This window comes from Peromyscus leucopus, chromosome 1, assembly GCF_004664715.2.
Source record: "Peromyscus leucopus breed LL Stock chromosome 1, UCI_PerLeu_2.1, whole genome shotgun sequence".
Taxonomy (NCBI): Eukaryota; Metazoa; Chordata; class Mammalia; order Rodentia; family Cricetidae; genus Peromyscus; species Peromyscus leucopus.
In genome coordinates this window covers 58,601,732-58,723,627 of record NC_051063.1, presented here as the reverse complement: position 1 = coordinate 58,723,627, position 121,896 = coordinate 58,601,732, and the positions used below count along the sequence as shown (strand labels likewise).

At 51.1% G+C, this 121,896-nt stretch overlaps 1 protein-coding gene across 2 annotated transcripts; it reads right to left on the bottom strand.

Annotated features, from left to right (window-relative positions):
- Positions 1-1,104: 1,104 nt before the first annotated feature.
- On the bottom strand, positions 1,105-107,788 carry Lrp5 (LDL receptor related protein 5). Of its 2 annotated transcripts, XM_028871616.1 has the most exons (23): positions 107,571-107,788; positions 76,651-77,047; positions 67,983-68,180; positions 65,999-66,195; positions 64,375-64,506; positions 46,118-46,514; positions 43,972-44,143; positions 38,400-38,616; positions 36,139-36,428; positions 33,037-33,263; positions 31,383-31,567; positions 29,878-30,201; positions 27,243-27,442; positions 22,788-22,996; positions 21,385-21,575; positions 19,973-20,182; positions 16,144-16,269; positions 14,365-14,601; positions 11,531-11,641; positions 9,563-9,799; positions 8,679-8,818; positions 3,896-3,993; positions 1,105-1,579 (listed from the first exon to the last, which is right to left on the bottom strand). In XM_028871616.1, the coding sequence occupies exons 3-23, from the start codon at positions 68,174-68,176 to the stop codon at positions 1,318-1,320; spliced, it is 4,356 nt and encodes a 1,451-aa protein (XP_028727449.1). In that variant the 5' UTR covers positions 68,177-68,180; positions 76,651-77,047; positions 107,571-107,788; the 3' UTR covers positions 1,105-1,317. The 2 variants fall into 2 exon arrangements, with proteins under 2 accessions (XP_028727449.1, XP_037064491.1); XM_037208596.1 differs by lacking the exons at positions 64,375-64,506; positions 65,999-66,195; positions 67,983-68,180; positions 76,651-77,047; positions 107,571-107,788 and adding an exon at positions 53,565-53,689 and having other exon boundaries at positions 1,209-1,579.
- Between the last annotated feature and the right edge of the window lie 14,108 nt (positions 107,789-121,896).

Genomic DNA, 121,896 nt, shown 5'->3' with positions numbered 1-121,896 from the left:
CAGTAACGGAAGTCAACAAGATCCATTCCCAACTGCCCCTGTCTACAGAGGACCCCAAGACAGGCCTCTACCCCCAGGGCCAAGCTCTCCATGGTAGAACCAGCAAGTCAGTCTGCCTGTCACAACCATGCTGGCCATCATCCTGAGGGACTCCTGAGCAGTCAAAGGCCAGGGAGCAACTCAGGTATGTTCCAGTAAAACTTGGTGCCTGCAGTTCCCTAGGCCCCTCTGCTGTGAGTCTCCCCTGCCCCCCCCCCCCCTTCCCCCCCCCCCCCCTCAGCTTCTTTTACTCCTCTCTGCACTTCCATCCCCCCCCCTTGGAGTAGGTCAAGGGTTCAATTTCAGGCCTCTGTTGGAAGGCCAGAGACCCCTAGATTTTCCCTTTCAGTTCAAACATAGGTGTTGCCATACCCAAAACTGACTGTGGTCCTTCTTGGACCTCTCTCCCACACAACTGAGGTCAAGTGAAGCTGATATGACAGGATATTGCCTATCTATCCCCTCTGACCTTCAGGACACTTCAAGAGTCACTCACCCTCCTTACATTCCATGCCACAACTTATTTCATGACCTGTCACAGATGGTAGACCCTCCCCAGGACAGAGACCAGGCCTCTCTGTGTTCTTCAGCACTACCCACGTGAACATGTACACAGAGCTCAGATTCTGCTGGCTGGCTAGGTACCTCTGAGAACAAAGGGCACTGTCTAAGACATGACCACAGTAACTACAGTCTGGGAGAGTGAAGCGCACAGCTCTATCCAAGGGTCAGACGGGCCGTCCCAGCCTCTGGTCCTCACAAAATTGGCATGAGGATGAGCCAGCATGCCAACACAGCTTGAAGCCCAGGAACACAGCATGCAGAGTCCACTACAAAACAGGAAGCGCCTTGAGGCTTTGAGCTGAATGTGACAATACTCCATACAGCTCAGTTGGTCAGTTCACTACACTGGCTCATCCTATGCACTGGCCTGTCTCTGCCTGAGGGGGCTTGATAGAGGGCTACCCATGCGAGGAGGACAACACACAACAGCCATCTACTAGAGTGAAATTCATTCACTGGGAAACAGGCAACTCAAATATTCACAGGGCACAAAAGAACGGCAGTTATGTTTTAAAAAATTAAGTTTATAAATATTTTCTCCACTGTACAAAGTTTTCCCAGCCCTGCCCACCCCCATCACTGTTCACATTTCTCATGTTTTTTTTTTTAAAATCCCAATTATATTTCTTTTTTAAAATCATAAAATATATTTTCTTTTGTTCATATTTAAAAATATTTACAGGGAGGCAGCGAGGCTGGGGTGGGCGGCCAAGGTCAGGACGAGTCCGTGCAGGGGGACGGAGGGGGTGGGAAGAGGTGGCAGTAGCTTCTCTCGGTGACGGGCGAGGGCGGGCAGCTGTCCTCTGCAGACAGGTACTGGCTGTGGGGGGTGGGTGGGGGCGGGTAGGGGTCCGAGTCCGAATTCAAGTCCAGGTAGTATTTGCTGGTCTTCCAGCGACTGGTACTGTAATCGCTGTCACCCACGTCCGTGCTGCACGGTGTCGTTGGAGGGGCCACGCCTCGGACGATGTAGGGCCTAGAGGGAACCAAGAGGAAGGTGACAGGTGTGTCCGGCCCTGTGTACAAGGCCCTTGAATTGCGTGTCCTTAGCAAGCTTTCAGGGGGAAGGCCTGCTGGGTGGCATAACCTGCAATTCATTTTCTCTCTCTCCCTCTCTGCCTCCACAGCCAAGGCTTGGTAAGAACTAGGCCCCCGACCCCTTTCCAGACAGCAGGTCAGCAGAACCTGTTGGCTGACTTTGGGAGGAGCTCACTGAACCTCCAAACCTCCATTTCTCAAAAGGAAACAGCCCTGCTTTGGGTATGTGTGTGCACATTCGTATGTATGTGTGAGGGTGCATGCACACGTGTGTATAGAGGCCAGAGGTTGACCTCAAGTGTCTTCCTCCATCTTTCTCCACTTTAGCCTTTGGGGCAGGGGCTCTCACTGAACCTGGAGCTCACCCATTGAGCTGGATTGGCTGCCCAGTGAGCCTCCAGGATCCTGCCTCTGCCTCCCCGGCTCTGGGATTATAGGAGCTCTCCAGCATGTGTGGCCTTTTGCTCCATTCCTAACACTTGCGTGACAAATAATCTTCCCAGCCTTACTTCTTAAGAGGCTTGTGAGGATGAAGTAAGATTCTATGTGGAACATGCTAGAAGCAGAAGCACCTACAGGAGAAAGTGTTTAATAGCTCTTGACCACAGTGCTCTTTTCTGTGGCTGTTCAGGATATGTGCTTCTGGAACAGTCGTGTCTTAAGTTAAGGCATCCTGACCTTGGTGACATCTCCCAGCCTCCTGGTGGCTGCCTACATCCAGCAGTGGCCCAGAAACTCTGTCAGGCTCTGTGTCCTGAATTCACCAAAGTACGGATCAGGGTCTTTTCAGCCTGGACCCACCATGCTGGGGTCACTGTGAGCAGGAACAGGAGGATGAAATAGTGGCAACACACCCCTCATGGAACTCAGCCCCCCCAAGGCAGGCCATGGAAAGGACAGTGCCTTGGAACGAGATCCAGAGCAAAGGTAGGCAGGATGGGAGACTTGGGGAACTGACTTTGCAGACATGGGTAGTTCTAGTCTGGGAACAGTGGCAGACAGGGAGGCAGGGTTAGGGACAACCCCAGGTTGGCAGTGCAGGCTGCATGTTACACTTTGACATTAGGAGGCCACTGTAGGTCCCTGAGCAGCAAGGCAGAGCGGGCTGCAAGCCTGGGACAAGTCCAGTGCAAGGGTTCCCAGAAAGGGCCAGGAGATGGCAGGCAGGGCCACCCTGGAAGGCCCAGTAGGCCAGGGACCCAGGCAGGGAGGGAGGCTGTGTGGTCTCAACAGGTGTCAGAGCCCTGATCTACACGCTAGATGGGCCCAGGCCCTCTCCACCTGCCTTGGCAGGCAGCTCCCCTGAGGCTGAGGCCCAGAGTACCTCGGGGTAGCCCTGTTAGTTATGCCTATCCTTGTACCGTAGGCTCTCTGATTAGCTACAGCACCGGCAACAACCCTGGATCCTGCTTCTCCTGTGCATTCTGCGGCCACTGTGCTGTAGAATGTGGGTTCTCCAGAGCAGCACGACCAGCCGTTTTCAGCAGAGCAGATGCGCCCCCCTATAGGGACCCATTACCTGCGGTCCTGCTGATTACCGATATCTGCTCCCAGGAAAGGGGGCTGGACAGAATCACTGGACCCTCACCTACAGCTAGCTCCCTCTGCACCTCCCAGCCATTTGTATGCAATTCTGCTTTAACTGGGTTTGGCCTGGGCTCTCAGGAAGGTTTTCCGAAAGGAAACTCCATCTGTGCTGCTGTCATCTGTGCTGGGGAAAGACCTTGCCGTGTGGCAGCTTTTTTTGGAGGGGGAGGGAGTGTCACCATATTCCTCTAAGACAGACCAATAGACTCACTGGTTCCCTGGTGGGAATTCTGGTTTATCACTGGGACCTTCTGAAGAGGGGTAGGGTATGTATTTACATCACCCCAAGATTAGGAATGCTTATAACAGCACTCTCACTCATGGAACTTGGTCTGAGACCCCCCCAATATAGGTAACTGGGGAGTCGGGGTCAGGCTGAACCAGCTTGTGGGGTTCCCAGGCTCAGACAGACCACTGTTTTGAGAAAGAATCATCCATTGGGCTGGACCGTTGGCTCAGTGGTTAAGAACATGTGTTGCTCTTGCAGAGGACCCAAGTTCGATTCCCAGCATCACACAGGCAGCTCACAACTGCCTGGAACTCCAGCTCCAAGGGAGGCCCCTGACCTCCTCAGGCACATACAAATAATTAAATTTGAGACACACCCTATGAAGGATGAAGATGAGGCCCTCTGCCCTACATATGGAAGGCGGGGATGGATGCCTACCTGTATGGTCTGGCGGTGGCTGGGATGTTTGAAGAGTAAAACATGTCCATGTTGTACAAGGAGGGGTCCGTGGCCGGGGATGGTGGTGGGTTCAGGATCTAAGGAAAGCAAGCAGGGGTTACCCCAGGCCTCCCTTGGCTGAACCATTCCTCCAGCTGGCCGGCCTGGGGTCTGGGGCTCTGTTCTCAGCCCTGAGAGCAGAAGGGAGGCATCAGCCATCTTCCCTGAGGGTGACAGTGGTCAGAGTGCTTTCAACCCAGTTGTCCTTGTCCCTCTCCGGCACGACCTTGCTGGCCAGTAGAGACCCCAGGACCATGACCAGATGCTTGGCCATGAACACTAAGTGGGGATGTCAGCAAGAGCCCTGGTCTCCTGCATCATCTGCAGTTCTGCTGCTCTCTCTGCAGACCCAGTGCATCCGCCTGCCCGCGTGTGTGCGGGAACCTCATGCTGAATGCACTTGACGTTCACACCTGCACCTCCTGCCATTGCCTATGACCTAGCTCCTACTCAGGATGCCCCAAGTCCCTGCCGGAGCTCTTCCCGACACAGGGGTTGGATGATGAGGGAATGGCCCCCCTCCTTCCTCCAGGAGCTTTGCACTGCCACTCACCCCGGCTGAGACGAGAAGAAAGCAGACTGAACCGTGAGAATGTGCCCTGCTGGGAACTGGTGGCAGGCACTTCTCAGTCTGTCTCTGATGAGATCCTGAGTGCTGTGACCCAATCAATGGATCGATCTCTAGATGAAAAACAATAGGGCCAGCTGGTGGTGGTATACGCCCTTAATCCTAGAACTCAGGAGGTAGAGGCAGGCTGTGAGTTCGAGGCCAGCCTGGTCTACAGAGTGAAGTCTAGAACAGCCAAGGCTACACAGAGAAACCCTGTCTTGAGAAACCAAAGGAAAGACAAGAAAAGAAAACACAAGACAAGAAAAAGACAAGACAAGAAAAGAAAAAAAAAAGAAAAGAGTGAGAGATGTCAGAGGAAGAGCACGACGCTCTCAGAGTCTGAGTTCAATCAGCAACACATGGGGCTCAAAACCATCTGTAAGAGACTGGACCCCCGAAAAATAAAAAAAAATCAAAAAAAAAAAAGAAAGAAAAGAAAAGAAAAGAAAAGGAATATGAAGGCACTGGAGGCGGCAAAAGGTACAGAACAGGGCCTACTTGGAAGAAGTCTGTCTCGGGAGGAGCACATCATCCCGGCCCCTTGTACCCCTTTCTCTCTGCTTCCTAGTTCATGAAGCACTTCTTCTACCCTCTCCAAGGACGTCCCAGGCTGAAGCCGTGAGGTAAAATAAACCACACCTCCCTTCAAGTTGTTTGTGTCATGGGTTCCCTCAGGGACATTAATCCTGCATAGACTAGTGGAGTGCTGAAAGCAAGCCTTGCAAGTGTGCCCTCTGCTGGCAGGAAGGGGAACTGTCCCCTGTAGCAACAGCGGTCAAAATGACAGACCAAGACACCCAGATAGGTGCCAAGACTCAAGCAATTAGATTGGGACAGCTCCCAGTGACCCCACCTGTGACATGGAAGAAACAGTGCCAGGGGAATCTCATCTGCACCCACTGAGGAATGAGCCAGGCTGTGGTTACCAGGCACACTCGTCCTAAGGATGCACTAATGTAGAATGTACACAGGGCACACTGAACACACGCCACAAGGGTGCTAGGTAAACATTGCTACCAGCAAAAGGTCAGGTTCGGAGCGGACTCTTCAGGAACTATCTGGTTTTACTTAACTTAATCCTACTCACTTATTTATGTATTTGTTTATTTATTTGAGACAGTGCCTCACCATGTAGCCCTGGCTTGGTCTGGAATTCACAATGTAAACCAGGCTGACCTGGAACTCATGTAGACCAGGTTGGCTCCAAAGTCACAGGTATCCGTCTGTCTCTGCCTCCCGAGTACTGGATTAAAGGTGTACACAGGCTTGCTGAATTTTATTTTTGAGACAGGCTCTAACTATTTAGCCCAGGATGGTGTCACATAAATGGCAATACTCAGACTCAGCCACTCGTGTGCTAGGATTATAGGCATGAACCACAATGCCCAGCTAAAACTGTCCTGGCAACTAGCCTCACTGTGCTCTATTTTGTATGCGGGGTACTGGGATTGAATCTAGAGCTTCAAAGTCAGTCTACCACTGACTGAGCTACAGCCCCAGCCCGCCAGTCGGGTTTCATAAGCCTTTCGAGTTTATAAAAACACACATGTAAACTGGTAAAAATCCATGTGTCCTGATTACACTAGACTGCAGTTATACAACCTCTTACCATGTGAGAAACTGGGGGGCGGGAGGTGTTATCCCCTGTAGTTGAACATAAATCTACAATGACCTAAAAACTGAGGAGAAAAAACCAAAAGAGCATTTCCTTCTTGGCAGAGAAAACTAAGTGCATACCTTTCAAACACATAAATGACCACTCAGAGCATGCACAAAACGCCTCCTACAAAAGCTGGGAGTGGCGGTGCACGTCTGTAATCTCAAGCCCTTGGGAGGCTGCGGCAGGAAGATGAGTTCAAGGCCACCGTGGGTGACCCAGCAAGGTCCAGTCTCAAAATACAGTAACAATGCCAGCGAACTCACAGGGCGTGCCTCCGGGAGGTGCTTGAGGCCTGGGCTCAGCGGCTTCCCTTCTCCTGTGCTCTCTGAAGACTCCTGTGAGTGCGCTAAGGGTGCACTCGGAGTGAGCTACTTCCAAGAGCTGGCTCTGGAGCTGCCCGGGGAGCCCACTGCGAAGAGCAGTGGGTACACTCCGCCTTCTTAGCACAGGACTTTAATTCACGAGAGGGGAGCGCTGTGCTATCCCTGCCAGCCAAATGGTTACGGGAGGCTGCAGAGTGCAAGAAGGACAGACGGGCGTTCTAAACTCCAGAAGCTGGCCCCTAAAAATAGGCTCTGGAGCTTCCAGAAGGCTCAGCTCCTGTCCTGTCACCCGGAGATAACACTGTCCTCCACCCCATCCGCCCAGGACGAGGGAAGGCATGATAAGGAGATGAGAACACACAGACAAGGGACACCCGGAAGGGGAGGGGTGAACGCTTGGCAGTGTGGGCTCCCTGGGGAGACCCTGCAAGAAGCACAAGGGGCTGGCCTTGCCTTTGGGTAAGCTACAAGAACTGGGGAAGCAAAGTGCTTATGGAGCGCACAGTCCAGCGCCAAGGTCTCCAAGGACACGGATACTGCAGCCTCCTCACTGTGGCTTTGCCCTCTGGGGTTTGATGCCATAGCTAACCCAGGCCTGGAAATACTAATAATATCTGTCTTGACTCTAATCCACCTGCCTCTGCCTCCCGAGTGCTGAGATTAAAGGAGTGAACCACCACCATCCAGCAATTCTTTCATAAAAAAATGATGACATCTCTTTCTTCACTGGGGGTGGGCACAGGTGCCATAGCACGTGTGGAGGTCGGAGGACAGCTTGAGAGAATTGCTTTTCTTCTTCTACCATGTGGGTTCCAGGAACTGAACTATCGGCAGGTTTGGTGGCAAGCACCTTCCCCCGGCTAAACCATCCTGTCAGTCCTGTAATAACTTACTGCAGGATATTATTATGATTATTCAGGCTTATTAAGTCACAGACATCTAACTGTGTCTAAGATATAGATTAAACTTGATCACAGGTCTGTGTGCACAGGGAAAAACCTGTGTGTGTGTGTACGTCTGACACCATCTGCAGTTTTGAGCATCTGCAGGGGGAGGGGATGCTGGCATGGGTCCCCACAGGTATGGGAGAAGCAGTACACACAGAATCATACGGTGCAGCCAGCCACTCTGAAGTTGCTCTTGGAAACAGGGTTCCTCCTCAGCTTGCCTCAGGGAGGGCATCCCGTCACAGGAGAGGGCTGGTCAGTCACTCTCTGCAATCCCTTCCCCGTAGGGTGCGGCTGGGAGGGAGCCAGCCCCCATCCTACTCAGATCGAAGCTCCAGAGAATATTTTGGCCACAAAGATCATCCTGCCTGGTTGCCTGTCTTTGGGAGATAATCATCTGTTTTCAAGAAACTGAGGTCATGGTGGAGAAGCAGAGCTATTCCCGGAAGGGACAGTGTGAGGAAGTTCACCTGAGCTAGACAGGCCCAGCAAGGCACCGGAGACCACAGCGAAGGCGAGAGCACCACCTGGATGTCAGAAAGTCCAGGGAATCACTGGAATTAGAGGAGAGGCTGCGCCTGTATTTCTTTTCTTCTTTGAGTTTTGTCTTTGATATTTTTGTTTGTTTGTTTAGACAATGTCTTCCTATGTAGTCTGAGCTGTCCCGGATCTCACTATGTAGACCAGGCCGGCCTTTGAATTCATAGAGATCCTCCTGGCCTCTGCCTCTTGCGTGCTAGGATTAAGAGTATGTACTGCCACAGCTGGGTGTTATTTTGGTCTTTGAGACAGGAAGACACGCATCTCAAACTGTCCTCAAACTCCTCGTGTAAACAAGGATGACCTTGGGTTCCCTATCCTCCTGCCTCCACCTCTATACCTGCTAGCTCCAGTCTGTGTTGAACTAGGGACGGAACCTTGAGCTTTGTACATGCTAGGCACTCTATGACTGAGCCACATCCCTTTCTGTATATACGTCATTTACAGACCATCTCAATAGTCAGCCTTTTCTAGGCAGAAAGCAATGCCATCAGTGAGAAAAACAGAAGGCAGAGTGGAGCACACAGCACCGTTCTCTGGAAGAATCGCCAGCTCTAGAAAGATCTTCTAACCAGGAAGTCCCTGGAGCCAGCACTGATGGGAGTTTCCCACTGTCACCCATCTACCCGCCTGTCTCACTCACCGGTGGATATAGTGTGGCCTTTGTGCTGGACGAGCTGCTGGATGAGGCCCCTGTGACGTGATTGCGGTCATAGAGGGGCACGCTGCCCCGCCCCCCGACCAGGCTCATAGAGCTCATCATGGACTTGCTGCACGGGATGCCTGTGGGAAGGCAAGGCAGGTCAGAATGAGCAAACTCCCGTCTCGGGTCCTGATGCCCATGAACTCCTACTCAGGTCAATGTGTCCCAGCTGACACTGTCTCTACCTCCTGCAGGTCTTTGGCTATATCTGGGGCAAGCTATCCAGGTCTCTATAAAACATGTAGACTTGGCCGGGTGGTGGTGCACACCTTTAATCCCAGCACTCGGGAGGCAGAGCCAGGCGGATCTCTGTGAGTTCAAGGCCAGCCTGGTCTACAGAGCGAGATCTAGGACAGGCACCAAAACTACACAGAGAAACCCTGTCTGGGTGCGGGGGGGGATGGGGATGCAGACTCATAGTAACTCTTGAGAAGCTTGCAGAAGGGAACCCTGGAGGGGCTGACTGCAGAGCACACCACACAGACAGAGCCCAGGTATCCTGAGAATGCTGAGATGGTGATACCATTGCAGCCCCTGGCAAGTCCTGCCCTCTACCCCCAAGATGAACCAGAGGTCACATCAACCTCTGGACACCGCAGTTCAAGAAAGACACAATAGGTCAGGAAGGAGAGGGGAAGCCAGGGCTGTATAGGTTCAGGCCCAAAGATGGGCACACCAAGCTACTGATAGGATTTGAAGCAGAAAGCGTCCCCCCTGGGCACCTGCAAACACAAGCTGTATTTCTGTGTATGGCTTTCCAGGCTCTTCCCACACAACTCAACCAAACCAGCTCCATTACAGAGAGAACGCTTCGGGCTCCTTACCTGGGAAGGGGCCGTGCTGTGAGCCACCTGGGGCTATGAAGTTGAGGGGCACGTGAGGGGTCCCACTGACATACTCATGGGGAAAGGGGCCGTTGGCCCCAGTGTAGCGCTGGCACATGACTCGCTGGCAGACAAAGTAGACCCCGCCCATGACGAAGAGGGACAGGATGATGCCAATGACCGGCCCGATAGCACTGCTGTGGGCCGGGATGTCATCGGAGGGTGGCTTGTTGATTTCTGTTGGAGAGATCACTCACATTAACTCCAAAGTGAGGGCATCCCACAGAGAACATGCTGTCAGCCCTAGAGGGGCTGCCTTGGCCTGAACCCCAGGACCTGCAGGAAGGAGCAGATGAGCTAGGGACATGGGATACAGCTCACTTTGGGACCACTGCCTGCTGTTCCGGGGCCTGCCAGAGGGCTCGCCCCTTTCCTCTGCCTCTCTTCCAATGGCCTGAACTGGGCTCACGTGCTTTGCCCAGCAGCATGCTTGGTGGAGGTTGGCAGCAAGTATTACCGAGTCAGCCCATGTCATGGTGTGAGAGAGCTGGATGGGGTGATCTGGAGTCGGGTGTGAGCAGCTGGGTACGAGTCTATAGGTGTCTATTGGGGGCAGAGCAGCTCTTGTATCATCCCAATTGTAAGGCCACCAGAGCGTGAAAGACATGTCCCTGATTCAGCTGGCAAAAGTGTATTTACCTTGGGACCCAACATTCCCAAAGATATCAACTCCATTCCTTCTTAACTGACCATAACATGAAAGAGCCGGAAAAAAGCTTTTGTCTCAGAAGATGGAGCCTGAGTATGGAAAGTGTCACCAAACACACCAGGCCTATGGCAGCCCACGTACAGATCTTACCAGATGGGGCGCCTGCCCAGCAGAAGAAAGGGGACATCAGCAACCCCAACTCTGTCATCTAAGCCAGGCCACTCGAGAGTCAGTGCCCAAAGCATCTAAGCTGTGATGGTTTCTGAGTCCATGAGGAAACTTCCTTCTCCCAATATGCCCTCCTCTCCAGCAGTAGAGGGCTAAGCTCTGGTCCCCATGTGGTAAATGGAGCAGCCCCAGGCAGAAAAGCATTACATCTTCCCTCGAGTTCCAGTTCCTTCCTGTCTGATTGGCAGTCTTTAAAAACCTTACCTGACTGCCCCGATCACCTATTATCTAGCACTAACACTCCTCACATGCTTGGGCATTAGTCCACGTTACTCAAGGGTCATGTATGGCATATATATACATATGTACATATACATATATGTAATATGTGTAAAATGTACACATTTCTCTTTTCGTAGGCCACATGCAAGCTCAGGGCTCCTGGCTGTGGGGCAGATGGTACCAAGTAAGGTCCCGGCAGTAAACGTGTGGCTGCTACTCAGACCTGAGGCACACTAGCTCAGTCAGGCAGACTGCCCAGGGTCCTGTCTCTGTGTTTTCCTGCCTTGCCAAAACTCCATCCTCAGTTAGGACCCCCACAGCTCAGCTTCCGTGTCTAGCTGCTGCCTCTCTCTGATAGCTAAGTGCTGTCAACCTGATACAATCTAGGATCACCTGGGAAGAGAGTCTGAGCGCAGGCTAGTCTAGATCAAGTTGGCCCGTGGGTATGTCTGTGGGAAACTGTCTTGATTACATTAATTGATGTAGAAAGACCCAAACTACTGGGTTTGGGTCCTAAATGGTATAAGAGAGCTGATTAGCAGGCATGCAGGGATTCATTCTCTCTTCTTGACTGCGATCAGCTGTGTCAAGGCCCGGCTTCACCTGCCCGCAGGGGTGGAATAGAACCTGGAACTGACGGAAGCCAAATAAACCCGTTCTCCCCAGGTTGCTTCTCTCAGGGCATTCCATCACAGCCACAGAAACAGAGCTAGAACCCTCACTAAACTTCCCAGGTGCCTCAGGTCCCTGCCCAACCTCCACACCAGACAGACCCCAAGCCATTGGAGGACCTGCTTGGAAGCACTCACCACACATGAGCTCATCAGATCCGTCAGCGCAGTCGGGGAATGAGTCACACTGCTGTTTGATGAGGACGCACTGGCCGCTGGTGCACCGGAACTGATTGGGCAGACAGACAGCTGTGCGGGAGAAAGAGGCAGTGCTCAGAGGAGCCGGAGGGCAGCAGCTGTGCCTGGCCCCAACCACAAAGGCCTGAGTCCTGATTTGGAGCCAAGAGCAAGAACATTTTCTGGGACCCAGCTAGGGAGATCATGGAAGACTCCATCTCACCCCAGCACAACCCCTGTTCCAAGGTCTGTTCAGTGCCAGAGTGAACAGGGACGTGAACATGACGGTAAGGAAGAGACCGTGATGCCAGCCTGCCCCGAGGAGGCATGTAGCCCGAGTCTGAGACAGTGAAGTGGTCCAGGACCAAGCAGGTGAGGCTGGAAGTAGAGTCGGCAGAAATGTCGTTTCCCCAGTGCAGGTGGGCTGGGGCACGAAGGTGGAGGTCCAAGACCATCTCCTCTAACATGTGGGAGGAGAGTGGGCAGGGAAATCTGCTGAGTTACGGCACCTTGAGGAACACCTGGTGCTTAGGCGTCATTTCCCACAACCACCCATCTGGACCCCCTCCTGACATGCCCCAGGTGCCTGACCTGGGAAAGGAGACAAGGGCACTTTGTCCTTCCTGGAAGTGGGGGCCAGCACCTGCTATTGGTGGTATATCTCACACCAGGGGGAGTGAGGGCCGGTGAGTGGGATGAGGGAGGGAGGGATTCTGAACTGATCACAGGTGACACTCTGAAACTAGAATTAGATCCTATTACTGGCTCTGCAACCAACCACCCAACTCCCCTGTCTAGCATGAAGAGTGCCCACAGGTAGAGCCAGGCATGCCAATGTACCCTGACTTACAAACATAGGCAGCTAGCTGGGTTTGGCACAGGTGCCAGCTCCTGGCCCATGGCCTCCACCAGATCCCCCAGAGCACTGGTGAGCAGTAAAGCCACAGCCACACAGAGAAACCCACCACAGTCACTCCAGACCTCGTGCCCTGCAGAACGTCTGTTCTTGCTGAATGAGGATGGAGGACAGTGGCAGACAGCATCTCGGTCATCGAGAACATCACCCAGGGGCTTTGGGCAGAGACAGTAAGAGTGACCACAGGAACAGCTCAGTGACAGATCTGCCTATGGTGCTGAAAACACGTGGCAGATGACCAAGGACAGTACAGGTCACGTATTAGAGGGTCAAGTGCAAAAGAGATATATTTCATTGGAAAAATCTAAAGACGGGCCAGTGAGGGCTGGAGACATGTCCACAGTTAGGAGCACTGGCTGCTCGCCCAGGTAACCTGAGATCAATTCCCAGCACCCACATGGCAGCTCACAGTCATTTGTAACTCGAGATCCAATTGATCCAACACCCTCTTCTGTCCTTGGTGAGCACCAGATATGAACATGTGCACATACATACATGTAGGTAAAACACACATACACATAAAATTGAATTTTAAAAAAAATTTAATTAAAGGCTGGCCAGTGAGATGGCTTAGTGCAGAGTTTCTCAATTTGGGTTCCAACAACCCTTTGACAGGGCTCACATATCAGATACCCTGCATGTCAGATATTTATATTAAGATTCATAACAGTAGCAATAGCAAATTTACAGTTTTGAAGTAGCAACAAAAGAATTTTATGGTTGGGGGTCACCACAACCAGAAGAGCTGTATTCAAGGGTTGCTGCTAGGAAGGCTGAGAACCACTGATATAGTGGACAAAGATGCCTACAGCCAAGCCTGATGACCCGATTCCTGGGACCCACACGACTGAAGGAGAAAACTGACAGCTGCAAGCTGTTCTCTGACCTCCACAAGCACAACATGGTACACACACACACACACACACACACACACACACACACACGCACGCACGCACGCACGCACGCACGCACGCACGCGTGCGCGCACGCGCGCACTTGTCCTTAAAGAAAAGGCTGAGAAAGTACCTCAGCTGATAGAGTGCTTGCACAGCATGCAGGAAGCCCTGGGTTTGATCCTCAACATAGCATAGACGACTTGTGGTAGTGTTCACCTATAATCCTAGCACCCAAGGAGTAGAGACAGAAAAATCAGAAGTTCAAGGCCAGCCGGCAGTGGTGGCGCACGCCTTTAATATTAGCACTTAGGAGGCAAAGGCAGGTGGATCTCTGTGAGTTCGAGGTCAGCCTGGTCTACAGAATGAGTTCCAGGACAGCCAGAGATACATAATGAAACTGCCTCAAAAAAAAAAAAAACAAAAAGTTCAAGGCCATCCTTAGCTACATAACAAACTCAAAGTTATCCTGGGCTACAGGAAACCCTGTCTCAGAAGCAAAATAAATAAATAAATAAACAAAAAGTATATAGTTATGCACCTATGAAGATCGTGCTGGTCAAAGTGGCCCAGGTGGCCAGTGTTATCCCACTGATTGCACAATGTCACACAACACGGCCTTTGAAGACAAGACTGTAACAGGGAGCGAGCCGTGGCAACACCCAACTGAGTGCTGGATTTATCTTGCGTTTCTGTAGAATTCGATACCAAATGTGGAAATATGAGACAAATTCTCAGCCTGTCTTTAATAACCACCAGTCGGGTAGAGGGGGTCATGCAGAGCATTTCTTCAGGTTGTACCTAAAACTCACCTTATGTGTTCCCATCAGGAGGACCTGCCTATTCAGCTGCTTTCTAGCACCCCTACTTGAGGAAGGCAGGATGGAGGGAGCCTCATGCTTGGTGTACAGGAGGGAAGGACAAATGGCTTTGGGGGGGGGCCTGGGTGGGAGACGGCAGCCAGGGTGGGTAGGGGAGGGCCTCACCATCGCAGTTAGCTTCATCAGAGCGATCCTGGCAGTCGGCCTCACCATCGCAGCGCAGGCGCAGGTCCACGCACTGGCCTCGAGCGCAGGGGAACTGGGAGGCAGAGCACACTGGGCAGCCTTCCTCGTCGCTCTGGTCGGCACACTCGGGGAAGCCGTCGCAGCGCCAGGCTCCAGGGATGCAGTCAATCTCACCAGTGGCACACGCAAACTGATCAGGGGAGCAGGTAGGGGGCTCTGGGAGGCGAAGGAGACCACAGTCACGCAGGTTCTGCCCAGTGAAGCACACAACTGCAGGAAGCCATGGGACTGGCTTTCATGTAGCAGGCTGGCTTCGAACTTGCTGTGTGGCCAAGGATGACCTTGACCTTCTGATTCTCCTGCCTCTACCTCCTGAGTACTGGGATTGCAAGTGTGCACCACCAAATCTGGTTTACACAGTGCTAAGGACTGAACCCAGGGCCTTGTTCATGTGTTCTACATCCTCAATACATTTTTCTTTCTTTCTTTCTTTCTTTCTTTCTTTCTTTCTTTCTTTCTTTCTTTCTTTCTTTCTTTCTTTCTTTCTTCCTTTCTTTCTCTCTCTCTCTCTCTCTCTCTCTCTCTCTTCTCTCTCTCTCTCTCTCCTTCCTTTCTTTCTTTCTTTCTTTCTTTCTTTCTTAGCCTGTGTGCACGTGTATGGTGCATGCACCTACGCAGACATGGATAGCATCCTTTTCTATCACTCTCCACCCTATTCCTTTGAAACAAGGTCTCTCACTGAACCTACAGCTAGGCTGCCTCTCTCCTCATAGCACTGGGGTTACAGGTGCCACCACACCTGTTACGATATGGCTGCTGTCGATACAGACTCAGGTGGTCATGCCTACAGAGCAAGTGTTCTTACCCACTGAGCCCCCACGTCTCTTTTCTATGGTAAAGAGCATGGACTGACTGGATCTAATAAATCTTTCTAGATTATTCCATTCCCCATCTTCTCAAGGGCACATAAAACATTCACCAAGACAGAGTCCAGAACACATAGCAGCCATAAAGCACTTCATTATATTTAAAGAACAGAAATCCCACAAGGGAATCTCTCAGACCACAGTGGGATTAAAGGAGAAATCAGAGCAGAGATAGCTGGGACATTCCTAACTATCTAGAGAGCAAACAAATCCTTCCAGACAAGAATACTTACCATTGAGTCAACCTGCACCTCACAACACACTTCTAAACAATACCCGGCTGAAGAAGATGTCTCTCAAGGTTTTTTTTTTTAAATATTTCAACTACCAGGGTGGGGATCAGTACATGCCGCACAAGCCTGAGGACCTGAGTTCAATCCCAGCACCCAGTGTGAAAAGCCAGGTGTGGTGGCACATGCTCATAACTCCAGTGCTGGGGATGCAGAAAGTGGAGGTTCCCAGGGGCCACTGGACAGACAGCCTAGCCTAAGTGTCCAGTCCACTTCCCAGTGAGAGATCATGTCTAAAAAAACAAGGTGGATGCTGAGGAATAACAGCCTAGATTAACCCCTTGCCTCCACAGCACATGTACACACACAGAGACACACACAGACACACACACACACACACACACACACACACACACTCATCTAGAGATCTGAAAACTAAGGGACAACTTATTAAAATCTGTGAGATGCAGGAAAAGCGCACACACAAGTGTTAAAAGCTTTGGGGGTCCCACGCCACAGGGACTGTCATCTTAAAGCATGCAGGGCAGTGAGGTGGCTCCCTACTCCAAAGTCCCAACAGAAGGCAGCAAGGTCTCACTTACCACCACAGGTCAGCAGGTTCTGCAGGAGCACGAGGTGGACTGGGCATGAGCAACGTGGTGTTCCGTCACCCTTGGCAATGCAGATGTGGGAGCAGCCACCATTGTCTCGGGCACACGGATGGGCTGCTGTAGGGACGAAGCAGGATAGAGTAAGGTCATGCTCTCCCTTCCTCCTCAGAGCTCATGTGTGCAGAATGGGAAGGCTCCTACAGAAGACCATCTCACTTGATCCCTTCGGCAGCCCTGTTGATCAATACTGATATGGAAACTGATAGAAAAACAAGTCTTGGAACTGAAGAGATGGCTTAGTGGTTAAGAGCACTAGCTGTTCTTCCAGAGGACCAGGGTTCAATTCCCAGCACCCACATAGCAGCTCACTACTATCTATAACTCCAGTTCAAAGAGACCCAATGCCCTCACACAGATATACATGAAGGCAAAACACCAATGCACATAAAAATAAAAAGTTGTTTTTTTTTTTAAATGAATGGAGTCTGGCAGCACTACTATACTGTGAACACACAGCTGTCATGTTGCCACATTCTTGAAGGAGAGCTTACCCAAGAATTCCCTGTCCTTGTCACTGTTGGGGTCCGAGAAAAGCCCCCAAGAAAGACCAACAGCCACGTATGCAATTTAGCAAGAGCGTTTATTTCCAGCATGATGGGGTGGCAAAGAGTGAAAGGAGGGTGGGGGTGGGGGTGAGGTGTGTCGCAAGCTCCTTTTAAGCGGAGTTAGGGGAATTCCAGAGAGGAGGCACTAATCTGGTGCTGATTGGTAGAGGGAAGATTAGTCTGGGAGTTGATTGGTAGCAGGCTGTAGTGGTTAGGGTTCTATTGGTGGTGGTTGGGGGTGGGGGTCTACTGTCTATGGGCTTGTTGATGAGAGGGTAAGGAAAGCTATCTTTAGCTAGCAGAAGGCTGGGGGCACCTGTTGATTGGTTGCCCCTAATTTATGGTTTTCCTGAGAATTGCTTGCTCAGCTCTAGCCCGTTCTAGTGAACTGAAACTGAGGCCTGGTCCATGCCAGGGCAGCTAGGGGAGCCTGTTAGGGCCCTGGCCTGGCCATCCAGTCCTTTCAGGTACCTGGTACATCTCATGTTAAGTCTCCACACGGACATTCCAGTCCTTACCCTGGCTCACTAAAGGCTACCTGGTTCTTCTGTCCCCTCAGCTATAAGGCAACAGGGACAGTGCCTGGCTTTCTGTGGACCTTATCAGGCAAGAGCTGTCACCATTCCAACTATTCCACGGTCATTCTGAAGGCCTGTGACATCTAGGCGCCTGTGACTTTGCAAGAAGCCAGGAGAACAGAGATATCCTGTGAGCTTTGTTTACCGAGACAGGGTTTCACTATGTAGCTCTGGCTAACCTGGAACTCATTATCTAAACTAGACTGACCTCAAATTTGCTACGATTCTCCTGAGTGCTGGGATTGTAGGTGTGCACCAACGTGCCTGGCTAGAATGCGGATGTCCTATTCTATATCTGCAGATACACAGACTGAGCAGAAACGATTTGTCCAGAGAGCTCACTTCCCCAGGATCCCAGTGACCCAGAGGACAGAAAACCTGCTGCTATCCAACCCAGGTGGCTAATTCCCTGCTTTAGAGCTCAACCCAGCTTTGAGCAGATTGCCTAACCTCCCCGCTCCCAAAAGGACTTGTATTCCATATGATATTCTACAGATTTTGGTTATGGATTCCCAACCTCTAGGGTTGAGCAAGAGAAACGACAGATGACCAAGTCAAGGGCTCTGGCCTCAACCAACCCAGGCTGCATGAGAGGGCAACTAAGCATGGTCAATAGACCACCCTCCTCCTTACACAGTAGAATTACCGTGAGGCAGCTCAAGAGACATGTTGATATGACAAGCATGGATCCAGCTAACTATGAATGGCACCCAACACAAAATCAGAAACTTACTTGAAACATGATGATCGGGCCAGAGAGGTGGCTCAGAAGGTGAGGGAACTAGCTGTTCAAGTTTGGCCACCTCAGTTCAGCTTTTTCTCAATTTGACAAAAACTAGAGTCATTTGAAGAGGGAAGGGACCTCAAATGAAGAACTGCCTCTGACAGATTAGATTGGCCTGTGGGCATGTCTCTGGGGGCATTTTCTTGATTACTGAATGCAGGAAAGCCGGTCCTGGGCAGTATGCCTGGGCGAGTGGTCCTGGATGGTATATGAAAGCAGGCTAAGCAAGTCATGGGAGCAAGCCACCAAGCAGTGTTCCTCCATGTCATCTGCTCAGTTCCTGCCTTGACTTCCTGCCCTGACTTCTTCAGTGATGGACTGTGACCTGTCACCCAAACACAGTTGCTTTTGGTCATGCTGTTTATCACAGCAACAGGAAAATATTTAGGATGCCCACATAAGGGATGAAAGAGAGACACAACTCCACAGAGTTGTTCTCTGACCTGCACATGCTCCATGGCATGCATGCTCCCATCCACACACACACCATACATACATATAAATAAAAACAAAAAAACAAAAACATAAGGGTATTTGGGGGGGGGGAACTGTGTGATTTTCAAGCATGAATTCTGTAGATGACAACATTTTATCACATTGTCAAAAGTTGAACACACATGAACAAGGGATGCAGGAGATTCCACCATAGTCCCAGCAAAGGGACAGCCAAGGGGAAAGCTGAATCCTGGAAGCAGAATTAGCAGGTAGCAGGAGAGATTCCAATGAAGGGACAGGGGAAGACAGGGAGCAGAGAATGGCTACAGGTGCTGACCTGCTTAGCACCAAGGGCCTGCAGTGAGGGGCCTGGACCGTATGGAGGATAAGTAGCATGGGGGCGGGAGGCGGCCCCAGTTCTGAACCCTGAGAAAGCAGAGTGTGCTCCTGGGCAAGAGGGGAAATCAGGGATTTAAGCAGCTGATAAGAAGGGCTGCCATGTTTGGACAAGCACACCAAAAAGGCTTTGTGCCAGCCTGTGGAGCAGCCAGAAGGCTCCTTTCTCTTTGTCTTTAATTGGAACCCAGGGACTTGCGCTTCCTAGGAGAGGGACACTGAGGCATTCAGAGTGGGCCTAGCTGGAGATGTAGCTCAAGGGTAGAATACTTATGCAGCATGCATGAGAGACCTGAATTCAACCCCACAGACTGAAAAAACAAAACAGCTGGAGCCTACTGGGGAGTCTTTGGAATACTGAGAGTATGTCTCCAAAGGAGGTAGTGGGAACCCATCTCTCCCTCTGTTTGGGTTCTGTGAAGCATGTAGCCTTGCTTCATCGATCATACAATCATTGCTATAATGTACCCTGCCTCATCAGACCCAAGAGCAACACAGCTGTGCCCACATGTTCTCGTTCTCTCTCTCTCTCTGTCTCTCTGTCTCTCTGTGTCTGTCTCTCTCTCTCTCTCTCTCTCTCTCTCTCTCTCTCTCTCTCTCTCTCTCTCTCTCTCTCACACACACACACACACACACACACACACACACACACACACACACACGGAATTCCAGCACCTGAGGTTGAGGCCAGAGAACTGTCAAGAATTCCAGGCTAAGCTGGGTTACCTAGAGAGAATGTATCTTAAAAGGAAACAGATAGATGACAGATGGATAGGTTGGGATTGGTAGGTAGGCAGGTAGACAGACAGTCAATCAGACAGACAGACAGAATTAAAAACAAACACAAACACAAAACAGGCTTGGGGACTACTGTACAGCAGCAAACAAAACTGACGGCCGAGAGGAGTTCCCTGGACACATACTGGCCTTCAGTGCCGAGCCAGGGCTGATTCAGGAGTTCATAAGCAGTGTCACCCTCCCCCCAAGGGACCCCACCACAAATTCTGTCCCCTCGCACATACAGAACTCCTCCAGGCTGACTTCCTCCACGGCGTGGATGCCCGTCAGGTGGGTGACACGGCCCTGAACCCTAGTCCGCTTGTCCCCCGTGGTCTTCTCCACACGTTCAATCATCTGCTGCTGGCGGTCGATCCAGTAGAGGTGTCTGCCCAGCACCGTCAGACCCACTGGCTGCACGATGTTGGCATCTTCTAGGGTCAGGCGGTTGGCCCCTATGGGTAGCACAAAGGCTCCATGAGTGGGAGAAAGGGAAGAGCCAGACCACTGGACTCAGGAGAATAGATTTAAAGAGAGGGCCACGAGGGAGTCTGGGGTACTTCTGTCCTCTCCAGAGCTGGGAGCTGGAGCAGATACCATGGAATCAGCCTGCTCCCACAAGGGCTGGCCTAGGATTCAGGATTATACCATATGGTCACTGGCCTCTATAAACATGGTGCTTCCTTGTGGTGTGTGTAATATTTATGTGGAAGAGGTATGTGTATACATGTGTGTGCATACATGTGAAAGCCAGAAGTCTCAATCATTTCTCCATCTCGTTTATTTCTTTAAGGTTTGTTTTTAATTACAGTGTCCAAGGAGGCCAGAAGAGGGCATTGGATCTCCTGAAGCTGGAGTTACAGATGGTTGTGAGCTGTCATGCTGGGATTGAGAACTAAACTCAGGTCCTATGCAAGAAGAGCCAGTGCTCTTAACCACTAAGCCATCTCTGCAGCCTTATTATTATTATTTACTACATTTATTTGTGTGTATCTATGTGGTGGGAGGGGTTCATGCCACAGAACACCTGCAGAGGTCAGAGGACAACTTGTAGGAGGAGTCAGTTCTCACCGTCACCACGTGGATCCTGGGGATCAAACGCCTGTCATCAGGCTTGGTGGCAAGGGTCTTTACCCACTGAGTCATCTGGCTGCCTCTCCACCTTATTTTTTGAGAAGATCTCTTACTGAAACTGGGGCTCACTGATTTGGCTAGACTAGCTGGCCAGAGAGCCCAATGGGTCCTGTGTCTGCCTTCCCAACACCGGGATGCCAGGCATGTGCCACAGTCCCTGGTTGTGCTGGGTACTGGGGATCAGAGTTCAGATCCTTACGCTGCACAACTGAGCCACCCCCCCAGTGACCCAGCTTTTATTAGATGAAAAGGTGCAAGGATCCAGCACCCCCTAAGTACCGAATTCTGCTTCTCCATAGTCCAGGGCTCCAATGCAGCCCCCCCACCCCCCGTGGTGTTAGGAAAATGCATGAACATACAGAGCTGCAGCATAATGCCAGGTTCACAGCAGGCCCAGGACAAGGTGGTGGCTGCTACCCCTACTGGTGGCAAGGAAAGCTCTTGCTCTTTAAGGTCATGGGAGCGTCACACCTACAGGATGGTAACAGCGGACTCAATGACTGGAAATATCCAGAATGCATACCCGACAGGTCACAGCTTTCGATGCGCTTTAGGTCTGCATCTACCCAGAAGAGCTTTCCCAGAGCGTTGTCCACCACGAGGGCCACAGGACGGATGAGGCCCGTGGTGAAGAGGACCTCACGTTCTGTGCCATCCAGAGAGGCCCGCTCAATCTTGGCTGCGTGGTCCTGCATGTTGGTGAAGTACATGTACCTGTGGAAATAGTGCATGGAAGCAGTGGGTGAAGAAGCAGGTGCTGGAAGCACTCACTGCCCCCATCCACAGTACCAGCCCAGCCCAACCCTACTGCCATCCAATCAGCAGCCCCAGCCTCTCACAGTTGCTCCTAGAGGCTGATGAGCCACATCTCATGGGGGGGTGGAGTGGTAGTATCCCTCAAATTCATGCTACCCTGGAACTCAGGATGTGAGCTTCTTTGAAAATATGAGGATTGAGATGAAACCCTTATGTGTGAGGGTGGGCCCCAAATCCAGCTGAGAGGCTGCTGAAGAGAAATAGAGACAGCCATAGAGCACAGAAAGGCAGTGTGATCAGAGAGGCAGCCTGGGGTGATGGGACAAGTCAAGGAATGTCTGCAGCCACCACAGCTGAGACTGTCCCCCACCACATCAGAGGAAGGGGGTCCTGCCAATACCTGGGCTGTGGACCTCTGAGTTCTGCGACAGTAAGTGGATTGTAGCCACACGACATTTGTCTATACCCCTGCCCAACTGCCAAGGTGCATGTCTACACTGAAGCCCGTCTCCTCAGAGAGTGCTCTCTCAACTCCTGAACAGCTGTCCTCCAGGAAGTAGGGTTCCACTTGAAGGCTGAAATACTGACACCACCGTCCTCCTCAGGATCACAGAAAAGGACACCAAGACTCTGAGAGTCTGCATCACCTGCCCACAGCCATGGGGCAGTGAAGTGCAGGAGTCAGGATTTGAACTCTGGCATCCCTGCCCTGCTTTCCATGTCATAGATAACACCTGCTTTACATGTCAGCCCTGCAGGAGTTAAAGGCCATCATGCTCCTGCCTGAGGCTTTGCCAGCCCAGCTTTCTCTTGAGCTTCACGGGCATCTGTCCCAGTGCCCTCTCCCAGACCAGGTACTCTGAGGACCAACAGATTCAAGGCATGACACATTTTGAGTTGTGTCTGGGGCAGAATGTGTGCAGCCCCAAAGACCAAGTTGGACAGGTTACAGACACAGGCCCATGCAGCAGGGTTCATACCCGAGAGTTCTCCCACCCCCATCCAAACTTCACCTTCTGTTTATGTGCTGGGATCCTGAGTATCATGCTGAAAACTTTGCCTAGCCCCTAACAGGCCAGCACCACAGGTCCTTAGGGGCCAGCGAGTGACCTACAGGCCTGAGCAGGAGGCAGCCCTCACCCCAGTGCCTGGCCACGCTGGGGCACCTACCCTCGCTCAGCATTGACAGCGATGGCCCTTGGCTTGTCACGGTCCCCTCGAAGCACCACTCCCATGGCATCCCCATCCAGCCGGTGGACATTGATGGTGTTGGTGGCCTCACAGGTCCAGAAGAGTGTCCGGCTGTAGATGTCAATGCTGAGGTCGTGTGGCTGTCTGTCTGGGCTCAGACTCTGGCTGGGAGAGGTCAGCATGGAGAGCTGTGGGAGGGAAGCAGAAGCAGCTTGCACCACACTGCCGTGCACAGTGAGCCCGGGGGAGAGCAGAAGTCCCAAGTTCAGCCTCAAAGTCAAGATTCCAATAAGTCTGGGGCATTTCTTCCAGACTTGGCTCTTTAAAAACAAACGTCTGTTTGATTTTGTGCATGTATGTGTGTGCATGCACATTTCCCAGCACACACGTGGAGCTCAGAGGACCACGTTGTGAGAATTGGTTCTTTCCTTCCACCATGTGGGTCCTAGGATGTGAACTCAGGTCATCCATCAGGCGTGATTTCAAGCACTTTTATCCACTGAGACATCCTGGTGGCCCTCAACTTAGATCTCAATGGTATGCCCACTTAAGAATGCACAGAGCAGCTGGGCAGTGATGGCACACACCTTTAATCCCAGCAATCAGGAGACAGAGGTAGGCGAATCTCAGTGAGTTTGAGGCCAACCTGATCTACAAAGTGAGCTCCAGGACAGCCAGGGTTACCTTCCTCAAAGAATGCATAGAACAACCAGGAAGAAGTCCAGCACAACTTGGGACTCCAGGCCCCAAGAAGGAGTCCACTAGAGGACACTGGCAGGCTGTCAAGCAGATAGACACAGGACCCGAAGCCCAGCATCTATCCCTTCATTCCCACTGTTTAGGACTCAGGCTCGTGGCTTTGTAAGCTCAAACCTTGTTTGTTTGATTCAGCAGCCAGAATAGTAGGAATGGAAACCAGAGGACTACCTCTTTTCTCACCAGACCCTATGGAGAAGGGACCCAGGCTGCCGAGCCAGGCAAGGGGCAAAGGGCAGGGGCTGGGGCTCTTGGGGTGGGGAGGGTGAAGCAGGGCAAGGGCATGTAGCAAGTGATGGATGGGTAGACAGAGATGCAGGTAGGGGTACCCAAGGGAACAGGGCAGAGAAGCAGAGGAAGGTGTGGCCCCGTAGGAAGGTGTCTGGGGAAGACAGGAGGACTGGGACAGGTGGCTCCGAGAACCACAGGGACTTGCGGGAGATTTGTACCGTGGAGCGGTCGTTCTTTCAGGGAAGCTACAGTCATCAGTTAGCTCGAGATGACAGCCTGGAGTCACTAACCCGGCCTGGGGTTAAGGTGACTCATGCTCACCACCAACAGAGATTAGGGGTGATGTGGGGGGAGAGGGCTGTAACTGTGACTTGATAAACTGACAAGGCAGTGGGGATTTTTGTGATGGGCCTTGTGATGGTTCATCTCATCTGTCAACCTGACGACATCTAGAATTTACCTGGGAGATCACCTGGCCTCAGGGCAAACTGGTGGGGGGTTATCCTGACTGGGTTAATCTAGGTGGGAAAGCCCACGATGGGTGGCACCATTCCCTGCCTAGGATTCTGGGCTTCATAAAAAAGGCGTCAGCGAGGGTGACTGGTAAAGGTGATGAACCTGAGTTTGCTCTCTGGAACGCACATGGTAGAGGGAAAGAACAGACTCTCCCAAGTTGCTCTGTGACCCCACCCCATGCATGGTGTAGCACATATGACCTGACTCAATAAAAAATAAATGTAAAAGATAACTTAAAAGGAAAGGAAAGCACAGTATCCACCGCTCTCTTCTGCTGCTGCTGCCTATCTCACAAAGTAGTCCTGGCTAGTCTGAACAGCGCACAGAGGTCCAGCTGCCTCTGCTTCCCAAGAGCTGGGACCTGGCACTCTGTTTCTGGACTATGGATACAATGTGACCAACACCCAAACCACCACCTCGGCTTCTGCTTCCTTAGCTGGAGCTCCAACAGACTGTACTTTGAACTGAGACAATCCTTTCTTCTGTAAGTTATTTTCATCCGGGTGTTTTATCACAGCAACAGAAAAGTAACTAAAACAGACATCCGGCTCAAAGGGATCCTACTAATCTCCAGTCACCGCCTGGCCCAAACAACAAAAACCAAAAACTACATTTTCTAGAGTTTCCAGAGAAGATCTGTAAAGCAGCCATGGAGTAAGCTCTCCCTCAGCTGTCACGAAGCATCAGTTGTCATAACTACACTGGTAAAGGGGCCGCTGGGTTCTACGGCTTTTGTAAAAAGGCATCTTGGGAAAGCCCCCTGAGGCAGGCTCAGTTCTCCATTACATGTATCCTTCCTGAACTGGTCAGGCGCAGCTACAGCCCTGCTGGATTTGAAAACTATAGGCTGACTGGATGTGGTGGTGCACGCCTTTTATCCCAGGACTTTAGAGGCAGAGGCAGGGGCGTGAGATCCAGGCTAATCTGGTATACACAGCAAGTTCCAGGACATACAGAGAGATACCCCGTCTCCAAGAAGGAGGCGGGAAGTGGGGAGGGGGAGAGAGAGGGAGAAAGAGAGGGAGGGAGGGGGAGACAGAGAGGGACTGGCAGAATGGTTCCATGGGTAAAGACGATTGCTACTAAGCCTGACACTGGAGTCTGATACCCAGGATTCATATGTTGAAGGAGAGAGCGGACTTCTGTAAGTTCCTCTGACCTCCACATTTAAACCACATGACCTGCTCACACACATACACATAACTAAATAAATAAATAAACATAATAAAATTTTAAGGAAAATTCAGGACTAGCATTTGATACTACACAATTTCATTTAAGGGAAACACAAAAAGAATGAAGAAACGGTGGAGTAGCACACAAACGTGGCCCCAGTACCCACGAGATGGCAAACAGGAAGATAAGGAGCCATCCTTGGCTACATACTGAGTTTGAGGCCAGCCTGGGATACAGAAAAACCTGTCTTAAAAAACAACCAAGGGTAGAAGAGGTGGGTCAAGGGTTAAAGAGCTGGCGGCACACATGAGGACTGGAGTCAGGAGCCTCGGAAAGTCACACAAGTGCAGGGTGTGAGCACGACAGGCCCAGAGGGTGGAGACGGGACCCCAGAGCAAGCAGAGCAGCAAGACTGACCGAGAGACCCGCTGTGAATAAGATGGATGATCGGTAAAGGTGATTCCCAGCATCAACATCAGGACCACTCCCCGCAACACACACACACTCATGTGCACAAAAACAGGTGCCCTACACATGCAAAACAGACAGACAGACAGACAGACAGACACACACACACACACACACACACACACACACACACACACACACACGGAGAAAAAAGGTGAATATAGACACTTGTCCTGGCATGTGGCTCCAAGAAGAACAGAGGACACTCATACCTCCATTCATACGCTATGAGCCACATCCAGCCGCACCCGCAGCCAGAACTTCCTGCCCTGCTTCCCATGATGTTCCCATTTCATAAGGCCCACATACTGCAATCCCTGAAGCTCCACACCCACAGATGTAGGAGGGACTGGCCAAGCAAAAGGGAGTGTTGCTCCAACACTCCCAACAATCCCCTCCTGCTTTCTACGTATCACTGACAGAGACTGGCAGGGGGAGGGTTAAAGTTATTATTTATTTTTATGTGTATAAGTGTTTTGTCTTCATACTTATCTGTGTACAATTTGCATGCCTGGTGCCCAACGAGGCCAGCAGAGGGCACTGGATCCCCTAGGACTGGAGTGACAGACAGTTGTGAGCCATGTGGGTGCTGGGAATCAAACTCAGTCTTCTGGAAGAGAAGCCAGTGCTCTAACCACTGAGCCCTCACTCCAGGCCCACCCCTCTTTGTCCCACAAGCCCAACCGTTTCTGTTGGGTGATTTGGCACAGGCCTGTGACTTTCAGGATGGTGTTTACTACATTACAGAATTAACTGCACATGAGACAGGCTGGGAAAAGCACTTGCCATGCCAGCCTGAGGGGCGGCACCCACACAGGAGGGCTGGGCACGGTGGCATGCGTCTGTAATCCTAGCACTTGAGAGGTGGAGACAGGCAGACCTCTGGAGCTCACCACCCACCAGCCTAGCCTAATCAGTGAGTCCCAGGTCCCCATGAGAAACTCCTGTTGAATGACACCCGCTGCTGCTGTCTCATTCCCACACGTGCACACACACACAGACACGCACCAAGACTGACAGCATGGACTCCATAAAATACAGGACGCATGTAGTGTGACCCCTGATCCTTTGAGCGTGGCCCACCACCACCCAACCCCCCACCCTTATCAACTGGGAAATCCAGTTTCTCTTCACCACAGTCCAGGGCTTCACATGCCCAGGATCACACCCACAGTTACATAATAACCAGAGTCCAAATCCTTGTTTGTCACGAGCCCTGCCCAGAAAGGGGGAGCAGCTGTAAGTCGCACCCTGCCTCCAGCACACCCTGCCCCCAGGGGCACCTGCCTGGGTACCGTCGTCCTTGGCCCTCTTGATGTTCTGGCGCCCATCCACCCAGTAGATGAACTTGTCCAGCGGGTCATAGTTGATGGCTTTGACATTCCTCAGCCCATGCAGGGGCAGGACAAGGTCCGGGCTGAGCTGGTCATCGGGGATCATCCGGCTGATGGCAAATTTCTGGCTGAACAGCAAGAAGGTGGAGGGCGCTGGAGTGGGACAAACAGACCGAGCGCCGAGCATCAGCAAGCTGAGGGCGCTGGAGCGGGACAGACAGACTGAGCAGAAAGCGTCAGCAAGTGCAAGCAAGGGGCTGGACAAACAGACTGAGCAGCAAGCATTGCAAGCTAGGGTCTCAGGACAGACCGACAGGCGAAGCACCAAACATCAGCAAGCTGAGGGCACTGGACAGAAAGACCGAGCTCCAAGCATCCGCAAGCACAAGCCAAGAAGCTGGACAAACAGACCATGTGGCAAGCATCAGCAAGCTAAGGATGCTGGACACAGACCGAGTGGAGAATATCAGTGAATGGAAGCTGAGAGGCTGGGGCCAGGAGCAGAGCAGCCAATGCGGTTACAGACCAGTACCTGCTCCCACAGGACCCCTTAGAGAAGAAAGAACACAGAGCTCTCAACTGGCCTAAGTGACGGGCCATTTCACTCTCATTATCACGGCTGTTTCTGTTATCTTCCCAAAGTCTGTATGGTTGTTCTGAATAGATCAATGCTTTTTTTTTTTAAAGACAGGGTCTCATGCAGCATAGCGTGGCCTTGAACTCCGATTAGCATTCAAGATGGTCTTGCACTCCTCATCGTCCTGCCTCCACCTCTCAAGCACTGGGACTACAGGTGTGCACCACACTCAGTCCTGCCACACTAGGATTGACCCAGTGCTCTGTGCATGGTAGGCCAGCCCGCAAGCTACATCCCCAGTCCCAGAGATTAGTTTAGGATTTGTTTTTATTGCTTTGTAAATTATATGCACGTGTGCAGGTGTGACTGTGAATGCAGATGCCCATAGAGACCACAAGGGGGAAATATTGCTTTTGGAGAGATCAAAAAGCAGGCTGGCTTCTTCCCAGCAGGGGGCAATGTCCTGAGGCTCCAGACCAGCTGCCCAGATTCAGAAACTGTGGCACCAGAGGTATGGAAGCCAGCAGGCAGTCTCCAGGAACAGGGGGTTAAGGTGGGTCGTTTGAAATCCAAGCCACTGTCCCGAGACCCCAGGAAGTAAGAGTTCATGCTTCTGCACCTCTACCTGCCCTTCGAGAGCACAGCCCCAGCACAGTACGGGCACACACAGCACTCAGGAAGGCAGAGGCAAATGGATCTCTATGAGTTTGAGGGCAGTCTTGTCCATATAGCCAATTCCAGACCAGCTATATATTAAGATTTTGTCTCAAAAAAAATCATGGAGAAATGGCTCAGCAGTTAAGAGGGCTGGCTGCTATTCCAGAGGATCTGGGTTCAACTCCCACAACTGTCTGTAATGCCTGTTCCAGAGCATCCAAGGTCCTGGCCTGGCCTCCCTGTGTACCACACATACATGTGGTACACAGACATACATGTGGGTGAAACACAGACATACGTGTGGGTGAAACACCCACATACATAAGATAATAAAATTAAGCAAACAAAATCAAATCACAGCTCCTGGGAGGCCAAGCTCTGGCCCTGGACCACTGCAGACAAGCTCAATGTCAGGCACATTTTCTGTCCTTCCAACTTCAGGGTCCGCACTGATTCAGCATGGAAGGGCGACACAGCTCCTATGGGGGCTGCACAAGACCCTAAGAACTGTCCTGTTATGTGCAGGGGCCAAACTCTCTCTGGCTCTCTGCCAACATCACAGAAGACCGGCTGACAGGACACACCTGTGCTCACAGAGGGCTATGAGGAAGTCGCCCTCTGACCTCCCGAATCCCACTTTCCTACCGTGGATGTGAGACCACATCCACACCTAAGGGGACGGTCAGCACAGGACTCCACAGGCTCCTCTGGAGTCACCATCAAGTGGTCAAGAACGCAGCCTCAGGAGCCACTGTGGTGGTTCCGGCCGGCTCAGCTGTGCAGGCTTGAGCGGGTTGCTACACAGCTCTGTGCACCAGGTTCCATGACTGGGATACTCAAGCCTGCGAGCCTGAGGCTCAAGTGAGTGCCACCAGGAGAAGCACTGAGGATAGTGCTGGAAATACACTGAGATGTCCCCCCATCTCCGAAATGAGTCTACATTCAAAGATCCCCCCGAGAGAACAAGGCAGCAGAGGGGTTGGCCCTCACCCAGTCAGTCTAGTAGTACGTAACCGGTTAGGACCATGAAGCCTGTGCAGTGTACGACCCGCCCAACCATCCTTGTACACAGGATACCCCAACTTAAGAAGCTCTCTTCTAAGATGGGCGGTGATGGTGCACACCTTTAATCCCAGCATTCTGGAGGCAGAGGCAGGTGGATCTCTGTGAGCTCAAGGCCAGACTGGTCTACAGGGTAAGTTCCAGAACAGCGAGGGCTACACAGAGAAACCCTGTCTCAAAACAAACAAGAAGAAAAAAAAAAAGAAAAGAAGCTCTCTTCCAGCACAGCCCACAGCGCCAGTTGTTCCAAAGGGCTAAGGCATGGGCCGTGCAGAGGGATCAAGGCACTTACGGCTGCAGTTGCGGCTGCTGGGGTCCAGTGTGTAGTGTGACGCACAGCCACAGCGGTGGCCCCCGGGGATGGCAAGGCACAGCTGCCCACACTGGCCATTGCTGTGCACACAGTCATTGAGGCCGTCCTGACGGGAGGAGTGGAACACCAGGATGTCCATGACGAAGTCCAGGTGGCCCTGGATGAGGGTGCGGTTCTGCCCGCTGGTCTTGTCGGCCCGCTCGATGCTGTGCAGGTTCCAGTCCGTCCAGTAGATGTAATCGCTGTACTGGGTCAGGCCAAAGGGGTAGGGCAGATCGTCAGCTATCACCATGCGCTCCTGACCTGCGTGGGGACACAGTGCACAAGTCAACAGGAGAGCGGTCAGGCCAATGAGCTCAGGGAACTTCAAGGAGAGGTGAGCCGACCTTGATTTCCAGAAATCTCAGCCGAGCAGGGAAGCCTGTCAGTGGTGGCATATACCTTTAATCCCAGCACTCGGGAGGCAGAGGCAGGTGGATCTCTGAGTGTGAGGCCAGCCTGGTCTACGGAGATAGTTCTAGGGAAGCCACGGGTACACAACAAAGAAAGCCTGTCTCAACAACAACAACACACCCCAAAAAAATAACAACAACAAAAACCAATTCTCCATTCATCCATCTATCTGGTCTTGTATATATCAGGCTAGACTTAAATTCCCTATGTAACCAAGGATGACCCTAACCTTCTGATCCTCCTGCCTCCACCTCCTGAGTGCTGGAATTACAGGTTACATCATCATACCTAGTTTATGTGGTATGGGGGATGGGGACTGACCCCAGGGGCTTCATGCATACGTGGCAAGAACTCTACCAACTGAGCTACATTCCAGTCAAATATTATTTCTGTTTGTTTTTTTGTTTATCGAAACAGGGTTTCTCTGTATAGCTTTGCGCCTTTCCTGGATCTTGCTCTGTAGACCAGGCTGGCCTCGAACTCACAAAGATCCGCCTGCCTCTGCCTCCCAAGTGCTGGATTAAAGGCATGCACCACCACCGCCCGGCCAAATATTATTTCTAAAAAGCAAAAACAAGTACAAAAATATTCAGATTCTAAAAATGAATATCATGCATTTAAAACTTAGTTTTTGAATACAAAGTTTATAAAGAGGTGTGGCCACAGAGGAGCTTATGCTGCTGGGTGGTGGAGGCCGGATCTGGCCCTGAGGAGCTCTAAAGTGCCCTTGCTGGATGATCTCAGGCAAGTCCTATGACATACCCAGCCTCAGCTTCCCCACCAATGAAAAGGCCTACCGTGTAGTAGAAGGTGAAATACCAGTTCTGGCTCAGGGATTGGCTGGGACCTGAAGCCCAGAAAGCCTTTCCCAACACTACCCCAGGGCAGAGGAGAACACCTGTGGCTGTGCCCATGCCTTTGTGATGCCAAGTGGCTCATAAACCAGAGCAGACTAGTGTGTGTAAGGAGAGGAAAGGCAGAGCCCTGACACTCAGTCCCCATGCCTCAACCCTGAGGTCACCAGCCCTTACCCAGCATGTTGGAGGACTCAATCATGTTGGTGTCCAGGTCAGTCCAGTATAGTCGCTGATCGGCATAATCAATCGTGAGGTCATTGGCCCGGCCCACCTTGTCTACCAGCGTCATGCAATTGGTCCCATCCATGAAGGCCCGCACGATCCTTGGCTTGCCGCCCCACTCGGTCCAGTAGATGTAGCTGGAAAATACCAGGAGAGGGGAGATGGGCAGGGCTCAGGTGAGTTCTGGCTTAACAGAGGGTTTAGGGCAGAGAGTAGCCACCATCTCCTAGACTCAGCCCTCCCGCCCTGGGGGAAGTCAGTCAATGACATCTCCCCAGGAAGTAAGAAGGAGCCAGATCCAACTGAGCTTCGGCCACAGCTTTGGCTCTCCCCAGGGTCCAGGAAGGATCCGAATGCAGCTAAACAGGACAAGGAGTGGAAGCCATCAGAAAAGACTGTACAAACAGGCAACATATCTTAACTAAGCTGGCTGAGTGTTGGTGCGTCCTGTCAATCAAGAGAGATGTGGGCAAATTCAGATGGATGGCTCCTTCTCTCACAGAGTGAAAAACCGGCCCGGGGCATTTGCAACACAGAAAGGGGTCCCTCCTCCTCTTCCCCTGCATATCTGAGAAGGATGCTCACACCCTCATTCTAAGGTTTGGAAGATTTTCCTTGGCCTCTGCTAGTATTGGGACCTTTCTCTTCCCCCTGCCGTCCTGAACTCTCAGCAGATGTCCCAGGCAGGGGGCTGACAGCATGGATGCTCTATGGGCTGAGTATGTGCCCAGCACTACAAGGGACACTTGGGACCAGAAAGACCCTGCACTTGGCCCCCAGGTCCCAGCCCCCAGGGTGGGGCTCCCTCTTAGGGTGGATCTTAGGCCAAGGCCACCTTGTAAGCCACCATTTCTGAATGGTCCTTAAATCCATGTGCCTCAAGGCCAGCTCCAAGCGGCAGTCTGGTCACCATGGAGGAAAAGAGACCTGAGATGGTGTCAGTTGGCCCAACTTGATCTAACTGGCTACAGGACCTCAGCTTCTCTGAGCGTGTGTGTGTGTGTGTGTGTGTGTGTGTGTGTGTGTGTGTGTGTACTGGTGTGATCTAATGGCTACAGGACCTCAGCTTCTCTGAGCGTGTGTGTGTGTGTGTGTGTGTGTGTGTGTGTGTGTGTGTGTGTGTGTGTGTGTACTGGTGTGTGCGCACCAGAAGTTAACACTGAGTGTCTTCCTCAATCATTTTCTATCATATTTTAGATAGGGTCCCTCACTGAGCCTGGAGCTTGCCGATTTGACTAGCCAGATTGGCTAGTCAGCAAACCTGAGACTGCCTGGCCCTGGCTTGCCAATGTCTGTGTTATAAGCAAGGCTGCACCTGACTTTTCACATTCGTTCTGGGGATCTAACTCAGATCCTCATGCACATGTGGCAAGCACTTTACCAATGCAGTCATCTCCCTAATTTCCTGAGCCTGTTTCTGTGTGTGTAAAATCAGAGACCAAGATACTGGCCTAAGGACACTTAGGACAGCCCATATGAAAGCAGCCAGAGCTCAGTGGCTGACAGCAGCGTCAACGCTGGTCTCAGTTTCCCCTCTAAGAATGAGAAAGACAATCTTCCAGGGTCCCTGCCAACCCTGGCACCTTCAGACAAAATCACTGCTTACCCTTTAGTAGGATCCAGAGCCAGAGACCTGGGGTTGTCAAGGTCTCTCCACACAAGCACCTGTCGGAACTGCCCATCCAGCCGGGCCACCTCGATCCTGTTGGTCCCGGTGTCGGCCCAATAGAGGTTCTTGCCCATCCAGTCTACAGCCATTCCTTCAGGGTAGTCGAGGCCAAATTCGATCACGTGCTCCACCGAGCTCCCATTCATGAAGGCTCGGCTGATAGTCTGGGAGGGTGAGGATGGAAAGGGCCATGTTAGGATCCAGCATCTTTTGCAGACATCAACCCAGGAGAGAGCAGAATCTCCAAACAGCTGACTAAATGAAGGAAGACAGCCTTCGGAGAAAAAGCAACCTGGATGTTTGTGCACGTCCACGTGTGTGATTTTACACATATCGTGAGTTTTGAAAACACTCTGCCCAGTAATCATACTTGACTCTGAGAATGAATAAAAATATAAAAGACTAGAACTGAAGAGATGGTTCAGCAGTTAAGAGCACTTGCTGCTCAATCATGAGAAGCCGAGTTCAGATGCTGGCACCTACAGACAGCTCACAACACTTACAACTACTTCAGAGGGACCGGCACACTCTTCTGGCCTCTGTGGGCACTGGACACAGACATACACGGACATAAGTAAAATAAAATCTTATATATGACAAAGAACTTTTCAAACAAGAAACTGCATTGGGAACTGTTAATGATTAGGAAAGGGGTGGGGCTGGAGAGTTAGCTCGGTGGTTAAGAGCACTGCTTCTCTTGTAGAGGAACAAAGAGTTCCCAATACCCACGTGACGGCCTTCAACCATCTGGAAGTCTAGTTCAGGGAACCAAACACCCTCCTCATCTCTCGCCCTCCCAGGGCACTGCACACATGTGGTACACATATATACACACAGGCAAAACACTCATACACATGAAATAAATACATCTATAAGAATAAAAAACTGCTGGGCGTGGTGGTGCACGCCTTTAATCCCAGCAGAGACAAAGGCAGGCAATCTCTGAGTTCGAGGTCAGCCTAGTCTCCAGAGCAGGACTACACAAGGAAACCAGGTCTCAGAAGAAGAATTAAGAAAGGACTGGAGGGATGCCTCAGGGGTCACAAGTGTCCACTGCTCTTGCAGAGGACCCAAATTTGGTTTTCTAACACGTACATCAGGCATCTTGTAACTGCCTGTGATTCTAGCTCCAGGGGATCTGACATTTTTTTCTCATCTCCACAGACACATAAATAAAAATAAACCTTAAAAATAAGTAAGGAGGGGACAAGGGGGGAGAACAAGGGAATCCGTGGCTGATATGTAAAATTAAATTAAATTATAAAATAAAAAAAAGCAAGTAAATAACCATAAGCAAATCAACAGCAGCCTAAGGTACAGGAGATCTTGTTTCTCTGCTCCTCCCTTCCCCCAGGTCTCTGTCAAAACGGGACAGTCCAGGCTGGTCTCAAACTCACGGCAATTCTCTCGCTTCAGACCCCAGAGTACTAGAATTACCGGCATGCACCACTATACCCAGCAAAGGTGATCGAAGTGTGTTAGTCATATGTTAGAGCAGGGATCAGTTTCCACTAGAAAGGGACAGATGGCCTTTTAGGTTTCTCATTCCTCAGGCAATGGTACAACATCCACAAGCAATCTCTAAACACACAGGGATCACCATACTCCAAGAGAACCATTTACAGCATCAGCACACTCCACAGACCCCGCTGAGGAGACAAGTCCCTCCCCTGATCATGGTCCAGGACAATGACACCCTCACTGTGACTGAAAACAGTAGTGAGGTGAATGGGCTGTGGGAGAAGATGGGTCAATGCCAGGTTCACTAGGCATTTCCCACAGTCCTCTGCAAAAGCTCTGGGCATGTCACCTACAAAGATAGCCGTTCATATTTACTCATTAAATTAGGTGCGCTACACTTAAGTCAGCACTCAGGAGGCAGAGGCAGGTGGATCTCTGTGAGTTGAAGTTCGGCTGATCCACCCAGCAAGTTATAGGCCAGCTAGAGCTCCACAAAGAGATTCTGTCCCAAAACACAAAAACAAGAAACAAACAAAAGTAGCCCCTAACTTATCAGCCTGCACTGAGTTATATTCAATACTACAATGCCTTTTTCTTTGTGTGTGTGTTTCCATGTGTATACACTCTGCATGTGTATGGGGAAGTCCAAGGCTGACATTGAGAGTCTTCTTCAATCATCCTTATGCCTTACGCACTGAAACAAGGTCTCTTAACTGAACCCAGAGCTTGCCCATACAACTAGTTTAGCTAGGCAGCTTGCAACAAGGATCCCCCTGCTTCTGCCTTCAAAAAATGGTCTTAAGATTTATTTTTATGTTTGGGTGTTTTGTTTGAATTTATGTCTGTGAACTATATGCAAACAGTACTTGCTGAGGCCAGAGGAGGTCATTGGATGCCTTGGAACTGGAGTTACAGATATTTGTGAGTCACCATGTGAGTGCTAGAAATCTATCCTGGATCCTCTGGAAGAACAGCCAGTGCTCTTAATCACTGAGCTGTCTCTTCAGCCCCTAATCTATTTATCTTTCTTTCTCTCCCTCTCCCTCTCCCTCTCTCTCTCCCTCCTCCTCCCTCCCTTCCTCCTTCCTTGCTGTTTTTCGAAGCAGGGTTTCTCTGTGTAGTTTGGTGCCTGTCTTGGATCTCACTCTCACTGGCGAGATCTCGAGGCTGGCCTCGAACTCACAGAGATCTGCCTGGCTCTGCCTCCCGAGTGCTGGGATTAAAGACGTGCTCCATGGCCACCTCGCGGCCCCTAATTTTTAAAAACATTTTATGTGTACCTGTGTGTGTCTGAGTACATGGAAGTGCACCGTGTTTCTACAGTACCCACAAAGGCCCGAAGAGGATCGCAGATCCTTGGAGCCACCCAATGTGAATGCTGGGAACTGCACTCAGATCTTCTGGAACAGAAGGAAGCATTCTCAACTGCTAAACCATCTCTCTCACCCTAATATGATAATTCAAAAAAAGCAAAAAACCAAAACCAAGACCAAAAACCCAGCTGTGGAGCACACAGCGGCAGATTCACAGGCAAGGTCCCACAGAAATCTCAGGCATCGGCGGCCTCACACTAGGTACCTTGAGGCTGACATCTGTCCAGTAGATGTGGTTGTTGGACACGTCAAAGTCCAGTGCAGAGGCCTCTTTGACACCTGTGAGTGGGATGGCCACGTCATTGTTGTTCGTCTCCAGGGAGATCCTGTGGATGGTGGCTCTGCTGGTGAACACCAGGAAGGCCTCAGGGATGATGCAGGTCTTCATGTCACTCAGCAGCTCCAGGCCGATGGGGCAGCCGCACTTGGTGGCGTGAGGGGTGAAGAAGCAGAGGTGGCTGCACCCTCCATTCCCGTCCGCACACGGGTTGGTTCCTGGGAGGCAAACGCACAGCTCTAGACTGGCCAAGGAGAGGTGCACCCAGTTCCCAGTTCGGCGTGGCTGTACTCCTGCCACCCGCCCGAAGGGGACGGTGGCAGGAGAAGTGGGGAGAAAGCCTGGGCAGCGGCAGCTAAAGCCTTCCCTAGTGCGGTCAACTGGCCGTGACAAGACAGCAGGACGCTCCCGCCACCTGGCCCCGGTCCCAGGGCGTCAACGGAGTACAGCAAACAGCTACAACCAGCCCACTGAGCAGTGACGGAGCTATGCCGCAATGACGCTCAACTGTGGCTCCTCAACTCTGACCCTGCTTACTGGATTGGCTCTTATCATTCTTCCAGAATGTTCCCTGATTCGAGTCCCTTGGCAACCTATAAAACTCAGGTTTGCCATGGGGAGCCAAAGGCATACGTGTTTATTAAAGCAGACAGAAAGTGTCACACTCATTTATTGCTTTGAGTGTTAGGAATTTAAGCTTAAAAAAAAAGAAAGAAGAAGAATCTTCTTCCCCTTATCACAAGATGAGAAGGTGGGGTGGGGGGATACAGAGAGAGGTAGAGCCAATGGCTGAGTTTACTTTGCAGCCCAGGGAGGCTTGCTTTATTCTCTTCTTCCTGACAGACACAGGTGGGCCTTCTTTGTCCTGTGCATGGCAAGTGCTTTTCCACAGGTGGTCCTATGGGTTGCCATGTGGCCTGTCACAGGGACAGGAGGGACAAGCCATGCCCACGGTCACCCATGCTGCCCTTCTGCCTTACACACCCTGCCTGAGCATGGTGACCTGAGCTCAGTCACCTCCCTCATATTGGTAAAGCTGGGCACCTCTTGAATTTTTTTTTTAAATTACATTTACTCTGTGTGTGTGCACACATGTGTGCCCACATGTGCACAGGTGGATATACATGTGCATACAAATGTGCATGCCATTGCACACATGTGGATGTAAGAGAACAACTTTCAGGTATGGAAACAACTCCTCCCACCATGTGGGCTGAGTGCTGAACTCGGGGAATCAGGTCTGGCAGGAAGCACCTTTATTCACTCAACCTTCTCACTGAGCCAAAGACGTGCGTTTCGTTTTGTTTTTTTCTGGAGTGTGTGTGTGTGTGTGTGTGTGTGTGTGTGTGTGTGTGTGTGTGTGTGATGTGTAAATGGGAGAAGGTCAGAAGGGGGAGTCGGATGCACCTCAAGCTGAAGTCCCAGGTGGTTGTATTGGGAACAGGACCTGGGTTCTCCAGAAGACCAGGAGGAACTCTGAACTCCAGCCCGAGCCGCCTCTCTAACAGCAACCGCGCGGTTGACTAGAATAAGCGGCCCTCAGCACTGGGGCCTCTTCTTGAATTCATTTATCAGGCAACGTTTCCAGTACCTGTGACATGCAGGCATGGCACCGGGTATGGGGGTGGCAAATGGGAACAAAGCCCCTGCTCTGTGCAACGGTCCTGGTCCCCACCTGGACGATACTGTCTGAGTGTAACTTATGGACCTGCATTTGGAGTCCTCAGAAAGACAACCCAACAAGTCGGATAACGTTATCCTAAGTGAACTCTTTGACCATGCTGCCTTTCGGGTAAATGGTGTGTTTAAGAGTCATGGCGCAGCTCAGCCACAAGGGCAAGGCAGATACAGTGAGTCCTGGGTTCAACCACCTGCTGTTCACATGGCCTCTCTGTCCTCAGTGCTCTTGGGGTAGGACCCAGGATTAACATACAGTTGGCCTTAGGCACTCAAGTTCTTACCATACATTGAGGAGTCACATGTCGGCCACACTTACTCCCAACCATCCTTGACCACTACCTATCTCTGAGCAACACGCCACCCCTACCCCCACCTATCCTTGGCCAGATACAGTCACCATTTCCTGTGCTGCCCATCCTCAGAGGAGGATACCCTCGTGGACACCAAGCCCAGGTCCGAACCTGTCATCTTTCCCAAGCTGAACTGTGGCTCAGCTCGCCAGGACTCACCGACAACCTTGGCCACATTCACCGCTTTGAGTCCCATCAGGTCGGGCAACTGATCGATGATGACATCCCGGCTGGCCTTGACCTTGTGTACCCTCTCAATACTGCGCCGCTGCCAGTCTGTCCAGTAGATGAAGTCCCCCAGCAGTGTGAACCCGAAAATGTGTGGGAGCTTGTCCTCTAGCAGGGTCCGCCGCTTTGTCCCATCTATGTTGATAACCTGTTCATTGGCAGAGACAAGGGTCTGGATGGGCAGGGCCGCACCAAGAGCCAGCCTGGGGCCTGCTTCAGGCTTCAGCTGCCCTGGAGCCTCCACCGCATCAGCACCGCAGGAAGGCTTCCTGGGAACCAACAGCAATGCCTGCTACAGGTGCAGGGCTGGGCATGCAACACAATTTCAAAGGACCAGGCCACCCTACAACCTGGACAAGTCTGTCCCTCTTGGGCACCTCTAGTTATAAACCTAAACCCACAGGACTGTGGTACTTTCCTTCCCGGTCCGCTCTGGCACAGAAGAGCCAAGTCTTCTTCTGGAAAAGGCTATGCTGATTAAAGACGAACACTAAGACCGGGGATGTGGCTCAGCTGGGGGAGGAGGGCATACCTGGCAAACATGAAGCCCTGGGTTTGATCCCGAGCAACAATAAACGAGGCTTGGTAGGGTACACTGCCAATCCTAGCACCCAGGAGGTGGAAGAAAGATAAGGAGTTCAAGACCATCCTCAGCTGCATAGTCATTGCAAGACCAGGCTGAGACACAGTTTGTTGTGTTTTGTTGGGTTTTTGTGACTGTTTTTGAAAAGCCATAGGGTGAGTGGGACTCTAGTGATCCACAAAGACCAGCGGTGGCCGTGGCAACAGCCCAGGCTCGGGGCTCTCAGGACAGGATGACGAAACACACCAGGTAATTGCCGGCAAGCCTCGGCTGGCCTCTTGAGCAAGGCTGTACTTCTTGCTCATCAGGAGAGCAGGCAGCCAGAAGTAGCGGCAGGCTGAGCACCACCGGCAGGCTGAGCACTACCCTAAACCACCACAGTTCAAGAGCAGGAGGCCCACGAGCTGATTCATCAGGGAAGACAGTGCAGTTTCAGCGCCCACAGCCAGGGGACCAACCCACTCTACCCCGTGGTGCTCCGTGTCCTTGAACGGGTCCTTGAACCCCATGGGCCTCAAGTTTCCACGTTTCCACCCGCAGCGGGAGACCAGACTAATCAATCAGTTGCTAACCCATCCTGGAAATATAATAACCAAAGCTGGGCTCCTATCTAAAGCCATTCAGGCTGACTCGGAGGCCATCAGAGCTGCTGTGAGAACCAGGTAGGGGCAAAGGCACGCGTTTGTTTGTTTGTTTGTTTGTTTGTTTGTTTGTTTGTTTGTGGGATGCCTCAGCTGGAGGATGCAGCTGGAGCTGAGTCCTCGGGCTCAATGATGTCAAATGAGCAGCAGAGGGCAGTGACAGCCAGCTTCAGTTCACACAGCCCAGAGTCCATTCTTTTGTTTGTTTGATTTGTTTTTTAAGAGTTTCTCTGTGTAGCCGTGGTTGCCCTGGATCTCACTCTGTAGTTCAGGCTGGCCTCGAACTCAAGAGATCCACCTACCTCTGCCTCCTGAGGGCTGGGCTTAAAGGCATGAGCCACCACAGCCAGGCCAGATTCATTCTTATATTCCCATGACAAGTGGTACACAGGCCACTAACTCTAGGTTAGACATCTGAGGGAATGACAAGCCATTAGCACGTTGAGCTCCCCGAGCTGGGGAGAACAGTTCCAGAAGAGAAGAGGACAGTGACAGGCAGGGCTCCAGCTGACCTAGGGACTGTGTAATTCCTCAATACAGGCCAAACAGGGGTAGGGAAAGGACCGATGATGCTAGAAAGAAAATCCTCATCTGACAACAACAAAAAAAAGACTCCAGTTTGAATCTCCCACAGGTCAGCATTGTCTCTCATATCGTCTCGATTTCTGTTATGTGTGCAAGCATGTGGAAGTGTGGAAGTCAGGACAATTTGCAGGAATCTGTTCTCACCTTCCATCATGTGGGTTCCAAGGCGTTGAATATAGGTTTTGTGGCAGGCTGGGTGTCAAGCACGTTACCTGCTGAGCCATCTTGCCAGTCCCTCGTTCTGTTCATTCTTCCTTCCTTCCTTCTTACTATCTTTCTTTCTGGAGATACAATCTCATATAGCCCAGGCTGGCCTCAGGCTCACCACTTCCGATCCTCCTGCCTCCACCTCCCTAGTGCTGGAACTACAGGTGTACACCACCATGTTTAGTTTATATCAGGCTTTGGGATGGAGCCCTGGGCCTGGTGAATGCTAGACAAGCACTCTACCGACTGAGCTATAGCCCTAACGCCATTTATAAAACCAAACTTCCGAGCACGTGACAATCAACTGTGGCTGAGAGCATGCTCTTCCTGGATCCACTGAACAGTGAAAGAAGCTCACAGAGACACCAGGAGGAAGAGTGGTGGACACCAGAGACGGCCAGAGCTTTCCTGGCCAGGTCAAGCCACACCCAGGGTGAGGACAAGACTGGATCTGGGTTGGCATAGTGGCAGAGCCTCCCTGTAATGGAGGAGCCACACCCATGCCATCCTTTGGCACAGACCTGGAAGAAAGGACGATTGGCAATAAGCAGTTCTTACCTGCTCTAATGTATGGGAATAGAAATTACAGAAATGTCCTATGGTGGCTGTGTGTGTGTGTGTGTGTGTGTGTGTGTGTGTGTGTGTGTGTGTGTGTGTGTGTGTGTGTGGCTGTTTGGGGGGGGGGTCCTTTCTCTGTAGCTCTGGCTGGCCTGGAACTTGCTGTGTACACCAGGCTGGCCTCAAACTCACCGCAATCTACTTGCATCTGCCTAGGATTACAGCTGTGTACTGCTACACCCAGCATGTATAAATGAGCTATATCCCTGTGCACCATATGTGTGCAGTGCCTGTGGAGGACAGAAGAGGGCGTCACACGCCTGGAACTGTAGTTACAGATGATTATGAGTAAATCACACTTTAAATGCCATCTGACCCACAATTCCACTCTCAGACACACACTCAAGGGAAGGTAGAAATGGTATTCAAAAATGTGTTCATGAATATCCACAGAAAATTCTTTCCTGACAGACAGACAGGAGGAAAGGAGTGATGAGGGGCCCGCAGTGTCCACCACGCACTGGCATGTAACCTGCTGCAGAGGAGGAAGAGGTGTCTGTGCACGGGACAGCATGTATACCGGATACACCACGCTCCCAACAAAGCCAGACGTCGAAGGCTACCCTAGACTAGAGGGTTCTAGTCACAGGGAATATACCCAAGAAACCAAGTCACAGAGACAGAAAGGTGAGGAGTGTCCCCAGAGGCTGAGGGACCAGAAGCAAGGGGAGTGACTATGACCTGGCATGGGGTTTGCTCTCCAGGTGAAGAAGTATCTAGGAGGAGAGCAATGATCATCATACAGTACTGAACACACAAAGGCCACTCTGCTAGGAGCACACAGAGCAACAGCATCTGTGGGTACCATTTATCCCTGTCATGCTCCCATTGGCAACTATGGTACCAAAAATGAAGCCTCCTCAGCTGAGAGGAGGGGGAGAGGGGAAGGAAGGAGAGAAGGAGGGAGGGAGGGAGGGAGGGAGGGAGGGAGGGAGGGAGGGAGGAGGGAGGGAGGGAGGAGGCTGGAGGTTGAAGAGAGCTCAGCAGTTAAGAGCACTGGCTGCTCTTCCAGAGGTCCTGAGTTCAATTCCCAGCAACCACACGGTGGCTCACAACCACCTAATGAGATCTGGTGTCTTCTTCTGTCATGCAGGCATACATGCAGACAAAACATTCATACTTAAAAAAAAATACAAAAATATTGAGAGAGAGAGATTGAGAGAGATTGAGAGAGAGAGAGAGAGAGAGAGAGAGAGAGAGAGAGAGAGAGAGAGAGAGAGAGAGAGAGATTGATTGATTATCAATAGGAAAGTCCGAGAGAAATGGTTACAAGGCAGCTCTCTGGGTTTCCAGAAGAAGCACATCTCCCATTCCGATCCTGAGCTCATGTCCCCTAGAGCACCGAGGACCCCTGTTCCCCAAGAAACAACGTTTCCGACACAGCCTCTTCTCCAGCTCCTACCCTCTCTTGGAGGCCACCCAGCCCAGGCCTCTCCAGGAGCCATAAGGAGAGTGTCCTCAATGGTGACATCAGTGAGTAGTGACACCCACAGTGTCCTCAATGGTGACATCAGCAAGTGACACCCACACAAGGAGCAACAGAAGGTACTAGAAAAAGCAGGAAGGTGTCCACCCTGAGGACATGCACCAAGCAGGGTAGCAGAGCCGCTCGTGATGCTGACAGTCCCCTGGCCCCGAGAGCCGTCCAAAGGGGCTCTGCCAAAGGCACACGGGCATTAGTGAACACTACGGCTGCTCGGGAGACCGCGTGCCCACCGCCTCCGGCCGCAAGGGGGGGGGGGCAGCCGCCACACTCAGAGCGGTGAGTCACGGTTTCCAACAGTTTCACGTCTTCAGCCACCCGAGGACACCTGAGGACCAGGATTTTCGGTTGTTTTGTTTCGACACAGGATCCTACTATGTAGCCCAAGCAGACCTAGGACTCAGCACGTAACTCAGGCTGATCTCACACTCATGCTAATCCTCCTGCCTCCTACTTCAAAGCCAGCAGAGACCTCCTCAGACTGAAAGAACAAATCATCAGAAACCATTTTTTAAGAGTTTGCATATTTAACTTTCAAAACTGTGTGTGTGTGCATGTGCGTGTACGTGTACGTGTGTGTGTGTGTGTGTGTGTGTGTGTGTGTGTGTGTGTGTGTGTGAAAGGGCAGAGGACCCATATGTGTGACATGGCTCATATGTGGAAGTTAAACACAACTTTCAGGAGTCGGGTCTCTTCTTCCAGCATGTGGGTTCCAAGCATGGAACTCACGTTGTGAGGCTCGGCAGCAACCACTTTCCCACACTAAACCACCAGCCAGCCCCATAAGATGGGACTGACTCACGAGGCAGCCCTGGCTAGCCTGGAACTCACTACATAGACTAGACGGGCCTCAGTCTCAGAGACCCGACCATCTGCCTCTGCTTTTCACGTGCTAGAATTAAAGACATGTGCAACCACAGCCATTTTGCTTTGCTTTGGTTTTACCTTATTTATTTATTTTAAGAGAGGGTCTCTAATATCCCAGGTGCTCAAACTTACTATGCAGTTGAGGATGAACCTGAACTCCTGACCTTCCTGCCTTCGTCTCCTGAGTGCTCACTTCATAGACATGTGCTACCATATACCCCATGTGTGTGGTCATGGGGACTGAACCCAGGGCTCCCTGCATGCTGGGTAAGCACTTTACCAACTGAGCCATATCCCCAAACCCATGGTGAGTTATTTCTTTGAGGATTCCATTCGGCCACATAGCAGGGCACAGTCATCGACTGATGTCTATGGCAAACACACGGGTCGGGCTGCAGGGTGTCCAGGCCCGGCCTCTGCATGAAACTTTGGGCTCGGGGACAACAAAGAAGAGTCTATCACATGCCGCCCTATATGGAGTGGCTCCGCCAGGCCCTCTGCCCCGCCGGCTTCACTCACCTCGATTTTATCAGTCTTGGCATCCCCCCAGTAGAGCTTGCCCTCCTGCAGGTCCAGAGCCAGTCCGTTGGGCCACCCAAGGGAGGTGTTCACCAGGACATGCCGATCTCGCCCATCCAGGTTGGCACATTCGATTTTGGGGTTCTCCCCCCAATCTGTCCAGTACATGAGGCTAGAGAAAAAGCAAATGAACATGATGGTGTTCTGTTCTGCTCCTCATGTACCCCGATTCTGGGGGCCACACCTCCCCCAGCTTGCTGGAGAACACAGCTCGATGGGAACATCAGGACCCCACAGCACAGGCCAGCAACGGGCTACAGGGGCTGTGGGCTGTTTCCCCACCACACCATAGGAAAGCTCTGGAGGTGACCCTGCAGAGGGTCTCGGGCAGTCTGTCCCTGACCTATGTGCTAGGGGTCAGAGCATCCGGGAGGAGGGCAGCAGGGAGCCTGCTAACAGCAAAGCTCCCATGTCCTCAGGATGTGTGACCTGTTCTCAAGCCAAGGAAAAAGCTGAAGGGCAGCAGAGGGCAGAAGTTTTTTGTTTGCTTGTTTTGGATTTGTCTTTCTGTTTTGGTTTGGTTTTTGTCTTTTTTTTTTTTTTTTTTTTTGGAGACAGAGTTCTTTGTGTAGCCTTGGCTGTCTTAGAACTAGCTATATCTACCAGGCAGGTCTTGAACTCACGGAGATCCGCCTGCCTCTGCCTCCCAAGGGCTGAGATTAAAGGTGAGTGCCACCACCGCCTGGTGGGGACAGGTTTTTTGTTTTTTTTTTTTTTAAGATTTATTTATTTATTATGCATACAATGTTCTGCCTACATGTGTCCCTGCAGGCCAGAAGAGGGCACCAGATCTCATTACAGATGGTTGTGAGCCACCATGTGGTTGCTGGGAATTGAACTCAGGACCTCTGGAAGAACAGCCAGTGTTCTTAACCTCTGAGCCATCTCTCCAGCCCGGGGACAGAAGTTTTAATGCATGAAAATCCAAGGCACTCAGGACACAGCCCTGTCTCCTGCCACCTCCACCATCCTCCTGGTCCCCTCCATCTGAAACACTCTTCCCTGGACCTGGGGTCATACACACTGGCTGTCCCATTTCCCTGGATCCTCAGGCTTGAGGGTCACGGGCTGGTAAAGACCCTGGCATCTGCTTCCCACCTCATTTCACACATGAGAACACCGTGGCCCACGGGGCTGTGACCCCACTGCTCCTTGTATCCATTCTCTTCGGGAACAACACTGCTCTTGGGCCACTACCACAGAGCAAAGTCTTCTGCCTCCTATTGGGCCCAGGGTCACTGAAGGATGACTGCAGCCTTGAACCTTCCTCCAGGCCCCATTACCAGCTGCCGCCCCCAAGGCCCTGCTACCCACCTGCTTCTGGACCCACACACATAAGCCCTCCAACCTCTCCGGCTTACAAGGCCCCACAGGTAGGCAGGAAACAGCCCTGGCACCAGCACCTGTTAGCATCTGCAGTACCTGCTCTGGTCCCTCAGCGCCAAAGGGGAAACACACCTGGTGCTTACAGTGGTCAGCGGACTGCAGCCACTACTCCAGACCGGGCCCTGTCCTTCAGGGCAGGTTCACACCCTGCACCAAGCAGCGATTCGCCGCAGCCCCCCCCAGCATCACCCCCAGAGCTCCACGGCACCCTCCTCATCACAGCCTGCTCAGTTCTAGCTCAGGGGCCCCCTTCAGCACCAGGCACAGGTGCTGGGGTCTCAGCAGCTCCATCCCAGCCACATCCACTTGGTATTTCTATGGTTTCTGGAGATCCAAACCTATCCTCATATCTGCACAGTAAGTACTTACCTGCTGACTAATCTCCCGAGCTTGGTGGTGTTTGTTTTTTTTAATGTGGATTCTAGGGATCAACTTGGGTCCTTATGCTTACAAACAGGAACCTTACCAACCGAACCATTGCCCAGCCCTCCAGGATGTCCTACCCACTGCCCGACGGCCTGTGCCCAAGCTCCTCAAACTCAAGGATCGGCTGCAGCAGCAGCACTGGGAACTCATCCGAGAAATGTTCTTTTCAAACCTGCCCCGTTCACTGACTCAGAACTCTGCACATTAACAAGCATATCTCGGGGGCTGGGGTGCAGGGGAATGCCCCAGAGCCCACCTCCAGTCCCAGCCTTACCCCATCACAGGGTGCAACACGATGGCCCGAGGCTCGTCCAGGTCCTCAGACACCAGGATCTTTCTGGAGGTGCCATTGAGGCGAGTCACCTCAATTCGGTCCGTGCCTGTATCCGTCCAGTAGAGGTTCCGGGCGACCCAGTCCACGGCAATGCCATCAGGATCATTGATCTCAGTGTTCACAAGCGTCTGTGCGCCTGACCCATCCAGATACGCCCTGCGGATAGCCCGCACCTCATCATCTGTCCAGTACACGTGGCCCTCCAGCGGGTCATAGTCGATGGCAATGGCATGCCGGATGTCGCCCACCTGCAGCACTATGTCTGTGAAGTCAGGTGTGTCCAGAGAGATCCTCCTGAGGTCCGTCCTCCGGGCCAGCAGCAGTACTTCCTCGGCCCCTATGGAGACATAAGCCATGAGGTCAGAGGGTCAGTCGCCATGGCTGAGGCAGCTCAGGAGCCTGGACGTACAGTGGAGTTATCTAGGCATGTCTCAGCCAGGCCCCTAGACGGCGACAGTGGCTGGGGGGCTCTGGGGGGCTGACGCTGTGTCTTCCTGCTTGACAGAAGATAACGCTGACGCACAGAGAGGTGGAATAATCAGCCAGAAGCCCTCTAAGCAGGCCACCTGGCTTCCTCCAGTGTGAGAGCTGTTTCTGCCAGCCCTCTTGTCTCTCTCCTGACCATAAACCAGCCTCTGTGAAAAATCCCACTGGTAGCACAGGGCTCCAGACCCCAATCACCTGTCCTAGTCTCCTCCTCTATCCACCTACGAAACAGCTTCAAGCAGATGCCCCTGTCTTGCTGTCACCCAGGGCCAGGAATCTGTGTCAAGTGACCCAGTTCTGACATACACAGTGCTGGGATGGAGGGACCCTGACTCCAAAGCTCAGACATCCCCCTGGACACCGGCTGCACATGCAGGGACACCAAATGAAAGACCACTTGGCGCACCAGACAACAGGAAGAGACAAAAACACCTCCGCCGTCAGGCATCTTCTCACCTGAGCCCAGGCCAAACCCACAAGTTCCTCCCACTGTGGTCAGCACCCAGCAGGGCCACTGTGGCCTCAGCAGAGCAGGGCCCTGAGAAAGGCTGCTTTCTAAACAGGGGCTATAGGCAGGGGTCCCACAGGAGACAGGCAAGGGATATACTTTCAATAGATCGCGGAGTCATTGTGAGTTGTCAAAAGTCAAACTGGCACTAGACACTGAGAAGCTGTGGGCAGTAGAGAAGCTGTGAAACCGGGGCCTCCCTGGCTGCTGTGACACTTTGGGGTCTTGGGCTCAGTGAGGAGAGCCTCAGGTGTATTAGCAGGAGCGTACTCCCAAATCTCCTTTCTAGTGTGAGCTAATGCCAGGCTCTGTGACCCCAGGACCACCATCCCTAACCATTCTGGCTGCTTGGTGAGGCTCAGATCGTTACAGCCAGGTTTGGGGGTCAAGTGGCTGCTAGTGGTTAAGAGCACTGGCTGCTCTTGCAGAAGACCTGGGTTCAATTCCCAGCACCCGCACAGAAGCTCACAACTGTCCTGGGGATCTGACACCCTCACACAGACATGTATGCAGGCAAAACACTAATGCACATTAAAAATAGTAATAATTAAGGACTGGAGAGATGGCTCAGCGGTTAAGAGCACTGGCTGCTCGTCCAGAGGACCTCGGTTCAATTCCCAGCACCCACATGGCAGCTTACAACTGCCTGTAACTCCAGTTCCAGGGGACCCGACACCCAATGCACATAAAAATAAAATAAAATAAATAAAATTTTTTTAAAAATAGTAATAATTAATTTTAAAAAAAGAGTTAATAGTAAAAGGCCTGGAGTGGTAGTGAACACCTTTAATCACAGCACTTAGAAGGCAGAGGTAGGTGGATCTCTGTGAGTTCCAGGTCAGCTTGGCCTACACAGTGTGTTCCAGGATAGCCAGAGCTACATAGTGAGTTATTGTCTTGAGGTGGGAGAAAAGAGTCAATACTAGGACACACACCTGAGAAAGGGGATGACGTGGCCACCCCAGGAACCTGGCAGAGCGGCAGGATGGACATCTGCCTCTGTCCCAACCCTCCATGCTGGGCTAGCAAAGCATCTCAGGAGATACCCACAGAGCCTCATGCAGCCTTGGGGACCCAAGTATGACTTCAACTCTGACACCAACGCCTCCCAATGCTACTTGGGTCGGGATACAGCTCGCTCCCAGGGTTGTGTCACAGTCGGCTCTTACTGTTCTCAAGCATCCCCAGAACCAAGAATGTCAGGGCCAAAGATGACTTCCAGCGTCACAGGGCCACCCACCTACAGTTAAGAAGCATTTTGCAGCAGAGACAATAGCTGGGACCTCCCTCACACACCAGTCCTGAAGCCAACAGCCTGGGATCAGCCATGGCTGACCATGTAGCTCTCAAACAGCAGAAAGCTGCCTGCACCCGTGCTGGTTTGCTGTTCCCCGGGGTCAGGACACCTGCTTTGATTCCTCACTAAAGGGAGCAAATGCATGAGTTTCCTACATAGGGCTGGGGAAACTGAGGCACCAGATGAAGAAGTAGCACTTGTAAGAGTCCTAAGTGCCCAACAGGAACAGAGACCCAAATCCACGCTGCCTAAGAAAGGTGCATGCTGGGAGGGAAAGAGCAGAATTGGGAATTTCAACGGATTTTCCTCCCCTGGGCTCCATTCCCAACATGTTCTGTTAACTGTTGACCTGTCCTTCAAGGCCCAGGCCACACACCACCTTCTGATCTTTTGGACAACTGACAGTGTGCCCACCCCACAGTCTCACGGGGACTGGTATGGTCGCTTTTGAACTATGTTGCATCCAGAACCGGGGTCAACTCTGCAAGGAGACGCAGCCCTGGGTCAGAACCCACCCAGTGTGAGCATCTGGCAGGCCCCACTCTCTGGGCTTATTTCTTCATCGGCCAGGCGACGCCTGAGTCACTTTCTGGTTCTAACACCGAGCCAGGTGTCACGAGGCTTCGTCAACATGACGGGTAAGAGATGTCTGTGGTGATGTTTTGTGTATGCACTAACAAATAAAGCTTGTCTGAAGATCAGTGGGCAAAGCCAGCCACTAGTTAGCCATAGGGGCCAGGCAGTGGCAGCACACACCTTTAATCTCAGAACTCAAGAGGCAGACAGATCTCTCTGAGTTCAAGGCCACCCTGGGCTACCCAAGATTGATCCAGTCTAAAAGAGAAACAGAGCTGGGCAGTGGTGGCACACACCTCTGATCCCAGCACTAGTGAGGTCGAGACAGGAAGTGTTATGGCTGGGTAGAGAGAGGAATATAAGGTGGGAGGAGTCAGAAGCTCAGTCTCTTTCAGGCTGAGGATTTTGTAGAGGTAAAAAGTCTCTTGAGTGGCTGGCTGCTTTGTTTCTCTGATCTTTCAGCATTTACCCCAATGTCTGAGTCTGGGTTTTTATTATTAAGACCAATTAGGATTCGTGTTACAGATGTTTGATTGTAGAAGATACCCAGGAAGGGCCAGGAAGGGCTCTGACTCTCAGGGCCTCTGTATGGGGCAGACGGTGTATGCCGACTGTCCCCTGACCTAGACCAGCTATGGCAGAGGAAGAGGTGGGAAAAACAGACTCGGGTGCCCCTTCACACTCCCGGGGTCACAGAACAGAGACCAGAGAGTGAACAAGACCAGCAAAGAACCAACAGCCTCAAACTGGAGGCAGGAAACACAACTAGGGAGTGAGGAAGGCAAGGAGCCAGGCTGTGGGGTTTGAGGGGCTGCCCTCTGGCTCAGGAGCCTCCACCATCACATGGGAGAGTCCAGCGGAGTGCCCCCAAGGACTCCACACAGGGCCTAGCCCTCTGAGAGTTAAGTCAACACAAGGGCTGAAAGCACACCCAGCAACAGGGACTCCTCCCAGGCACCCGAGAAAGACTCTGAATTAAGTTCATTGCTGAGCTAAACCCGTGGCTGTTAAGTGACTCCATCATGACGAGCAGGGGGGCCTCTGGAACCCCAGGGCTGTAGAGCGTTTTGAGACATTTTTAGTTTTGCCAAGAAAAATACAGAAGCCGTAACAGGGACGCCCGAGACAGGGCCACATCCCAGCCATGTACCCAAGGTGTGAGGGCTGGGCTCAGTGCACAGGCTTCCTCCACAGGGCCCGTAATGGAAGGCTCTAGCCAAGGTCAGGCCAGCCAAGGGCAGCTGCAGAGGAACCTCCCACCAATGTGTGCCAAGGCTGGTACCCATGGCTGGCCTCTGAGAAGGATCTGCAGAAGTGAGGTCATAACAAAACCCCTGGTGCTGCAGACCTGGGGTGGACCAGGTGGACAAGGGACAGTGCTGGCCATGAAGAGGAGAGGCCTGCCTACGAATGATGTCTGTTTAAACATCAAGGAAGCAAACAGTTTAGAAACTAAAAGTATGATTTAAAAATGCTTGCTTTTTAAAATTGTCTTTCTTTCCACTCAAGTGGCAAGGATTGGTGAAACCTTCCCCTCTCTGAGGCACTGACAACCACTAAACCTAGCCGTGTGGACACCTGGCTTCTCTACTTCCTCCAGGGACATACAGGACCCAGGGGGAACATTCCCACTGCAGGCCAGGTGCCAGGCACAGGGCACAGCCTTCACACCCTAACCCGCGATTTTAATAAGTTTATTCTTTCCCAGATCTAGGGTTCAGAAGTCAAGAGTCCAGGTGCAACAAGGCCAGCCCTCTCCTGGGTTCCAAGGGAGGGTCCTTCCTGCTTCCTTCAGCTCCTGGTGTTGCCGGAAATACTTAGCGTTCCTTGGTTCACTGCCAATCACTCTGATCCCTGTCTCCAGCTTTCGCACAGCTGACTGCCCTGTGTGTCTCTACGACCCTCCTCATAGGTGGGGACTGCTCTGTGGACCCGCCATCTCTACCATGCCTCTGCTTCATCTGATTACCTCAGAAGAGGCACGGTGTCCAAACTAGGTCACACACAAGGTGCTGTGGGAGGAAGCTCCGGGAGGAGTGTTAGGGCCATGTTGGAAAGAGGGAACTCCAAGTAGAAGGGACCGCTGCACAATGACTGACACAGTGATCACTGGGAAGCACGGGTGGGCAGTACAGGCTGCTAGGTATAAGCTGAATTCAGCACGTTCCCTACGAGGAAAGGGGGGCCTCCCTCGGGCCACACTCCGCCGAGGACCCACCACACACAGGGCACCAGGCAGCTCCAAACCCAGCCTGTCCTTAAGGAAGCCACAAGCAAACAGCACCCTGTGCATGCAGTAGGGTTCCGACCACAGATACCGACAGCAGGACAGACTGCCGCCCTCAAACAAAAGCCTAGAAGGAAACAAGCTCTAAGGACCACGGGGCTGATCCGGGGTTCTCTAATAAGGTTGGAAAATAGTTTCCACGAGGGACCAGGGAGAGCCAAACCTCTCAAGGAAAGAGTCTAGTCATGGACAGTGCGCGGCTGCACACAAACAAAATCTCACTCGTGAACATTGCCGCCCAAGCTTTATCATCATCCCACGTGTCACAGAGCATAATTCTTCTGATTTTGTCATTATCTGTGGTAAAAAGCAAATGAGCCCTCAGCTGTAGGGAACCCTGCAGTGAGTCCTGTGGCCCGTGGCTGGGGAGCGCTAATCCTTGTAGAAGGAGTATGAGTTGGGGCAAGCAAGATGGCACTTGGTAAAGAGCACTTGATAAGCACGCCTGAAGACCCGAGTTCAATTCCTGGAACCTGTGCAAGCGAGGAAGGAGAGAGAGAGAACAAAGCTGTCCCATGGGTGCCATACTTATACAATAAAAAGTAAAATAAAAAGCAGAGGCTGGAGATGGTTCAGCGGGTATGAGCACCTGTTGGTCTGTGCTCAGTTCCCAGAATCCACATGGCAGATCACAATGATCAGTCACTCCAGTTCCGGGGGTCCTGATGCCATCTTCTGGCCTCCAGCATCACTGTACACACACGGTGTACATCCATGCAGGCAAACACTCATACACATAAAATAAAATCTTTTACCAAGAACAGAGAGAGGAAGGAAGGAAGGAAGGAAGGAAGGAAGGAAGGAAGGAAGGAAGGAAGGAAGGAAGGAAGGAAGGAAGGAAGTTCATTTTACATCACAGAGGTCATTCGTGGCTCTAGGTGTTACCCAGGCACAGAATGCCAGGCCGTGGAGAAGAGTAGAGTTATGGATGCAGGAAACACTCTTGAACTGTAAGTGAGGTTACTTACTTACATACACCATGAACCAATGTGCACTTGGACTTGAATATACAACACGTGGAAGAGGTGAAAACCATGCCAGCCAGATGGCTCCGTGCGTGAAGGTGCCTGACGCCAAGCCTGGTGACCTAGAACAATCTCCAGGCCCCAGGTGGTGGAGATTACCAACTCCTTTGAGTTGTCCTCTGGCCTCCACATGTACACACAGAAAAATAGATAAAATAATAAATACCCAATAAGAACTTTGTAGAGAAAAGGAAGAAAACGTGGACCTGTTCCAAGCAGCTTTGTCCAGGCGGCAGGATTCTTAATCATTTAAATGTTCCTGTTTACCAGGCTGGAGAGGCTGCTTGGCAGTTAGGATTCAGACCTGGATTCAGGTCCCAGCACCCACATGGTGGCCCACAAACACCTGTAGCTCTAGTTCCAGGGGATCAGACACCTTCAGTCTCTGCAGGCACCGGGCATGCACATGTACACACACACACTAGGAAAAACACTCATAAAGAATACTTTTTAAATTGTCTTTCTGGTTTATATTGATGGTTTCTTTTCTGTGCTAAACGTAATTTTTCCTTATATGAGGAAAAAGGCTTCTGAACTGGGGCCAGGTAGAGCCTGGGAAAGGTCTCCACCTAAGAGGAATGTAAGGCATTTTCCCCTGGAGCCACTCAAGAAATCAAAAGTCCTAGAGCCAGGGCTGGGGACAGGTGGGTGTAACCCTGGGGTCTCATATAAAGGGAAGAACAAGGTCAAAGGCAAGATGAGGCCAAAAATCACAGCCACAACCTAGAAATGTAGCCCCATGGTCTTCGGTGGCCTTTGCTGAAGTCTGGGAGTAGGTCCACGGGCAACTTCCCGGATATGTGGGAACTGAAAAGCTAATTTATCCCCAGGACAAGGTTTTCTCTCTCGACAACAAGCAAAATAATCATGCATCTTGGCGATGCAAGACCCAGTTAATACAAAAGAGAAGGCAGGTCCCCCAGGCAGAACCCTGGCCACCTCACAGCCAACCCTCCCACACAGTCCACCACAAACCCAAGGTCACAGGCCGCCCCTGAAGGGCCCTGGCCCCTCAGGGAGGCTCCACAGAGTCTGGGGGGTATCCATGACCCCCGTGGCTCTGCCCTGCCGCCTGCCAACTTCTTTCTCATCAAGATAGAAAGCTGAGCTCGGAGGACAGCGGAGATCCAGCCCTTGTCTGTCCCCGTGACTCCTGTCCTGGTCTCCTCGGCTGCCCCCACAGCAGGCATGGCCTGCTTCTTCCTTACCTCCTAGGCCTGAAGCTGCGTGGGCAGCTGGGAGGGCCGGCAGCTTTCCCTTCACTCTGCTGTCTGAAAGGCCGCAAACAGCCTGGCCCTGCGGCTCCCAACTGGCGGGTGGCCAGACTCTTGTTGTTTTTTTAGCAATTGATTAAGTTTCTCCACTGCCCCCTGGGGGGTAAGTGGTTAGACACATGCCAAGACCGCAGCCCAGTACCTTGGCCTGGGAAACCCCGCCTAATGACCACAGGGTCACAGGCCCAAAGGAAATGGCCGGGCCTGTCTTGGGCTCTGCTCATAACCCAAGACCCAAGTGACTGCCTGCCTGCCTGCCTGGCTCACCCTAAGGAGCACAATAAGCAGGCACAGGAAGTCTTAGCTCATCAGGGATGGCCCAGCAGACACCAGGCTGAGTGCACAGTTCTGGACTAAGTCACTTGCTGCCCAGGAGCACAGAGTGGCCAGAGAGGGACAAGTCAAAGCCAATCTTAGGCCTCTTGCAGGTGTGCCCTTCCTCCTCCACTTCCCAGTGACAGTTCCTCACTGGTTCTCAGCTATATGTCTGCTTTCCCTCTCTACCATGACCCTCCGGCCACTCAGCGGCTCCTCACGCCAGCAGTCTTGTCCAATGCTCACCATAAGCTCCAAGGAAAAGAGCCCCCAGGTCAGTGCCCAATCACATTCTCTACTGAACAGCACTGAACAAGCTAGTTGACCTGAGACTCAAGTGGAAACAGTCCCCTCCTCAAAGCTGGAGAGATCCCTGATTACAGCCAACAGTCCTCCCCTACCCCCACTCCCTGTGGCAATAACATTCCCCCTGGAGACCCTTATGAAGGCCAGAGGTGACACACAAAGTATGGCTTCACTGAGCAAATTAAAGGCTGGGGCAGAGGGAAGGGGAACTATAAAACATTTGGTGAGTTAGCTGCAGAAGGGCACACCTCACCATGCAACGCTCTTCATGGTCAGCTTGACAGGTTTTGAATCACCTGGGAGACACACCTCGGGTGTGCTGTGAGTGTTTCCAGAGAGGTTTAGCTAAGATGACCCACCCTGAGTGTGGGCAGCAGCATCCCACGAGCTGGGGTCTCAGAAAGCATGTGAAGCTCCAGCACTCACCTCTCCCTGCTTCCTGACTGCAATGTGGCCAGTGGCCTCACAGCCTCTCGACCACCCTTCCCGCCATGATGGACTGTGCGCACCAACCGTGAACCAAAACAGTCCCTTCTTTAAGCTGCTTTTGTTGGGAAAGTGTCTAATGCACACTGCTCCAGGGACAAGGCTCAGTTCTTCCAAAACAGCCAGGCTTTCTGGGTCTAGAACAGGAGGTGTTCTATACACAGTAGCCCTCTTTTCCTTTTTAGTTTTGGGGTGTGTGTGTGTGTGTGTGTGTGTGTGTGTGTGTGTGTGTGTGTGTGTATGAGTGCAGGTGCCCACAAGTCAGAACAGCATCAGATGTCCTAGACCTGGAGTTAAAGGCTGTTTAAAGCTGCCAGACATGGGTACTGGGAACTGAACCCAGGTCCTCCCCAAAGAGCACTCCATGTGTTTAACCTCTAGCCCCAGCAATAGTTATTTTTACTGTGGGTCACATGCTGTCCTGCGGCTCCTGGAGCTGGCTGCGGCTTCATGGACAGCTGTGCCCTCAGCTCAGGAGACTCTGAAGGGAGCCCCAGGCAGGGTGGACAGAAGCCTAGTCCCATCTGCAGCTGTGAGCATGCACTCACTCCTGTGCACAGTCCCCCACGGGGAAGCAGAGCCAGACCCAAGATTGCCCAAGCAGCTCCCGTAGGAGGGAGTGAAGACAAGGCTGAGTGAGAGCTGTACCATGGCAGTGCTCTCCACCCTGGGGATTCACTACTACTGCCATCCCTCGGTGGCTGGCCAGAGTCCAAATAATCCAATACACTGAAGCTGTATGAAAGCCCCATTTTTTCAAAGTTGACTATCAGCTGCCCACATGGTTCAAAGAAACCATGGTAGTACACACCTGCAATCCTAGCTCTTGGGAGGTAGAGGCAGAAAAACCATCACAAGTTTAAGCTCAGCCTGATCTCATAAAACTAAAATATATAAAATAAAATACAGCTTACAAGTTTGAAGGCGAGATCTCGGGTGACATTCCCAAGTGGATAAAGCACAAAGAACCGAGCATTCACAGCCACGGAGAAAGAATTGAGGCCAGAACCCATACACTCCAACACCCACCATGTTCCTGAGAGTGGGACAGAGAGGACAAGAGAAGGCCCATGATGCATCCCAGCTGGTTGCTAGAGACCCCAGAGATAACGAGAGAACCTCAGCTCTCGCCACCACACTTAACAAAGCATACCAATTCCTAGGCCCTGACCCTGGTCCAGCAGGAAGCTAGAAGTGAGGGAGCTGAATCCAACCTCCTTCACAGCAGAGTCAGGAGCAGAACCTCAGGCACATGCCCTCCCTCACAGGGCCTAGAGTGGAGCCAAGGAGACCGAGCATCAAAGCAGGTCTCAGAAGGGAAGCCTGGAGCAATGGCTAACCAGGCACCGGAAGTGAGGTCAGGAGGCAGCATGGCCAGAAGGAGCTGGAATCTACACACTTCTCTGCAGACAAGCAGGAGGCCCAAGCGTCAGCTGAGTACTTTAGGCCTGGCAAGGTTCTTTTTTTTTTTTTTTTTTTTTTTTTTTTTTTTTTTTTTTCGAGACAGGATTTCTCTGGGTAGGTTTGCGCCTTTCCTGGAACTCGCTTTGTAGACCAGGCTGGCCTCGAACTCACAGAGATCCGCCTGCCTCTGCCTCCCGAGTGCTGGGATTAAAGGCGTGTGCCACCACCGGCCGCCCGGCTAAGGCAAGATTTCTTCTAAGTGCTGGAGATCAGGGAGTCTCATGCCCAGAGAAAGCAGGGGGACTGGTGCTCTCTGGGAGCCTAGGGTAGAGTCTGACAGGGCCCTACAAACCCAAAACTCTTCTCCAAAGACAAGGAGTGCACCAGAAGGACCCTGGGTAAGTCCCAGGGCAAGGCTAGAGCTGGGCTTGGGATGCAGGACAGAGGGGACAGGAGACAGACTGAAGCAGTGGTGATCGTGGCACACGTCGGTCTGTCACACTGTTCACCACAGCCAGGAAGTGCCAAGTGGTAGCTGGCCCTGTGACAGCTGCGCCCTGACCCCCAGGGAAAGTTTTCCTTTCTAAGAAAGGCACCTGCCTCACGGTTGAGGTGAAGGAGCTGGAGAGTTAGCCCAGTGGCTAAGAGCACTTGTTTTCTTGCCTAGGACCTGGGTTTGATCCCCAACAACCACATGGAGGCTTACCACTTCCGTAGGCACCAGGCACACATGTGTACACAGACATGCACGCGAGCAAAGCACTCAGACACACAAAATAAAGAAATCACAGTGAGATGAGGGGCAGGGGCCTTGCTTGGGGTCTTCTCTGGGTGACGAAAAGCCTCTCTAGCTGGGTGGCAGTTACACAAATGTATCAGCTGTCAGAGCTGATCCCACGGGATCCTCAGAAGTGTGTGCCTCGGACGGAGGCAGTTACACCTGGTCACACAGAACCACAACACGACAGCACGCAGGCTTGCCACGCAGTCTCCAGGACTGTGCAACCCAATTTCCTTGCTATTAAAAATTCACAGTCCATGGTTGAGAACAGCAGCTGCCTTCTGTCCGCAAAGTCAATGCCAATCAAGGCTGCAGAGCAGACTCCCCACAGGGCCTCCTTTCTTTCCCCTTTGACCTACTTCCCTGATAAGTGACTAGCCAGCCAGACGCTGGGAACAAACACGCCCATTATTCTTGGCCCTGGCTGAGGGCTGCCTGCCCATCTGGCTAATCTGCCTGGGTGGGTGGATGCATGGATGGACGGACGGACGGACGGACGGACGGACAGACATGAGGGTTAGTCAAAGTAGCTCCAGTTGTTCCACCTACCCAAGGGACCCAACAGTGAGGCCCTCTGTTCTTCCGGCAGCCTCCACCCGCCTTCTTTTTGCTCCTGTTCCTGACAGTCAAACACATGTTAAGACTGTGTCTAGAGAGGTGCAGCAGGGGGGTGAACACCCAAATCTAGGCTCCTCCTGGCTGTTGCTTGCTAGGCCTTGTCCAGGGGAGCCACGGCAGCAGGTCCTGCAGCCAGCTCTGTCTGGTCACAGGGTCCTCTGGCTTGGTGAATCGTGACCCTAAGCAGTAGGAGTGTGGTTAAGTGACTGCCCCAAAGCCTAGGTGACAAAAGTCAAGACTATCAGGGCCAGGGGTCCACAAAGAGCGGGATGCCCAGACATGGACGGCGAGGGAGCTGCGGGCTTCGGAGAGAGTCAGCAGGGGCGACTCCCAAAGAAGGCCCCTGCTACTGCTGTTTTTAGCCCATTCCACATAATTGGAAAAACATGGGAGAAACCAAAGCCATCTGCTTGTGGAGGCTGCCTCAGAGGGGGCAGGGAGGGAGGCTGGCCCAGGCCAAACACACAGGGCTCTCAGCCTCCAGCTTCCTAGAGTTGAGAATCACCCCGATGGGGGAAATCCACAACACAGCCACCCCAGGCCACACAGAGCCCCAGCGGAGCTGGGAGGAAGCAGACGACTTGCTGCAACATCCTCGGCTGGTCTCACTGCAGCCACCTCAGAAGAGCTGGAGGACAGGAAGCAGAGACCCCAAAGGCAAAGGTCACCTTAGACCCAAATGCTCGTGAGCTCAAAGGATGGGTGTGCAGTCTGTGCTCACCCAAGCAATGTCAGAGGTTTTTTGGGGTTTTTGTTTTTTTTTTTTTTAACATGATGGCACATGCCTGTAATCCCAGTTCTTGAGAAGCAGTACTAGGAGAAATGAATTTGAGGCCAGCCTGGGCTACATACTGGGTTTCAGGCTAGCCTAGGCTACATAGGAAGATCCTATCTTTAAGAAAAAGCTTCATGGAGCTGAGGAGATGGCCCAGTGGGTGCCTTGTTCCGTGTGAGAACCGAGTTTAGATCTGCAACACCCATGTAAATGTCAGGCAGATGTGGTGGACCCAAAACTAGGGAGGCAGACCAAGCTAGCTATCTAGAGTGGCTGGATCATCAAGCTTTGCACTCAGATGAGAAACCCTGCCTCACACATAAGGTAGGAAGTGACAGCGGAAAACACTCAATGTCAGATGCTAGCCCCCTCACAGACATGCTTCTCACTCACTCTCCAGCCACACCAAAGGGGACACTGCTCTCTTCACCTCGCCTCAGGGTCGTGAGGGACACCACTCCACTAGGGGGCTACACAAGCATCTGTCCCTTCTGCCCCCAGTTTACGGGCATTTCCCACTCTCCCATTAAGTGGGGTCCTGACAGAGCTCCCATCGCAGGCCCTACTTCAAGGGAGACTCTGGACTGACTTTCATTTGCTCCAACTCAGGAAAATGCAGGGCTCTCCCATCCCCAGCTCCAGAAAGTGAAGTCCAGGAATTCAGCAGTCATGCCTGGGGCTCTGACAACAAACCGGGAGGGGTACGGAGCTACGGCAGCGGCTCCCACCTACGGTGAGTCCACCTGGAGGAGCACCTTCAGCCACACGCCGTCCCCTCTCCATCAGGCCTGCAGTAACATATGTGTCACAGGAGTCCAGTGACAGCCAGGCCCCCAACCTCCCGAGATCAACACTGGCCTTGAGTCCACGGAATAGGAGCCATGCACATTCAGAATCCCCAGGATGGACACCCACTTTTGTACCAGGTCACCAGCCTGTCTGTCCACTCAGTGAGACCTCTCCAGCCCTGTTACCACCTAACCTTGGCATCTACTTGACTCCAGACATTCTGGGAAGAATTGTTCTCTTGGACTCAAATCAGTGCCTGCCTGGTTCCCAGTTCAAGTTCCAATTCAAATCCAGTCCCTTCTGCTGAGCAGCAGTTATTCCAGCGCTCCATGGAGTGCGGCCACTGTTCCCTTCCTGCAGATGACGCTGGAGCATGGGGAGGCTGAGTCCCTCTCAAAGAAAGCAGCCAGGCCACGGACTAAAGCCTAATATGATGGCTAGGAGAGGCTGGAATTCAGATGCTCTAAGGTGGCTAGTGCGTTTCCTCACCACCAGGAAGAATCTGTACTAGGTTCCTAGTTTCAGAGCAAGATGTTCTACATGCCCATCACTTCCAATGCTCCCTTGGGGAAAGCCTTTCTCCAGATCTCCATTCCTGGTTCCCTACAGATCTGTCCTTTGGGCATGGCTAGCTGCTCATCCGCTTTCCCACACAGCCCACTGTAGACCAGGTCTTTCCATGTGGCCTCAAATGGAAAAGACTTTGAGATTTCACAGATGCCACAGTCATGAGGAGATCCCTAGGAAGCTGGCCACTCCCAACTCTGAGTTCCCTTCTCCACCTGACATTGGGATGATTCCCCAGGTGCTGGTAGAAACCCATAGGCACCATCATGCCCTTCCAGCCACCACTGACCTCCCACTGCTGAGAAACCTGCAGGAAGCCTCTGACCACCAGGACCTCAAGGTCACACCACCAAAGAGGAGAAGATGACAGGATTTACCGGTCTCATTGCTTCACCTTCCCATACCAGTCATATCTTCTGTTTTTGCAATCAGTAAACAGGGCATCTCAACAGGCAAAATCTGTACATAGCACTCTACATAGCACCACACCCTGCAATGTGTAAAGCTATGCACATCAAAGGATGCTCACAGCCTGCAAAGAACACAGTGCATGGATGACAGGCCATGGCTTGTCATCCTTTGTGGTCTAAGATCCCAACCACACTAAAGTTTGTCTCTCAGGCTCAGAGACATGGGGTTGTGTCAGTAGGTCCTCCAAGAAGACCCTAGGCTCCTCAGGGACAGAACCCATTCTCCCAGATCTCCAGATCCCTCAGGAACATGACACATTAAAAAATATTTCAGAAGCACCTGAAATTTATAGACTACATCTTGGGAACAAGCCCTTAATTCTGTTGTTTGTTTTCTTTTTTGGGACAGGATCTCATATAGTCCAGGCTAACCTTCAATTTACCATGTAGCCAAGGATGACCTTGAACTTTTGATCCCCCTGCCTCCACCTCCTGGGTACTAGTGTGATGTGTACCACTACCAACACACCTGATTTGTATGGTGCCTTCGTGCATGATTGGCAAGCAGTCTACCAAGAGCTACATCCCCAGCCTAATTCTGGGTTCTTTATTCTTTCCCCACCTAGCAGCCTAGGAACAGCCTGAGGGATCCAGGACAGAGAGGAAGTCCTGAAGGAGGCAAGGCTAGGAATTACTAAGAAAAGAGTGGACCCTTAGTCCTATTCTCGTACAAAACTCTGGGCACACCCTGTACTCCTTAGGGTTACCCTGGGAGAAGGGGACTCAACTGAGAAAAATACCTCCAACATTGGTGCGATTAGCCCTAAACTGAATGTCTTTTCCACACCCCTCCCCTCAAAGATCAACGTGGAAGAGGAGGCAAAAGACTGCAAGAGCCCGAGGTGGTGGGAATGGCGTTTTCCAGACAGAGCAGGTCAGGTGCTCACATGAACTCACAGAGGCTGACAGCACGCACAAGTTCAAGTCAGACAAAATCCCCGAGCAGATTGGGGGAGGGGGTGGCATGAAGTCCTGCCCCTAGTCAAGAGGCTCTTTGCAACTGATAGCTTCTGAGAGAGAGGTAAGTCAGTTTTCCTCAGTGGCGTGACACTTAGGCAACCAGACTCCGGTGTAGGCCCCATAATCAGGAGGAGTTGTCCAGCACAAACTGGGCTCCACAGTTTATTCGGTGTGTGCCTTGTTTTGTTGTTTTTTTTTAAGAGAGAGAAAGAATATGCAGTTGGATGGGTAGGAAGGTAGGGAAGACCTAAAAAATTCTCAAAACATAAATAAGATTTTGTTTTGTTTTGTTTGGTTTCTCGAGACAGGGTTTCTCTGTGTAGCCCTGGCTGTCTTGGAACTTGCTCTGTAGACCAGGGTAGCCTGGAACTCAGATATCTGCCTGTCTCTGCCTCCCGAATGCTGGGATCAAAGGCATGCACCACCACCACCCAGCATTATTATTATTATTATTATTATTATTATTATTATTATTATTATTTTGGTTTTTTGAGACAGGGTTTCTCTATGTAGCTTTGAAACCTGTCCTAGATCTCACTCTGTAGACCAGGCTGGCCTTGAACTCACAGAGATCCGCCTGGCTCGGCCTCCCAAGTGCTGGGAAGCATAAGATTTTAAGAGGAAAAGAGAATGCTTCCATCTGAGGCATGTTTATGGGGTGTTTTCTTGACTAGTGATTGGTGTGGGTGGTTCCATCCCTGGGCAGGTGGTCCTCAGTTACTAAGAAAGCAGGCTGAGCAAGCAAGCAGGAAGCAGGGTTCTCCCAGAGCCTCTGCTTTGGTTCCTCACTTAAGCTCCCACCCTGACTTCCTCCACTTCATGACAGACTGTGACACTGTGACCTGTGAGACAGATAATCCTTTCCTCCCTAAAACTGTGTTTGATCATCGTGGTGTTGATCGCAGCAGTAGAAACCGAACAAGGACACATGCTTTTTATCTCATCTGGAAACATCTCCCTCCTCTTTATTTTTTTTTTTTTTTTTTTTTTTTTTTTTTTTTTTTTTTTTTTTTTTTTAGACGGGTTTTCGCTGTGTAGCTTTGGCTATCCTGGAGCTCACTCTGTAGACCAAGCTGGCCTCCAACTCACAGAGATCTTTGTCTCCCAAATGTGTGCTACCACGGCCTGGCATCATCTCCCTCCTTTTAACAGTATACCCTAGTCTAGGCATCTGCAACCAAAGTGGAAAAATCTGGATTTAGCATACAAGTCCACCCAACTCCAGGGATGCCCTCAGCCTGTCACACACTCCCACCTGAGTAGGTCTCTGAGGGACACAAAATGTTTTTCTCCTTTGTGCCTGGCATTTCCAACAGTCTTCTAGGAGTGCCTTTCACCTCTAGTGGAGACAAAATTCTTAGGAAAGCAGCAAATGTGACCTCTGGACACTGAGTCATCGAGGAACCTGGCTCCCACAGGAAGGGCAGGGCCAGCTGCTCATCCTGATCTCCCACCCCAGCAGTAGCTACAGTCTGAGTCCCACACTGCAGAGCACACAGCAGGGACCAGGAAACCTCAGAGTCACACCCTGTGCCTGGACAGCAGCTAGGGCCGAGTGAGGACATCCCTGCATCCACACATGCCAACACCAGGAAACAGCTTCTAGGAAGCTGCTTGGACCAGGTGTGGCGGCAGGCGGCTGCCTCCCCTGCCTTTCCTGTGGGTGTGGGGCAATGGTGCAGGAAGCAGGCTCTGTCTGAGAAGAAAAAAGGGGGGAACCAGCCTCAGGATGGCTGCTTTCCTCCCCCGTCATGGGACAAGACCCAGCATCAACCCAGAGAACTATTCTTCCGATCCCCAACTCATCCCCAAGGCCGGGCAACATCCTCTGAGTAGGGTACCAGAAGCGGCTAACTGAGGCACCACAGCAGGAAATTCATCTCCTGGAGATGAGAATGCTGCTCACTGGAGGATAATGACAGCAGGAGCCCCGCCCGAAGGAGCAAATGTTATAGAGTAAGGCCTAAGCCAAAAGGTAGCAGGTGTGTGAATCAGAGGGGAATCCGTGTACATGGTGGCACAAGCCTTTAATCCCAGCACTCGGGAAGCAGAAGCAAGCAGATTTCCATGAAATCGAGGCCAGCCTGGTTTATATAACAAGTTCCGGGGTAGCCAGGGCTCCACAATGAGCCCGTCTTAAAAAAGGACAACAACAGACATGCTAGAGGACAGGAGAAAGGGCATGAAGCCTCAGCCTTACACAAAGCACGACAGGCAATAAGGACACTGAGATCAGGAAAAGCGGGAAGAACGCACCATTGGTTATCCCATACAAAATGACCAGCCCAAGTTTACATTTCATACCTTACTGTATAAAGTAACACTATACAGACTGAACGAGTTATATTTAAGAATATATGTACGTGTATGTGTATATGTGTATATGCGTGTATGTGTTAGACGTATATATATGTATGTATATATATACACACATACACATATATGTGCATGTTAACAACAATTAATGAAAAAGAAGCCATGAAGTTCAAAGAGAGAAAGAAGTGGAATATGGAAGGGTTTGGGGGGAGGAAAGGGAAGGGGGAAATGATGTCATTAGCTATAATCTCAAAAAAAGAAAAGAAGAAAAATATATATTTAAAAGAGAGGAAAACCAGCTCTCTGAGTCAGAAAGAAAACATTCAGTTCGGCTGATCTGGGACCCACATTTGCACATGGGCGTTAATGGGGAGGGAAGAGTCGGGACAATAGGCCACAAGAAAAAAAATAAACAACCACGATGCAGGAAAGCCAGGCCAAATCCCATGTCTGCACTTGTAATGCCCGTGGTGGATACGGTGCTCTCAGCGGACAAAAAAATGGTCCGGAAGGGGAGAACGCGGCCAGGCGCCACGCTGCAGGCTTGCACCCTGAGCGGCGGCCACTGATGCTGCCATCTTTTCATTTTTACAGTTCATAGCTTTTGGTTGAAAACTCAGGACAGCAAACCTTGAGGGTCTGACCATACACTGACATGCTCAGCACTCTGAGGGCACTACTAAGGCAGGACATGGTTTTTTTGTTTGTTTGTTTGTTTGTTTGTTTGGATGAGAGACACAAGACTCCCAAAGAGCTGCTCCCTCAGTCAAACACAGCCCAGAGCTGACCATGAACCCCAGCCCCAGAGGCAGCAACGTTCAGGTCTTCGATAAAGCAAGCAGACCCTTGTGAAGAGGCCACCATATTCACGTTGGGGACACCCAAGCCCGTGACAGCCACCCCCCCTCACCCTCCCCAGGTCGGGCCCCAGCGGTACCAGTGCTCCATCCACCTCACCTGCCTTACACGTCTTGCCATTGTCTTGCAACTGCACACCAGTAGGGCAGGCGCACGAGTAGAAAGGCTCCCTCGGGGACAGCAGGCACAGGTGGGAGCAGCCACCATTGTCCTCCTCACATCGAGTGTGGACTGGTGGAGGAAACAGGACAGAATAAAAGAGAGTTGCAGTGCAGGACACACGATCCCCACCACAGCCCTGCCATTCACTTCCGAATGAGCTGGCATCCCACTACTTCCTCGCCAGTCTTGCAGGACAGCTCTCAGGTGTCCCTCCAGCCCAACACCACGGCACGCTCTCATGATCAGGACCCTTCCCCACAGGCCCCTCTAGCCCTACCTCACCACTGACCACCCACACGCAGGGCCTTCATCCTCGCCAGCTGTTCAGTAGCTTCTCAGAAACCACCCCAGACCTGACCTGCCCCTGGAGGGAAGATTTACCCCACCCAGAGGCTCCCCCTACAAGAAGACAAACTTTCAAAGGCTACTTCCCAAGAGTGTCGCCCACCATGCTTCCACAGAAATCCTCAAGACCTGCTCGTGTGGCAATCCCTAGGAACCCGGGTCAGTGGACTCCTGAGCACTTGTCTCTTTGATCTGCCTGGACTCTCCATCCAGGAGATCTGGATCTGCTCCATCCACCCCGGGTGACCATACCCAGGCCTTCTCTGGCCAATGCACAGCTGGATCTAACCAAGGTCTCTAGACCCCCCTCCTCCTGAGGAAGCGGAGCTCAGCGCCACTGAACCACTACCAACTGCAATGGCTCCTGCTGTGCACCTTTGCCCTCCCACCACTGAGAGTGAACCGCGGGCTGCCCCGAGGGTAGAAGGGTCCAAGAACCTTGGTACTCTTGCCCAGACCAGCGAGAGACCACCTTCCCCTCCTCCTACACTAACTGATGCTTTCCTGGCTTGAGTTCTAAGCCCTAAGTTCAAGCCTTCTATAAAGTGTGGTCAGAAATACGGATCTCTGGTCCCTGTGCAACTGGGTGAGCTTAGAACAGGCCCTTCTCATCTCCCACCCAACCTCTAATCTATCACAGAAGCTCAGCATCACCATCAGCGACTTCTGCTAAGACTCTACCATCTAGGACCCCAGACTGAGAACCAACAACTCCAAACAAGAGTTCCACACATTAGGACTCCACCGGGTCTTCCCAAATGGCACCACCTGCTCTAGAAAGCACAGAACAGCTCTAGAGGGGACCTGTCTGCCACACTAGCCTGCCCGGACTGTCACGGGAAGACACACCATACATGTGCACACATGTAAACACACACATGCACACACATACACACATTCCTCCATCTAGGTCAGCATGGAGAGGTGGCCCCCTGCACAGATACTTCTGCTGGACAGAGGTCTGGCCTGGTCAGGTGGAGGTCTCTGCTCACTCGTGTCCACCTGCTCCCTACTGCACTGCTTGAACCCGCTCAGCCTCATTACACCCCACTGCTTGACCCTATGCTGCCCCAGTGACCTGGGCGAGCCCCACATCCGGGCTAGGCCCCGCCCATCTACCTCCTGTCCCACCTGCCAGCCCTGTCCTGTTATGCCTGCACCTCCTGCCTATCCCCTGCCCCACCCACCCCATCCCCCAGTGCCTGCTCACACTTACAGGGAGGCTGCCGCTCCTGGCTCAGCACCTGAATGTCCATGGGTGAGTAGAGGGCACTGAGGATCTCCTTCCTCTTCTCCCCTGTCCACTTATTGCAGGCGTGGATGGAGCGGGTCTGCCAGTCCGTCCAGTAGAGTGTGTCCCCGGAGAGCGTCAGGGCAAAGGGGTGAGTGAGGCTGCCCTCTACCACCTTCTGCCTGCAGCAGAGAAGGGAAAAAAAAAAAAAAAAAAAAAAAGGCAGAGTGGTCAGGAGACCTCATAGACCAACTCTGCCCCATTCTGGAAGCCCCTGGGCCACCACAGACCCCACTATGTCTCGTCAGATCAAAGGAAAACAGCTGTGAGCAGACCCTACTTGGGTCACTCCAGTCAGCCCTTCCAGGTGTGCATGGGTACTGCCCACACCTGGCCAGCCTCCCATGCCTGTGACAAAAACATTCATGTCCCTGGACAAAGGGACAAAGTGCCCCCTGCATAAGAGAGAAGCATGCACTGCACCTGGACACAAACAGCTCCTGAAACCCTGGGTCCCCAGCCCTGATGAGCAAACCGCTTCATGCTAATTCAGCCAGACGTGCTCCGTCCGAGAGCCGTATCAACAGCAGGGAGACACCTTCAGTCCCTTGTGCTCAGAATGTCCCACACAGTGGACATCCTGTTTAACGAGATTCTGAAGAGTGGTAATAGAAGTGGAATTGAACACAGCCAGCAACCTGGGCTTGCTTAACGACCATCCCTGCTGCAGCGGGCTCTGGCCAGCTGTGTGGCCTTGGGAACTTGCTGTCATCCTCATACAGGAGGTGGTTTGGGGTTGCTGTGAACATTAAATGAACTGGTAAATGTCCCTGGGCATGACTGATGCTATGGAAATGTCACCAATATCACCATTATATTAACTGCCACTCTCATGCCATGAACCCTTGCCCAAGGCTCCCAGGTCAGCAGCGTTCCAGACTCTGGGACAGTCTTGGTCATGCTGGCATCACTTGCTCCCACAGTCCAGTGTCCCCAGACTGGCCTCATTTCCAACTCTCAGACCAGGCCCTGACCTGGCCAACTGTGTGTATTCCCACCCCTCCCCTGAAGATGACAGAACACAGAGCTTCACATCATCCCGACAGGGGTGGCACATTGGCCTTGCCAGTCTCACGACACTCAAGCCTTCAGATGTCCCCTCAGCACCAGCAAGACTGGAGATACAGTGATAGATCATCACACAGCCCCTGGTGCCCGGGAGAGACTAGGGCAGAGGCAGGGCAGAGGCAGCAGTGAACGTCCCAGCCCCATCCAGGCCCAACCCTGACGGGCAACTCTAAAATCCAAAACAATCTGAACACTGAGCTTTTGTTTTTAAGATTTGATTTCTATGTACGTGTGTGTGTATCTGTGTGCAGGTATGTGCATCTGATGAAGCTGCCCAAGGTGGCCAGAGAGGGTGCTAGAAAGGCTTCACAGCATGCGTGCTGGAAGAATCAGGCTGGCAAGAGTGGCAAGTGCTGGCAACCACTGAGCCACAGTTCCTGTCCCTGAACACTGAGATTTTCTCACTGGTTTCACAGCAAACCTAGGCACAGATATGGGTCAGGTGTACTCTCTATTTTTTAATTACTGTGTGTGGTGTGTGTATGGGCAGATGCATGAACGCCACAGCATCTGCGTGGAGGTCAGAGGACAACCTTCTCCACTTCCACCATGTGGGTTCCTGGGATTGAGATTGAGCTCAGTGGTCACACTTGCAGTCAACCATCTCAGAGTGCTACATCTGTTCCCTTCTACCCAGTTTGGGAGGAGTTTTCAACATAGTGCCGTGGGAACAGTCACATTAGCTGGGATGCCGGGTGTGGTACCTGTGCTCCATTCCCAAGTCATCAAGCAATCCTTGCTAAGAGCCCACGGTAAGAGTCGAAGGCCTGAGTTCAGGAGCCTCAGTTCCCTGGGGCAACAGGGCGGAGTGGGGAGGGCACCTCGGCCGCAGGGCACTCACCGGAAGGAGCCGTCCAGGTTGGCACGGTGGATGAAGCTGAGCTTGGCGTCAGCCCAGTACAGCTTTTCTTCCTCCAGGTCGATGGTCAGCCCATTGGGCCAGTAAATTTCGGAGTCCACAATGATCTTCCGGGTACTGCCATCCATCCCTGCCCGCTCGATTCGGGGTGCTTCGCCCCAGTCAGTCCAGTACATGTACCTAATGAGGCGAGGGTAAAGAGACACAAACAGACCTGAGGATTGGTCCCAACCTCTAACAGGCCTGCAAAGCTCACCCTAGCCAGAGATTACGGTTTGAGGAACCAGAACTTTAGGTTTTTAAAGGTTAAGGGATTTCATGCTTGAAATGCTTGAAACAGGAGCATACTACCATCTCCATCACCTCCACCACCTCCACCTCCATCACCTCCAGCATATCATATCACCTCTACCACACATCACCACCTCCTCACACCACCTCCTCCATCATCACCTCTACCTCCATCATCTCCAGCATACCACATCACCTCTACCACACATCACCACCTCCTCACACCACCTCCTCCATCACCTCCACCACAGCACCTCCTCCATCACCTCCACCACAGCACCTCCTCCATCACCTCCACCACACCCCCGCATACCACTACTTCCATCTCCTATATATAAGGGTGGCCTCAAACTCCTGATCCCACTGCTTCCTCCACCTCCCAAGAGCTAAGATTACAAGCATGTGCCACCATGCCCAGATTTTATTTATTTATTTATTTTATTTTCAGGTGTGTGTGTGTGTGTGTGTAAGGGGTGAGTGTGCCAGTATCTGTGGGGTCTAGAAGAAGGTGTTGGATCTCCTGGAGCTGGAGTTATAGCTGGTTGTAAACTGCTCAAAGTGGGTGCTAAAAACCAAACTGAGATCCTCAAGAAAAGACGTACTGAGCCATGTCTCCAGCCCCGAGAAACACAAACTTAAAAATATAAAATGTGCCAGGGAGGGTGGCACACGCATTTAATCCCAGCACTTGGGAGGCAGAGGCAGACAGATTTCTATGTATTCGAGGCCAGCCTGGTCTACAGAGTGAGTTCCAGGAGAGCTGAGCTACACAAAGAAACCCTGTCTCGACTAAAAGGAGGGGAAAAAGATATATAAAATGTAAGGGCTGAGAGATGGTTCAGCAGCAGTTAAGAGCATGGCTGCTCTTGCAGGTTCAGTTCCCAGCACCCACCTGGAGGTTCCCAGCCTCTGGAACTCCAGTTCCAAGGGATCTAACACCGTCTTCTGAATTCAATGTGTACCATACACGCACACATGCACGCACGGTGCACTTACATAAACACAGGCAAAACATTCGTAAACATAAGATAAAAATAAATGAAACCTTTAAAATATATATATAATATATAAGATAGATAAAACCAAAAAAAAGATAGATAGATAGATAGATAGATAGATAGATAGATAGATAGATAGATAGATAGATAGATAGAGGGCTGGAGAGATGGCTCAGAGATTAAGAGCACTGACTGCTCTTCCAGAGGTCCTGAGTTCAATTCCCAGCAACCACATGGTGGCTTACAACCATCTGTAATGAGATCTGATGCCCTCTTCTGGCCTGCTGTCATATATGCTGTATACATAATAAAATAAATAAAATCTTAAAAAAAAAAAAAGAAACAAAATAAAAAAAAAAAGATAGATAGACAGACAGACAGACAGACAGATATGGTTCAAAGCCAGCCCGTCTTACACATTGAGCTTGGGTCCTGCCTGGGATGTAGGAAACTGGTCCCCAAGAAAACAAAACAAGCTGCAGTGGATATACACAGAAAAAACAGAGTGACCCCCAGGAGGGTCTGTGAGGAGGAGGCCCATAGTGAGGGGCCACGTCATATTCCCATAAGACACTGCACTCCACAGAGTGCCTTTACATGTGTTGTGCTCAGACACCAGCATCCAAGATGATCAGACCCAACCCAGTCAGTGCCCAGAGAATATAACCAGAGGGTGTGTACATGGACTGTAGTGTACATGACTGTACAGCAGAGCCCACGGAGAACCACATCAACTCTGAGGACACAGGTTCCCATCCAGGGAGTCCGTGGGTGAGTCATAAAACTCAAAAGTGGCAGACAGTTTGTTCTGCCCAACCCTCTGCAGGGAGAAGAGGGCAGCATCAGAGTGTCCTCTAGAAGCCCACTTCCTACCCCACAGTCCTCGTAAGATGGAGTCCTGTGACACTCCTGTATACCCCAGGCTCCAGGGCTCACAAGTCTTCTCTTGTCCGCGTATTCCCTCTGGTGTCAGGCCAGTCCCCACATATCTATCTTGTCCTCCATTTCTTCTGAGGTGAAATATCATTCATGGAAACCAACCCCAAACTGATCCAGGGACCAGTGTGACCTAGAGCATGAGGAAGGGGCTCAGCTGGCACTCTCCTGGAGTCTCTACAAGTTGGACATGGAAGTCTGAGACAGGAGAATTGCCATGGGTTCCAGGCGAGGCAGAGCTATAAAGATCTGGGGAGAGGAACAGTCCTCTTGCAATAATGGGCATTCCAAGAGCTTCGGGAGTTCAGCTGTCCAGGGGCCCCCTTATTGCTGTGCCACCACCTGTCTTCCCGGCAAGGGTCCTATGTGAGCCAGAACCGTCACCCCCTTCTGAAAGGGCTGCCAGGAAATCCCCCAGCACAGGAGCCGACCCTATAAATGTCCCCTTCTCTGCCCGGCTTAATGGCCAAGCACCCCTCAGGCTATCTTCAGTGTCTCCTACACCATCCTCTGTGTCAACAACTGCAGGGAAAGCTAGCCTACTGCCCCAGGGGACAGCTAGGAGGCTGGCAGGTGGCCCTGTCTCAAACATACAAGTGGCAGCTCCAGACAACAGCCTGGATGTGCATGCAGGGAAGGGCCAAGCTTCATGGGCGTTTCATCCCGCATCGGCAGGGCCAGAACTGGGATGGATTCCCTGGGCAATCTGGAGGCAGGTCCGCCTCAGCAGAGGCCTTCCTTCCCTCCCTGTGCTTCTCCTACAGGCCTGGAGTTAGCCCAGGGCCTTGCCACCCACTGAGAAGGTGAACCTCTCTGACTCCCATCTGGTGTACTATGGCCCAAAGCTGAGGCCAGGTAGCAAAACAAGGTTAGTAATCCACATTTTCCCCCAGTTCCTGAGGCCTACAGGTTTCCTTAAATGGGGAAGCGGTGAGCAGCTGGCTCCGTGGGGACCGGCCCACACAGTGCCAGCACTGTTGCAGTGCGAGCTGGCAGAGCTAGGGCCATCCTCTTCCCCAGACCCGATTCAGGGCCCCGGTGTAGGGCCACAGTGCTGGGGTGTTGCTTCAAGGCAATACAAGCTGTATTTCTCCCCTGAGACCCAGCAGCCCTCTAGGCCCACCCTGATATGCAGCAAGGCTTCTCCACAGCTAGGCTGCTGTAACATGCATGCCCTTCCTGCACCACAGGAAACTGAAAATATATATATATTAAATGGATGCAGCTTTCTTATCTCTTTACTTTCCTTTTGTGTGTGGGTGTGTGTGTGTGTACCATGTACACACCTGGTGCCCACAGAGGCCAGAAGAGGGCATTAGATCCCCTGGAACTGGAATTACAGAGGGTTGTGAGCTGTCGTGTGGGTGCCGGGAATTGAACCTGGGCCATCTATAGAAGAGCAGCCAGTGTCATAGCCACTGAGCCGTCTCTGTGGCCCTCTCTGCCACTCCTGGCTACCTGGTCCTGGGCTGTGCACACTGAGGTGGGCATTTGGACAGCAGCCATCCTTCTCAACTGGGGCTGAGGCAGGATCCCCTCGTCTAAGGACGGCTCCAGAGGGGACCGTGTCCCAGGAGGGCACAGGGCAGAGCAGAGACTCCCACAGCTGAAGGGAGAGCCAAGCTTCTCTTTTCCTCCCTTTCATGATTCCCACTCCTAGCTGTACCCTCAGCTTTCACACATGCACTTAGGAAGCTTGAGATGTCCAGGCAGCAATGGTGAGGTTCACCTTGGCCCAGGAGCAGAGCCACCGAGGCGACCCCGGGGAGGTCAGGTCTCTCCAAGGGAGAAGTCAGGAGCCAGCACACAAACGGACCACTCAAACATCTAATAAGGACCATCAGGGTCAAAGAGGCTGAGGTGACAGAGCCCACACAGCCTAGGTGAGAATGGAGGGTGCTGAGTTCCCAACCAAGTACCTAGCGTCTCTAATACTTTTTTTTTTTAGATTTATTTATTATGTATAGTGTTCTGTCTGCATGTATGCCTGCAGGCCAGAAGAGGGCACCAGATCTCATTACAGATGGTTGTGAGCCACCATGTGGTTGCTGGGAATTGAACTCAGGACCTCTGGAAGAACAGCCAGTGCTCTTGGCCTCTGAGCCATCTCTCCAGCCCCACCTAGCGGCTCTAAACAAGCACGAAGCATCACCCAATCCAGCATTTCCCAGTGCAGTCAGATATCCTTCAACGATCATGGGAAAAGGATAAGGTGCTGAGAGATGGCTCAGTGGCTACAACATTGGCTGCTCTTCTACAGACCGCCCAGGTTCAATTCCCAGCACCCACATGACAGCTCACAACCCTCTATAATTCCAATTCCAGGGATCCAATGCCTTCTCGCCTCTGCAGGCACAGCATGTGCATGGTACACACACAGACCCACGAAAGGAAGGAGGTAAGAAAACTACATACATGTGGTGTCGTTTATGTGTGTTAGAGCAGCAGCAGTCACGCACCCATGACTGTCCTTGCTGTTTTCATATGGCATGATGAGGTCACACCACACCTCTGTATAGATGGGGACACAAACACAGTGCCATGTCACCCTTGCCAGCTGTTCCTGCCTTCAGAATAGACCTCAACCCTAGACACTTTCTGTCTCCAACCCCCTCCGTGCCTGGGCCAAGACGCTGTCCTCCACTGCCATCTGTAACTGCTATGAGGGAGCCGGGCCCAACCCAAAGCCAAAGGAGCCCCATGAACTTGAGTTATTCCCTCCCATGGCTCTAGTCTTCTCTACCCCAGGGCCTTTGCACTGGTCATTCCCCCTTTTCCAAATATCACATGGCTGCTGCCTTCACTCACTTCAGGTCTTTACTTAAAAGGCACTCAGAAGCCAGGGCTGGTGACACAGACCTATAATCCTAGCTGTTCGAGACACAAACGCAGGAAGATTCCAAGTTCAAGGCCTGGCGGCGCTAGTTAGTTCAATGTCAGCCTGGGTAATCTAGTGATATTTTGTCTCCAAATGAGATACAGGAAAAGGTGTACAGGAAATAATACAGGAAACCAAGATGTGGCTTGGTTATAGAGAGCACACGTCTGGCATGTGTAAGGCAAGGACCTAGATTCCATCCCCAGTAGGGAAAATAAAGACACAAGAGGACTTCCTGAGCTCCACGGCTACAACCAGAAGCCTTGAACACTGACCTGTTCCCAGACCCTGCCTTCCTCTCCTCGTGACACTCATTCCTCTCAGACAAACTGCGCCTGTATCATATTCTCCCCCACCCCACCGGCACCCTGTCAGGGCACTGGGACAATGGAGAAACACACAGCTGGAGAACTGGCAATGTTCATGAACGTGGTCGGGAAGAGCTAGAACATTCTGTCCCAGAAGGAGTGGGAAAGCAGGGGAAAGAGACAAGAGAACAGGGGTCCTTGAGGAATGAGGTGCTAGCCTAAGCCTGTTCTGTCAGACTCTCACACAGACCAATCCCTCTCAGCCACAGAGACTCCTGGGATAAGGGCTGACGCCTCCTGGGAAGATTATGAGGACTAGAGGTCTCAGACTGTTCACCAGGTAGCATGGAGATAGTCCTAGAAGATGACCTGAGTTCCATGCAGCTCAGGGTGAGGGACCCACAGGGGCTGGTAGCCAGCCACTGGTGTGTCACCCAGACCAAAAAAAAAAAAAAAAAAAAAAAAAAAATCCCACTTACCTCTGGTGTATATGCACCAGATACACACACCTGCATACACACTTCACAAACACACGTGCCCATCCAAAGGTCCTCGATCACACAATCAGATGTATATGCTCACCAGTGCACATGCACACACGCACACACACAATTACTCCTACTTATCTGTGCACATGTAACAGTCACATACATTCATGTGCACACACTCAATAACCCTTGTGTGTAATCATGCTCACACAAACGCATATACATTCTCACATAAAAAAATCGCATTTACACACATGAAGTATGTCTATGCTTGTACATTCTCATAAACAAATACTCACCACAAGCACAATCAGGCACGGTTACACTTGCACACAATCACCCCTGCACACACTTGTGCATAGACATCCTCACATAACATATTCACACACGCTCATGTAATGCTTGCACACAGGTCTCTCTTATATACCCTCATATATACCTAGGCATGTACGTACACACACACACACACACACACACACACACACACACACACACACACACACACCATCCTGGGCCTTTGCACAAAGTATGTGGCTCCAGAAGACACACACTTAGGTTCCCACACACTCAAAGGCCAGCTCCGTGACAAACAGGTGACCTCAGCCCCATAGTTTGCCCTCACCTGGTCTGCTCCTCAAACTCCCTACATCAAGCAGCAGCGATCCTCCCAGTCTGCATTTCAAACCCTCCAGTCAAGCCCAAGAACACATACACAGACCATGCCAGCCTCTCCTGGCCCAGCTTCTGCTCAGCCTGCAGCTGGCACAGTTAGCCCAGAGGAGCTCACTGAGGAGGTCACAATAAGACAGTACTATCGGGGTTCAGACAGCACCCCAATGCTGGAGCAGCCCAAAGATGGGCTTAGGATCCCTGGCCGCGGAAGTAGGCAGAGCATGGGGCAGTTGGAATCTATCCCACACTGGAACTGGCTGCACAGAGCACCTACAAGACACAGACAAGGTCCACAGCCCACAACATGCTTCCTCATCCGGGAGATCCTGGCTGGCATTTCTCAGAAGTTCTGGGGACATTAAAAATGCTAAAATGTCAGGTGAGTCCAACACAGCCTATGGCAAAAAAAAAAAAAAAAAACAGTATGTGTATCTTGCCCAAGACATCATCTATCTCTCTGTGAGCCTGATTGTTCTCGCAACTGAGCTAGCTTAGAACTTCAGGTTCATGGCTGCCCGAGAACAACTGAGACAAGGGTCTGTGTGCCCCACCTCGGGGTCAATCCTGAAAGAAGAGGGATGTAGAAACGGCAAGGAGTGAACAAGGAAACTGTGTCCATTTGGAAAAGTCTAGAGTGATGATGAAACCAGCAAGCCTCCGCAGCCTGCAGCTGGAGGGCATTCATTCCTTGACTGTTTTCCCTCCAAGCGGCCTTGGTCACTGCCCTGGGCTTTCCAGGGTCACAGTGAGTTTGGCCACACCAATAGGCAGGCAACTTCCAGAATAGACAGAGAAGGTACTGCATCCAAACAGGGACCCATCTCAGCCAACACAGTCATAAAGGGGGATGAGGTACTTGAACTTCCCCTGGGTCGCTGTCCTAGGTGTCGAAAAGAGGGTAAGCTCAAATCCAAGTGCTATTACTCAGGGGCCCCCACCCGTTTTTTGAGACATGCGTGCTGGTTAGTCTTATTTCAACTTGACACAAGCTACAGTCGTTTTGGAAAAGGGAACCTCAGTTGAGAAAAACGCCCCCATTGGCCTATAGGCAGTGGAGGATTTTCTTGATTGCTAATGGATGTGGGAGGGCCCAACTCACTGGACAGTGTCATCCTAGGCTGCCGGTCCTGGGTGCTAGAAAAAGGCAAGCTGAACAAGCGAGGGGAGCAAGCCAGTAGGCAGAGTTCCTCCTGCTCCAGTTCTCGACTCTGGGTTCCGGCCTTGAGTTCCTGCCCTCACTTTACTCAGTGATGGGGTGTGATCTGAGAGCTATCGATAAAGCACACTGTTTCACCCCCAAGCTGCTTTTGGTTATGGTGTTTTACCACAGCAATAGAAATCCAAACTAACGAAGGGTGGTGGCGCATGCCTTTTATCCCAGCACTCGGGAGGCAGAGGCAGGTGGATCTCGGTGAGTTCGAGGACAGCCTGGTCTACAGAGCGAGATCCAGGACAGCCAGGACTACACAGAGAAACCCTGTTTTGAAAAACCAAAAAAAGGAAGGAAAGGGATGGATGGGAGGGAGAGAGGGAAATAGAGGGAGGGAGGGAGGAGGGAGGGAGGGAGGGAGGGAGGGAGGGAGGGAGGGAGGGAGGGAGGAGTCCATGGTAAGACACATTTTCTCTCACTGGGACCTGGAGTTTGACAATTAGACTCTGCAGGTGGCCAGCAAGCCTCAAGGAGCCACATGTCTCTGACTCCGTAGTGCTGGGATTCCAGACATGTGCTACCACAGCTAACTTTTTCTAGGGATTGAAGTCAGGTCCTCATGGTCACAAGCCAGGTACTTTACTAACTGGGCATCTCCCCAGTTCCTGTGTTTTTTACAACAGTCTTTATATTCCAGGTTAGCCCGGAACTTGTGGCAACCCTCCAACCTCAGCCTCCAGAAGGCTAGGATGACAGAGCGAGCCACCATACCTGGCTAAACACGGCATGTTTTATAGTCCAGGATCTGGAAGGGAGCCGATTCCTAGTAAGGGGTTGCTCCCCAGGGTATCTCCTCAGGCTGCTACGTGGGCTCCAGAGGAAACCCTAGCCCCCATGCTCATCCACACACCAGGAGAACAAAGGTTTACCCATGTGCGGGATCCAGGGCAATGGCCCTTGGCTGGTCCAGGTCCTGCCAGAAGAGAACCTTGCGGGACGTTCCGTTGAGGTTGGCCACCTCGATACGGTTGGTCTCCGAGTCTGTCCAGTACAGCTTCTTGCCAACCCAGTCACAGGCCAGGCCATCCGGTGACACAAGGCCGGAGATCACGACGCTCTGTGCAGCAGCTCCAGTCTGGTTCAGGTAGGTCTGTTTGATGGCCTCCTCGCTCACATCTGTCCAGTACACAGCGCCCTTGGAGAACTGGAAGTCGACAGCGGCCGCATCCTCCAGGCCGCTGGCCACAATGGTGGACTCCAGCTTCACTCCACCTGCATCCACAAGGCGCACATCCCGGCGGTTGGCAAACAGGAGGAGCGGTGAGGCTGTGGGCAGAGCAGAGGGTCAGGGCGGCTGGCGGAGCAGGACGGGAACCAGGGACCGCACATGGCCACCGCGGACCCTTCCTCGGGTCCCCAGCACCCAACACCCCTTCCTTCCAGCGGTTCAGAGGCTCCCTTGGGGATAGACCAGTGCAGGGAGAGAGGCAGGAAGACTCCCCAAACTCTGGCTCTGCTGCTCTCCCCAAACTGGAAAGACCACTTCCCCCCCCCCCCCCACACACACACACACCTCAACTTGCTCTCAGGAGTTCAGGTGTGCTCTTCAAAGGTGGGGGGGGGGGGGGATATTTTGTAACCTCCTGGGACTTTTTTTTTCCTCCAACCCTCAGTGGGAGCTGAAGCCCAGGAGCCAGGGCTCCCAGCTCTGAACCACCAAGGAAACCACACACTTAATTCCTAAGCTTTAAGAAGAACCCACAACACACTCCTAGGAAGCTAGCTGTCCCTGGCAGTAGCCCCAGGGCCCCACAGTGAGGCAGGCCACAAAGTGGGGAGCTCCCCACCCTCACCTGGGGGCAGGCTGCTTCTCCTCCCCTCCCCCACCAGGAGAACCCTGGATGACATGAGCTCTGTATCACCACTTGGCTCCACCACCCTCTCCCCTCCCTGAGGCAGAGGCAGCAAAGGAAAGTTCTGGAGAGACAAAAGAGTGAGAGAGAGAAAGAGCCACAGGGGCAGAACCAGAGCATCCTCCTAGGAAGTCTGGGCAGCAGGGACTACCACAAAATAGATGGCTTAGCAGTTAGGAGCACATGCTACTCCTGCAGAGGACCCAGGTTCGGTTCCTAGCATCCACACAGTAGTTCCCAATGGTCTGTAGCTCCAACTCCAGGGGACCCAACACCTCTGGTCCCTGTAGGCACCTTCCTTCATATGCACATACCCACACATGGACAGACACATGTACACATAATAATTCTTAAAAACAAAAACAAGATGGATGACTTCTGAGGAATGATGTCCAATGTTGAGCTCTGAGCTCCACATGCACACATAACTGCACACACATGTGTGCATGTGTGCATTCTCTCTCCCTCCCTCCCTCCCCCACTCCCTCACATCACTATGAATCCATGCGCCCTGCCACTGAGGGCACGAGAGAGCGCTAACTGGCGACAAAGGCTAATAAAGGCTTGGTCAAGTAGAAGAGTCTCTGCCTCAAGAGTGTAAATATGTATTTTCAAGCGTTAATTCTGAATTCCACATCTGTTGCTAGGAGGCTGTTTGTGCAAGTATTATTTTTGAAGCAGAATATGATAAGGCAAGAGGCCAGACCTCTAGGGAGGGGCATCGGTAGGCCCGGGGTATGCTCTATGCAGGGACCCAGGGTCTGTGGTATCCTCCCTGTGAAATGAGTAGGGTTCAGGCCACCAACACAAGGAGGCTCTCCTGGAAACAGCTTGTGGTAAGGCCTCTCCAGGCCAGGGTCAGCTCCACTGGACGTGAGGTCCTGAGCTTAACACTAGCCTGGATCCCAGCTGCCAGATCGGATTTTTTTACCACCTGCTGAGCCTCAGTTTGTACACAACACACACACACAGACACAGACAGACAGACAGACACACACACAAAGACACAGACAGACAGACACACAGACACACACACACATACACGTTTTGACCTGGCATGGTGGCACATGCCCAGGACATGAGACGTAGAAGCAGAAAGCACAGAAGTTCAAGGTCATCCTTAGGTCTGTACCAGTTTAAGGCCAGTCTGCCTCAAAACAATGACAGCAAAGGGTTAATGTTTTGAAAAGGCACAGCTGACAGCTGACCAGGCCAAATTCCCTATGACATATGACAGGCTCCCTTGGTCCACCCTATGTCCGCAGCAGTTTAATCTTATATATACCCCTTCAAAGTAAGAACATAGACATCCCATACCTCCAGAGATTTTCAGCACCCACAACCAGAGAGGGGAGCTGATAGCTCAGAATTATCTCTGACAGGTACATATCTATTGCTCCCAGGACTCCATCAAATCAGAGAAAGACACCAGCCCAGGCCCCCTCCTGCCTTGGGCACCAGGCCCTGTGGTCAGTTTATCATCCCTGCCATAGCAGAAGTAGGACTGAAAACCCCAGTGCCAACAATCCCATTTTAACCCTGTAAGTAGATCCAGTATTTATATATAGAATTCATAACCAAGGGTTTCCCTTCCATTCCAATAGCCCATGTTTTACACTGTTTACATGGTTACCCCAAACAAGGCCCAATTCCAGATAATCCAACCCTTTGCTGCCACCCCAAAATAAGGAGCAATCCTGGCCCATGCCTTATTTATAATCACAAACCATTATATGGGCCTCCAATGGCTCGAGGCGAGCGTGGGAGCCTGTGCACACATGGTTGATGGGGGTGGGAGGAGGTTCTATCACCAACCCAATGGAAAAGGCCAAGCCACAGAAAGAATAAGGGTTCACATACAAGAAGACACCAGCTTAGCTGGAGAGCATGCACACACATGCACAGTCACACAGTCTCACACCACCTAAGCAAGGTGCCCCAAGGAGGTGGTACTGGCCATGGGTGCACTCTGCAAGCTTTTCTGGTGGGGGGCTGGAATCTCAAAGAAGGAAGAAGGCCGGACAGTGGTGGTGCCTGCCTTTAATCCTGGCACTCAGGAGGCAGAGGCAGGTAGATCAATGAGTTCAAGCTCAGCCTGGTCTACAGAGTGAGTTCCAAGACAGCCAGGATTGCTTCAGAGAGAAACCCTGTCTTGGGGGGGAAAAAAGGAAGAAGACACAGGAAACAGTGACCACATCCCAGAAAGACATCAAGCTACAGCTATCCCCTCAAATCTATGGATTCTACTAATAGGTTCTGTGGAATGACATTCTGTATGCTGTGAATGTGTGTCGCTCTGATTGGTTGATAAATAAAATGCTGATTTGCCAGTAGCCAGGCAGGAAGTATAGGCGGGTAAGCAGACAAGGAAAATTCGGGGAAGAAGAAGACTGAGTAGGGAGTCACCAGCCAGACACAGAGGAGGCAAGATGTGAAGGCAGAACTGAGAAAAGGTACCAAGCCACATGGCTAAACGTAGGTAAGAATTATGGGTTAATTTAAGTGCAAGAGCTAGTAATAAGCCTGAGCTACTGGTCATACAGTTTGTAATTAATATAAGCCTCTGTGTGTTTATTTGGGTCTGAGAGGCTGCAGACTGCACAGGACACAGGAAAACTTCCAACTACAAATGGAACACACCTCAGCTCCTCAGCATCTAAGCTTTGAATGTCTACCAGCTTGGGAGTCTCACAGGATCACCTGCATACAATCTTGCATCCCATCCACAGGGCCAGAACTCCAAGTGGACCCAGGACTTGTTACTCTGGCCCCACCCACTTTCTTTCATCTGTCTGCCCACCCAATGCTGCCCACACAGTGCTTCCTACCCCCACCCCCTCCCACTGCCCATAGGAAACAACTTGGAGACTTTTTTTAATGTGTGTGAGTGAGAGAGAGGGGGGGGGAGAGGGAGAGGAAGAGAGGGAGAGAGAGAGAGAGAGAGAGAGAGAGAGAGAGAGAGAGAGAGAGAGAGAATATAAAGTGTACTCCTGTAATCCCAGGGAAGTAGAGGCAGGAGGATCCCTGGGACTTACTGGCCAACTATTCTAGCCAAATCAGTAAGTTCCAAGATTCATGAGAGACCCTGTCTCAAAAAAACACTGATTGGAGAAGACACTGACCTCTAGAAAAGAACATCAGATCTCCTGGAGCTGGGTTACAGGTAGTTGTGAGCTGCCTGATGTGGGTGCTAAGAACCAGATTCTGATCCCCTAAAAGAAAGCCAGCAGTGAACTGCTGAAGCATCTCTGCAGCCCAGTTTTTTTTTTTTTTTTTTTTTTTTTTTTTTTTTTCCTAAACAGAACTGGCAGGACAATGCATAGTCTGCAAAACCCCCAGGAATGTCACCGTAAACCATGAACTTTAGACCGGCTGGGGTGGTAGGCGGTGTTCCACCTCCAAGCTAGGAAGCTCTATGCCTCTCTAAGAAGCCATGTTCAGCTAAATGATGGAAACCAAAATGAAAGCTCAAGAGAAGCTGAGGCCTGGTCCCTCATCTCCAATTGACAAGAATAAAGGTAAGCCATCTTGAGGCACAGAAAATGCTCACTGCTGCGCCACTGACAACATTCTTCTATTTTTTAACAATTTTTTGTTTTATGTACATTGGTGTTTTGCTTACATGTATGTCTGTGTGAGGACACCAGGTCCCCCAGAACTAGAATAACAGATGGTTGTGAGCCACCATGTGGTTGCTGGGAATTGAGCCCAGGTCCTCTGGAAGAACAGTCCATGCTCTTAACCAAGCCATTTCTCCAGCCCTGACAACATTCTTAGTCAAGGTAAAACAAAGTGCCAACACAACTTTAATCCCAGCACACGGGGGAGGCAGAGGCAGACAGATCTTCGTGAGTTCAAGGCCAGCCTGCTCTATATAGTGTGTCCAAGACAGCCAGGGATATGTAAAGAGACCTTGTCTCAATAATAATAATAATAATAACAACAACAACAACTAATTAAAATAAAAGGATGTACTAACACTCAGTGGTCCACGGTTCCCCAAAGCCTTCCCCACCTGCATGTCCCACCTGAGACCTAGCATACAGCAGGAGCTGGACCACCGCACCTGCCTCCTGGCCAATCACACCCAAGCAACTATGACAGCCATGACCTCAGCCACAGAATCTCACTTCTTCCCAGGGGCTCTTTCCCAGCTAAGGCTGCTCTCAGTGACATGATCAATAGAAAGGAGCAGCTTGATGTTTATAAAGCATAAACCCTTAGGTCTCTTATGACCCCTCCTTCCCTACCAACAGGCTGGCCTTTAATGGGAACCTTAGCAAACACGAAGACTGGCCTCCTCCCTGCCTCCTCCTGAGCTCAGCTTCCTATAGCCCTCTCTACCCATCTACCCACCCATCTACCCGTTCCTCTTTCTGTCCATGTATCCATCTCTCCATCCACGCATCCATTTACAGGCCTCTGGACCAGCTGAGCCAGGAAACCCCCTCATCTGGCCACAGCCCCCATTCCACATGCACCAGAACAGCCCCAGTCCCTGCCATCTTCTATCAGGCCACCTCCGGGCCATCCCCCATTCTCGCCCTAGAGTCCTGACACCTGACCTGGGGGAAACAGACCCTGAGCCACACTCACCTCTTTGGAGTATGCATAGCTGATAAGTCCAGCAGGGCCCAAATCACAGCTGGCCAAGGCGATCATTTGTGTCAAAACCAAAACAGCCATGGCCTGCACATCCAAAGATGTGACCGAACACATCAGAAAGATGATGTGCCGCCCGGACAACAGAGGCTGATGGGACTCTGAAAAGCTTTTGTTGTAACAGAGTTGGGGAACCCTCAGGAGCACAAAGAACACAAGAACAGAACCTGCTGTGTTAGCAAGGCAGTGGGAAGAAGCTTCCAGAATATCACAAACCCTACCTTGGACTGGCCAGAATGGTAAGCTGGCCACACTTACATAATGGCCTCTACAGAACAAGATCATCTCTTCACAGCAGGTCCTCATACCCCAATTCCAACCCTCTCTGTTCCAGGCAACACTGGCTCCCCACAGCTGCCTCTGCATGCAAACACCCTCACTGCAGGCTGGAGCTTGCCCTCTGCCTCTCACCCAGGCACACCGCACCCATTTCTGCTGCCCCTCGGCACCTCACCCAGTCTCTCCAACACCCACACGTTCTTACACTCACACACACAACTCACTTTCATTCTCAAACACATACAGCCAAAAGCATGCCAGTACACACCCGGACAAGAGCACACACACGCATGCACACACATTCACTGCACCAGAGGAAGCCTTCATTAACTCTGCAAGTTAGGAAAACTTCCCGGGCAGGAACCACATTTCAAAGGTCAGGGAAGCAGGCGAGCAGGAAATATAAGGGGGGGGGGGGGGGGGGCGACGACAGGAAATAAGAAATCACTTGCAAAAGATAAAATGAGTAAGACAAGTCAACAAGATAGCTCAGGAGGCAAAGATGCTTGATGCATAAGCCTGGCGGCCTGAGTTCAATCCCCCAGACCCAAATGAAGGTGAAAGAAGAAATGTACGCCACAAAGTTGTCCTCTTGCCCCCACCCAAGTTGCATCTCTCTCTTTCTCTCTCTCTCTGTCTCTCTCTGTCTCTCTCTGTCTCTCTCTCTCTCTCTCTCTCTCTCTCTCTCTCTCACACACACACACACACACACACACACCCCTGCACATGCACACAATAGTAATAAATATATTTTTTAAAGAGAGGCCCAGCAGTTAAAAGCACTGACTGATGCTGGCTCTGACTCCCAGCAACCACCTAGCGGCTTACAGCCATCTATGATTCTAGCCTCAGGGATCCAACACCCTCCTTCTGGCCTCCGTGGGCACCAGGCATGCACATGGTACACAGACATACACGCAGACGAAACATAATACGCATAAAGAAAGTTTTAGAGAGAATAAGGCTGCTGGGTCGGACACTCTGAAGAATGGGGCTTCCCAGTCTTCACTAAAGAGTGACATGGGCTGGAGGGTCCCCACTGTGCCACAGCAGAGTCAGGGGCTGTGCCTGACATGAGGCCACCAAGGTGTGTGGCTGCTGCTTGGGGCAAAGCTCTATCACACAAAGGAGCTGGCCTAGGACAATGCTCAGTCCCACCTGAATGTCCGAAGACAAGTGAAGTCTCAGGACCAGAAAAAGGCTCACTGCAGGTCTGCCAGGGTGGCTGTTGGAAGCTCACTGGCCTCACACCATGGAGAGCCCCAACTCTGAGGGGTGTTATGGCCCCGGTGGCCTAGGCCCCTTCCAGAACTATATGGTCCTCATTCCCACACACCACGTCACTCCTACCAAGGACATTTCCAAGGCTGACCATCAGACTGCCATGGGTAGAGGTCCCAGCTACCTGTTCTCAACAGGACCCAATACCAGGTCCCTGGACCAACACCCGGAGCAGAACCGGCACTGGCTGTGGGCTGGTTTCCACCTTAGCCCAGCTCAGCCACAGGAGGGAAGGTCCAGGCTCCCTTCCACAGGTGAGTGACCACGGTCCATTGCCAAGCTGCTCACCAAGGTCATACATACTGTGTTTACAGAGGAGGTAGGCCCAGCTACCAATCCCGGGATGCATTTTCCACCATGCCTGGTTTATGCAATCCTGGGGACCAATCCCAGGGCTTCACGCACATTAAGCAAACACTCAACTGACATTCTTCGTCCTGTTTTTTTGGTTTTAAACCAGGAAACACATTTTGAAAAGCACTGGCCTAGAGTCAGAAATAAAATAGAGTGAGAAGAGCCAGAAGAGGCTGGGCAGAGGCACATGGAATCCAGAGTGGGGGAGCTGCCCAGCCTGGCTTGTTCCCCTGCCAGAGGCCAGCCTACCTCCCGCTCCTTTCACAAAGGCCTAATGTGAACCAGCACAGGCTCACCTATGGCCCGCCACAGCGTCCTCCTCACACCCTGTAGGCTCCTAGACCAATGACGGTCTTAGCTGGACACAACAGGACTACTGGCAAGCAACTCCCCTACAGTATAGATGACCAATGGCCACAGATGCTCTGCGACATTGCTTCCCACCCCAGCCCACTGTTGAAACCGCATGACCCCAGCCGAATAGACCCTGCACCCAACAACCCCTGGGAGCTCATGGGTCCAGCAAAGCTGGCTCCTGTGCATGTATCTTCACATGGCCAAGTGGCACCAGGCCAATGGCCTTCGCAGAGTCCTGGATCCAGCTACTGACACCCCACAGCAGAGGTTTCCAGAAAGGAAGTCCTTTACCATGAAAGTCACTTCCCCTGTTAATCAGTTTAACCGGGTGACATCCGCACTCAAGAACTGGGACAGTTTTATGTGTGGGGGTGCTGGGTGGCCCAAGGGAAGGATAGATAGCAGCCACCAGGGCTTCTCTGGGGAACGCTGCCTCTCCTGAGCCCTTACCCTCTGACACGAATGTGCACACGTGCATGCACACACAAGCATGCACACACTCCCAAAGCCCCAATTTAGCAACCACATAATGTTACCAGCTCAGGGATACCCAGGACAAATCGTGACATTGATTTATGTCTGCAAATGTGCGTTTTCACTAATTAGAAGGTTTAGGACAGAGTAGAGAAAAATATGTATTTCGGAGTCCCAGTTTGACTTGCCAGAAACCAGCCTATTACTAACATTCTTATTTTCGACAAAATATAGCATTCTGATTACACACCATCTTGGTCCCATGGCTCCCAGCCTGCCAGGCTCCCGGAAGTGGCCCACGACCACGGCAAAGAGCAGGACAACAATCCCAGGATGGAGATGCACTCAGAGCCCCTGGGGACTGAGTGCTTGGACACTCTGATAGAAGCAAGTCCTTCCACAGGACAGTGGTAGCTTTCACCCAATGCCTCATGGCTTGTACTACCGGGCACAGGACAACTACTCAAGTTCATGCATATAGGAAGGCCAGCCCATCAGACACCTCCCCCAAGAGGGCAACTGTGACATTGCAGCCCCTCTCCAGATCTGTTTCCTCTCTGTTCAACATGTCTCCACCAGCAAAGAGCAGATCCTAATCAATAAGGGGCTCCTTTGGCAATTTTGTTTGTGTTGGATTTGGTGTGTGTGTGTGTGTGTGTGTGTGTGTGTGTGTGTGTGTATGTGTACACACGTACACATACAGGTGTTTAGGGTGCAAGTATGTCAGTGTACAGTATGCATGCCTGGTACCTGCAGAGGCCAGAAGAGGGTTGGGTGCCCAGGACCTGGAGTTAAGGATGACTGTGAACTGCTATGTGGGTACTAGGAATGAAACCTGATCCTAACTACTGACTATCCTCCAGCCTGTTGTTTTGTTCAGACTGGTGTCTTGTATGTAGCCTAGGATGGCCATGAACTCCACCTCCATAAGTGACCATACCCAACTCCTTAAAGCAATTTCAAAGATCTGGGGGGGGAGGGGTGGCGGCGGCACACGTCTTTAATCCTAGCACTTGGGAGGTAGAGGCAAGCGGATCTCAGAGGCCAGCCTGGTTTACAGAGCGAGTTCCAGGACAACCAGGGCTACACAGAGAAAAACAAGACAAAAAAAAAAAAAAAAACAATTTCAAAAAAACCATTTACAATTCAAATAAGCTTCTACTCTTTCTACTTCTTTGGGCCTCAGTTTCCCCATTCCTAATCCAGAGACTGTGATGGTCCCATCCACAGGGCAGTGGCAGCAATAAACCTCAATTGTTTTTATCAGTTGTTTTCTGGGTGCTCCAAAGGAGGATGCATTTATTTACAAAGGAAATCTTCCCTCAGCACACACAGCATATGAAGCCCACACACCCACGGATTATTCTGTTCAGACCAGTATCTAGGTATCAAAATCAGCTCCCCAGCACAAAGACCGGCCAGGGGGCTCCTAAGGTGCCATGTTTACCCCTGTGTTTGGCTCCTGACCCTCATTCATCCAAACAGACGAGTGACAAGCTGAGCGGCCAGGGTTGCCACTCAGACACCTGGCCTCTGGTGATGCCGGATTTTCCTGGCAGCCACTGGTCCTGCACCTACAGTGACCTGAGCCTGGACTCCTCTTTAGTTGAGGACCAGCACTAGACATAATGACTCAGAACTAGAATGCTTGCTCAGTACGGATGAAGCCCTGGGTTCTGTCTCCAACACTTGGACAGAAAGACATACAGACAGACTAGGGAAAGCCACTGGGGCTCAAGGTAACCAAGACGTCAGAGTCCTGGTGTCCCCAAAAGTGATGCAGATCAAGAATTCAGCATGGATGAACTCGGAGACACAGGACTGGAGTTGCAGTCCAGCTGTGGTGCCTCTGAGCCACACCCTGAGAACCACTGCCAACCCCGCAACCGTCAGTCAGACCTGCCAGCTAGCCCGCTGGGCACTGACGCATTTCCACGGAGGTGGGAGAAGGTGGGATGGCCCAGGCCCTCCCCTGTGGGCCAGAGAGGGAAGCGGTTCCCGTGTGGCCACAAAGATCTCATTGTTCTGTCCGCAGAGAGGAAACTGGAGAACCGATTTCAGAAACAAGCCTACCTTTGTACCAGCTCCCGTTTCCTTTAAGTGCTGCAGAAAGGACTCATAAAAACCGCCAAATTCATCATCGCTCTCCAAAATCTGTTTATTGAGCCAAAGTCGCAGGCTTCTGCTTTCAAACAAGCCACAGCTCCTGGAAAAAAAGTGGGAACCCAGGTGCCAAGGCCCAAGGGTCACCACCGCCCAAAATGGTGACGGGTGCCAACTCAGGATCCAAATAACACCTCTTTCCCCCTTGTGGCCAACAGATAAAAAGATAGAGGGGAAGATACAAGCCACCTCTGGGGTTGCCGAGACGGCAATTAACCCCCAGCCTTCTGGCCCCAGCCACGCTTATCTGAGCACCAACATGCTTGGAGGTTTGGGAGTCTGAGCTCTGGCTGTCTCGGAGCCTCTACGGGGTGGCGGGTCTGGAGGGTGGTGGCGATGGAGAAGAGCCCAGGAGTCCTCCCCCCCCACACACAGTGCCTGCTACAGACACTGAGACACATGGACTCTGCAACAGGGACCCAAGGATGGACCAAATTCCCTGTTAAAGACACCCAGAAAGAAGCTCAGCTCGGGCTGTTCTGGGACAGGTCCTGGCTTGGTGACCCCACAGACCTCATGCTTGCCCGCCTTCCTAGCCTGCTGTCTGCCAGATGTCACCTAGTCCCCACAGGAGGTGGGGCTGCTGTCACCTGTGCTACAGATAAGAAGACTGAGACCTAGTGAAGGCAAGGAACCTCTCCAAGTACCATCTAGGGCAACTCCGCCAAGGGGGCTCAGGCGCCTGGTGGGGGAGGGGACTGCCTTTCCACAATGGGAGTGCACACCTACAATCCCAGCACTACAGAGGCGGAGCCTGGAGGATCGGAAGTTCAAGAACAGTCTAGGTAGGCTACATGGTAAGACCCTGCCTCAAAAATAAAAGGCGGCAGTCGGGGAGGGGGTACTGGAGAGATGGCTCAGAGGCTAAGAGCATCAGCTGCCCTTCCAGAGAACCTGGGTTCAGAACCCACATGACTGCTCACAACCATCTGTGACTCCATGACCATGTCTTCTGAGATCAGAGGACACCGGGTACACATGCACAGCCATACATGCAGGCAAAACAATCATACGTATCAAATAAAATAACTTAAAAAAAAAATGCTGCATTTTCCTCAATGCCCAGACCTCTTCTGCAAAAGTATCAGATAGTCCACTGGAGTGTCCAGGTGGCCCTCATCTTCCCCACTACACAGGAGGACCAGCAGACAAGCCTCTCCACAGGTCCTTATGGGGCCCACCTGCCAGACAGACCAGGGCCAGACAGCAGAGCATGGCCAGTCAGCAGAGGTAAGCAACCCTCAGGGTTTGATCAGGGCTCCAGCCTAGGCAGCTCCCCTACATTGCACCAGGAGGACCCATGTTCTCCTCAGCCTCAGAACTCACGTCTGCAGGACAGAGTTGTGAAGACAGCAAACATGGACACCGATACAGGAATGTAGGATGTAAGGAAAATGTCAAGAGCGCGCTGCAGCTGCGCATGACAAGATCTGCCCCACATGCAAGAGCTGCAGCGCGCATGACAGCAGCTGTGGACGACAAGCACGTAGGAGTTCGATCTGAAAATGAAAGAAAAGGAACCTGCACGCCATACAGTTGAGAAAATGTCTTCTGTGAAGATTTCTGGCTGTATGGTGCAGAGAGGACGTGGCAAGCGGAAAGATCGGCTACATCGGCTGTAGAAAGCAGCACTGGCTGCTCTTCCAGGTGTCAGCACCCAGATGGTGGCTCACAACCATTTATTATGGGATCTGATGCCCTCTCCTGACATGCAGGCATACAAGCAAATAGAGCATTCATATACATAAATAAATCTTTTTTTTAAAAAAAAAAAAATATGTCTGTAAGGCATTTTCTTAATTAGTAATTTATAGGGGAGGGCCGAGACCATTGTGCATGGGGCCACCCTGGGCTAGTGGTCACCCCTGGGCTAATGGTCCTAAGCAAGCCATGGGGAGCAAGCCAGTAAGCAGCACCACTCCATGGCCTCTGCATTAGCTCCTACCCCCAGGTTCCTGCCCTGCTTGAGTTCCTGTCCTGACTTCCTTCAGTGAGGAACTACAATGTGGAAATGCAAGCTAAATAAACCCTTTCCTCCCCAACTTGCCTTGGGTCATGGTATTTCATGGGAGCAATAGAAACCCTAACTAGGACAGGCGCCATGCACCACCTCCTCAGTGACCACCCAGGCTTTGTGGGTACCTGAGGGTCTGCACATAGGAGACAGACATCTCCCATGAAACCAGCCTAAAGCTTCTGTAATTGGGAGCTTGGGGATAGAGAGGGAAACATCCCAGAGGCTCCACCCCTGCCTCTGTTCAGCCACCAGGCACTACTCAGTGAGCATGGACCCTCAGGAAGAAAAGATTGTTTCCCTAACGGACTAGGATTCAAGGTTGAAGTGATTAGCCATAGACTGGATGCCACCTTCCGTCAGTTCTCACTGGATAAACCCGACGTGCCCGACGTGCGCCTCCGCCTAGCTGCTGCTCTCAAACCTTCCGACAGGACAGGGGCAACAGACAAGATCCAAGTCCTCCACCAGCTGTTCTGCCGGTGCTGACCACACAGCTGTAGAGACAAGCATAGCCTGGGCCATGGCAGAGACCACACCAGTGAGCTGAGCCCCAACACCAGCCTTGGGTTTTCTTTTAAGGTAAGGTCCACGTAGCCTACGCTGGCCTCAAATGTACTATGTAGCTGAAGATGACCTTGAACTTCTGATCACACTGCCTCTAGCTCCTGCGTCCTGAAGTTACATGTGTGTGCCAACATGCTCAATTGTACCACACCATCTTAATGCCACCCCAGATCCCTCTGGGCTAACCAGCGGGGCACTAGGTCTGTGTTTCCTCAGAGCTGCAGCAGAGACAGAGAGGTAAACCCAGAATTCAGGCATACAGCCTCTGCAGGGTACAACCAGGAAGAGCAACATGGGCAACATGTTTCTCATTAAAGCTCCAATGTTCTAAATACCACAGGAAAGGGCTGGAGCGATGGCTCAGCAGTTAAGCTGCTCTTGCAGAGGACCTAGATGCAGTTCCCGGCACCCACAACACTTCTAACTCCAGCTTCAGGTAATCAACTCCTTCTTCTGGCCTCTGCAACATCTTTATGCACAGCATACATTCATACAAACACATAAACAAAACTAAAAATTTGTCCTATGATTTCATTTTCCTGAGATTAAAAGGCTCACAGAGAGCTTTTTGAGCACGATAAAAAAGAGCTAGGCTTGGTGACACACACCTTCAGCTTGGTGGCACATACCTGTAATCCCAGGACTCAGGAGGTAGAGGTAGGAGGACAGAAGTTCAAGACCAGCCTAAGCTACACAGAAACCTCAATCTAACCTGAGACACTGTCACCAAAAAAAAAAACAAGGATGATGTGAAGCTTGCAGGTGCCAGGCACCATCATGACATCACAAGGTCAACCAGTGTCACAGACTGAGGTTTCACGGTCCGGTGTGTTTGAGGGGCATGGGTTGCTCAGTGAAAACAGCTCTGCCCATGGCAGGCCTCAAGTCTAGGTCCTGGAAACAGCAATTACTGCAAAGAGGTGGATCCCCACATGCGACTCAGAAGCCATGAGGCAGGGCAGGTATCCCACAAACTGACAGATAACAGGAGATCTCCTCCCAGTAGGGGACCCACAGAAGGTTCTGGACTGGGAAAGTGCTACAAGACCAGAGGTTAGGAAAGGCCTGCCAAGCCAAATGTTCCCACTTCAGACCCTATTAAACTGGAGAAGTTTGCTGAGAAAGCTAAGGACACAACGAAAACTGGTTGAAAGAGAATGGGGGAGCCAGGAGTGATGGGACACACCCTTAATCCCAGCACTTGGGAGGCAGAGGCAGGCAGTGCTGGTCTACAGAGTTCCAGACCAGTCAGAGCTACACAGAGAAACCCTGTCTCAAAAAACCCAAAGAAAATGGAGTAGTATAGGGAAAGCTCAGCTGCTCTTTCAGAGGACCCAAGCTCGGCTCCCAGCACCCATTTGTGGCAGTTCACAACCTCCTGTAACTCCAGCTCCAAGGGATCTAATGCCCTCTTCTGGACTCCTCAGGCGCTACACTCACATGCACAGACAAAACACATATACGTCATTAGAAGTCAAATCCAAGGCTGGCAGTGGTGGTGCACACGCCTTTAATCCCAGCACTCAGGAGGCAGAGGCAGGTGGATGGATCTCTGTGAGTTCAAGGCCAGCCTGGGTTACAGAGTGAGTTCCAGGACAGGCTCCAAAGCTACACAGAGAAACACTGTCTCAAAAAACAAAAAACGAAAAAAATGGAGAAAGAAGGGTTTGGGATGTGGCTCAGTCAATAGCCTAGCATTCATGAAACCCTGGTTTCAAACCCTAGCACCCAATAAAGCTGGGAGTGCTGGTGCATGCCTGTAACTGAAACAGGAAGAGCAAAAATTAAGTAATAGGAAGCGCAGCTTGGGGTAAATGGGTCGGTCTCTCTCTCTCTCTCTCTCTCTCTCTCTCTCTCTCTCTCTCTCTCTCACACACACACACACACACACACACACACACACACACACACATACATACGCGCACGTGCACCCCTAATTATTCAGTCTAGAACATAAGATAAATAGGCAAGAAGGTCCCAGAAAGCATGATGACCAACATCATCCATGGTTGATGTCACCCTTTCTGACCTTTCACCAAATGTGGGGCCAAGGGGTGGCACCTCAGAGCCCTAATGGTCTAAGGGACAAAAATGACATCCACCCTGAGCTTCCAACTTGAGCACAGAGAGGTCTGGGACAGTATGGCCGCACCCTGACTCACACCACCCAGTCTCCTTGGGACAGCATGGAGAAGTGGCCTGGCCTCCAGAAGCAAATGGAGAACACATCTTGCCCAAAGCCACCTGGTAAGCATTATGTTGGGCTCCAGGCCCAGACCCCGCCTGCCCCCTGTGGATGCAAGGCTGTGAGCTGACAGGGGGACAAAGGCTGGAGGACACCCAGGCTGAGTTCTGGCTAGGCCACACTGGGCAGCTATTAATGGCCCCATTGAGCAATTTCCTGAGAGTTCTGCCAGGCAGGAGCAGCCTTCCCATCAGAGCTAGCAGAAGGAACTGCCCAGGGAAGTTCTGAGAGGCACTCACCTTCTGTTCTGTAATGATTTGGGGAGGAGAACAATCTGCTTGGTAATTAATTATCTAGCCTTTGGACTGAAGCTGAAAGCAGTCAGCCCTGGAGCCGGCTCCCCAGGTGAGCACGGTGGCAGGGGTGTCCCCAGATAGTCCTGCTAACAGCTCACGGAAAACAAAACACAGTGTCTAATGAAAACCCCAGATGATGACAGGCGGCAGAGGAATTGACTTCCACAGCCAGGGGCAAGAGAACACATCGCATCTGGCCCCTGACACCTGTTAGATGCCACCGTTTACTGTTCCCAGACTAAGAGATCAAAGGAAGAGGTCAAGAGGCTGAAGAGTAACAACCCGAAGACGGTCAACAAGCTTCCCAACAGAACAGAGGGGAGGGGTTTGCACAGTCACTGGAAAACACCTCTGACGGTACAAAGATCAGGGCAGAGAGGCAGGACAGGCCACCTGGTGGGAGGGGCCAGGGTCAGGAGCCAGGTGTCTGGGGACAGGACACCACACAGGGAAGAAGAGTGGCAATCTGGTTGAACGGAGACATGTTGTGGGATACTTGTACACTGGGTGAAGATGTATTGCTGTGATTGGTTTAATAAAAAGCTGAATGGCCAATAGCTAGGCAGGCGTTCCAGGCTAAGAGAGAACTCTGGGGGAGAAGAAAGGCGGAGTCGCCAGCCAGAGAGGAAACAGGAGGTACAAGATGGAAGAGAGGTTAATGCCATGCAGCAGGATGTAGATTAATATAAAGGGGTTAAGTTACAAGAGCTAGTTGAGAAAAGCCTAAGCTAAGGCTAAGCTTTCTTAATCAGTAAGTCCCCGATTCATTATTTACGGACTTGTGGTCCAAAGATAGTCCAACAAGAAAGCTTGCCATATATGGTACCCAACTTGGGGCCACATATATCCATGTAAGACCTAAGAAAACTTAAAAAAAAAAAGTTCCAAATAAGCAGCTTCCTGGTGACCAGAGTCCCTCCAGTAAGCTCAGCATGCAGAGGCAGGGCTCTTTTAAGAGACCCCGCTGTGCAGCTGAACATTTGAGCAGCTGGCACTGGGTAGAAAGACCCGCCACAGGCAGACACAGCGAATTCCCAGAGCTGGGGCAGGTAAATGTGGCCCACTGACATGAGGCTGTGCGCTCATGGAACCAAATGGGGTGGAGCCAGCCACCGGTGTGCCATGTACTTGGTGGAGCCTCTCAGCTGCGGTAGCCCAGCATTCTAAGGTTTGTCTCCCATGGTCAGAGAATGCTGCAGGCATGCCGTAAAGCAGGTCCAGACGGAGAAAAACCTCTGAACAGGTAGAGTACGCTTTAAAATGTGCTTAGATGCTGAGGAAAAGAAAATGGGTATAGACAGTCATAGGCAAATAAATAAATAGTTTAAAAATAATAAAGTCTTTAAAGAGAAGGTAATATAAAAAGAAAAGGCCATGTAAAAATGGGAAATACAAAGGGTGTCTGGACCCTGTATGGTGTTTGTTTATTTTAAAATATTTAAATGCTAATGAACAAGAAGTAATAGCTGCTGAGAGACATTGGATTATGGAAACTGCTAAATTAAACTGACCTATAACCTATATATTTCAAGAATGTCTTAACTTCATAATGAAAATCAGAAAATGTGTGGCATTGAGGGAGAAGCTGTGCTTTTGTTTCCACAGGAAATGAAAAGCTATGGATTCCTTCAAAGTTAATGGAGATCAGATTTGACCGGGGAGACCTCCTGAGGATTTTGGCTATAGACATGAGAAAAATTAGAGAGAGAGAGAGAGAGAGAGAGAGAGAGAGAGACTGAGACTACAAGACAGGTAATGTATATGCTGATCCCTCTTCATGGGAACAGCTCTGAGACTGGATAAGACATGCTAAATCTTGTTGGGTACAGAGTCTTCATGACTTATTATATTACAATTTGGATATGCAGTCCAAACAGACTTATAAAGTTGACAAAAAAATCATCTTTAGCTGACTTGTGCACACCACACATCCTATACTTATATTAATACAAATATGTTACCTTTAAAAGTTTATGCTTTCAGAAAAAAAGGACCAGACACCAATGAAGATAATAAGTAGCCCAGGTGATCCAGCCTCTCAGGATGCCTTTGTCTCAGTCTCCTCAAAATTCTGCATACAGAACAACTTCAAGGCTACAAGGTGAGATGGTCCAGCTTCATAGACTACTCTAGCCAAGACTTCAGATAAGTCCTACACTTTCCCATCACACAGAGACTAAACAAAAAATAATACAGCTAGCTCTCCCAGGACTTGACCATTATCCCCATTTTCTCAGGGCCCCTAAAGATGCTGTCACCCCACCCCAGACAACAGGAAGCAGTCTACAGAACACAATGCCCACATTCCCAAGAGATGTGGTGGGTGGGTTTTGGTCATTCGGTAGGTTATGGATGTTTGTCATTGTTTAGGAGAGTTGGTTGCAAGTTGTTACTGGTCATGGTCAGGGAGGAAACTAAACAAAGGTTAGATTCAGGGATCTTTTTGCTAAAAAGATTTTTTTTTAAAAAAAAAAAAAAAGGAGGATATAAAAACAATAGGATAAAAGGGTAGATTATTAAGTCTACTTTTAAACTAAAAAATAACTATTAATCTCAAATATTTTACACTGGTATAGATTTTTGTATACTGATACAAATTTAAGGTTATTTTTGTTATATTGTATTATATATGTTTCTATTTCTTGTTTAAAGTATTGTACCTATGCAGCTCATTTAAAAATGTAAAGTTTTAGTCCTTGAAAGCTATTTAGGATATTAAGGGAAGACAGGTTAGTAGTTAGTCATCTATAACAATCAAACTTATAGTAATGTTAGGTATGTTTTCAAGGACAAACAGATATATTTTAAATAGTCTCCAAACACTTCAGAGACCTACAGAATATGACATTTAAAATGTTGTAATAACATAAAGCTTTTCATGACAGTGAGACACGTCTGCTTCTTTCAGCACCAATTTACTTCAAAAAAGGATGATGGGCATCAAAGAACCTCTGTATAGAGTTTGCTTTCAATGTGTCAAAGCTGGCCATTTGGGCAAGAAACTGCCCTGGCCTCGACTGCTGACAGCATGCTGTCCAAATTGGACAAACAAGACACACAAAAGAAGGCAACTGCTGAACTTTGCCAAGAAGGGGTAGGACAGTCCTTCAAAAGTCCTGCTTCACAGAAAAGTCTGTCAGATACTCTAGGCCTGTAGACTGAAGAAGGATGCCCCAACAATGCAGAGGAATCTTGGGTAACTGTCCAGGCAGCCAGATGTCTTTGCCATTTCCATAGTTATACAAGTTGCCTGCTCTGCACTTCCTGTTTACTCAGGTAATATTTTATCCTTCTTGGATCTCTGATTGGGTTAAAGACTAAATTATAGTTATAGTCTTACAGTTTCCCTTGTTACCAAATTCAAAAAAAAAGAAAAAACTTACAAAAGAGATATAAAGTTTATAAGGTTGAGAGACTAAAAGCTTAAGTAGTATATCTAAAAAGATGTTTTAAGGTCTAAAAAGATATTTTTAGGATGGTAATACAAATTATGATTAAAAAGTGGTTGAGGTTAAAACTTTGGATCAAGATAGTAAAGATAATAAAATAATTTCTCCAAATTTGCCAAATACAAAAGGACTGGATATTTTAAATGTAGTTCTTACTTGATAATTGTTCTTAATGTACATAGTTTTACTGTATTAGAGCTAAAAACCTTTCCTTTTTATTTAGACAAAAATGGGGAAATGTGAGGTATTTGTACACTATGTGAATTGTACTGCTGTGATTGGTATAATAAAAAGCTGAATTGCCAATAGCTAGGCAGAAGGTATAGGCAGGAAGTCCAGGCAAATAGAGAACTCTGGGGAGAAGAAAGGCAGAGTTACCAGCCAGACAGGAAGAGGAAAGAAACAGAGAGTGTAAGATGGAAGAGAAGTAACTCCATGGGGCAGAATGTAGATTAATATAAATGGGTTAATTTAAGTTATAAGAGCTAGTTGAGAAAAGCCGAAGCTAAAACCAAGCTTTCATAATTAATAAGTCTCCAGGTCATTATTTGCGGGCTGGCGGTCCAAGACAGTCCAACAAGAAAGCTTGCTACAAAGACAGGCTCGTCATTACATCAAATTGTTGGGGCAGCTCCCCATTCAATGGCCAGATCTCCATACCTCATACCATATTCCTAAAAAATAATAGTAATGGGCTGGAGAGCCAGCTCAGTGGCTAGGAGCACTTACTGTTCTTGCAGAAGACCCAAATTCTGTTCCCAGCAACCATGTCTAGTGGTTCACAACCACCTGTACCTCCAGCCCTAGGGAGCATAACACCACTTTTCTGGTTTCTGTGGACACTAAGGTAAACATACCTACACACAGACACACACAAATACACATAATTAAAAGTAAAAGTCTTTTGGGCTGGAGAGATGGATCACCAGTTAAGAACACTGGTTGTTCTTCAAAAGGACCAGGGTTCAATTCCCAGCACCCACAAAGAGGCTCATAACCTTCTGTATCTCTAGTCCCAGGGGATCTGACATCCTCTTCTGGCCTCCATGGGCATGTACATGGTGCACAGACATACAAGCAGACAAAATACCTGCACACACAAAATATAAAGGTTTAAATTTTTTTTAATTTTATTTATTTTTATTTTATGTACATTGGTATTCTGCCTGCATGTCTATGTGAGGGAGTCAGAACCCTTGGAATAGGAGTTACAGACAGGTATGAGCTGCCATGTGGGTACTGGGAATTGAACCTGGGTCCTCTTGAAGAGCAGCCAGTGCTATTAACTGCTGAGCCACCTCTCCTGCCTAAGGTTTAAATTTTTTGCCGGGCAGTGGTGGCACACGCCTTTAGTCCCAGCACTCTGGAAGCAGAGCCAGGCGGATCTCTGTGAGTTCGAGGCCAGCCTGGTCTCCAAAGCAAGTTCCAGGAATGGCGCAAAACTGCACAGAGAAACCCTGTCTCGAAAAACAAACAAACAAACAAAAAATTTTAATAATTTTTTTTTTTTTTTAAATCAGGGAGGTCAAGTGTGGTAGCTCATGCCTTTAATCCTAGCACTCTGAAGGCAAAAGCAAGCAGTAACTGCAAGTTGGAGGCTAGCCTGGTCTACATACAGTGCCAGGTGAGAGGGCTACAGAGAGGCCCTGTCTCAAAACAAATACGAAGATAATCTGAATGTAGAACACAAGGCCATAAAACAGGAATTGACCTGGAAAAAACAAGAATGAATTTACATTCCATAGATAAAATAAAAAGACATGCAGCCATAAGAAATAAGACTGACAGATTCAATTACATAAAACATTTTGGTGCTTTATATTATTATTATTATTATTATTATTATTTATTATTTTGTTTTGGGTTTTGAGACAGTCTCACTATATTGCCCAGATTGGTCTCAAACTCACAGCAATCCTCCTGCCTCAGACTCCTGAGTACTGGGGTTACAGGTACATGCTACCTCTCTCAGTTGTTTCATTTTGTTTGGGACAGGATCTTACTCTGTAGCACAAGCTAGCCTCAAACTTATGTCAGTCAATCCTCCTGCCTCAATCTCCTGAGTGCTGGAATTACAGTCATAAACTACCATACCTGATTTCTAATAGCTTTATGACACTGCAAAAAAAATACATATTAAAGATTAGCCACAGACCTGAAGGAAAATATGGAACAAATACGCCAAACAATTAATACCACAGCAAATAACAAGCTTGCCACACACATTACCACTTGGCTTTTAAAAAGAACAAAGAAGCCGGGCGGTGGTGGCGCACGCCTTTAGTCCCAGCACTCGGGAGGCAGAGGCAGGCAGATCTCTGTGAGTTCAAGGCCAGCCTGGGCTACCAAGTGAGTTCCAGGAAAAGGCGCAAAGCTACACAGAGAAACCCTGTCTCAAAAAACCAAAAAAAAAAAAAAAAATTAAAAAGAACAAAGAACCAACAAACAGAAAGGTACAAAAAGTACCTCTGACAGGTCAACAGGTCGAGATGATGAGGAGAGGAAGGTCAGATATACATTAAAGAGATGAATATATGCTAAAAAAAAAAAATACAAGTGAGCTGGGCAGTGGTGGCGCACGCCTTTAATCACAGCATTCGGGAGGCAGAGCCAGGCGTATCTCTGTGAGTTCGAGGCCAGCCTGGTCAACAGAATGAGATCAAGGTCAGGCACCAAAACTACACAGAGAAACCCTGTCTCAAAAAATAAAAAATAAATAAATAAATAAATAAAAGCTAAAATACAGGTCAAAAAGCTGTCCATGGGGAGAAATAAAACAGGCTATAAAGAAAAGTATCAGCCAGGCAGGCAGCGCTAGTGCATGCCTTAATCTCAGCCCTCAGGAGGCAGAGAGAGAGAGAGGGATCTTTGTGGGTTTGAAGCCAGCCTGGTTCACATAGTGAATTCCTGGACACCCAGGGCTACATAGTGTGACCCTGTCTCAAAAAAAAAGCCAGGCGTGGTAACACTTGTCTGTTTCCAACAACTTAGGAGGGCGAGAAAGAAGGCAGACTTGCAAAAATCAAACAAGTAATATTTGACCCAACAAACCTACTTCTGGATATATAACCAAAAGAAGCAAAGGGTCAACAGATCTGGACACACCAATGTCTCACTACAGCCAAAAGTGAAAACAACCCAAGGTGCAGGGCATACAAAGTGGGGTGTATCTGTTCCAGGTGTAAAAAGAAGACAATTCTGATGCACTCGAATCTCAAACGGCTTATGATGTTTGGCCTAAACATCGTGTAAATAAGCCAGACAAATATAACTCCACAAATGTGAGTTACCTGAAGGAGTCAGACTTATAGGAACACACAGCAGGAAGGGGCCAGGGCTGAGTGGGGATGGGAAACGATCACGTCATAGGTAAAATATTTGTTTGGGTGCTGAAAATTTGTGGAAATAGAGGTTAATACACAACACTGACAAAGTATTGATGTCACAGATTCCTGCACACTTAAAAACAGTCAAGGGCCAGTCAGGTGTGATGGTGCACGCCTTTAATCCCAGCACTCAGGAGACAGAAGCAGGCAGATCTCTATGAATTCAAGACCAGCCTGGTCTACAGAGTGACTTCCAGAACAGCCAGAGCTACACAAAAAAAACCCTGTCTTAAAAAAACCAAAACCAAAAAAAGAAAAGGTTCTTCCAAAGGGCTGGAGAGATAGCTTACTAAGAGCATTGGCCACTCTTGCTGAGGATGGTTTTAGCTCCCAGCACCTACATAATGGTTCTCAGGCTTCAGTAATTCAAGTTTCAGGAAATCCGAGACATCCTTTTCTGGCCTCTATGGACACTACAGGCATATGATACATAGCCATGCATGAAAGCAAACACTCATACACATACAATAAAGTAAATAAATCTTTCTTTTTAAAAAAAAAAAAAAAGTTTTCCTATATTCAAAACATAGGAGTTGAGTAAACTCAACAGTAGAATGTATGCTGAGCACAGGCCTTGGGTTCCAAACCCAACACTACACACACATACACACACACACACACACACACACACACACACACACACACACACACACACACCCCATGTGGGCATAGTACACATGCATCCCGGGGACCAATTTTCTAGCCAGCCTGAAACCTCTAGCAGTGACCCCATGTTTGGACATCTATGGGAAAGGCCACCGATTCCTCAGGGGCGTCCTATAGATAGGCAGGGCTCTACCAGGCATATGCAAGAGTATCACAAGGCCAGCTCAAGGCACACATATAATGGGCCCCAGGTATCCTCTACATGCCCAGATGCCTACAGATGAAGCATCACCTTGGCCACAATAGGTCAGCCTGCCACCAGCCACACACACACACACACACACACCCTCTCCACTCCTAGAAGACAATCCCTGCTTCCTGGCCGTGTAAGTGACGGCCAAAGAAAAGGCCAACTTGCGAACATCCAGCCACCAGCCTGGAGCACATGGTGATGCTCACGCATGCTCACCTGGCGGGCTCTACTGCCACTAGGCTGTTACTAAGAAGAAGTGGTGTGACCTGTTGCAGTCCAAGGGCAGTGGGTATCAGGGCCCACACCAGGCAGTACAGTCACCCAGCCTCTCAGCCCCAGCTGGGCCATCTTAAAAAGATATTCTCTGACTGCAAGAAAAGGTCTAAGACACAGACATTGGTGCAAACACAGTCCAGCGGGGCTCACCCGCATGCTGAGGGAGTCCCTGGGAGGGCAGAAGGCTCAGGTGCGGGCCTCTGGCCCGGCACTGCCTCTCCCTGTGGGAGAATTCCCACCGAGCTCCACCTGGTCTGGCTCCAGAGGGTTAGCACCTCGCCTTAATCCTCCTTTTGTTTCCCTTGTGGCTGGCCCTCGGTATGAATCTTCTCTGAGAGTCTTCAGATGGTGCAAAGCCTATGCAAATTTGGTTGAGAAAGAACCCGAACACCTCGGGTATTGACTGAGATTTTGCATTTGGCATTGTCCCTTTGGAAAGCTTAGATCGGAGGTGTTGGGGTACAAAGATTAACTTGCTAAAAAAAAAAAAAAAAATAACTAGAGAACAATAAAAGGGCCTTTGGCTAAGCAACCGAGGTTCGGTCTGAGAACAACCCCTCTGCAGCTGGCAAGGGCTAGATTCATCCTTGAGGTGTCTCCGGCTCATGGTTCCATGGACCCACGTGAACCTACACCCACATCCAATCTACAGCCTCTCCCCACAGTGGGAAATGATGGTAGCCTATAGCACAGGCCGACATGCAAACAGTGTTCTGTAACAAAGGACAGAACTCTTGTTGATGTGAAAAAAAAAACAAACAAACAAACAACAACACTCTGACAAATGAAGCTTAAAGGGAGCACAGGTTTATTTGTTAACAATTCCAGCTTAGGGCCTGTCACTGCAGGGAAATCAAGGCAGGAACTTGAAGGCACTGGTCACATCTCCCATCCGGAGCAGAGAGAAGTGAGCGCGCGCGCGCGCGCATGCTCACTGCTGAGCTTCCTCCACTCTCACAGAGCGAAGGGCCCAGACCCACGGAACGGTGCCACCCACAATGAGTGTCTTCCCACCTCAATTAAGGAAATCATGGCCATTGCCCACAGACATGCTCACAAACCAACCTGGTCTAAACAACCTCTCACTGAGACTTTCTTCTCGGGCAATTTGGGACTGTGTCACGTTGACAACTGAAACTAATCCCACAGACAGGCTCCACCAGGACTGTGGATCCCAGGGGCTGCACATGCAGGGATCAGGCTGGGCCCCGAGGCTGGTGAGGTAACAGAGCGGACCTGAGAGGGACCCTAGAAGGGCTGAGCAGAACCCCCAAATGGCCCTTTGGTGAAACCTCATGAACCCTTTTGAGGCCAGTGTGGTGACATCCACAAGGTAATAAGGACAAATTGGAAGCAACAGTGCCAGGCAGGGGGACAAGTAAAGACTCAGTCCGGCTTGGAAAGACCTCAAAGAATGGGTCAGCTGATTGTTTTACCACTAGGGAAACCGAGGCACACAAACTAGGTCACTCCAGGGCTCCACACGGAGGCAGAAAGCTGTGGTGGGACCCTTAAAAGCAGCCCTAGACACCTGCCCCGATGCCCATGGCCATGCTGAGGGCTCCTCAGAGCACATTAGCTTCCACCGGAACTCAAGGTTACCATAGTAAACGATGGCCCAGCACATCAGGCAGGACTCACTGGAGGTCAGCGAGGTGCCAATCACTCCCACAGGGAGGCAGGCAGGGGACAAATTGGGAGCCCAAGGCTGGAACTATGTAATGATTCCTTGGGGCTCAGAGCACAGGGACCAAGGTACACTCACCACGTTGGCAAAGGTTCCATATCCTGACCACACATATCTCCACATTGCTTAGGGGCAACAGGACACTTGCTCATGGCCCAGAAAGCAGCCCCCTCTCAGCGAGGTGGGCTTTTGGCTTAGGGCCGCCCCTAGAGGCACTGATCTCCAGCATCCTAACCCACATCCCAGCCCCACACTGGACAAGAAATTCAGTTCTGCGGCCTGCACTCAGCCCCCTTTTAAAGGGCACCTGGGTACCCAAGATGGACTCCAAGTGTCTCCCTCACTGTGGTGGTGAGGGAAGGAAGGAACACTGTGTCCTCCCAGGCTTCACAGATCCCACAGGTGCTGGCAAGGCTGGATGGTCAGCTCAATTCTGTAGATGTGGAAACTGAGGCTAGGAGCCAGCAAGCCACTCTCCAGAGGCTGGAGGGGAAGCAGGGTAGACCCGCCAGCTAGGCCCGGGGCCACCTCCCTGTGGGCCCCACAGCTGCCTCCACCCGTCACACTTGGACTGCTCTGCCCCAGGCGGCTGGCTCAGAGCCCACGTGAGGCTTTTCCAAGCAAATGTGAGCAGAGTCACGAAGCCCAGAAGCTGGGCGCAGCCCTCAGCTCCCACCACGCCTGCCCCCACAGACTCCTGTTTCCAGAGGCTATTAAGTGATCCAACTCGGTGCCTCCTGACCACAGTGTCCAGCTCCCTCTGGGTCTCTGAGAATACTCAGTCCACACTCAGGACCCAGGCTGCATACAGATGGGTGTGAAGGGAAGCACAGACTGGCTGGAAGCCAGCACAGACTGCCTGGCTTCTGAACCTTCTGACACAGTCCGTCCGTCCCCCCCCCCCCCAGCTCATTTGCTGAAAGCCACAGGCAACCAGGACCAACTCAACCAGTGAGTAAACAGATAAACTTTGGTCTATCCGCATAGTAGAATAGCACTCAGCCATAGAAAGGGCTGATGTGCTGCCACAGGCTACAGAGAAGTCAGAACACATACAAAATGCAGCCAGGTACAAGATGGCTAAGTCTAGCTACTCAGCAGTCTGAGGCAGGGGATTGCTTGAGCCCAAGAGTTCGAGGCCAGCCTGGGCAACACAGAAAGACACTATCAGCCCCAAGACGTGACTACAACAGGCAGATCCCAGAGACAGAACCAAGACTGCAACAGGGAGATGGGAAGCCACTGTTCAATACAAATGGGATTTGCTTTGGAACAATGAAAATGTTTTATTAATTGATGGTTGCAATTCTCATGCGTGTGGCCAATGCCGGGGTCATGCACACTTTAAAGAGGTGTGACTCCTAGGAGGTTAACCATCAATTCCAATATCTTTTAAGATTTATTTTTATTTTGTGTATGAGTAGTTTACTTATGTGTGCACCACGTGCATGCAGTGCCCATAGGGGCCAGGAGAGGGCATCAGATGCCCTGGAACTGGAGTTACAGATAGTTATGCGATGCCAGGTGGTACTGGGAACTGAACCTTGGTCCTCTGTAAGAGAAATAAGTGTTCTTAACCACTAAGCCATCTCTCCAGCCCCTTCAACCCCAGTTTTTTTTTATTTTTATTTCCTGGGTTGATTATTTTTGGATGAGGGCTAGGTATTAAGAAGAGGCTGGCCTTGAGCTCGGGACCTTTCTGCCTCCACCCCTGAATGCTGGGATGCCAGCATGTGCCGGCATGCCCAGCTTGTTCCAGAGCTGCTGGACAGATGGCTATTGCTTTTGCAGAAGATGAATGTATTCCACAGCACCACATTGGGCAGCTCACAGTGGCCTGTATGGACTTCTACTTCCAGGGGACCCAATGCCCTCTTCTGAACTCCAGTGGTGAACTGCACTCATGCATGTACACACACACACACACACACACACACACAACACACACACACACACACACAGTTTAAAATAAAACTAAATCTTTTTTAAAAATCAGTTCCAGAGACAAGCATGTGCACACCTTTAATTCCAGCACTCCAAAGGCAGAGGCAGGAGGATCTCTGTGAGTTCAAGGTCAACATGGTCTACATATCCAGTTTCAGGCCAACCACAGCTGCAATGAACTCTGTTCTCAAATTTAAAAAAACAACCAAAGATAACAGTAATAATAACCAGTACTCGAGAGGCAGAGCCAGACGGATCATCTCTGTGAGTTCGAGGCCAGCCTGGTCTACAGAGCAAGATCCAGGACAGTCACTAAAACTACACAGAGAAACCCTGTCTCGAAAATAAAAAAAAAATAAAAATAAATAAAAAGTAATAATAACCTCAATTCCATACCATTCACCTAAGACAGCACAGGCTGACTCCAGCCTGCTGTTCGATCCTCCTTGCCTCTGGGTCACATGTACCAACTGACCTCTCTCAGCATTGAGGACTGGCCCTTGAAGACTGGGGTCTTGAACCTCTGGTCCACATGCCCAGGGTGAGGACTCATTTCTTCCATAGCTTTATACCAGCTCCTATGCCCCATGTGCCCCTCTCATGGACACCCAGACACCAAGACTCTCTCTGTCTGCCACCCTGTCCCATTTTACCCAGCAAGCTTAACCTGGCACCAGTCACCAGAAAAACAAGTACCGTAGTGAGAGTCACAGGTGCTCCCACTAAGTTACTAAATTGTGACAAGAAGGATTTTCATGGCCATGTTCCTGGGGAGAAAAGCAAGGGCAGAGTCAGCTGCTTACCTCCCCCTGGCAAGTGCCAAGGCTGGGACTAGACTTTGGGCCACAGAGCCCTGTCCACATCACTTTACTTCCCCACTCTCATCTGTGGCCAGAGTTAAGTTCCTCAGTTACTGGATATCCAAGATCCCAACACAGAGGAAAAGCCCAGGCCAGGACCTGGGAAGATGGACAGTTCAGCCGGTCAAGTGCTGCCTGTATAAGCGTGAGACATCCCCAGAGCCCCATGTGAAGCCAGGCATGGTGACATGCTCATAATCAGGGAGGCCCAGTTCCCAGTGAGAGACCTTGTCTCAAAGAACATGGTAGACGGCTCCTGAGGAACACTACCGAAGGCTGACCGCCAGCCTCTGTGTGCACATGACGGCTCCTGAAGAAAACTGCCGAAGTCTGACCTCTGGCCTTTACATGCACAGGCATGCACACATATCAGCACACAAAAAGAAAAGAAAAAAAATTCCAGACCATGGAGCAACAGCCTCCCCAGTTCCCGGGCCAGAAAGATCAAAGGCCATGTCACACAACTGTCCCTGAAGCTCTGCCACCGCTAACCAGACCTGGGCTAGAGATGGTGCTGAGAGTATTACATGCACCTTACACAAGCCACCACATGGAAGAAGAGGACGCCAGATCCTTATACCAAACACAGAGAGGCTATGTAAGCCCCCCAAAGGCAAACAGCAGCTAGGAATAAAACCCTAGCTGGTCTGACCATCCTACTCTCCAGCCCTGAGGGCACCCACTTGCAAAGCCAGTGGCAGAATCCTCACCTGGCAGCTCCCCACCCCACACCCTGAGTGAATTCTGCTAGATGCCTGAGCATTGACACTCTACAGTCAAAAGAAAAAGGGTTCCAACTATGCTGGGAACCGCGGGGTGGCTTTCCCCAGAGACACTCAGGACAAATATTGGATCAAACAGGTTGCCTGGGTAATTTGTTGCGCAGAGGGATCAAGGAACAGGATCCTCATTTGGAAGGGACTCCACTCAGCATTTAGTTAACCCAATATAACCCAACATGTGCTGGCTGGGCCCTCCCAGGGGTGGGCAGGCAGGCAGGCAGCCCACATCTGCAAGAACCTCCTCCAGGGGGCCAGACAGGCTAGGCTGGTCCTGGGACAAGTGCTTTAGGCGGGCAGGAGAGAAGCCTAGGGTTTCCAGGCTGGGGAATGCCGTTCTCCACACGGGGACCACTAGAACAAAGGCTTTTCTGTGGGCCCACAGCTTCAATTTGCAACAGGAAGCAATCAGGAAAAATAATTAGCTGCCCACTTACTGCCTTCTCTCCAGACTCCCAAAGCGTGAATCTCACACAGACATTCGGGGGGCGCACAGCCACCAAGAACAGTCATAATAAGAGCCTCGGGGAGATTCCTCCTTTTGCTTCCATTTTAGGCCTGGATTACCCCATCAGCTGGTACTCCTGGGGCCTGGCTTCCTAATGTTAAAATAATCGACTCTATTTTTGCCTCATACACCACCAAACTATAAAGATGTTCCGTCTAGGACACCAGACGACAGGCAGGGGATTCCAGAAACGTCAACCCCACCTCGGACAGGAAAGTCGGCTTACAAACCCCACCTTTAAAACAAACAGCCCCCCCACCCCCACCCCCATACCCCTTCTGCAGCCACGACCCAGGCATTTCCGGAAGGAGCAGCGCTGGCCTGGACTTCCCACGGCCTGTCACGGTTTTGTCTTGTTTTGCTAGCACCAGACATGGCCGGAAAATGTAAACACGATCCCCAGGGAGACAAGTTTAGGGGGAGACTCCCTCAAAGCCCTCAGGCTGAGGCTGAAAGCTCCAGAGCTAGAGGAGCCAGCCCCCTCGTTCTCCCCCCCCAAAAAAAAAAAAAAACCTGGGTGTAAGGGACTGCAACCCAGGGAATCTGAACACAGAGAGCCAGGCCCAGCCACCTCCCTCAAGTGTCTACCCTGGAAATACACAGGGGGACAGCTGTTCGCCTTAATAAGGCCCAGACAAAGGGACCCAAAGTTGTCCCCCTACCCCACCTCAAACTGCCATCGACACCATTCAGGAGTTCAAGACTATCTGCCGGACCCTTGGACAGCTGCACTCCAGAAAAACAAAACACAACACACCCGAAAACAATGATTTAGATGGCAAGAGGCTTGCTTTAAAAACCACATGGCAATCTCCGAATTAAAAGAACATGTGTAGCATTTCCAACTCCTTCGTTTCTCAAGAGTCCGCCTGACCTCAACTCCACCCCCCAGGGCACACCAAAAGTTAGAAAGTCCCCCAGCCGGCCACCTCTCCAAAGGTGGGTCCGAATGGGACACGATCATACCTCCCCACACCAAGGCACCCACGCAACCGATCCCGGGGCTGGACACTGGTTATCGGTGGCCAGGCGCCACCGTTTGGGGGTCACTGGGATCATGGGGGCACCTGGCAGGTGTCGGTCGGTTTGGAAGGCTGACAGCCACGCAGGTCGAAGAGACAGCAGCCAGGGCCAGGCCGCCCCGCGCGGGGCTCTCCGAACTTCCTAGCTTGCAACTTCGGGTACTTCCCAGGGCTCGGTAGGCCAGCCGCCGTAAGCAGGCTCGCGAAAAGTTTTCCCAGTAGTTCGCGACAGACCAGGCCCGCCCGGGGCCACCGCGATGCCCGTGGGTGCCCTGCCGAGCGCGCCCCGCGCCCCGAGCCTTGGGCAGGTGAGGGCCCGCCCGCGCCGCACCTGGCGGGCTCGGTCCCCGGGGAGGGGCCCCAGCGGGAGAGACAAAGGGCCCGCGCGCGGTCCCCCGGCGCGCGCTCCAACTCGCCCGCAACTTGCAAAGTGGCTGCTGCGGCCCCGGCCATTGTCCCCCGCGCCCACCTTACCCGCGGCGGGGGCCAGGCTGCAGCACAGCGCCAGCAGCAGCAGCAGCAGCAGCGGCGGCGGCGCGGCGGCGGCGGAGGGGCCCGAGTCGGCGCCGTCTCCATGTCGTCCGGCGGCCGGGAGCGCCGCGCGCTCACTCGGGCTCCATGGCGCGCGCGGCGGCGGTGGATCCTCACGGCTCCCGGCGCCTCCTGCTCCCGCCTCGGGCGCCGCGGCCCAAGACGACGCGGGAGGAGGGAGCGGAAGCCGAGCCGGTCTCCGCCCCCCGCGCCGCCCGCGCCCCCCGCCAAGCCGCGCCCTCCCGCGGGCGCCCGGGAGCCCTGTAGGCGCGTCCCTCCGGCCCGCGACAGAGAGGCCCCGCGAGCAGGTGGGTCACCTGCCGAGCCCCTACACTGACCGGTGGGGAAACTGAGGCAAGGGGCGGAGTGACCCACGCAGCCAGGAGGCCTCAGAGCTGGAAGTCGGGGAGTTGGGGGCGGGGGGGGTCCCCAGAGCCAGGTCTGGACGTTTCACAACTGCTGCCACCTACCTGGCCTAGAGACACCCGGCCACACCTGGGAAGCGCGCTGGAACAGGCGCAGAAGTGGGTGGTGCTGGAGGAACTGGGGGCTTTTACTTTTAGATTTATTTTTATGTGTTAGACCGTTTGCCTGCATATATGTGCACCGCATGTGGGAAGGAGTCTGAGGAGACCAGAATAGCGAGTCATGTGCCCTGGGACGGAGTTACATACAGGTGAGTGTGAGCCACCATGTGGATGCAGAGACGAGAGGGATCCCTGCTAGAGCAGTAAGTGCTTCTGCCTGCTGAGCCTTCTCTCCAGCAAGGCTTTCTAGAGCCTCACACCTCGGGCAAATCTAGGTATAATCTCTTCCTGTCCTCATAGAGTAAGAATGGCAGTGTCCACCTGCAGGGAGAGAGGAAGAACATTCCTGGGTCCCTGGTACCTGAGGTGACCTCATAAAGGTCAGGAAGGTGCAGCTGCCTTCTTGTGATTTATGCTAGGAAGAGACAATCCAAAATAAGAGCTCAAACAAGCAAGTAAACAGAGACCTGAGGGATGGTGCTCATGCCTGTAACCCCAGCTTTGAGAGACTGAGGCAGGAGGAATGCCATGAGTGCGAGGCCAGCCGGGGCTACAGCGAGGCCCTGTTTAGAAAGGGTTCATAGAGTCCTTGATTGCCTAGCGTGCGCCCAGGGACCTGGGTTCATCACTACCCCCCAGCACTGCACAGACCAGCACAGGCCCGGGTGATCAAACTGAAGTTCAAGGTCAGCCGGCAAGATGGCTCCTGTTGACCTGAGTTCAATCCTAGGATCCCTCAGTGGAAGAAGAGAACGGACTCCCAAAACTTGTCTTCTGATAGGAAACCACGAAGACCAAGGAGCAGCTCGTGGGGGAGGGGGTCTGTCAAGGAGAGAAAAGCCAGGGCCCAATCCCAAGTGTCAAGGCAGAGGTTTTAATGAGGAAGCAGGCCAGTGGTGCTGGGAGAGCAGTCTCCTAGGGTGGCTGTATCCAACCTGAGACCGGAAGAGGAGTCAGGAGGTCTCCAGAGGCCTTGGAGGGCCTTCGCAGGGCCTGGAGCCGCCGGTGTCCTTGCTGGTTCCTGCTCACCCAAGCCCAACCCCCACCCCTCATCTACTCAGAACACACCACCGCCACCAGCTTCTCTCACCCACTCTCACCCGCTCTCACCCGCTTCCACCTCAAGGCTTCCACTTCCAGCCTTGGTTTTCCTTGGCCTCGTCTCACGGCGAGTTAAGTCATCAGCGAGCGTGTTAAATAAGCCAGGTCCCACCGCTCTTCCCCTTGACAGCCTGCTGAGGCTCCCATCCAAGCAGAGAAGAAACAGGAGCCTTGGGCTCCCCACAGCCAGACCTATCCACACCTCCTTTACCTTTCTCAACCTTATCTCCCGGGCTAGCACACTCCTGCCTGGAGGAGGGCCTCCTGCCGCCTCTCTCATCCCATTTAGTTCCTGAAAACCACACTGACGCTTCCCCCCCTCCGTAACCCACCCTTGCCAACACAGACTGCTTCTCCTCTGTACCAGCTGCCACTTAACAAGTATGTGTTTACTTCTTTCTCTTTCTTCCATTATAGCAGAAATGCCAACATTTGTCTGTTTAGTGGCCTAGGCCTGGGCCAGGGCCAGGCACGTAGTAGGTGTTCAATAAATAATAAATGTCCGTTAAATGAGCAATGGAAGTAAGAGTTCTGATTTTCCTTTCATTCAGGGAGCCCCCTGAGTGCTGAACAGGGTTGGAACGGACGCTGAGGAAACAAATCCAGGCCCAGATGGGAGGTGGTGCTCCCAACAGGATGAGAAATGGCACCTTCCGCCTTGCCCTGGGCTGGGCTGCGGGAACCTTGGGTCAGACTCTGTCCAGCCTTCAAGCCCAAGCGCCCTCTTGCAGATTCCATCTCTCCATCTTGCGCTCCACAGCCACCACAGCTGAATCCCACCTCTGTCTCACCCAGAATGCCAGGCACCTGTGTCCTCCAGGCTCCCGAGGCCCAGCCTGTCCTCTCTCTGCTAGCACGAGCCTCTGTGCTCTGCATCGAAGCCCAAGGCTGAGCATCCACCCACACTCTCGTGCCATGGCCCTTCCGCTGTCTCTGGCCCACAGACCCCCAGTCTCGGAACAGGCCAGGCCAGCAGAGGCATCCCAGAGGTGTCTGGGTTGCAGGTTGGGAGCTGGAGATGGTGAGGGGCTGTAGTGGATTCTTCCAGAAGAGCCCTGGGCCTCCTGAGGGCACTAGCTATGGAGAGAGCAGAGGGAGACCACTGCAGTAAGGGACGGTTCGAAGTCCAAAGCCAAGTTCCAGATCTGGAAATGGCACACCAGTGAGAGGGCTCAGCTGCTGGGGACACTGGTCCCTAGGCCTGATGGCCTGTGTTCAGTCCCTGTGGCCCACATAGAAGGGGGAGAAAACAGATTCCCGCAGGCTGTTCTCTGACTCCCACATGTGTGCCGCAGCACAGGCGCACACCGTGTGGTGGAACAAAACTTTTCCTGGAGAGACATGCGTCTACTCACCCCAGATAGGGAGCCCACGACAGACCAAAGTGGAGACACCACCAGAGTCCAACCTGGCAAACGCTGAGTTTTATTGGGGTCACTTATAGGGATAGGGGTGAGGGGTTACCTATAGGAGCAGAAATGACTCAGTGGCAGCTGCATCACCAAGGCCCACCCCAGCACGGTGGCAGCTCACAAAGCTGGGAACCTGGAGCTCACTGCACAGCCTGCAGGCGGCTCACCAGGTTGGAGAGTCCTTTTCCAGGTGCCTCAGTTGTCCTAAACCTCTTCCAGGCAGTTTGGCTGGCTTCTGCTTCCAGGCAGCTGGTCTGGTCTCAGGGTCTTCTTTGCAGCTTGGCCCTATTCCTCTGAGACAGATTCTCAGCTTTTATCGCATATTATGGCAGAGAGGTCTTAGGGTTTCTGTAGCTGTGAAAAGATACATACCATGACCACAGCAACTCTTCCTCCAGCAAGGCCATACCTACAGCCACGCCTCCTAATAGTGCCACTCCCTATGAGCTATTGGGGGCCAATTACATTCAAACCACCACAAAACCTAGTGAATCTGGTCGGTTCCAGGGACTTTCTGAAGTTATTGTGAGGTGTTTACCTTCCTACTTGAGGAGCAGCCTTGCAGGGTAGAACGTTTCAATCTTGAAGGAAATGTTACACAACACACCAGACAGAGCACATAAGCACGTGCACGTACCTGCGTATACGCACATGCAATGAATAAATAAGTAAATTTTAAAATAAATTGGATGTGATGGTACACATCTTTATTCCCAGCACTTAGGGGGCAGATGCAGGTGGATCTCTATGAGTTTGAGGCTAACCAAGACTAGATAGCATTGGGAGCCCTGTAGCCTAGTCTTGGGTCAGCATATGACTACCTGTCTAACAGGTTTCTTCAGGGTAAGGCACCCGTGAAAACAAATTCTCACTCGGCAAGGACCAGTAAACCACAGGTGATGGGTGATGTTGCTCTGTATGCTGTGAATCTGTTGCTCTGATTGATTGATAAATAAAACCCTGATTGGCCAGTAGCCAGGCAGGAAGTAGGTGGCATAAGCAGAAAGGAGAATTCTGGGAGTGGAAGGCTGAGTCAGGAGACACTGCCAGCCGCCACCATGAGAAGTAAAATGTAAAGTACCGGTCAGCCACAAGCCACGTGGCAACTTATAGATTAATAGAAATGGATTAATTTAAGATATAAGAACTAGATAGCAAGAAGCCTGCCACGGCCACACAGTTTATAAGTAATATAAGTCTCTGTGTGTTTACGTAGGTCTGAGTGGCTGTAGGAGGTGGGTGGACACAGAAATACATCAGCTACACACAGGACAGCAAAGCAATTTGCAAACTTCGTGCAGCTTGCAAGCTCTTTTTCTCTCATTATATTGTTGATTGTTTGGGTGGTTTTTAGTTTTACTTTGTCAGTCACACATGCAACAGCTGTTATTTTCTCTGGAAGTTCTGCTCTTTCTCAAATATTTTCCCCTAAGATTCAGCAGGGGCCTATGATTCTCAAATTTCTTACCTGAAATTACTAACTACAACTCCTAGTCCTGGGAACTTTTCTGACTCAATAGAGACAGTTAGGTACATATGAGATAACAACACTTGGAACATCAACCATGTCTCACAGTTCTGGAAAGAAGAGTAAGGCATGAATATACAGAATAGGGAAAAAAACCTCAGGGATACACATAGTGCCAACTCTTGAGAGTAAGTTCCCCGGACACCAAGCATATAAAATCAATGATAGGATCTAGTATAATCCAATGAGGAAAGTGAAATGTAAAATATGGAATGGATACATCCATCTTACCACACCCAGGAGCTTGTGTTGGTGGGAGAAGTATGGTGTAGTGGGATGGGAAGAGAGTGCCTTACCAAAGTCTGCCTTTTACAGAGAGATTGAGACGTGGGGCCCTCTTGTAGAAAAGGAACTGATAAAAGCATATCTTTGCAGACGTGAAGGAACTGCCTGGGTTTGAATATCGTTGTCCTTAAAGCACTGTGCCCACGTCTATTACTTCTTAACTTTGTAACCTCGGTAGCCGCCAGCTGACTAAGTGCTGCCAGAGCAGGATGTGTCCGCAAAAATGCTGATCTCTGTGTCTAGAATAAGGTTATGCAGGGGGTGGGAAGGTGTATTTGGGGAGGCACAAAGGGGAACAATGGGGGCTTTCATAATGATTATGATGTATTTCTTAAATTGTCATGTATTTCTTAAAAGTCAAAATTAGGAGCCAAAAATAAGGCTGTTCATGTAAGCCTGGTAGAAAAAACTCTGCTTAAGTAGAAATAAAGATGGCTTGAGCTATTGGGGCCACTGGAGTGTAATCCACCTGGTGGTCAGATCTCTTCCTTGCGCTGAAGCCCCTTCCCTGTCTCAGGACTTGAACCTGAGCTGAGGGTGGACCCCAGCAATATAGTGAGACTCTATCTCAAAAACTGAAATACAGGGGCTGGAGAGATGGCTCAGCAGTGAGAGCACTTGCTGCTCTTCTCCAGAAGACCCAGGTTCTGTTCCTAGTATCCACATGGCAGCTCACAACCATCTGAACTCCAGTTCCAAGGAATCCAATGCCCTCTTCTGGCCTCCACCATATCAGGCACACATATGGTCACAGACATACATACAGGCAAACCTTAATACACATAAAATAAAATTTTTAAAAACTACATTTATAAGGGATTTACAGTAAAAGATCCACCAATATCAGTTAATTATTAGTGATTAGAAGTAAAAATACACACACACACACACACAACTTCAAGACATCAAGAAATAGCCAATGATTGCCAAGTAAAAGATTGAGGCCTCTGGCTCCCAAGTCACATCAGGGCAGTTTCAGGTGGCCAGACTCTAATTTGAACCTTCAGAAAAATCCAAAGAACACATCAGAATTCATCGCTATTTCATCCTGCGGACTTGTGACATCACAGGGTCAGCCATTTTTAGACCCTTTAATAACACAGTATGCAATCAGAGAACGTGCTAAGCTCCAACTTCCCTGGAAGGTCGCCTGCCACAGCTCCTGACGGTGACGCACTCTCTCAGGTCTGGTGTTTGGTAGTTCTCACCCTTAGCCTGGTCCTCAGATGCAAGTTCCAACCCGGGGAAGTAATGAAGGCCAGCACCTGTCCTATCTAATCGTTTCCGGGGACAGGGCTCAACCTGGGTCCTCATAGGACCGTCAGGGAATCGTGTCTCCCTGTCTCTGGTTCCCCTCCCCGGCAGAAACCGCTGACCAAGTCATTCCAAGCACCAGAGCCTGGCTGGCAGGGTGACACCAGCAGTCAGAATTGTGTCTGGGGCTCTGTAAGCCACAGCATCCTCCTTCAAGGAGCTAAGAAGCACCCATTCCATGTGAATGCCCATTGAGCACTGTTTTAGGATTTCTATTGCTGTGAAGAGGCACCATGACCACTGAAACTTTTTTTCTTCTTTTTTGGTTTTTTGAGACAAGGTTTCTCTGTGTAGTTTTGGTGCCTGTCCTGGATCTCGCTCTGTAGACCAGGCTGGCCTCGAACTCACAGAGATCCGCCTGGCTCTGCCTCCCGAGTGCTGGGATTAAAGGCCTGTGCCACTGCCACCCGGCTGACCACCACAACTCTTATAAAGGAAAACATTTACTTGAGGTCACTTATATTTCAGAGGTTCAGTCCATTACCATGGTGGGGAGCATGGCAGCATGCAGGCAGACATGGTGCTGGAGAAGTAGCTGACAGTCCTGCATTTCGCAGGCAACAGGAAGTCGGCTGAGACCCTGGCATAGGAAGCCTCAAAGGCCACCCTGACATTGACACGCTTCCTCCAACAAGGCCACACCCACTCCAACAAAGCCACGCCTCCTAATAGTGCCACTCCCTTTCCGGTCCATTTTCTTTCAAACCACCATAAGCATCCATTCTTCAGAGCTGGCATCAGACACTGTTGCCTGGCAACCTGCACCCAGAACAGGCAGAGGGAAGTTTCAGTGGGCACTGGAAAGCTTAGGTGGGTCAGCACAGTCTTTGAACTGGCTGGGGTGAAAGGCTTGGGCTGATTTTCCCCTCTGCATCTTAGTTTCTTCATTCACACAGTGGAAATGGAGCAGTGGCTTCTGGTGGACCTATCACAGTGCTGATTCAAGCCTCAAGACTATGAAGCTTGTAACTCAGGTTTACCACAGACCCAAGACTGGACAGAGGGTAGATGGACCAATGCTCCCTCCCCAGACACCCCCCTCCTTTTGTTGTTACTTCACTTTGGGGATATTTGTTTTGAGACAGGGTCTCTTGTTGCCCAGGCTGGCCTTATTATGTAGTTGAGGATAACCTTGACCCTCTGGTCCTTCTGCCTCCACTTCCTGAGTGCTAGGGATTACAAGCACATGCCTCCATGCTGCATTTATGAAGTGCCAGAGAAGCTGGGCTGCTGTGGGATGGTCTGTATGTCAAATTGCTCTGATTGGTCAATAAATAAAACACTGATTGGCCAGTGGCCAGGCAGGAAGTAGGTGGGACAAGGAGAGAGGAGAATTCTGGGAAGCAGAAGGCAGAGGCAGAGAGACACTGCCAGCCACACCATGACCAGCAGCATGTGAAGACGCTGGTAAGCCACCAGCCACGTGGCAAGGTATAGATTTATGGAAATGGATTAATTTAAGCAATAAGAACAGTTAACAAGAAGCCTGCTACGGCCATACAGTTTGTAAGCAATATAAGTCTCTGTGTTTACTTGGTTGGGTCTGAGCGGCTGTGGGACTGGCGGGTGAAAAAGATTTGTCCTGACTGTGAGCAAGGCAGAAAAACTCTAGCTACACTGGGCAGTGGTGACACACACCTATCTGTAATCCCAGCACTCGGGAGGCAGAGGCAGGCAGACCTCTGAGTTCAAGGCCAGCCTGGTCTACAGAGTGAGTTCTAGGACAGACAGGGCTACACAGAGAAATCCTGTCACAGAAAAAAAAAAAAAAAAAGTACCAGAAATAGAACCCACAGCCTAATGAATGCTAAGTAAGCACTGGACCAGCTGAGCTACCCCAGCCTCAGCCCCTGCTTCTCCCTCCAGAAGTGAGTCATCTGTCCTTCCTGACTCTGAGGCTGTTGTTTTAGCCTTCCTCATCATTCAGAGCAACTGATTCATTCTCATTACAAGCTAAGGAGGAGATGTACCTGAGTGGGCTTCTTCTGTGAACACCTGTGGGAGACTTGGAGCGGACTGAGTGTGGCCACCTGTGGGAGACTTGGAGCGGACTGAGTGTGGCCCCCAGAAGACAGAGACACACTGGAATCCCCAAGCCTGTAATTATTAATGTGCAGTAGAATTAAAAGAAGGCTCCTGAAATAGATGTCCTGGACCCTCCAGGGAGACCCTAAATCCCATGACTGATGTCCTTAGAACAGACAGCTAAGTGTGGCGCTGCATTCCTGCATACCGTACTCGGGAAGCTGAGGCAGAAGAATTTCCAGTACAAGTATCCTGAGCCAAATGAATTTGGAACCTGCCTGGGCAACTTAGTGAAACCCTGTTTCGAAATAAAGCTTTTTAAAAGGGCTTAGGTGCTGGAAAAGATAACTTTGTGGATAAAGTGCTTGCTTTGCGAGCCTGATAACCTGAGTCCAGAGCCCAAGAACCCACATAAAAAGGCAGATGCATAAATGTATGTAATCCCAGTGCACCCAGGAAATGGGAGGTAGACACAGGAAAATCAAACAAAGGAAGCTTGAAGGCCAGCCACACTGACATACATGGCAGTGAACAAAGAGACGCTGTCCCAGACAACGCAGAAGGAGGATCAACACTGGGCATTGTCCCCTGATCTACACAGGTGTGCCGTGTTAGATGTATAGATCACATCTACACACACACAGACACATACACACGTACACACATACACACATACACACACAGACACACACACATACACACAGACACATACACACGTACACACATACACACAGACATACATACACACATACATACACACATAATACACACACACAGACACACACATACATACACAGACACACATACAAACACACACACACACACACACACACACACACACCTTTTTAAAAAGTTTTTAAAGGGCTTGGTGTATAATTGAGTGATAGAACATTCATCTAGCATGCCTAAGACCTAGCACTAGAAGAAAAAGAGTCCCAGCACTCAGAAGGCTGAAGCAGGAGGATGATAAACTCAATGCCAGTTTGTGCAGTAAGATGGAGAAAAAAGGGGGGCAACTAGATCAGACAGACGGTTCAGCAGGTAAACGCTTTTGTCATCAGGCAATGCGAGTCTGATGACCTGTCAATCACTGGAACCCTTGCAACCAGGAAGGTGAGAACAAGCTCTACAGGATAGTCCTCTGACTTCCACACAGGCGCCATGGTGTGTGCGTCCCTCACAACAATAACAAATTAAATTTAAAAATGTAAAGGGGGGGCTGGAGAGATGGCTCAGAGGTTAAGAGCACCGACTGCTCTTCCAAAGGTCCTGAGTTCAATTCCCAGCAACCACATGGTGGCTCACAACCATCTGTAATGAGATCTGGCGCCCTCTTCTGTATACATAATAAATAAATAAATCTTTTAAAAAAAAATGTAAAGGGGGGCTGGAAGAGAAGAGGAAGGGGAACTGTGGATGGGATGTAATGCATGAGAGAGAAAAGTAAAAAAAAAAAGAAAAGAAATTAAAGATAAGCTAGGCATGGTGGTACACAAGTTGTAGCTTAGTTGGTAGAGTGCTTGCCCAGCACATACAAAGTCATGGATTTATTTGATCTATAGCCCCACATTAACTTGGTGTGATAGTTTATGGCTCTCATTCTAGCACTTGAAAGGAGAGACAGGAAGATCAAAAGTTCAAGGTTAGCCTCAGCTACATAACAATTTCCAGGCCAGCCTGGGCTATAAGAGACCCTGTCTCAAAGTAGGTGGGTTGGCTAAGGATGCGGCTGTATGGTAGAATGTTTGCGTGGTATGTGAAAGGACCTGGACTTAATGATCAGCACTATTTGAAAAAGAAAAGAAAAGGAAGGTAAAAGCTGAGGACGTAGCTCAGTGGTCAAGCACTTGCCCAGCATAGCAGAGGACCTGAGTTCAAGTCCCAGAACACCCCCTGCCTTAGTTTGCTTCCTATCGCTGTGATCAAACACGATGACCAAAAGCAGCTTGGAGAGGAAAGGGTTCATTTCCTCTTAGAGCTACAGACCATCATGAAGGAAAGGCAGGGAAGGGGCTCCAAGCAGGAACGGAAGCAGAAACCACGGAGGACTCCTGCTTACTGGCTCGTTCCCCAGGGCTTGCCCAGCCTGCTCTCCTCCACCACTCGGGACCACCTGCCCTCCACGTCCATCATCAATCAAGAAAACGCCCTACAGACATGCTCACAGACAAATCTGATGCAGGCATTTCTCAGCTGAGGGGGCTCTGCCCAGATAACCCCAGCTGGTGTCAAGTTAACAAAATACTGACCAGCACACTCCGCACTCCCACCCACCCACCCCTAAAGTAAGCTGGGGATCTGCCTGCAGTCCCAGGTATTTGGGGGGTGGGTAACACAGGAGGCTTCTAGCCTGGGCACCAGAGCAAGACCCATCTCAAAAATAACAACAGGGCTGGAGGGATGGCTCAACTGTTACAGGCTAGGCTTACAACCAAACTGTCAAAAATAACAACAGTCACCCCAATACAGACAGAGAGCAGTTAGAGACAGGCAGAGGACAGATGCCTCCATGGAGGAGAGGCAGAAAAAAGAGTACTGGAGCCTGGAGCCTGGCAAGGCAGAAGGACCCCCCTGGAGCCCTCTTCAGGAACATGATCGGCCACGTCTTGATGCCTAATTTAATGAGAATCTGCCCCAGGAAATGTTCACAGGCCCACTTCAAGACAAGGACATGGAGCTGACCCAGGTATCTCTGTTTGCACACTAGGATGGCAAAGGTTAATCCCTACAAAGTCTGGTATTTGTTGAAGGGTTTGTCCATGCTGGCCAGAGGGTCATAGGGCAACACCTGCTCCAGAAAACGTAGCATGAGCAATGGGCTGGGATCCTGGACTGGAGAAAAAGGAGAAAACAGGCTGACCAGCAGACCAGTATTCCTGTCTCTGTTTGCTCACTGTGGCCACAATGTGACCAGCCATCTTACCACGATGCCTTACCATCTACCATCATGCTTTCCTGCCATGATGGGCTGTACGTCATTGAACCATGAGCCCAAATAAAATGTCCCTTCCGTCAGGTGTTTTCCTGTCAGCCTTCAAGTCAGGGACCGGAAAGGGACTAATGCAGAGGGTGAGTGCAGCCGCTCTAACTGCAGTACCTGTGCCAGGCCCGAACAAAGTGTTCTACACAGCAAGGCCACCCAGTCAGGGCCGAGGCTGATGGGGCGGTGACGGCCGCATCCTTGACCTTTAATTTATCAAGCAGTTCCAAGGTACACATGTCCACATGGCTCTCTGAACCTCTTCTGCCAGGCTTTATGGGAAGGCCACACCACTCCCCCCCCCCATTCCACCTCTCCTCACTTACACTCTTTTTGTTTGTTTGTTTGTTTCGAGGCAAGGTTTCTTCCTTCCTTCCTTCCTTCTTTCTTTCTTTCTTTCTTTTTTTGGTTTTTCGAGACAGGGTTTCTCTGTTTTCTGTGTAGCTTTGGAGCCTGTCCTAGAACTAACTCACTCTGTAGCCCAGGCTGGCCTCAAACTCACAGAAACCCGCCTGCCTCTACCTCCTGAGTGCTGGGATTAAAGGCGTGCACCACCACCGTCTGGCTCTTTCTTTCTTTTTTAAATAAGATTTATACCTGACGGTGGTGGTGGTGGTGGTGGTGGTGGTGGTGGTGCACGCCTTTAATTCCAGCACTTGGGAGGCAGAGGCAGGTGGATCTCTATGAGTTCAAGGCCAGCCTGATCTACAAAGCAAGATCCAGGACAGGCACCAAAACACCACAGAGAAACCCTGTCTCCAAAAAAATCCAAAAAAAAAAAAATTAATAATATTTATTTATTATGTATACAGTGTTCTGCCTGCATGTATGCCTGCATGCCATAAGAGGACACCAGATCCCGTTACAGATGGTTGTGAGCCACTATGTTGGGGCTGGGAATTGAACTCAGGACCTCTGAAAGAACAGCCAGTGCTCTTAACTGCTGAGCCATCTCTCCAGCCCTAGAAACAGGGTTCTCCTTGTAGCCCTGGCTATCCTAGAACTCCCTCTGTAGACCAAGCTGGCCTCAAACTCACAGAGATCTGCCTGCCTCTCCCTCCCGAGTGCTGGGATTAAAGGCATGTGCCACCACTGCCCGGCGACACTCTTATTTTGGATGGTAGCCACCCTGTGTTGTCTAGGACTGATAATGTCCTGGAATGTGGCACTTTGAGGCTACAACTGGGAAAGCCTCCATCAAATAGGTCACTATGTGGCCTAAGCATGTTTGGGACCCCAGACAAGAGAATGAAGCAAGCACTTGAGAGTTATAAATCACACTTCAACACATGAAAAAAAGTGAGATTTTTCTAGACAGAAAGAGACAACAGAAACGTCCCGTACGGCTGGCAAAATGGCTCAGTGAGTAAAAGTGCTTGCCACCACGGCTGGTGACCGAGCTCAGTTCCCAGGACCCATCTGGTGGCATGCGAGAACAAACTCTCAGAAGCTGTCCTCTGCCCCCCAACACACACATGCTGTAACATGCATATATTCGCGCATACGCGCACACGCACACACACACACTAAATGTAGGGGCTGGAGACATGGCTCGGAAGTTAAGAGCACCTGGTAGTTTTTCAGTGCTCACATCCAGATGCCTCACCACTGTCTATAAGACCAGCTCCAGGGGAACCAATGCCTCCGGCCTTCCTTAAGCACCCACACTCACATGCACACGCCTTCTCATAGACACATAATTTAAAATAAGATAAATTTTAAAATGTTAGTTACTTTTCTGTTGCTGTGATAAAAACACCATGACCAAAGCAACTTATAAAAGGAAGGGTTTATTTGGGCTTATGGTTCCAGAGAGTAAGAGTTCATAACTGTGGAGCCAAGGCATGCAGCAGGAGCAGGAAGCTGAGGACTCACATCTTGAACCACAAACAGGAAGCAGAGAGAGTGAATTGGGAATAGTGCAAGGCTTTGAGACCTCAAAGCCCACCTCCAATGATATAACTCCTCCAGAAAGGCCACATCTCCTAGACCTTTAAATGCAGAACGCAGAGGCAGCAGGATGGCTCAGCAGGTACAGACACTTGCTGCCAAGGCTGACGAGCTGAGTTCCATCTCCAGGACCCACATAGTAGAAGAACCAACTGTTTTGCCTGTTGTCCTCTGACCACACATGTGCCATGGCATGCATGTCCCCCATTTCCACTCCTTCTACAAATACACAAAAGTATAGAAAACGAGCTCATCCTTGGACCGCTGAGACAGCTCGGTGGGTAAAGGTGTTGGCTGCCAAGCCTGGTGTTCTGGGCTTGATCTGGTAACCTATGTGGTGATCTATGTGACCTGGGAGTAGTGGGGCATGGAGTCACCAATCGATGCCTCCAGGTCTGGGGCCAGGAGCAGCTGGCTGGCTGGGTGTGGACAAGGACCCATCGTTGGGGAGATGCAGCAAAAGGACCCGGTCCGGGGGTGTAGTCCAGTGGAACACTGTGCACAGAGTCATAGCACTCTAGAGTGGGTCGCTCTCCCTGAGCCTTTCTGCAAGACACATTCTACCTCACAGGAATCCTGAGGGTAGACCTGGCAGCAGTGACAGGAAGGACAGGAAGCTGTCCCTGAGGAGTCAGAGGAGGGTGGTGGCCTCAGGGTTGTGGCTTTGAGTCCATGCTAGGCTCTATGACCCCTGCTCTCTCCACTGGGGTCTTAGCGTCATCAGCCCCTAGGCTCTGAAGGGAGTCTAGAGGAGGCTATTGGGGCTTCCTGGGGCCGACAGTCTAACTGGTGATCCCAAAGACCATTCCCCCGGGGCATGAAGTCAACAAAGACAAGGACACTACCCAAGCTCTCCACTAAAGCTCCCAGGCTTGGGGGACACAGCAGGGAAGTTGAGAGCCCTCAGCTTGGGGGTACCTGGCGCTGGGAATTTGTCTCCTGTCAGAACAGTACCCCTGCAGCGCCAGGGCCACCGGCCTCTCTCCGCCTGTCCCACAGCCACTCTGGCCAAACAGCACCACGGGTTGAGGTGAACACTGGCACCCAGCCTCACTGTCAGCGCGCTGCAGAGCACTTTGCACTGAGACTCTGTTCATACAGGGAAGGGACAGGTGGTCTCGGGTCCCCTGGCCGCCCTGTACAAGCA

Coding starts and splice junctions, on each gene's coding strand:
- Lrp5 (XM_028871616.1), bottom strand. CDS start 68,176: ATGTACTGGACTGACTGGGGCGAAGCACCCCGAATCGAGCGGGCAGGG. Junction 31,568..33,036: donor GCTCTGGATCCTACTAAAGG/GTAAGCAGTGAT, acceptor GGTATTTTCCAG/CTACATCTACTGGACCGAGT. Junction 30,202..31,382: donor TGAGTCCTCCAACATGCTGG/GTAAGGGCTGGT, acceptor GTCCCCACGCAG/GTCAGGAGCGCATGGTGATA.